Genomic DNA, 105940 nt, shown 5'->3' with positions numbered 1-105940 from the left:
TGGAAACACTGTACTATCTCCTTCCGAGGGTGTGGCTTTTCCACCTTTACTCTTGTGTGGAAAATGGTTGTCACTTCGTAAATTTTTTTGGCACAGGAATTGTATTCTATGTCCACGAAGAAGAGTGGTAAAGGCACCCTTTCTGTAATGTCATTTCCTCTTCTTTGACTCAGGACATTAGAAACAAAGGGTCACGTTGAATCCCATTTCGTTCAGTTCTTCCTTTATGGCCTCTGTTGGGGTGGTGTGATGGAGGTTTCTTACAACCACTCTCAGGATCTCTCTTCTTTGAGTTGGTATGTGTGAAATTGGGCTTTTGTCTGTGTTAGGTATTTTATGGCTCCTCTGTACGAGTCCGCAGTTGTCGGGATTATTTTCGTGTCGGTCCGTCGGTTTATGCAGGTGTATGTTCCTTTTCCAATTTGTTCGTCGAGCTGTGTACACATTAGTGAAAAATTTTCGAGATTTTTCACAAATATTGGTGGTGGTCTTGGCGCCTTCGGGGAAGCGATGGTTTCCGAATTTTCGTGTAGATTTTCAAGAATACTGAAAGGATTCTTTGTCGCAAAGGGTGACTCTCTTGTTTCGGCAGTGGTGAGCATATGTGGCGTGGTGGGTGAGGAACCTAGGCAATGTAGGCTGAGCGAAAGGGCTGTGGGGGCGTGATTTGAGGCTGATGTGGTTGGCATATTGTCTAATGTTGATTTATCCAGTTGTTCCCGATGTGCTTTTTTTTATTGTTTGGTGAGGGGGGCTGAGGACTTCCTGCCGAGTGAGGTCTCTTGGTCCTCGCCATCTTTTGATGGTGAAACTTGTCTCCCATGCAGGGAGATCAAAGGATAAGTATAATGGCCAATTTAATGATATTAAATTTGAGTAGAATATGAAAGGAGGAAGAAAGAAAGAAGAAGAGAAGAAAAAAAAATCCGACCTTCACTGGAATTGAAGTAGGACTGTCGTGTTAGAAGTCTAGTGCGGAACCGTTGAGCTACATTGTTGATTTGTTTGTTGTCATTTGTTGTGGCTGATAAAGTAGAAAAGTGGTGGGGGATCGTGGCGATAGGCCCGAAACAGGCAGGTTTCCTGTCCGATTACCTATTAACTAAAGTAAGTCCACTCACTCGCTTGATATCACCAAGTCCTTCGAAAATTCGGGAGAATCCTCTTAGGTGCTTTGGCCCACACAGTGTGCACTTTTGCACCGAAATGTCTCTAATAACGTTTCAAAACAAGACGATTTGTACGAGCTGTATTGAACACTACCTCTCAGTACAACGGCGGCTTGGCACTCTCCCAAATTAAAAAAAAATAAAATAAAAAATCCTTTCTGATAGAAACAAAATACATAAATGAAAGTGTATAATACATAACAATTTATTATCCGTTTAAAAAAATAAATTGTAATAATATTAAATCTAAATAAATAAATTGAACTTATTGGAGGGAATAATGCCCATACGGTTGTGAGTTGTATTCGTTAATCCTACTCTATTCGTAATAGTTTTTGTTTCTTCTTTCGTAGAGTGATCCGGGTTTCTACGGATGTTTTTATTTTTTTAAAATAATCTTTTCTTCTTCTTTTTCACCTATTTGTTGAGACGTAATTATAATTTTTATCGAATCAAAATTTATCAGTTCCGAATTCTGGAAATTCATTGTTATTCCTTTCACTTTGCAGTCTGTGGTTTCACTATTGGTCTTTTTTGTTTTTACTTTGAATGCGTAATTTTTTAGACCTCTAGCAACGAATTCAGAGATGTCCATATTCAATAAGTTCAACTGACAAATTTCCTAAGTAAGATCCTAACGTCGGATCTTTTTACCTATATAATGGATTCAGTGTCATAATACGACACCCGGTCACCAAGTCGTGTCAGGTAGTTGTATAAATTAATACGAGCTTGAGCTGTTGTATAAGCAGCAATTACAACATTGACATTCGGTGATGGTTCAAAGGCTTCTCCCACATGTTCCCACTCGACTAATACAACATCTTCGTTTATGTCTTGAATGAAATTCACAGAGATACTCGGATTGGTTAGCATAATATATTATATCATACAACATAAAAGGATCTCCTATCATTACTGATTGTCTTAAATTTTCTCTTTGACCGAATTTTCCCCAAAACGAGTTCAACATTAATTTTCACAATGAACGTAGCCCTTGATATGGTTTATTATCTGGTTATCTGGTCCAGAGTGATGCTTTCAACGCTGTCATAGGATTCGATGTATGCACGCCTCCTTTGTTCATCTGTAACCTCCTTCGGGTTCCAGATGCCTCCTGTTTAATCTTTAGGAATTTATTAATAAATTTTGAAAATAACCCGTCAACATTGTTTTCCTTCGAGTATTGTACAGTTTTGTAATTCCAAATCTCGTGTATCGCGGTGATCTTATATCCATATTTGACTTCTCTCAATTCATCGACCACCCATGTACCGTTCAAGCTCCGTTGTTCCACCGAGTGAAGACACGAGTCCTAGGAGCGTTCATCAGCACATGCATTGCATAATATGGACATAAGTTTGTTTTGCTTTTTTGTGAGTAACACAGGGTGATAAAGATCATTTGGTGGGAGTATGCTGCATTTTACAACTCCCTCTATTGTAGTTAGGTCGTATGTACCTCCAGTTACATGTCGACATTCTTCATCCCCTGTAATTACGATCGGGTGTCCAATGGGGAATTTTCCGTACTTACAAATATATGGATACAGGGAGCACACATAGACATAACGGATTTCCTCTTCGATGAGGTTTTGTAGTATAACCGGATATTCCCTGTCCTGCCACCGTAAAAGTCGTCTCTCGGATATAACGGTTCGTGTTTGAAAAAAGATGTATGTTTGCAATAAGTCGCGCACTCCAAATTGGTTTTCATTATTTCCCTAATTGGCATTCCCACATATGAATACCCTAGGGCCTAGGGTTTTTAAGAATTCTATTCTTTTCATAGTGTCGTTGTACCGTGAATTCATAGTCTCGTCAGAATGTTTATATATTTTTTCATTCCTTCGGTGAGGATAGACGTGGATGCCTGTGATAGAAACATCCATTAAATTCGTATATTGTGTTGCGTTTTTCGTCATATCTGTCAACATTTAATTTTGTAAAAGGAATTGTTTTCTCTCTCCCTTTTCGTGCGTGCTGAATTTCAACCTTTCGCCAATGTTCTTCCCAGTGCAACCGCATTACAGCCATTTTCGATTGCTTTAGGTAATCTGTGTCTGTTTTTGGAGATGATGCCTATTGTATAGCTAGTTAGATAATTCCGTCTGTAGACTAAGTTGCAGGCGGATGCCAGAGTTATGCACTCTGCAAAAGGGTCGACGTTACAATTTTTTAAAATAAAATATCGACGAAAAATAGTTGACGATCGTCTTTATATATCAACGTCATTAATACAATATTCCGTTAATTCCTTTTTAAAATTAAATACATATCCTACCGCCTTCTCTTCTCGGTACCAGTTTAAAAAATATTCCCTATCTTTAGTAGGCATAGTTTCCGGAGAAGATAATGTTTATCTCGGGCAACTCTCCTACGTATTCATAATTTTCAAGCTTATTAAAAAGATGAGGGAAATAATCTTTTTTTTAAATACCTGGTAAATCGAATGCTGCAGCTAATTTTGATAATGGTATCGGGAAATAAATCAAGGAATATGACAGTGACTTGTCTGAAATTAAGGATAACATTTTACTTCCCCTTATCATAATTTTAGGGATATTATTAATATTTACAAGCGATTTTAAAGATATTGCGAATCGAACCCTTGTGCATTATGAGAAAGACAAACTATTTTGCTAAAATTATTTCTAGGTAACAATAAATAATTGACGAAATTATCTACAGGATTTTCGTGAAAAATGTGTTGTTTCACTCCACAAGACGGGCACAATTTTTCATATCATTTTCATTCTCACAAACAGAGCACGATTGTTGTGCCACGCATAGATTTGGTTCGTGTAACCACGAATTGAGATTTTTTTTCTTGTTTCGTTTCAATATCGAAATAAACGAATAATACTTTATCTCTGGGTTTTTCGTCTGTACTTCCGCATATATCACCAATGCGGGGTACTCCTGAAACTTTTACAAATTGAACAATATGTTTCACCGCATTTGTGAGGTTCTTTGCGGAAATCCAGATTAATGTTTTATGACACATTTTGGAACACTTTATTGTATGACATATAGCCTCACTCTTACTGCCCGAAGTTAAATGAACATCAAAACAGGCTGAATTGGGGAAGTCCTGATAGTAGACAGTGCATACTTTGTGAGAAGTCATTTTTGCAAGGTGGTTTCCTTAGACAAAAGCAACAATTTTCCTTACAGATATGCCTAGTCTTATTTGAGACTTCATAGTGTGTATTTTCTGTTTTTTAACAAATACTCTTCGTATAATCTAGTTTCCTGTTCATCATGGTTCCTTTTTAAATGGCTAAGGACGTTGGATGAAGAATTGGCGTACCCTTTTATTCCAACATGACGACAGGAAGGCATTTGACACAAACAACCACTATTTGTGTGGGGGAGCATTTCTGTCTGACTACAGTAAAAAAGTTTCCGTTAACAATAGTAGGGTGCTTCAAAAAACTTGCCTCACCAGAATGTGAAACGGAGGAGTTTTGAGACTGATAACTGCAACGTTCGTTGGCGGCCATCGTATATCAATGGCCATCGTATACGACAATCAATTCTGTGCGCTCGATCACTTTCGCTAATAATTAGAGGAACAGTTGTCGAGAATACGAATTTGCGAGGTTCACCGAAGTGAGGTAGATCTTTCGTTGAAGTGACGGAGATCATTGGCAAAACAGGTACCGTTCGAGTGAGTGTATCATTAAAAAACTTGACTAATTGTATTATAATCCGCAAGGTACAACAAATCGTAATCGTTGTGTTGGATAATAGCCGAGCATGTTGGAATTGACCTGACCTCCGTGAGGGAATCTTCTATTTGGTAGGGGCTGCCAAGGTCGGATGTTTCCTTCAGTTTCAGAATGTAAGACCAGGAGATAAATCAGTTTTAATACACACCGACAGTGAAACATCGCTTAATGCACTCAGTCAGAACACCAAAAGAGTACGAGAAATATTGCCCGTACCTTCCTTCCAACGTTGCATAACGGATATTCGTAAGGTAGGCGGCAGTTGAACGGGGAGATCCTCGTTTGACGACCCGTCGGATATATTTTCTTCCTCGTCTACCGTATTGGTTACTGAGGTCGGATATAATGTGGCATCTATATGAGCGGTTTGAATATGTGCAGTCGTGGATGCAGTGGAGATGGGAACTGTATTGATCTTCGTGGTTGAATACGAAGAGCAATCCGTGTGGTCTGACGAATTTATATAATCGCTTATACACCTCCTCACACATTGTTCTAAATGTTCCATATCCTCTTGGGAACCAGACATCGTGTAGCAATTGCTCTCGAAGATGTTGTCCCAAGAGCAATCTGCTGTATCGTAATCCGAACGTTTCATTACAGACAATAGCGGACACATAACTGTCAAGCATATCTCCCATAGTTGGGGTAAGGGCTTCTTCAGGGGAAAGGTCGCTTTCGATATCACTTTCATCAATATCGGAAGATCTGATCTTTGAATTAATCCTGTTTTTATCGATGTTATTATGCAATCTATGATAGATTAGCAATTGACGGTTTCTTTATGCATTTTTTCTTGGGTTGACTCTTCGCAGGAGGACAAGTCCGTTTCGGAGGTTGATGCGATGTTGATGGGATTGGTTCGTCTTTTGAAACTTCCTCTTCTGCTGGAGAAAGACATACTGACGATTCTTCAAAATTGTCCTACAATAGATAACATAGATTGGAGACAAAGGTTGATGTCGTTCTGGGCCTGCCTCCATACTTTACCGTATAGAGCGGCCTGACATCACATGCACCCTTTCCCAGGAAATCGTTGTTTCTTATGAGTTCTTCCTTGAGCTCCTCTTTAGTTGTCTCCTTAGGGACCCGGAGAATTAACAATCTGGGGTTTCGCTTACCCATAGAGCGTGGTTTCAAGCCACGCAATGACTTTATTCTTTTCAGCTTCGTCGCCACTCCACCCTTTGCTGTGGCCCTAATGTCAAATATTTTGATTTTTGAGACTCTAGGATTAAGCATATGTTTAATCCTTTTGAGCAACTCGCCGGGCTCAACACCTTCAGCTGCGTCTATGATTACAAGCTTGCCGTTTTCTGCAATGGCTTTATCTACGTCTTTTTCGGTTACAGCGTGTCTTTTTTGTTGTTTCCCTTGCTTGCTAACATCATTGTTAGCTACGACTGTCTTGCTTTTTGTCATATCATCTTTTTGGCTATTTTTTCCATTTTTATTTTTGTTTTTCCTAGAGACAACACTACTCCAGGTCTCCTGTAAAGACGGTGTGGTGTCATTCTTGTGTATGTGAGCAGCGTTATTGCCGTTCACTTTTTTTGGCTGCGCTTGTAGTTGATTGTCTTGCGCTATTCTTAAAAAGTGGCTGTTTGATGACTTCCCTGCTTTCAATCATTTCGGCAACTCTGCAGAGCTTATCCGCTATCTTGTTAAAGGACGGGGCGAGGGCTGCGGCAATCTTTGCCGGTCCTTCTTCGGCTGCTGAAAGCTGTGCGTTGTGGATGCTAATTCGTTGTACTATGCCTATAATCTTATCAACCCTTTCACCGACATACTAGGCCGCTGACTTAGGGTCGATTAAGAATTGCGTTATTTGGGCACACAATTCTTGGGCATCTGCGCATGTTTTCGCATACGTAGCGCCTGGGGTGTCCATCATAGTCCCAGCTTCACTAGGAGTGTTCTTCGGTTGCGAGTCTTCCATAATATCCATGCTAAATTTAACACTCAGTCCGGACTGATATCTAGGTGTCCTTGACGGACTGAGCGGTCCCTGGGACACCAACCCCCAAATTTAACTTTAAAGGAATTCGTAGGAGGGTATCAATGTTTTTTTTAACCACGTCATCTAGTCAAAATTCATTATATTGGGTTGTCCGGAAAATAATGCAGGATTTTGGTATTAAACAAAAAAAAAGAAACTAGTTACTTTAAAGCAATGTTCTTTAATCANCTTATCCGCTATCTTGTTAAAGGACGGGGCGAGGGCTGCGGCAATCTTTGCCGGTCCTTCTTCGGCTGCTGAAAGCTGTGCGTTGTGGATGCTAATTCGTTGTACTATGCCTATAATCTTATCAACCCTTTCACCGACATACTAGGCCGCTGACTTAGGGTCGATTAAGAATTGCGTTATTTGGGCACACAATTCTTGGGCATCTGCGCATGTTTTCGCATACGTAGCGCCTGGGGTGTCCATCATAGTCCCAGCTTCACTAGGAGTGTTCTTCGGTTGCGAGTCTTCCATAATATCCATGCTAAATTTAACACTCAGTCCGGACTGATATCTAGGTGTCCTTGACGGACTGAGCGGTCCCTGGGACACCAACCCCCAAATTTAACTTTAAAGGAATTCGTAGGAGGGTGTCAATGTTTTTTTTTAACCATAACACGTCATCTAGTCAAAATTCATTATAATTTTTATAAATATAAAGTGAACTTTTTTTATAGTAGCTACATGTTGGTAACAGGCACATAAAACACAAGAACTAAAAAATAGTGTAGCTATTCAAAAATTACGATCCTCAGCCAATTTTTTGCGAATTGGTAAAATTGGTGAGTTAAAAACAACCAGTCTTATATTATTATATAAAATCTCACATTAGGTAAGTATTTATCACATCGGGGAAGCAACTTCAATATGAACAATGACAAAGTAATCGTTTTTCGTAAGTTGACTTCGTTGACTATGGACTTCAATTTAAATTTGAAACATAAAGAAACCCAACTTCTTAACATAGTGACTAAATTTAAATCACAAAATCATTTAGGTAGGTGCACTACAAAAGTTCAATGTAAAATACATGTTTGCAACACACACAGGTACAATAGCAACGTGAAAATATCCAAAAATCAAAAACATCATTGAAACACGAATTCTCTGCATTTAGGGCATATTTGTTTTGCACACTTTAGACAAATGGGGTTTTGACATTTACTGCACACATACGCGGTTTTTCTTTTCAATTTAGGGTCACAAGAGCGGCATGTCTTCCTCTCATTCCGTGGAACTCTTGACGGTTCTTCCGTATTTGAAGTTGCTGCAATCGGATTGTCGATGTTTTCATTGTTGGTAGTTTTCAATACATCTTCTATATCTTTCTTCAACTCTGTTGTCAAATGACCAATGGTAAGGCGGTTCTTTAGATGGGGTTTCGTAAGTTCTAATGCAAGTTGAAGAACATAGTTGTATCTCTTCAAAAGTGGGTTTTCTTTCTAGCTGAGAAACAGAACATGTGAGTTAGCAGAACATATGTCCACAATCCGTAGAAAAACAGCCATCGGCCATCTGCATGTTTTGCGCCCACTGCACAGTTTTGAACATTTAGCGTCCAAATTGTCGACCCCTGCTTTTGTCTTGTTGTAAAACAGAATTATCTCAGGTTTTCGAGATGTAGGGTCCACTTCAATTGTATTATGCATTGATGAAATCAGAACTACAGCATTGTTCTGCTTGGGTACATATGACACTAAAGTCATATTCTCATTGAATCCAAATAGAGAACTGTAGACACTCCTTGTTTTTTGTGTAAGAAATTCTGGGGGATCTCCTTCTTGTTTTTTCTCATTGTTCCCACTAACGTGAGCTTTCGTCGTGTAAGCTCTCGGCAGGCTTCAACTGAACAAAAATAATTGTCAGCAGTGATATTTTTGCCAGAATTCTTTATGCAGTTTGTTAGCTTTATCAAAGCTTGAGTTGGAACTTTTAGTTCCTTTTCTTCAGATGTCAGACCGAAGCCATCCGAACCCTTTCCGCTGTAAATGTAGGCATCATACATATACGAATTACGTGCATCTGTCAATACCATAAGTTTTATGCCATATTTGCCTGGTTTGCTGGGCATGTATACAGTGAAAGGAGTACCTCCACGAAATGGAATCAGCATTTCATCAATACACGTTAGTTCACTGATTGCAAACAATTTTTTACAGTTTTCTACGAACTTTTCAAAAACCCATAATATTGGTGCTGCTCTATTTACTTTTCTTCTTTCTGCTCGTGTATTTGGGTTATCAAAACGAAGACAGGCTATGAGTACCTCGAATCTTTTCTCTGACATCGCTGCACGAAAAATAGGTCGTCCTGTTATACCACTGCTGAAAAGACTGCCAACATCCTCCGTATTTCCTTTCATGATCGCCGATAGCAGGAAAACTGCTAGTAGTGCATCAATTTCAGCTTCATTTGTTGGTCGTAGTCTACGAAGTTTGTATTTGTCATGTGGGTCAATTTTAGCCCGTTCACATTCCAATTTGTTGTTGGTCCGCAAGAGAATCTCCTGCATGATTTGATCGTCCATATACAACTTCCAAACTTCTATGGGGGATGGTTTGACTCCAAGTGTTCGAGCCGGCCCCCGTAGTCCTGGTAAGCCTCTTATGGTATTTTCTGCTCGCGTTCGTATACAGCGACTTGGCTCTTCTGAATACCATTCCGTGTCGTCTTTTCCCAAATATGTAACAGGAATGTCGTCAGTAACGTCGAAGTTAATACGGGGGAAATCGAACATATGTAATGGAGTGTCTTCGTCGTCACTCCAGTCAGATACTGCTTGATTTAGTTCATCATCAGATATTATGTAATCCATATCATCATCAGATTCTCCAAGTTCCATTTGCAAGAATCCAGTGGAACTAGACAATTGCGGGTGGGTGTTTACAAATTCTGATTCTGCCACATAATGTTCCGGTATTTGGATGTGAGAAGGGGGACGACTGTTGGGAGGGCGCATATCATCATCGCTGGAGATATCACCTGCAGAAAGAGTGTCACTTTCACTGCTGAACTCATGAACAGGATCAACAGTAAAATCGGGATCATTGTCAGAGTCATGAAACTCTATGTCCGAGTTCCCTCCAGTTTTCTGATCACCAGAACCAGGAATTGATATCAAATTACTTGGCCCAGGCGTTAGGGTCTGAAGATCTTTCACTAGCTCTTCATCTTCCTCGTTCAAAATAATTGATCTTACGAAGTCCTCAAAGTTGGGATCAATAATTGAAATCTTATCATTGGACATTTTGATGTAACAATGTAGAAAACAATTGAACAAAATATCACATACGGACTGAACGGTCCAGGGGACACCAGCAAGTGCACGAACTGATCGGTCCGTCGGACACCTCCTTGCAGCAAAACAGACACTGGACGAAAGAAAAGCGCGGGAAAAGCAGAACGGCACTGTCACCACGTTGACGTCTCGAAACTAGGAGGGTACTGAGAAGGTGAACGACCTCACACTAAAGGGTGCCCCCTCTCCATGATACCAAAGTTGCGCTTGCGGTCCCAGGGACGTCGGTCCGGACTGAGTGTTAAACCAAACAGTCGTCAACCGTCACTCGTTGGTTTACATTAATAATTACGGAGCAAAAACACATAAGAAAAGGTAATTAATGAGAAGATGGAAAAATGAAAATTAGGGATGATAGAGAGAAGAAACACACAAGCAGGGGCGTAAAAGGAAGTAAAGGATGTCTGAAGAACGGCAAGAAGCTTGAAGAATGAGTGAGAGGGGAAGGGGAGGGAAAAAAGATGCCAGAAAAATGTCAACTAAGCAGTATAATGGTGAAGAAGTGGAAGGCGAGAGAATATATCAACTAAAGATGACAATTGCTCTAAAGTGAAGAATTAAAATTAGTGGAAGGGGAGGGACAAAAGATGTAAGAAGACACACAAAAATCGAAAAATTAATGAAATGAAGAAAGAAAATAGCTGGAAAGCGGGGAAGAGGAGGGACAAGAGATGCCAATAGAGAAGAACAAGAAAGTTGCCAAAAGAGGCCAGATTTGGCGGGAAGTGGCCGGAAGTGGACCGACACCGAAACGGCCACGTGGTCCGATTTCAACACGCGTTTTGATTAAATCGTTAATATTTTAAAAACTGGTCGATAGAATTCGTCCAAATTTTATACACGACTGTAAAACAAAGTCCCCAATATGATGACAAATTTTCACGTTCGCACGTGAAGGTGTTCACCGATCGATGGACTTTTATTAATACGCGCACTAATTCTGTAACAAATTTTGTGAAAACACCATAAAATGCTACAAAACACTTACCTGAGTATGTGTGCCAGTTTTGAAGAAGAAAAGCCTTCGTTAAACCACTCAAAAAAGGATTTTTCTGAGGAGCATCTGAGAAGCGATGTTCACACGACCGCAGCTCACGGAAGACAACAACCATCCCTAAACAGTCACAAAACATGATTGATATACCAATTCGGTGATTTCCTGGTCCATGATCATTTCCATTATTATCCTCCCTCTATCATCGGATTTCGAGTCACCCCACGGGGGTCATGCGCGTTGAAGTCACCTCCAACGATGACGTTGTGACCACGGTACTTATGTAATAGGCCGGTAAGCAGATCCACATCGTGTCTAATGTCCTGTCTTCTGTCGCAGTATATCGACACGACGATGAATTCTTCCCCTTTATTCTCAATGAGACACATGCCATATCTTGCGTAATGGCTTTGATTTGTTTATTCGAGATGTAAACAGGTGCTCGGGGTCGTCCCAGGGTTTGTTTGTAGACTGAACTCGTGGTTAGCCCCATTGCCCTGTTAATTCCCTAACCACGGCTCCTGCGCAAGTACGATATCAACTTCTTGTTGATCGCTAACTGCCCGTGAGCCGTGAAAGTTCAGCTGGGCAATTAAGTTAGCCTTCCTCATTTTTCTGGTGGGCGCATGAATTCTCTTCCTGGGTCATTTCCGCGTCTTCTCTGCCCATAACCGCGGGAAACTCACTAGGCACCAGCGGACTACAGTACTTAGGTAGTGTAGCTCTCCCGTAGTCTGTTATACTTCGCAGCTTAATTTTCACTCGCGTATTCATTTCACACTTCGGCGTTCGGATCTAAATCCAATTGAGCGGACGCTATTTCTTCTACCACATCATTGAAATTCGCAACTGTGGTTCCCAATGATCTAATCCGCATTTTAAAACTACCTTCTTGTTCTTTAATATTAATATTTTTAGCGACTTCATACATTACTTGAACCTTTTGAAAGAGACATTCTTTTTTCGCCTCTAAAAGACTCAATTTCTTTTGAGGTTTCATCGTGGCGGTTTTCGACATCTTGTATAAAGAAAAATTAACTTAAAATTTATAAATCAAGTTAGTGAGCGACCTTGAGCGGGCAGGTAGGCGCAAGTATGCACAGGTTCGAGTCAGCACGATGTGTACGCGACGTAATTACAATACAATTTAAAATAAATTCTATCCGTCCCAGGAGGACCGACCAAATGTACGGTTTTAACCGATGGAGGACCACCCGAACGTAATCGGGAGGCGTAGAAAAAAAATAAAAAAAATAAAACAGTTTTAAAATAAAAAAGTGATTGAAGTACAAAATAAAGAAATGAGATAATAAAGGACTCACCAAGCTGTTGTTGTGGCGAATGATAAAAGATAGGCAGGAAATAGAAGGATCCAGGAGCGATGAAAAATAGGGTATTTGGGTAGGACGGCCCACTTACAGGTACAAGCAACTCCGGCGTTTTGGCGAGGTGTAAAACCAATCCAAAAAATTCCGAGGGGTGCTAGAAGAGATATTACAGAAAGCGGTCTGTAGAAAAGCGTTTGCGGGTTCAACACCAAAAATAGAAAAATGGAAAGCGGTGCGTGCTGAGACGAACAAGGCTCGGTCATAAAAGCGACTGATGTGTGGTACCCGGAGTGGGGTGGCCAATCCTTTAGACCGGGCTTCCCGGTGTAGGATAATAAGTAAATGATAAACAAAATAGGCGGGCGGTTCTTTAAAATGAAAATGAAAATCCGAACAATATATATTACATTTATTTTTTACAATGTCTTCCATAGAAATTAAGTGTCAGTATTGTGACGTGACAGAGGGGCTCACAAAATTCTGCACGAAAAAATTTGTAGAGCTAATCGACAACGGCGTACATGTACTGTCTGCGGTGGGAATGTACGCCGTTGTCAGCGGGAAACACCGCTCTTCATGTCCAAGCGGAGGCGGTTGGAAGAGGCAATCCTTGCACGAGATCGAGACGTCGTTCGGAGACCTCAAGACTTTTTTCTAGCTCTGTACGGAACCTATCGATCCAGTGAATTTCTGTGCAATCAAACGGAGACCCTGAATCGATTGATTTCGGAATTTTTGGCGGAAACAGACGCTCCCCTTAAGTGGTGTTGGAATGTCAGAGGAGAGACGTGCGATCGAGCCCTCAAAACTAAAAATAAGGCCATCTTCGACATCTCCATCTTGAATAGCCTCAGGGGCGGATATGCCAAAGTGGCTACCGAGATGGAAGAGATGTCGATGAAGGGGAGCGGCTGGTTCTTAAAAAATATTGACGGTCTCTTCCTGCGCGTTAATCGATTCCGACCCTTAGGCGCTTCCAGCTTTATTCCGCTTCCGCTGAAAATAGCCGCTAGAAAAGCAGTTACAAATAATGTGCAAAACTATAACGAGCGGTGTTTCCAATATGTCATACTTTCCCATCTCGTGGAGGGCGCCACCCGGAACGTGTAAGTAAATACGCAAACTTGCAACATAGATATAATTTCGACTGCATGTCCTTCCCCACGCCTCTTCAACAGGTGAAAACGTTTGAACAACACAACAACATCAGTATAAACGTTTTCGCTGTTGGAGAGTCGGGCGACCTGTATTCGCTTAAAGTGGTCAAGCAGGAGAAGGCCGATCACCGCGATCTGCTTCTCCTCACATCGGATGATGGGCGAAGCCACTACACATACATAAATGATTTTAACGAATTAGTGGCTTCGCAAATTTCCGGTCACCACAGCGGAAGACACGTCTGCAAGCGCTGTCTCACCCATTTCAATATGGACGGGAGGGACATCGCTTGCAGGATGAGGGAGCACATGGAGTACGTGGAACAAACAAACCAACCCGAATCGTCGTCCCGGCTTGCGACGGCAAAGGGAATCTTCCGACAACGTCGTTTATCAACATCCAACGTCAGATGAGGATTACCTTTGTCGTCTTGGCCTTCTTTCTTTCTTCTGTTCCTGAAGCCGTTGCAGGCTCTTTACAGTATATTTGGCTTTCATGTTTGTGTTGCTTTTTTATTATAGACGGAAGCTAATAGAAACTTGGGGGTCAGAATGAAAGTGCACGTAGGAAAAAAAAACAAATAAATAATAAAAATAAATAATAAAATAAGTAATAAATAATAATTTTAAAATAAATAAATAAATGAAAATAAATTATTAAATAAAAGGTTATGCTCTCTCTTCTCCCCCTTTTGTTCTTTTAGATCTAGATATATTTTCCAGCTTTTGTTCTCAAGCGGTCGCATCTCAACCCCACCTGTCGAGCTCTTCGTCACAGTTGATCATAAATCAACTGCGTCCGGGATGGGCCTCGCGGAGGCGGCTCGTAGGGATATTACTATTCAGGTGGGGGAGGTATGGTCTTGTTTTCTCTCAATTTTCTTATTGTTGTTAATCCATGTCCATGTGGCTAGCTTTAAAAAAAATAAAATAAAATAAAAAAATAAATTTAAACGATGCTGCCTGTTTGGTACTGCTTCATTAGGCAGGCCAGACTTTTTGTCTCATTACAGCCTGCCAAAGCTTTTGCGTTGCCTTATATCCATCTGGGCTAGTTATGATAGCTTGCAGTGACCTTACTGTTACTACTTCTTTGTTTATTTCGAATAACCATCTCGTCCGATAGGTACAATATTTTTCGGACGCAAGTGCTACATGCTCCACTGTTTCTTGGTCCCCGCAGGGGCACAGTGGTGTAGAGCTCAGGCCAAATTTGTGCAGCTTGGCCAAGAAATCGCCGTGTCCCGTCAGGAGCTGGGCCATATAGTGGTCCACGCGTACATGTTTAGCTTCAATCCTGCTATCCACGCTGGGAAATATTTGGTGTGTGTGTCTGCCTTTGGTTGATCCATCCCACCGGCGCTGCCATTCTTCCCGCATCCATCTATCTGCGTAGCGAGAATTCGTTACGGGTATGCTGGGTTGTCGTCCATTTGCCAGCTCCCAGGCGGCTGCTATTGCTCTTGCCTTAAATCCAGGGGTGGTCTTCCTGCTATGACCTGTAGGGCATCAGTTGAGGTCGTACGGTATGCCTGCGTTATAGTCAGCAACGCTGTCCTTTGTGCGCTCAAAAGTGTTGCCCAGTCTGCTGCTCTCAGTCCTCTCATCCAAGCAGGGGCTGCATACAAGAGGACTGATTGGCATAACGCCGAATAATAGATCTGCCTACTTCGATAAGAAAGGCCCCACGTTGCTCCGCACATGGCCCTTATTGCTGCAACGCGGGCTGGTATTTTATCTCTGACATATCTCGCATTAGCGCCAAACCTTAGTCCGGTTGACATCCTGACGCCCAGGTATGTCACGACAGCTGGTGCCTTGATAGTTTTTCCCTCGATTCGTATGACGGGTGGCGACCGCATGTTGAGTGACCCCTTAAGTAGCATCATTTCCGTTTTTTCAGGTGCCAGGCTAAGCTTTACTCGTCTGCACCATGTTGTCAGGGCATTAACAGCTCTGCGGCCCTGTTCCTCAATTTCTGCCTTTGTATTTGCTCGCACTACCACAGCTAGGTCATCGACGTAGGCGACCGCCCTGAGGCCCACGTTCTCCAGCTCTCTGAGCGCCCCATTAAAAAGCAAGGGCCAGAGACACGGACCAAGCACCGATCCCTGCGGTATTCTCATCTCGAAGGTTCTCTCGCAGTCCTGTCCATATTCCGGTAATATCACATGTCGGTTGCTCAAATAGCTGCCTACTAGGGCACATATGTCGGTGTCAGCGCTACGGCTGCTGAGGCTATCCATAACTGCTGGCCACCACATCCTATCAAAGGCCTTCCTTATATCGAAAAATATTCCGACCACATACCGGGATGTTGAGTTCAGTGCCATGTCAGCTATCTCCCGTATAGCGTGGGTCATGCTCCTCCCTGGCATGCCACCAAATTGGCCCTGGTGTAGATCTGGACTAAGGGAGTTTCGGAGTCTTGCTAGCACGAGTTGCTCAAGAGTCGCCTCTCATTTGGATTTTGTCGTTAGAAAAGGAATGTACCCCTACGATTACATAGATTCGTTCGAGAGACTTCGGGAGACGGTTCTGCCCCCGAAGGAAGCTTTCTATAGCGAATTGAACGACGTTTCACAGTTTTCACAGAATTTCCGTACATATTTGGACATGCCCTTGAACCAGTACATCTCGTACAGTTTTTCCAGGGTCTTTTCCCAACCGATATAGAATACCCGACCTAATTTCATACGTTTGCCTGAAATTTTCGTTTGCCGAATTATTGGGAAATTGATTCAAAATCTCTTTTATCTCTTCATCTCGCTGTTTTTGTTCGTTCCGAAGCGCAATGTCGAAAACAGTCAACAAATTTTTTGACTCTTCGGATTGCGGTGATCTCCATTTTGATGAGTTCACACATTTTGATTTCGTCAGGTTACCATCAGCGATGAAGTTACATTTGCCTTTTACATGTAATAAATTCTGGGATGATTCAATGTTTGAGTTCCCTGCACGAGGTTGGTGCGAAAGGTAATCAACATGAGCCATACGTTTTGCCCCCCTATACTCGAATTTAAAGTTAAAAGCCTGCAAAAATGCCCACCATCGCTGAACTCTGGGGATCAAATCCTTTTTGTTTTCGGTCGCCTTTAATGATGAGCAATCAGTTACTACAGTGAAAGTATGGCTTTGCAAGAAGCAAATAAAATGCTTAATTACGTTCACAACTGCTAACGTTTCCAATTCGTATGAGTGGTATCGAGATTCTGTATCAGTAGTTCTTCTGCTATAGTAGGCAACAGCTCGGGGTTTCCCTTTGTGCAGTAATATAGCACCGTACCCTAAAGAACTAGCATCTGTGTGTACCTCGATAGGATATTTTGGGTTGAAAATCATTAATATAGGTTCACTCGTCAGCTTAGAGATGATTTCTTGTCTAATTTTTTCATAATCAGAGAACATTCTGCACCTGAATCAAACATAAATGAAAAAGACTTACCCTCATGTGTCAATCGCCCTGGAGATTCTACTTGGCATTTGCTGACGAACCTTAGCTTTGGAGATTCAGTAGTAGCTACAGGTTGCGAAGTTATTACCGGCGGTTTCATCTTCTTCAAGAATTTGGCAGCTATGTGTCCAGGTGTGAGCCCTCCGCTTAACTTTCGGAGAGACCCCGACTAATTAGAGTGAGCTCTCCCGATTAACCTTGCGAAAGAGTCCCACTATTATGGATAAATATAATTGAAAATTAGAATCACAGGGTTAATAAAAATAATGAAATAATAAAATGATAAAAAAACTAAAACGATTTACTTTCAAAATTACCAACACCAAAATAATAATGAAAAAGAATATATCCCCACAAAATTTAATTAAGTTAACCAGTGATTACTCATGGAAGATTGTACAATTTGTAATGAATTTAATAGTTACGAATGACAGTGCCGTCTTCTTCCGCTCGGAGTCCCCCGATACACCTGAAGGGCATTCGTTGGGCGCACATTCATGTTGTTTTCCCCTACTCCCCCCGGCTTTGTTGGGAACCTTATGCTTTCGGCAACCGGGCCGTGACACCGGAGTCCCGCATCGATGGCAAGTGATACTCTTTGTTGGTTCCATTGTCCATCTCGTCGTCGAAGTCGAAGGTTTCGATCGAGGTTGGCCCTGGTCCGTTCTTCCGTGATGCTGTCGTCTACATTCCGATGACTGGTGATTCGTCAATCCGCAATGCACACATTTCGGGAACATTCGTCTTGCAATCTTCGTTCCTTCATGTGCGCTTGTGCTCGGTGTTGAGAAAGGATAAAGTCTCTTATTGGTTGGTGTCGCTGCCTTTATTTCTTTTAAGAAACTTTCTTTGCTTTTCAATTCAAGCGTGTAAGCTAATCTGCGAAACCGTTCGTTGTTTCGAGCCATTTGCGCGAAAATTAAACTCATGGCGATCTGATCCTTTGTCATATCTTGCCACTTCGTAGAAAGTGACGTCAAGCATTTTGGTGGCGTATGCAACGAAATCTCCATTTGAGGGTTGCGTTTCCAACAAATTCATTCGTCGGAGTTTCTGCTACGTCGTATTGGATTAAGAACAATTCCTTAAATTTTTGCCACGTCATTTTTTTTGTCATATGAAATTGATAAGCGCAATATATTGCCAAAATAACGTTTGCTACGCTCAGTCTCATCCATTAATATTAAATTAATCTTCTTATCATCTAAAGTCTCATTTATGAAAATACATGACACTTGGTTGCTATACAGTCTTACAATATTATCAGTAATTTGCAATGGCACATTAAAATCACGTATCAAACATTTACATATTTTTGGTATCAATATTATAGCATGATATAATAGTATATCATCCTGAGATAAAATAATACTCGTAGGTAACATGGTAATAGTAGTTTCTAATTGACAATATGAATCTCTCTACCTATCTTGTTGATCATTACTCCATTCATAAACAGAAAATAAACTACGAAGAGACGTATACAATGAATCATGTATCTCCGAATTGTTACAACCACAAATTGTATTATTAAGTATAATGTACGCAACCATTACAATCGATCGCATCATAATTTCCAGTCTAATATAGCAGCTGAAGTCTGAGACGTAGTTTTTTCACGAATAAAGAGAAGAAAACAAATAAACATAGTCAACATAGATATATTCTTCAAAGCAGTAGCATGTACATTAAAATATAAAACAAAAATATGATAGGTTTTAAAAGCGTAAGAGATCAAAAACCAAACAAAATAACACAATGTTAAACATAATCTCAAGAAGAAGCTAGACACTATGGAGGTAGACATCTTTTCAACTGCACTAGTCTTAGCCACGGCTATAACCTGATAGAAATAAGTACAAACTAACACGATTCGATAATACAAAATTTCAAGCCATAAACCAAACATTAACAAAATACAACCACGCATTTCTCACTATGGAACGCCACAACAGCTCCCTCGTCGCCTTTCCAGATCCTCATGGAAGGCTTTCTACCCGGGCTAAGATTTTTCTTTTTTTCTTTTTTTTTCTTTTTGGAATCTTAGGAGTATTTATGCCAGTGCAATTCATAAGGGCCGCCCAAAGCCCTTCCACAAGCGACTAGAAGGAGGAGGAAGGGGTCTTCAATGGGAAGAGGCCTGTTGGTTTTGAGCTGAACGAGAGACGAGACGTGGCAATTCGTTCTTTTTGGGTATAAAAGCAGCAAGGATCAACCATCTTCACACAAGCGAGAATCGGGACTGCAATTATTAAGGCCGCCTTAAGTCCTTACACAAGCGAGAATCGTGACGCAAGTTTTTTTTTTTAATTTTAATTTGTTTTTCGTAAAAAAAAAATATATTTTTTTAATCATTTAGTTTACAACGAAGAGTAATTTTTGTTTGTTTGTTTAAACTTCACAAAGTCGGTATTGCAACTTGTTTATTTCATTTTATTGATAATCATAATAATAATTAGTCTCGTAAGAATTGCTTCTGTTTTTTTAATTTAAAATAAGATTATAATAATCAGTCAGTTTCCTTTAATAAAAAATAAAAAAAAAATTGTTAATTCCAACTTAGACCTTAATTTCAAATTTTTGTAAATTGCTCAATATAAGAATTGTTTCCCTTTTAATATTCTTTTGTTTATTATTCATTCATTTGTCTAAACTAGGAAAGATCCACTCCCTCGGGGAAGGTCCAAATAGTAACGCTATAGTCAGTAACTTGATTCAGCCATTGCGCAGCGATCCCTTTTAAAGCTTTTGTATAGGGCTACCACAGAGGCCTACCTGACAACGGATTTTCGTCCATTAGCATGTTCACTGCCGAGCACCACACCTTAGGGTCGGAGTCCGCTAACTCCGGATTGAATTCAGGCAGGTCAAAATGGTGTCTCTCCTTTTGTAAATGTTGGAGGAAAAGAGAAACCATTCTGTTCTGCTCCTCGAGTATCTACTTCCAAGGTAATTGAGATGATGTCGAAACTGCCACTGGCCGTTGATCCCGATCAGATCCAGATCCCACTTCTAATGGTGGAGAAATCTCTCCCTTCACAGGGAAAGAAATGATCCATTTCGGTTATTTGTTTCACTGTTTATTTATTTCACTACAAATGTGACGATGCTTTCGCTGTGAGGACAAAGGCACGACTGACTGACTGACTCGCTTTGTCTTTTGTTCTTCGTCTTTCTAATCCACTATGTCACAACGTCACAGTTAGTCAGAGTACGTCTCTGCATTCCTTTTGATCTCCGACACATATTTCAATAAGTAATGAAACTGAAATGAAGATGTCAATGAAGAAGTGATGAATGAGGTCAATACGAAGGGGAGGGAATGAAGATGATAAATGAAACATGATGGGACGGGGAGAGAATGAAGATGTCAATAAGTAATGAAACCAGACTGAAGCTGACAATGAAGGAAGTAATAACTGTTACAGAGGGGAAGGGGGGGGGCAAAAGATGTCACAAATGATGGAAGGCGGCTTATACACTCAGGGGTGGGGCCAGGGCCCCTGAGAGGCTCCGGTCAAGACTCGACTTCCCTCGAGACACGCTTCTATCAGCACGGGTCGCATGACAGTTTGGATTGGGGTTTTCAGTCAGGGTTGTCTCCCTAAGTCTGGTGTCTCGGATTATTCGCCGAGTACACATTTTGCTCTGCAACGTTAGCCCCCACCACCGTCTTGGCCTTCTTTCTTTGTACTGTACCTAAAGCCGTTTCCGGCTCTTTACAGTTTATTGGCTTTCAGCTTTGTGTTGCTTTTTTATTATAGACGGAAGCTGATAGAACTTTGGAGTCAGAATGAGCGCATGAGAAAAAAACAACTAATAATAAGTAATAAAATAGTATTAATAATAATAATAATACGTGCTTCTCACTCTCCCCAATCTTGTTCTTGTTTGTTCTCTTTATTGATTTTTCTTCGTTTTTTTTATATTTTTCTCTGTTTGTCTGACGGTCGCATCTCAACCTCACCTGTCGAGCTCTTCGTCACCGTCGAAAATCGACTGTGTCCAGGATGGGCCTTGCGGTGGCGGCTCGAAGGGATGTTAACATTCAGGTGGGGGAGGTATGACCATTCCCTTGACTTTCTCGAATCTTGTTATTACCACTGTGGTCCAATCCATATGGCCAGGCCAAAAAAAAAAGCAAAGTATATATATATATATATNTATATACGAACATAACAACATATATATAATATAATAATATACAATGATATAGATACAAGTAACAATATACAATGATATATACAATAATATACAATGGGGGGGAAAAAAATTAAGCTGGCCAGCATTTTAATGTCAAGACTTTCTTCCACATTTCTTGAGTAGCTTTGTAGCCGCTTTTTGTGGTGATTGCTGCCTTTAGGATTTCTATGGTTGCATGCCTTTCGTTAAGGTCATTTAACCATTGCATACGAGCTTCTGTGTAGTTGTTGCAGGATGTTAGTACGTGTTCAACTGTTTCCTGGTGGCCACACTCACAGAAGGAGTGTGGTGTTAGGTTGAAAGAGTGAAGCTTTGCAGCAAAGTCTCCGTGTCCCGTGAGAAGTTGGGACATGAAGTGATCTATTTGTAGATGATCTAATTGCATACGCTGCCTGATTGATGGAAGAATGTTAAACGTGTGCCTACCTTTTGTGGATAGATTCCACCGCGTTTGCCACTCTTCAATTGCCCATTCTTCAGCTTCACTCTCATTCCTTGCCATTATGGTTGGCTCTCTTCCATTTTTTAGATCCCACATTGCACACCTTTTCTTTATTAGGATGTCAATCGATGGTTCACCTGCTATAACCTGCAATGCGTCATTTGAGACCGTGTTATATGCCTTTGTTATTATCAAGGCTACTATTACTATCAGGCTTTTCTTTGAGCAGTAATCAAGTGCTGCAAGGTGCTCGTGTTCAATTTTCTACCCCATGCAGGGCAGGCATAGGTCAGTATAGAGACACTTATTGCCTTATACATAACCAGCCTATGTCTGTAGCTTATGCCCCATGTTGCTCCGCACAGAGATTTAGCCGCAGCGAACCTGGAACACGCTTTACTCTTGGTCAGCTTAACATGCTCCTGAAAGGTCAGGTAACTGCCTATAGTAACGCCAAGGTATTTAACTTGGTTCATACACTTTATTGTTTTCCCTTCCATTCTAACCACTGGAGGACTTAGAGGGTTTAATTTCCCAGCAGGTATTCTGATGTGACAGGGAAGGTGTCTTTAATAACTTTAGCTTCGACCCCATCCCATCCTGGGGCTCCAACACCTCGCAACCTTCTAATAGCACTAGTGAGTTCACTATTAGACCAAGGTTTGCAATGTGGAGGAGAAACAGATATTTCAGCGGAATCCTCACCTCAGAGTGATGCAAGGAATCCTCCGAAACATCGTCCCTGGGAAAGGCGTATTCAAGGAGCAAATCACCATTCTTTCTAAAATCTGGAGGAGTATTTCTCAAAGTGGTTGTGACCGGTCTATGGCACAGCTTGTCAAAAACAATCCTGGTATGAAGGCCCCATGGGCTGGTACGCTCTTCTTCCACGAAGTTTTTTTTTGGCTTTTCTTTTTCCTGAGTTGCTTCTTAAATTTGTTTTTTGCCCCATAGTACGAAAGCTTTAGCTGTTCTCTAACACTTGGTTCTCTGCAGCTCTGGTACGCTTTCCTAGCTCGAAGAGACCTGTGTTTGAGTTCAGACAGATGGTCATCCCACCATGCAATTTCACGTTTGTCGCTCGCTCTAGTCTCAAGGTATCTGACTTGATGTCCCAAAATTATGGAAATTATTGCCACTTTCGCGTCAATTTCATCCTGCGATTTTGCAGCCATATGAGTTCAGGACTTCTCACGATTAATTCTCCCTGAACTACGCTTTTTAAGGCTTTTCCACATATCCCATCTAATTTTATGCGCCTTCTTTTATTTTTCCTTACGAAGGACTTAGCTTGGGTTATTTCTAGTGTGATCCATGCATGATCACTATGGGTAGCATCAGTGTCTATACTAAAGTTTGAGACTAGCGGCAGAAGATCAGGGCTTACCATCATTAAGTCGATGGCTGATTTTCCGTGTACGTTGCAAAAGGTCAGGGGGGATTCTTCCGTGTTCAACAATTCTACATTATTGCACGCGATAAAGTCAATGACTTCTTCGCCACGGGTATCGATTTTTGCATCCCCCCATGCATGATTATGGGCGTTAAAATCTCCTCCAATTATGAAGCTATGCGTCGTTATGCTTCGAAATCAGGTTTCTGATCCTTTGAATATCATCGTATATATCTTTATTACTATGACAATAAACAGATACAGCTAAATACTCATAAGGACCGTTCCTGATCAATGCACATGCCATTGATTCAGTTGTTTCTTCTAGAGCCATGACTTGGAGGTCATTGTTTAATATATAGATTACAGCCGAAGGGGAAGAACTTTTTTTATACACGGTTCTAGTTTTTAGTCCCATGGCTTTTTCAATCCCCATCTGCCATGGTTCTTGGACCAAAATAATGTCAAAATTCTCATTTGTTACTAATTTTCTAAGTTCACAGTTAACAAGTCTACTTTTATGAGTGTTTAAAAGTCCAATCTTCATCATCTAATTCCCGTAGTTTATACGGCTTATCATGATAGTTTTAGCAATCATTCGACTGAAACACTCCTTGGAACTTAACCTATGGTCCGAAGGGAGGCCAGCTTTATCACAGTTTGCACACTTTGGAACCCCATCTTTTGGGCACTGCCGTGTGTCATGATTACTTCCGCATGTAGCTCACACTTCCTCTTTTGAAGAACAAGAGCTTGAAACATGCCCATATTTTTGGCATCGATAGCACCTTGTTAACTCAAGTGACTCTTTTACCTTGCACGATTGGTAGAGCAGGTATAATTTCTCCCTTTTTATAGCCTCTTTCCATATAGCTGGGTCCATTTCCAATACCCAGCAAACAAAAGGGTTTTGCTGATTATTCTTCTGGAGTCGGCCATAAGGAGCCACACAACGCTCGAATTGATTCCTTTGTTGTGTTGCTACCCAAATTGTTCCTCTCAATTATCTGCTCGACAAGATCATTTGGTTGCAATTCCCTTGGAACCCTTATTAGCAGCAATCGTGGACGACGCTGTGGTAGGCTTCGGTATTTTAGAGTGCCATCTTTTATTTTGTCTAGATCCAATAACTTGTCCCTTTCACCGGCGCTTCCCACCTTAATCGCTACTGCACCACTAGCAGTAAGTCGCATATCTTCCAGTTGTATATTGGTAACCTTCGGATTTAGAGCCTCCTGAACAATTTTTGGATGACCTTTGGGATCTATATCTGGATTTGGTTCAATAATAACGATGTTATTGTTGTCCACGGCTTTGTTTTTTATCTTACTTAACATTTTTTCCTTCCGTTTTTGCAAGATTAGTGGCATGTCTTTGGCAATTGATTGTTCGTCTTTTTCATGTACATTCTTCTCTTTATATCTCTTTCTCTTAGCTTTCCTTGTGGTAACCTCTTCCCGTTCAGATTCATCACCTATATCTGTAACCTGATGTGGTGAGGGAGCTTGGTCAATATCCATTTCGTTATTGGTACTGTATTTGCTACTAATCTTTTCAGCTTTTCTTTGCCTGCGTTTTTTGGATCTAATGCTTTTCTTTTCGACATCCAAGCATAGCACCCGATCAATGCATGTTTTGAGTTCCCCTACAATTTTCTTGACAAGACTAATTGCAGGACTTATTGTCTTTTCAGTAACCGCAGCTTTTAGCTCTTCCGTTATTTTGGCAAAGGATGGAGTTATGATGTCTACTATAACTGGGATCAGCAGGTTTGTTGCCTAGCATTGTGAACTTGTTTTTGATTGATCCGCTCGGATATGAGAAGCCAGGTAAGCATTTTCCATGGCCATCATTTTGACCATTTCAGTCAACCTGCCGACTTGATCCATTATATAGGACGATGCCTCTTTGTTTACTTTCTTAGAAGGATCCACGAAGAATTGACTTATGTTAGACCTAATTCTGCCAGATACCCGCTGAGCCTCAAAGTGGTTGAGTTTCTCTGACTCAGGGACTAGACCATAATCTGTCCCAGTAGCTCTTTTCTGCTGGAGATCAGGAATTGGCTGTTTCGGCCACGAAAAAGGTTCCTTATTCCACGGTTGAGGTCCTGGACAGCTACTAGTGTCGGTGTCAAAACCACATTCGCTGCCAGCCTCAGTTGTCAAATCTGGATAAGCACTTCCTCGAGGTGGTGTTCTTTTTTGTGTCCTTCCTCGGAATATTTTCGAGTTTCTCATTTCTTTTGTCCAGGACGTGCTAGATTTAGATCTACGTGACTGTTGTCTTACAGGTGTTAGAGGAGTCACGCTTCTTTCACCTGCCGGATTAGGCCTTCCGGTAAGCGGCCATCATTTTTTGAAATTACTTGAGCCATTTAGTTTCCACGAGAATTGGGGTGTTAAAGTCAACGCCAGGAGGACCCCAACCCTGACGCAAGGCGACTTAATATTCAGGGGTGGCGCCAGGTGCCCCTGAAGCTCCGTTCAAGACATGATAGCCCACTTGCCATTCATCCATTGGCACGGGTCGCATAACACCGTGGATTGGGGTTTTCTGTTAGGGTTTTCTCCCTTAGTCTGGGTTCTCCGTTTACGCGCCGAGGAGTCGCGTTTTGCCCCGCACCGTTTGCCGCCAAAGCTATAGCTCTTAGCGTTGCCCAGGGACCACGACACGGACGTGGGGCTAGGACTTTGGGGTTTCATCAGACTGTTCCGAGGGCATTTCTCAGCATTTTTGCAGGCATTGTACAGACATCCAACGCCCGCACTGAGACCCAGGACCCCCATTTGGCCCCCAACTAGATCTTAATCGTTGTAATGCATTTTTTCCAACACCTTTCCTAGTACTGACAGCAAGGAAATTAGTGAAATGAGCCAGGTAGGTTAAGGGGGTGTCCCGATTTAATGAAAGGGCATATAATAGCCGATTTCCATAATGAAGGGAAATAAATTGCAAGGCAGTAGGTATAGTTTTGATGGAGGTATTCCTCAATTACTTCAGGAGAATTCATAGCAACGCTGGCCTCTATTCCGTCACCTTCTGCAGCGTTTTTGCGCCTTAGTCTGAGGACTGCCATAGTCATCTCATTAAGTGTCGTGTCCATGGGTTGTGAGAGATCAAGTATGGTGGTATGGCTGTTTCTTCTCTGGTTGTTATATGATGCGGTGTATCATCAATGTTAAGGTCCTTCGGGAAGGCCTCTGCTAAGAGGACATTACGTTTTCCCCTATAGAGGGAATGCTTGCTGACCAGGCAGGTAATAAAGGTTTGTTAACTACCTTCTGGACGACGATCTTTGTGTGAACACCCTAGATATTACTTGAGTCATTTTCTTCACCAAATTGTTTCCAAGAAGCTCTTTTCACTGCTGGAATTCTTTTATCTGATTTTTATCTGTTGTTATTTGATAGGTTCCTCTGGCTCGCTGTGTTGAAGGTTTCAATATTGTAAGTTCCGAGGTCCACCAAGGTGACATTCTGGGCTTTTTACATGTGGTGTCCATTTTGCGAATTTTATTGTTTAAAATAGTTGCCACTTATGGTTATGATGTTGTGATCTTAGGTTCATTAGTTATGTTCAGACGTCCTGGTCTCCTAGAGTCTGGATGTTATTTGTATGTATCATTGATATCAATCAAAAATTCTTGGATATAATTAGCTAGTCTTGAATTTATGATTGTTAAGTCAATTGTTGACGTTCCTCTAGGTCCCTCATACGTGGCAGGTGATTCTTCACTATTTAATAATATTGGAGAGTGTTTTGTGTTGTGATGAACTCAATGAGTTCATTGCCTTTTGAATCAGGCTGGGTGATGGGCATTAAAATCTCCTCCTATTGGATAGTTCTTATGTTCATATTTTTGTAGTATGTTTTTAATGTTGTTTTTGTAATGGCTAATTGCGCGATGTCGATTACAGTAAATTGATACAAGGCCAAGGTTCTTGGGTGAGGGTGAGATCAATTTTGTGTTCATATGCTTAGATCCTCACTTCATCAACAACAAGTTGTGATGTGTGACAATTGATGTGGGCAATGTTCAGTGTACACCGTATCTGCCGATTCATTTAGGTACTTATGAATTGTATGTTGCAGTACCATTCGTATCCGTGTTGAAATCTAGTAGGAGAATATCTTGTTCTCACATATCGGCAGATTTTGACCCATAACCAATACAGCTCAGCTGTTTAATTTTTGTCCTATAGTGGACTGGCACAAAGTCGTGTGCCCAGAAAGTGGTCATCTTTGTTTCCTATTCTGGCATAGTAGATACATTTAACGTTCTTAGCCTGGCATTCTTTGGTGCTGTGTGTTTCAGAGCACTTGTCACATGTTGGTTGGTTTTTCGGGCATGTAGTTGCTATGTGCCCATATGATTGGCAGTTAAAGCATCGAGTCACACCAGGTCAAAACATGATTGAAAATCAATGTTCCGCTGTTTGTCGCCATAATCCAAATTGAGGGTTAGACCTCTATCACCCAAGACATAAAAGGTGATTCTGCTCGAGTGCCGTAGCCATATTTGACCGTAAATAGAGGTCTTATATTCTCTTTTTACCAAAGGTAGCCAAAGTCATTGTTTTTGACTAACTGTTCCGTTAACTCTTGTCTCGTTGTTTCTTTAGGAACTCAGAGTAAGAGTAAACGCGGGCATCTTTTTCCCAACTCTCTGGTTGTTAAGTTAGCCGATTGCACTATTTAGTATTATCTGCTGGGCTGTCAGCTCTAATGGCTACTCCTCTTTTAGCAGTTGTTCTGATATCTTCAAGTCTGGTTTTGTGATGCGTGGATTGATTAGTTCTTTAACTTGCTTGATTAGGTCAGATGATTCTAAATGATCTGGTCTGTCAGTTAGGATGATTTTGCTTTGCGCATTTTTAATTTTGTTGCTTCTGCGGCCAGGTTCATCTTATTACCAGCAGAGATGGTTTTGTTGCTTAGTACGGGATTTGGTTGCACAATTTTTCCGCTTGTTCGTTCTTTTAACTACATTACTCCAGGTTTCCGTTGTGGGCGTTTCTGCCCCCCTCCCAACAGTGTATATCGCAATATATTGAACGATATTAATTTTATATACACGGGAGAGTATCATCGATATAGATAATCGTTATCGATATTCCCTCTCCCGGGCGTCGGGAGGAGGCTCGCTGTATAATGGGCATGAGGGGGAGCCTATTTGGAATTGCCGGAGCGAAGACCTCCTTTTACGGATCTCCCTTAAATTTAATTGTATAGTGAGTACTCGGCGTTGCGGATACGAAGGGCGAATTCAACAAAAGGAGGTTTTGAGAAAAACGCATTTGAAAATAATTTTTCCATTGCCGATGCGAAGGCCGAACTCAACAAAAAAAGTTAAACTTGTTTAGAAGGAGGTACAGGCACAGGACAATCATAAAGCTCCGTCGGCGTAATATTCGCCAGATTGAACTTGGATGGATCGTAAGAGCTGCTCTTTCCTTTCTGGAGTTGAACTGCAGATTTGACGCCGAAATTATAAGTTTTGTGGATGTAGAACCCCTGTTTGTACTCTTTGGTGAGCTCGAAAACGGCACCTTCCTTGAATTTGGCTCCTTGGGGCTGAGTTTTCGTTGTAGATTTTTGAAAAAGAGCTTAGTTCACAACAAAATCTTGCGTAACTTATTCTACCGTAAAGGTTTTGGTTTTTGCATTTCGTAATGAAGTACTCATAATGGTTTTTGGAGTACAAGTTGGCCTGTCGAACCTCTTTTTCGGTGTGCCCAAAATCCCGGTCACAAGGAAGATAGGATTGACCAGGAGTCATAAAAACACATTTGGTTTCATCAAATTAATCCTAGTGGATTAAAGACAAGTTCGCCAAGACCAAATTCAAATTGTTATTTTGCCCGAAGCAGTTATCGCAAAACATAACATTTTTAATACACTCATGCACGTTTGACAGGTAGTGAACAACACAACTTGTTATTTCACAGGATCCACGTCTAGCTGTAGTTTCGTCCCACAAATCCATTTTTGAGGCCCCCGTTTTAATGTTATGGATGCGAAAGTTGCATGTCCAGAATTGCCGTTTATAAAACTGAATACGACTAGTCAAGTTTGGGGTGGGGAGGGCTTGCTGTAGGTCAAATGCAGTAGCGAGGGTCCCTTCATTGGTTTCATTTTTCAATGCTTTTAGGAAATGTTGAGGAGATTTGCTTTCACGAGATGCAACGATTTCTCATCTTCAAGTTTTTTATGGTATCATCAGCAGTGACACAGTTATTTTTTTAAAAGATTAGTTAAAGAAATACCAATTTTATCACAGAAGTTATAAGTGTCACTACCACGAGGTTCAAATCCGATGTTAATTCGGAATTAAAAATGTCTCTATAATAATGCATGTGACGGGTTCAGTTCTTGGATAGTTTTCATGCAGCCAACCCAAGTACATTGAAAACAGCGATCGAATGTTTAATCCAACTGGAAGATACTTACGGTGTGGGCTTTTTGCGCGGCTATAATGAATAACTTGACACGGTTGGCAATGACATTATGTGTTCTTTCACTTTAGTCTTTTTCACCTCTGACACTTTACGACCTGATTTCTTTTTCCCCCTTTGGTCAGAAACAACAGTTCCAGTTGAAATAGTTTTATTAATAGCCATGCGCACACGTTTTTCAGACGTGCATATTTTAAAATGCTTTACGGCACACACTGTATTTCTCATTGTTTATTGTTACATTATATTCAAGACGCCGTACAACTCGGCCTTCCTTTTACTAAATACCTTTTAATACCATTGCTTATCACAAACTTTGATAAGTAGGAATTTTGTAGTTCGTAACTACACAGTTCCCAAAAAGCACTAAAAATCTGATGAACATTATCTTGGCCTACCTTTGAAAAACATTGGCAACTACACCAACTACTGCATTCGTGTGTCACCATACGTATTCTTCGCCAGAGTTCCTTTTCTTTTTTGCCACCACAGTCTTAAGTGTAGCAGTCTTGATAAAAATTGGTCAAATTAATTTGTTTCACTACTTCTTGTTTATCAGCCTCCGGATATTTTTCGCGGTATTTTTCTAACAACACTTCATACTGCTCCCCCTTCTTCGCACGATTAGTATAATCTTTACACTTCACATCCCACAGAGCTGGAAGGCCACGATAAACGTCAATCAATTCGAAAATGTATTGCCTATCAGCTTCCTTGGCAGCCATGACGACGCGTACTCTACCACGTGTTGATACTGACTGATGGGATATTGCGCAATATTGCTTACAGACGGCACAACCTTTTCCCGTTTGCACAATATATTTTCAAGGATTTGAATTTAGCACAATATATTGCATGATTGATGCAAAGTTGAAAATATATTGTACAACCTGGAAAATATTGCACCGTCTGTTGGCAGTATTGCGCAATATCAGTCAGTTTGTGAAATATCAACTAGTGGTACAGTTCGCATGCTCGTCGTGGTTGCACAAAATATTGCACAAACTTCAATATCGCCTTCAAACAAAATTTTGTACACTATTATTGAACGTTAAGGGGCATCAGTCAAATTATTGTGCAATATATTGACCGTCTATGGGCCGCTTTACGTCTGGGATCGCCACGAAACCCGGGGCCCAAATCCATCCTCCGGACAGATAGAGATAGAGAAAGATAAAGAGCAATAATATTAATCGCTGGTGCCTCACCTTTGCCTCCCACAACGGGTGCAGTGAGCAAAAAAAAAAAAAAAGAAAGACAATTCGGCCTCCGCCAAATAAATGGTCTACAACAAATATCAATAAGACCGCTCGACTTTACACTGTATTAAACTAAAATCTCTTACATAGAAAATTATACATAATTGTCTATTCGGCTACTTATAATTAAATCTAAACTCTTTAACCTAAAATAAAGCGTGGTCCTCTTCCGGGAGCAGCCTCAGTCGGGGGAAAATGATTCGTCCTCGTAGAACCACAAATCCTCTTCTGAGTTCTCTTCCCCATCGTTCTGACCAGGGGAAGATGCCAGGTTACTGAGGACAAACAATCCGCCGCAGCGTGAATTTCCCCTTTCCTACGGCCGCTCGTCCCTCGCATGGCGGACACGTCTCTCCGGGCCGAGGTCCCTTAACCTTCTCCCCCCGGTCGCGTTCCAAACTTCGGCGCCCACATTTAAATTTACACGACTTAAAACTAAGATTTTTCTTTCCCGCACGCAGGCACAGGCAAGCCACCAGAAAATCCATTACTTTTTTTTTCCTTAAAAAAACGTAATATCCTTAAGATGATGAGTGGCCGTGGACCCGCCAGACATTGTTGACGTGTTGGTATGAGGGGCGTTTGGTTATTCCATAACTCCTCCGTCCCTAAGGCAGTCCTGTACAAATAGACGCAGGTGTCGACTGAGACTCCACTTCTTGATGAGGGTCTTCTTTACGGTGACAGCGAAAATAAACTAACATTAAGAATATTGACAAAATCCCCATACAAATTATAACATAAACATAAATTATTGAAAATGTCGAAGGAACATCTAATATTCTAATGGTTGCATTTTTACATTGAGCTTATGCAAATCTCTGAACACGTCGGTTTGTGAATACATATCTTTGGATTCCTTAAATATTGGTACAATTTTTTTATTTAACAATATTTCATTTTTATCTAATTTAATTAAACTAGTATTAGATATAAATATTGTATTATTCACATTATTTCTTTTAACTACAATTGTTTTAGTTTTATGTATAGACATATTTACAATCGAAAAGATTTTCATTTGCAATAATTTGTTTAATACAATTATTATTAATTTTTGATATGTTGTTACAATAATTTTGATTACTTAAATCTAAACAAGTATATACTATATATACTGTTGTTACATGATCTTTTTTATTTACTGGATAGGACAATAGGAAGTATGTCTCAAGGGTGCAACTTTTTAAAGGCACGTCGACAAAATAATAAAATTCATTATTTATAAAAGAACATTGGACTTGGATCAATTGCCAGAGTGTACTGAGACTGGGCGATACGAATGTAATATTTCTTGTATTTCTCAGTGATTCAAGATCATCATACGTTAGGATTGAAGGATGTAATGTTTTATGTTTACAGAATTCTATAGAATTTTCGACATCATTAATTTCGTTTTCTAACAATATTAGATTTACAAATATAGAATTATACATTTTGCTTATTTCTAATTGGGTTAGTATAGGATTTGTCAATGATTTTATTTTTCTATTATTGTCTTGTATTGTCTGAATGTCATGATTAAATTGGTCAATTAATTTTTTGTTAATAGCCATCTGATTTTCAACATTGTGCTGCAAATGGAAAGAATTACTTTGGATGGCGTTTATTGCTTTGTCGTAGCGTTCTTTGTCGTCGGAGTCCATATTTCCGGTAATCCAAGATATTGCTTTTACTAAAACATTAATGAGCCCTCGTTTTGACCTTTTAGTTTTAGTTTCATCGTTAATTAGATGATCAAATTTCTTTTTTGTGTATTGATATAGTGCCAAAAGTGAGTCTGATTCATTCAGTTTGTGATTTATTAAGTCTCGTGTATATTTTAATTCATTTTTTATTAAATCTAGGTCAATTACGTGTATAAATGTATAGTAGTTATCTATTATGTGTGCCTGTGGTAGTCGAATAGCGACCAATACCAGGTCCATTCGTCAGGTCAGTTATTTCGACTGGTCTGGCTCGTTTCGCTAAAGTCAGGAGAATCAGTGCGAGTAACGTCTTCATCTGTAACAGATACAGGGTTTCCTGAAAATTTTCATGGTCTCTTGATAAGATTGGGATGTATTTTTGTTTCCTTGTTATTGTTTCCTTTGAATGGTGGCTAGTTTTGTATCGGGAAATAAATTCCTTTTTTATGTTTACCTTTTCCGAACTGTTTGTCTCTTATATAAATTTCTCCTTCGGGAATTGCTATGTTTTCCCGGGTTTGGTTTAACTTATTCTACCTATTTACCTACCTACTTATTATATATATACCTATTTTCTTTTTCATTTTCGATTTGTTGTTTAATAACTTTAGCTACAAGTTCTCTGTTATCGTGATATTCTTTTTTGTTCTAGGATTACATCTTCTGCATATGAATTTTGGCTTGGACCAAAAGTAATTTCATTAGGAGTCATTTTTATGTTTGAACTTATAGAATTGTTATAAGCAATAAAGACAGTCTTAGAGTTTTGATTAAAGGGTAATTTTTTTCGTGTTTTATAATGTTCGTTATTTCCGTTAATGTTGGATGTGCTTTATTTATAAGGCCGTTTGAATCTGAATGGTTTGGTGTGGTGAAGTGTGTTGTGTTTTATTTCCTTACATAGGGGACAGTTATTAACTATTTTCGTTATTTCTTCTAACATTTTTGGCCAGTAATATCTTTTTGATATATTTTGGTAAACTTCATGAATTCCTCTATGTGCGGTTTTCCCAATGTGATACTTTAAGATGATCTCTTCCTGTTCAGAGGATTCGATAATATTTAAATGTTTAATTAAAGTTAGCAAATGATTTATATCTTGCGAAATAAGTACATTTCTGGCAGAGCCAATTAGTTGGCTTTTTTTTATGAATAAAATATTATGGTTGTAATCTCTTTCAATAATATTTTCTGCACACAATACGCTGTATGCAGTTTCCAAAATTTCACAAAAGAAGGCTACTTCTGAAGGGTTTCCATCGAAAAAAGGAATATGATCGTAGTCGTCTTCTTCTCCAGGTTGCTGGTTCTTCTTTCTTCTGTCTTTGGCGATTTTCAAGACGTTTCCTCCTGGATGGGAATTTCTGCAGGAATTTCTTCTGTCTTGATTTAACGAGAAGTTTCTTTGAACCGCGATCAAAGCACCGATGTGCACGCTAAAAGTTCCGTTGGGTCAAATGGACTCAACTGCGGGACAAATGGTCACGACTTTAAAACTTTAGCTATTCGCGGTCCCTGTTCCGGGCGCCAGTTAAGTAATCGCTCGAAGAAGACTTTTTAAAAAAAGAAGAAACTTTATTGTCAAAACTGTACAATGTTTAATTTTAAACCGACAGAGTGACGGGCAGAAGGCTATCGTAAGAGTCGTAAGAGTAAGGCAAGGATATTTGGGGATTAGGGTTTTTATACTAGTTTTAAGAGGTGCTCTTTAAGATGATGAATGGCCGTCTGGACCCGGCAGACATTGTTGACGTGTTGGTCTGAGGGGCGTTTGGTTATTCCATAACTTCCATTTCACTTAATTCTATGTCTAATTCAGAATTGCTAACATTTCTTATCTGATCTCTTTTTGTCTATTACTACTTTTGTCTTGGAAACAACATAAGGATGATATAGAATACCTTTGTTTCTTTTTTCAAATTCTGCATGGTTTTTTGTTGTTTGCTTGTTGCTTTTTTTTGGTTAATTCAAAACCAACCATTCCCTTTCCGAATTCTTCTTATTTACTAAATGTTCTAATCCTCTTATGTTATTAAATAAATCAGTAGATTCCTTCAATTTATTTCTATCAATTTTATGAAATATATAAAATTTGGTAGCCCTGTAGCGATTAGGTCAATCAAAGTTGGCTTATCCATTGATTTATTTATTACCACTGAACCTTTCTTTTTTCAAGACGTATTCTAACAATGAGCCTTTTATATATTTGAATATTTCATACTTGATTGGCGACTCTTTTTCCGCGTAAGTTTTATGACAATTGTCTCTCCATATTGACCATCCTGAGTTTATAAGTATGTTTTATAAGCATGGAACTGTATCAGTCAAGACACGACTCTGAGTGGACTGTATGGATATTAAAATTGAAATAAAATAAAATAGTGTGGTTGGTTCGATAATTCTCAATACACACTATTGAAAATTTATTTATTGGATTTTAAATAAGTGTCAATTAACATAAGAATGAAAATACTATTTTGACTTAGAACAAGAACACATCACATTACCAAGACAAAAAAACCTTCCGTTACTCCAAAAAAAGTATTAACCGAGTAACTCAACGGCCATATACGCCCTCCCCAGTGACCACGTCTAGATATCGCTTTTGAAAGTGTACTGAACGTCCAGAGCGAGTAGTTGGTTGGTCCCTGAGCTGACTGTCGCCGGGTTGCGGTCTCTTTCCAGTTGGGTCAGTTGGTGTGGTTGGGCTCTCGAGGGTGGTAGAGGTGTCAGTCTCCGTCCATATCAAGAACGACGGCTTGAGGCGGTCGATAGAAACTTTTTGGCGACCTCTTGGCAGTTCCAGCTCAAAATGTTTGGGGGATCTTTCCAAGATTTTGTAGGGTCCGTCATACGTAGGTCGTAATGGAGGTTTAATTGCATCTCTCCGCACAAAAGCGTGTGAAGCTTTACTTAAATCCGAGTGAATGTAAGGAACCTTCCTGCAATGTCGTTCAGTCGGCACAGGCTTTATTTGGTTCATATGATTTTTTTAGTTTATACACGAACGAAGGTACGTCTGGATCAGCCTTGTCCTCGTCAAAAAATTCGAAGGGCAATCTAATTGAAGCTCCGTATGTTAGTTCTGCCGGAGAAGCTCCTGCGCTGACTATAATAGAGGAACGTAGACCTAACAGAACCATTGGAAGCTTAGACACCCAGTCGTCTGTCATTTGGGCTTTTAGGGCCGTTTTTAGATGTCGGTGCCATCGCTCAATTTTTCCATTTGCGGCCGGATGGTACGCCGTTGTCATAATGTGCTGTATTCCTAGAACCCGGGTGAGATGTCGAAACAGGTTGGAGTCGAACTGTCCACCTCTATCCGTCGTAATTCTTTGGGGTACTCCGAAGAATCCATGTGCTTAACAGGGCTTCTGCTACAGTTTCTGCGGAGGTGTCGACCACTGTAACGGCTTCCGGCCAGCGAGAAAAGCGATCTATGGCGGTTACTATGTAAGAAAAACCTCGAGAAGATGGAAGTGGCCCTACAATGTCCACATTAATGTGTGAAAACCTAGTGTCCACTTTGTCATAGCTGCCAATCGGACTGTTTGTGTGCCTCGAAACCTTGACTCGTTGGCATGGTATGCAGCATTTCGCCCATTTTCTTACATCACTTCTCACCGATGGCCACACAAATCGGTCACTGACTAATTTAGCTGAAGCATTGCGGCCAGGATGTGCGAGATCATGTAGAGAATGAAAAACGTCCATTCGGAGTTCTTGAGGAACATACGGTCGTATTCTTTCTGTAGATGTGTCGCAAGTTATATGTTTGGAAACCAAAGGCCTTTTTTAAAAAGATTTATTTTACTTTAAAACATATAAAGAAGATTACAAGACAGAAAAAGGCGAGAGAATCGTCAGAAGTCGTACGCCTGAAGAACGGGGAGAGAATACGCGCCGTTTGAGATAAGCGCTAGGTTTATATGAAGTCGTAATGCAGAGTCAGCTGGGGCAATTCCTTCAACTCTTAACTCCTCCATCCCCAAGATTGAAGCTGTCCTCAGCTTGCAGAAATTTTTGGCAATTCATCAGAGGCTGGTACTGTAGGACGAATGGCCATTTCCTCGAGTGAAGATTTTTTCCATAAGATCCTACTACATTTACAAAATAATTTCTTATTGATAAAATACTTATAACATAGCAAGAATAACAATATTATTATTATTGTTGACATCAATATTGTTGTATAATTGTTAGTATTTTCTTCCAATTCCTCTAAGGGTTCTATATTCATGTTAGCCTTATGAATTTGCTCAAAAGTAAAATTAGTATAGTGTTTGATTGAAGGAAGTTCTGATGGAATCATCACTTCACTTTCCCAATAAGTGTATGGTTGTACAAAATTTAACAATATTTCTGACTTATTAAGAGTTAACAGTTGCGTAAACTTTGGATATACAGTTATGTTTACATGATTAACATTAATAATAGTTTTGCTTATATTATACATAAGAAATTTATTAACTATTGGGATATATTTAATAAAAGATTTGACATAGTTTATAACTAAATGTTTACAAGTAGATAATTCTCTATCATCTAATAATTCACTAATACATTTATTTGCAATTTTAACAACATTTTTACAATAATATTTTTCATTTATTAAAGTGCAGTTACCTGTGAGTAGTTCATTATATCTCAGGACAAAGGAGGGATACTCATGTATAGTAATTGTTTCATTGTTTTTATAAACAGGATAGGACAAAAGAAAAAATGTTTCATAAACAGGAGATTGCAGGGGTAATTGAACAAAATAGGAGATGTATTCGTTGTGCATAGAACAATGTACATTACTTAGCTGCCATAATGTTGCTATTTTTGTTAGAAATTAAAGATATTTTGGAGGTGCTGATGACGTTAGCTAATTCTTTATAAGATAAGATGCTGGAATGAATAACACTGAGTTTACAATATTCTAGACTTGTCGTTAGGTCGACAACTTTGTTGAAAAGCAGCATAAGCGTTTGAGATAAAAACGAAACTTGCTGGTTACGTTCTAAAGCGCTTTACTCATTGGAAAGATAACTGAAGTAGTTGCTGACTTTTAAACTATTAAATCGAATGCGTTGGACATCTTTATTGAAACTGTCTACTAAGTGTTTATTTACTGATAATTGCTTTTCTACATTATGCTCTATATGATACTCATTAGCTTGAACCTTTTCCAATATTTCATCATATTTTGCTTTATCATTTGCATCCATATTACCTGTAAGCCAAGAAATTGCAGTACCAAGACCGTTAAAAATATGTTTGTAAAAGAAAAGATGGTCAAGTTTTCTTTCTATCTGTTCTATGTGTAATTTTAACATATTTATACGATTTTGACTTACATTTTTGTGTTTAATTAATTCTAAAGTGTTTTTAATATTATCTACTTCAATTTGTAAGACTTTTATGTTAACGTTGTGCATATAAGTATATGTATTGTTTATAACAAGTGAATCTTGTATTTTGATGGGGGTGATTCCAGGTGACTTACTTAGGTTGATTAATTGAAAAGAGGCGACTGGGACCAGGATTGGAAGTAGAAGAATAATCATTTTGGTGTGATTGAATTTCAATCTGGTTCAAACTATCAAGAGGGTATGCGATTAGTTTTTTTGAAAAACAATCTATTATTGTTAGGAATTTCTTTTGATTATAACAGAATGTATCTATTTGTAATTTTTCGAATGGTTTTTCTGGGGTCGGTGTAATTTTATATTCTATTTGAACTGGTTTTCTTTCGTATTTAATCTTTAAACAAATTGGACATTTGTTAATGTAATCGGTTATGTCTCTTAACATCGAGGGCCAATAATATTTTCTTCGAATGTGATTATAGCTCTCGCTTATTCCACGATGATTTGTTTTACCGATGGTAGTTTGATATTATTTCCTTTTGTTCTACTGTATTGGTTATGTCTAGGTTTAGTTTTTTATATCTTTTAATTTTTATGGAATTAAAGTTGGTAACAATTAGGTTTTTAAATATCTCGAAAATTCGATTGTATTCGTCACGAAGTGAACCTTCTCTGGAACACAAAACTCCATAACTTGTGTTGGGTTTCAGGTATTGGACACAGAAATTATTGATTTGTTCGATATTAGTCGAATTTTGGAAATGAAACTTTAGTCTGGTTTTACCAAATATTTTTGTTGATTTAGGATGCTTGTTTCCTCTTTCAAAAATTATTTGATTGTATTCAACGTTAAGAATTTTATCATCATCAACAATTGTTATTTGTTGGTTTGAACTTTCCTGTGAATGAATGGTTATAAGACTCGCGTTATCATTATTATTGTTATTATTATCATCATCGTTGCATTGTCTGAGGAATTCATCAATAACTTCTTGAGGGTCTATTTCATCTTCTAATGTATTTAAGGGTTGACAATTGATTCGAGAAAGTGCATCGGCTACTTGATTAATTTTGCCTTGAACGTGTTTAATTTCAAAATCAAATTCTTCTAATAATAATTTCCATCTAATTAATTTTGAATTGGGCTCTTTAATATTATGAAGCCATTGTAATGGTTTGTGATCTGTTTGTATCAAAAATTTTCTACCATAAAGATAGGGGCGGAAATGTTTACAAGACCAAACAATTGCTAAGAGTTCCTTTTCAATTGTCGATAAGTTCTCTTCTTGTTTGTTTAGTGTTCGAGAGGCGAACCCTATTGGTAAATCTTTACCATTAAACATTTGAGACAATACTGCTCCTATGGCATAGTTAGAAGCGTCCGTAGTGAGTATAAATTGTTTAGAAAAATCAGGTAATTGCAAAATGGGACTGTTTTGAAGAAACAGTTTTAGTTTTTCGAAAGATTCTATGTAACTTTTATTTGTAATATCTATTTTCGTATCTTTTCGCAAAGCAGCAGTAAGGGGTTTGGCAATTAACGACTAAACAGTTGTGGCCACAGACGCCCCCTTCAATATAATTAAGATTGAATGAACTATATTTATATTTATAAAATAATTAACAAATTCAAATTAATAGCTCTTACAAAGTTTCCCTAAAACGAAACTTATAAAATAAACTCTTCATTAAGTGTATAATTCAATTATAATTACCAGGCTATTAAAATTTAAAGCTTCCCCAAAACGAACTCTTCATAAAATATATGGAATGCAATTGTAATTACGTCTTTTAAAATTATCAGTTGTTCCCTCTCCGAACGCTGCACAAGACCTAGCTACCTTTACGTTTTTATTTACCCATTTTTCCCCTTGCCCAAACCCTGTTCCATCTTTCCGAACACCAAATTTTGTGTGGCAACGACCAGTGGCGGTGACAACCTGTTCTTTAAAATTATTCAGAAATCGTGAGATGCGGTCTGGTGTGATGTAGGTTTCAGAGAAACATTTTCTTTATCGTGCCTACGTTTCGATCTTTATTGAGATCATCTTCAGTGAATAATCAATAATCTTGAATAATCAACAACTACAATTCAACACTAACACCATCCACTATTACTAATAATACTACATTAAGTCTATCAAATACAAACAAACCAGTATACATTTCCATGCCATTTATTCAAGGCCTATCACATAAATTACACATTTCTCTCGTACGATAACTTAGCTTTCAAAAATTATAAAACAATCCAAACACTTTTTTCTAAAGTTAAAGCTCCGACACCGATAACAAATAAATCTGACGTAATCTACAAGATCAACTGTTTAAACTGTCCGGCAGCTTACATCAGTCTTACATCCCAATATCTGGACAAGAGAGTAAAGCAACNGCTTTGCAGCAATACTTCCCGCCAATCCTCTGGAATTTCAACATATGATTTAGTGTTGACGTATGCCATGTTCCGATCGCATTCCATGTATGAGTGACCTCGTATTGGAAAAACCACTCTTACTGTTTCAAATCGTTTAACTCTGTGGACAAGATAGTGCAAATAACGGAATACCGTGAAGTTTTTATTTTGCCCAGAGCAAGTCACAAAATATGACGAGGTTCCGTACATCTTTTGATAAAACCGTCGAAACAAAATGATTTAACATGGAGCAAACATCGTCGGCTCCTTTTTTACCCTCAGTTTCGTCATATGTATAAAACACTGAAGAAGAGTCTGAAAGCACATGAATATTGAATGACATAAAATTAAGTTGACGTCGATAGTACGCATCGTTGGTGGTGATGTTCGGCACGGGCAAGTTTCTCTGGAAGTCCATGGCTACTGCTTCGAAATTGACTTCTTTTTTTGCCAATTTTCGAAATTTCCTTTTTATTTTATAAAATTCTTCGGCTTTCTTGAGGTGAAGTGTTTTTTCCAGTTCCTTTGCTTTTATCTTTTGCATAATTGAAGCGTTGTCTTGAACAGAAGGGATCGTTGCAGATAAATCATTTTGAAGAGCTGAAATTTCTACAGCAATTTTATCGCAAAAACTGCAAGTATCTTTTCGCGGATATCCAAAACTAATGTTGAATTTATTCTCAAAAATTTGGCGGAATGATTCGTAGGACAGTGTATACTCAGCATGTTTTTCCAAGTATAATCTGCAATAATATAAACCAAATTAATAATAATATTAAGATAAAAAAATTGAAATAATACGAATTAAAAATCAACATACCTGTGCAGTTTCTTAATGTTCAAGTCCTCCGGCAAGTAAATTTTTTGGCTGTCCTTTAAAGAATAATGTGACTTTCGACCTTTCAAAGACCCAATGAATTGGCAAACGGTGTTCGTAGTCATATCCGAAATTTTCTTAGGCCGGTTTTGGTGTTTCCCTCTCTTGTCTATCGGTGCATCGCCTGTTAGAACGAGGTTTTGACGCAGATGTTGAAGTCTTCCTGATGTTATGCCATGTATTGCTAAAAAGGCTTTTTGGCACACAACTACGTCCTGCAATTCAGANTATTTGTTAAATGTAAACAATGTTTGTAAATCCCAGGCCCTGAAGATGATCTCAATAAAGATCGAAACGTTGGCACGATAAAGAAAATGTTTTTCTGAAACATACATCACACCAGACCGCATCTCACGATTTCTGAATAATTATCGATTAACGGTCACTATCACCAGACAGTTCTTTAAAATGTTGAGAAAAGTTAGACCGGACGTTAAATTCCTTCCTCCTATGCCCGAGATTAGGGTTAACTTACTTGTGATCCCCTATATTTTGCCGTGACGCTATAAACAAGTACAAAAATTCTCAATGAAAATAAAATCAAATTATAATTTCTTCCTGCACAGTGGTTGTAAGTACAAAAATATGTGTCCTTACAATCACGAGTACAGAACGAGAGAGAGAGAGAGCCTGCTCTTTTTCTCATGGCTTTCCTTCCTTCTCAATCCTGTCTCCTTGTTGTAACAGTCCCCTCACCTATTTTGCTTCAAATTTTACCATCACAAAATTTAAAAAAAAGTTTTAAAAAGTACTTTCCACTGGAGGTTTTGTCTTCATTCGTAAAATGTGCTATACAAAGTTAAATAATTTTAAAATGCGTATTTATTTATATTTTTATTATTTTTTTTACATTCAAAACAAAATTTTAAATTTTGAAATATGTATAATTATAATAATAATAAGAAGAAGTGTCACACGCTGGGCGGGTTACTCAAAGTGCTGAGGCAGATGGTACAAAATACACCCAAAAGAAGTGGTTCTTTTTTTCAAGGATAATGGAAAACTGGTTTACTGTATTGAATAATACAGGATTTACAAGTAGATTAATGTACACAGGAGCATATTTATCAAGGAGACTGTTTATACTGCTCTTGTTCTGTCTCCGCTTAGCTACATCATTAACTGTAATTATTTTTTAACCTTATTAAGCTCTACTCAAAAAATACAGATCATGTGCAGAGCATGAGACATTGTCGCAACCTTCTTTGCATTGATAGGTATAATGTAGTCTTCACAAATGTGCTGTTTTGCTCTTCACATGAGGGAGGACCGAAGGGCTTGCTAACACCCTTGTGGAATTGAAAAGAGAACCTTTTGGGGAAAAATACAAATACGTGGGAACACAGCAATTCCTCAAGATTGGCAGAAGGGAAGTGCAGGAAGAACTTTTGGACATATTTAAGAAGATATTTTTTGTGACTGAGAGTTTGACGCCACCATTCAGGGAAACTGAAAGTAAAAGCAATAAACACCAGAACAATTCTTGTGCTAACTTTCAGTGATGATCTAAATTTCAAGGAAATGTGTCGCAAATAGGAATTCAGAATATGACATTACTTCCAAAACAGTACTTTGACTATGGATTAGGGGCTGACAGCATTGAACTTTTACTTGCAAGAAGATCCTCCTATTGCAAATCTAAAAGAGAGAGAAACTGAAAGACAAGGAAAGGAGATACATGGATGGTTTTACGGCCTACAATTATGAGTACAATCTACAACAATCCAGCAATAGATATGAAGCTCTCTCTACTCACTGGCTTACATCAGGCTGACTTTTCGGGGAAGTAGAGGGTTTCTTATGTGCTATACAGGATCAAGTTACAGTGAATAAATCTTACAATCTTAAGGATGTAACAACTTTTGGATAAGTGTCACCACAGCAGCATAGCAGGATTATTGAAGAAAAGTGTTCCGTATTGCATGTACAAACCCAAAAACCAGAAGCAAAGGTCATATCAATCCAGTTATCTTGATACTTAATAAAGCCAAGAAAACAACAGATATCATCGATATTGCTATCCCAAATTACATCTCAATTCTGCAAACAGATGCTCAGCAAGCAGTACTATTGGACACAGCTTGGCATAAGTAGCAAGGAAATGTTTAAATATCACTTAGAATGGTTGAAGAAATTCCCTAAAACAAACTTTTTTCTGAATTTTAGGATCATTTACGTGAATGATACAAGACATGAATTAAATTTTAATTTAAACTGCTACACAGTTTCAACAAATAGTTATTCAAAATATTACACATTCAGTTATTATTTCCATATTTACTACTTATTAACAATATTTACTAAATAAGTTACTAAATACTTATATATTTAATACCAAACAAAAAACTGCGATGGAGCAAAAGGACAAAAAGGTGGAGAAAGAAATTCCTTTGACATGTTGCCCTCGATTGTACCTTCAAATGAGTATTTTTGAGGAAGAAAATCTATTTCCACCATCAAAAGAAATCTATTTCATAACAATATAAATCAACTTAACTCTTATGCAGAAAAAAATAATTAAAAAAAATCTTAAAAATGTCCAAAAGGTCAAATTGAAAAACTATCTTCAAAATAGTAACAAAGTGATGCGAAAGGCTTATAAAACTGTTTGATTCGCAAAAACTCAAGACCCTAGTGCTTTGAAAAGCAGGGGTACTCTAAAAGAAGTGCATCATCCTGGACCATTACGAACATGTTAATCCCTAATATAAAATGAGTTTTTGTTTTTATTATGTTGTTATATACTAGTTATTTAATGATAATGTGTAAAATTTCAAATGCCTAATTTTCATAAATTTTTGTTTTTTGTATTTCACTAATTGATTTATTCAGTTTGCATTGATGAGAAATTATGTTTTTCAATTTACCACAACAGTGAATCACTTTTTAAAGCATCCATAATCATTTGATACACTACAATCTTTGTACTGTTTTAGTAAAATATAATTTTGTACAACAATAAAAAAATAAATGGTGTATGTCTAATTTGTGAAAGGGGAAAAATCCTGCATCTTCTTGTCATCAAAATTGTCCATCTGATCTGTAAAAGTTTAAAAAATATGTCAAGATAAGGAGATAAAAAATTTGCCAATAGACCTGTTAGGCGTCTAGCGTACGAGCAGTGTTTGATTGATGCAACATCGGGCTATCGTTTGGAAGATTTTACACTATCACTATCATGGGGGCATTTTGCCATCCTGATGAATGCCAATGAAACTATGAATTCATCCTTCGCCACGTCGGAAGGATGGAACTTTCATGAACAAGACAGAACACCCTTGCGAAAAGAAGCATTCTGTTGTGAAGAACCTGCCACTTCCATCGCACATGTTGAGAAAGAAAAACATTCCGCTTCAATATGATTCATCATGTTTTCCATCAACTTCTGAGCAGCTATTTATTTGTAATTTGTACAAATTACAAAATAAAGAAAAAAGTTAGTTGAACGAACCCTTTTGTATAGAAACATGTTTCTTTACCACCCATATTTTATCACGTTATTTACTCTTTTCTCAGGAATTGACGTCAGTATGTTCCAAAATTATTGTCCACTTCCACACCAGTTGGGATATTTATGTAAGCATCAATTATAATGCTATAACAATGTATTTCCATTTTGTAATGTACTTGTTTGTTTGCAGCTGAGAAGAATAATGGTTGTGAACAATTTAAAGACCCTCTCGAAGGAGGAGACATTGGATTTTGTGAACTCCTTTGACACTATCTTTTCCAACTTCATGGATCGTCTTCATTCTTTTTGATTTGTTCTATTTGAAGTACGACATTCCGACTGATCAGGTGTTCTGTGGCTTGGGTCTGAAATGATCATCAAGGCACCAGAAGTGATGAACAGCTTCAAGGAAATGCAGAAGAGAGTCTTTTACTTGGCGAACAACAGCAAGAAGTCACCAAATTTGCTATCTGCCAAGTTGGGCCACATGGGGTTTGAAGCGATAAAGGTTTGTCTTTTTGCAAAATGTGTGAGGCTTTAAAAATTTATGACACATGAAACTTTCAGGTTGAAGTCCTGTGCACTGCAGTGCTTCGGCTCAAGTGTCTCAAGATGAAAGACTTCAATAAAACTGCTTACCTTTCAAGTTCAACTGCAGTGAAGGAAGCAATCCAAGCTGTCGGAATATCAACTATCGGGCACGGGGTGAGTTGTCTTTCTTTCACTTTTTTAGAGATGAGTTTCATTTAGTAAAAAATGTATCTACATTTTTCTGATTTTTTAAACTTCATAGAGCTAATGCACAATAGAGTTATGATCGTGCACTAAACATACATCTAATAAGGCCTCACCCCACATAAAAGCCAGACAAAAATGTAAATTATGCATTACGCTGGAGAGAGGAGGCTTTGGATCATGTACAGGCAACCCAATATCTGATGCCAATTGAGCGTGACTTTAGGGGGCGTTCCAAAGCCCCAAGCTTGCCCGGCGAACAACACTGATGGTGTGAGCCCTTCTATCGCTTCTGTACCCGAACCAATGGACATGACGAGTGAATACATGTAACAACAATACAACTGTCAAAGACATCTATGAGCTGATGTATATCAACATCTCTCAAATTGATGCAGTTCAAGACCATTGGCAACAGATATTCGAAACCATCCATTTATAGTTTATCTTGCAGTACTTCTCATAGACTTTTGATCACCTCTGCTTCCAATCCTCAAAGTTTGGTATCTCACATGGTAGATTTGAAAACAATCCAACTCCACGGCAGTTAGTGAAACCAGATGGTTTGCACGAACTATGTGTGGCTTAACAGCTTCGAACTAATTGTATATAAATGCAAACAATAACACTGTGTTTGATTATCATCCAGATCGTACATCTTGTCCAAACTGCTGCTGGGGCGAATTCCTGCGGCAGGTTGTTCTGCAATCTACAGAAATGTACAAAGCTTTACAAGGCGCAGAGAAATATTTGTCGATGAAATCAGCTCTGGAATCTAGGTTAAATGGCGGAGACAACGTTTCCCTTTTCCTTCCCCTCTCTGTTCCTGGGTTATTGAACTCGCACCCCTCAGACAATGATTGCAAATAGTAGTGTTCTTATGAACTCCCGGGTGGGCGATCTTTCTCACCTTAAAATTAAAACTGAACCAACGATACCAAATAACCTCGATTGAGGTTGGGCTCATGGTGGTTATGGTTTGAGAACAACATTTAACTTAGCTGGTCTTTCTAAAGCCCGAAATTTTATAATTTACACATATTAGTTGAACAATGTGAGAAAAGGGAAAATATAACAGGTGATAAAATGAAAATAAATCGTTAATTTTCAAATTTATTTGAAATAATATACATTTTTAAATTTTTGTAAATAAAAATGTATTTCTAGTGCTAAAAAAATAAAGTCTATAAAATAGAAAACACATTTTCCAATAGTTAAGGAATTACATAATTTATTAAAATAATTGATATTACATATTAAATATTATTACATAATTAAATTATATTAAATACTTTATGACTTGAAATAATTAGTTCAGAAGCAATTTATTAATGCTGTTATTTTTGTTGCAATTTATAATACTGATCTAAACAAAGAAATTTGAGGTACATAGTTAATTAATAAATAACATATAAGCAATGACTAGCATTCAAAACTATTGAAAAACAACCTTAGACATGTTTAATGTTTTATTGTATTGTTTGTTTTATTTCTTAACAGATGCAGCATGGAAATAGCTTTCTTGGATGTACAGATGATGGAAGACGCCGTGCAGTTTGATTAAAACAACAAGTTAGACCTGGTGCCTGACTATTTCACCTGTACAATTGCTGATTTACTCGAGGTGTTACATATGAGCAACTCTACTTAGCATCAACTCAACAGAATATTGTTTCATTGTATAGATGGAATTTTGAAATAAACTTTTAATAATTTGATTATTTTTTTCCTAATGCCTAAATTCCTAAAACACTCACTCACAAGGAGAATTGGTACAATGCATAGTTCCAAATTTCAAACAAAATTCATGAGAGTTTAAGAGAACATACAACATTAACTGCAAAAAATGTACATGTAAATTTCATTAATATCAGCATTCAACATCTGTTAACAGGAAAAACGGCTCCTTATATCCCAATAGATACTATCATAGATCAAGACGTAAATAAATAAGTAAGTAAATTGTCCAACTTATCAATCCTTAATTCATTTTATTTATCTGGATTGCCACCATGTTATTAATGTGAAGGTTGATATTCCTACCATTCTTCTTAGAAACATTGCCCCCCCCCCCATTATTTAATGTACTGTTACTTTCCTTTGGGGTATTAAATAGTGAGGATTGGCAAGCCATGAATGGAAATGACCAAACTATATAATACTTAATAGTTTCTATATTACGATGGAAGCTTATATAAGAGAGGGGGGTTCAATTAGTTTTCCATTGCAGAATATCACTTTCTGAAGTTTAAAAGTTTTATGGCATGTAAAACAACCTTATAAATTATTTATGGGCACATTAAACTGTACGAAGCTGACTTTATTTCTTATGAGTCTCAATAAATATTGTCTCGTAGAAACTGTGTGTCACTGGGTAGTACGAGTTTATCTCTTAAAATTTTCTGTACTGTTGTATTGAGCAGGGGTGAGCAGGTCGAGGAGGTCCGCGATAGAATTGGTGTAGTAGTGAGGGACCAAGTGGTACATTCCAGAAGCCTTGTACTCTTTGACATCGTCCAATTTATTATGGCCGGTCAGGACAAGCAAAGTCTGCATGCCGAGTTTTCTGCCAAACTCAATATCTGTATCACATCTGCAAAATATATTTATACATTTATTTTTTTAAAAATATAAATGCGTCTTAAAAATGAAATTTTGCCTGTACCTATCACCGATCATTAAGACCCTTTTGGGATCCTGTGGCCGGAGGCTGGACACATATTCGAAGGCGAACTTAGATGGCTTGCCTACTATCGTGGCTTTCCTGCCACTCGAGGACTCAATCGCCTTTATGAAGGAGCCAGAGCCTGATTTGAAGACGAGTTGAAAACCAGCATAAAATTGACCCTGCTTAACTAAATACTTACCAGGCTCGAAGCCACCACCTCGTTTAGGCAGCTTGTTATCAGGGTTTGTCGCCAAGAACGGAATGTGGTTTGCTCGGGTGAGGTAAGCAGTAGCTTTCGCCAACTTCGGATAGCTGAAGTGGATGTCAAACCCGACAACCACTGCATCAACATCAGGCTCGAGAAAAAACTGTTCTTTGAATCCCTCAATGGGCATCACATCCGGCTGAAAAAACACTTATTCATCGATATTGATTAACTTTTAGATATGTTCAGAATAAAATAGCTAATGAAAATTGGCAGAAAAATTGGTTATTACTTATTAGTTTAGTGGTATTAATAGCTATTGTTGAATTATTAAATAGTGCGATTGGGGTTGTAGTTGATAGAATTGGTACAGAGAATTACATGAATTTTCTAGCAATGTAAAAAACATAAGTGCGACAGCTGTTGTTCTTTCAATATTGAATAGCAACTAAGGGCCAATTTTGATTTTATTAATAATGATTAAAAATCTCTTGATTAGCTGTGTATACTTGTAAGTTCAAATCAGCATAAATTTTCAAAAAACTACAATAGTAAAGCTAAAAAAATTGAAATTTCCTAGGTTTTTTCTCCAACTAATTAAATTAATTACAGTACAATTAATTTAAATTACATTTTCAACATACTAGTAAGAAATAATCTGTTTGTGAGATGTTTTGTTGAGGACTATAAGGTCATGTACTTGTAGTATCATTCTGGTTCGTCAGTCCATCATTTTTGTAGGAGTGTTTATATACAAAGAAAGACCAAGATGATTGGAAATGATTTAATTTATATTTTACTAACAGGATTTAAATATGGTAGGAGTTGAAGTTATCTAAATATTTCAAAGTTAATAGTAAGTAGCTTTGTTGGGTGTTATTTACAATATACATATATTTTATTGTAGTGTGTTCAGGCAGCTGATTGATTTTAAAATTAAAAAAACAGAAAATCATTGAAAAATTCAAACATACCCCACAGCCCACACTATTAATGCCAATTGCTTCTAGTTCGGATTTGACTGCAACAGGGGCGACGAGATAAACCTTTTTTGAGATTCCCATCGACCTGAGATACTCTGCTGTCAGCATCGCGGTGCCCAGAACTTCATCCTGAAAATAGACGATGTCACAGGGAAGTAAGGCGGGCTCCTATTTGTCCTTACCACCTCAGCATTGAACCCCAAGGACCTGAATTTTTTGAGTAGCTGCTCGGTGGTTTTGGTGCTGCTGTTCGTCAAGAAGTAGACTGCCTTGAACGTCTTGTAGGTGTTGATGGTATCGACTGCCCGCTTTATGACCTTGGGACCCCACCAGAGGACTCCTGAAATCCTGTTATATGTTATGTGTTCATTGTAAAATAAAACGAAGAGCCGGTTTACCATCGCAATCAGTGATAATAGTGTCAAAGGAGTTGATGAAGGCCTTTTTCTCTATGGATGTCATACTTTTCAATTCTTTCAAACATGTCTGATCCATCTTGGAAAATGTCCCACAATGTAATCTCAACAATTTTAACACATGAGTTCCAAAAAATAAAAACTACCTTTTTGAAATGAATTGAGTTTAGTTTATACTATGTGTTAATGTTAGATTTTGCATTTTACATGTCGATAAAATAAGTTTACAGGTATATTACAGAATGCACTGATTGCAACTAAATCTTTTTTTTTTTAAACTTTAACTATACATCTGTACTTTCACAACAGAAGCTATTCTGTTTATTTTAATAATCAATCTCTAAATAAATAAGCAAGGTTAATATTCTTTTTGTCTAAAATGGAAGAAACTAATGAAGGTGTCAAAAAAATCCCATCTACAGATTTATTTTTTAAATTAAATATATGGTAAGTGAAAGCGTAAGGAAGGTAGAGATATATAGATATTTTATATATGTTAATATTCCTCCTTAAATTTTAAGTCCGGATAAAGTTTGAAATCCTGACAAACATTTTAGACTATTTTCTAGGCCATTTGTTAAAATATTGATACATCTCAATAATTTTATACACAAGGATGTAATGTTTGTCATAGATTAATAATGGCAGATAGATGCATATCTTGGAGAGCTGAGCATTCGTCTGGATTGGCATCTTCCGAATCCATAATTTGGGTGATAATGTTTATTAACTGCTTAAAATCCACAGAGGAGCCAAATCAAGACATTCTCCTTCCCCTCCAAAGCTTCACTCCATAAAAATCTAACAAATGTCTGACCCAATTGAGATATTAGGAAAAAATTAATCAAATTATTAAAAGTTTATTTCAAAATTTTATCTATACAGTGAAACAATATTCTGTTGAGTTGATGCTAAGTGGAGTTGCTCATATGTAACACCTCAAGTAAATCAGCAATTGTAGAAGTGTAATAGTCGGGCACCAGGTCTAACTCTTTGTTTTTCTCAAACTGCAAGACGTGCTCCATCGTCTGGACACCTGTCAGGACAAGCAATGTTTGCATTCCTGTTTTCTTTCCAAAAGCTATGTCCGTGCTGCATCTGTTAAGAGATAAATAAATAATAAAATAAAACATTAAACATATCCACTGTTGTTTTTCAATGATTTTGAATGGTAAGTGTTAGTCAATGCTGTAATATGCTGTATTCATTAAGTATGTGCATCAAATTTCTTTGTTTAATTCAGTATTATAAATTGCAACAAAAATAGAAGTCTGGAAAGATGAATACACCTGTATATAGTTAATATTGATACTACTATTTTTTAAACATAACTATCTCACCTATCACCAATCATTAAACACCTTTTTGGATTCATATTGAACGCCTTCTGAACATATTCAAATGCAAAAGTGGATGGCTTGCCCACGACTGTCGCACTGCGGCCTGATGCCATCTCGACAGCAGTGACGAAAGATCCAGCTCCTGGAGAAAAAATTAACATGAAAAGGTCCATTTGAGTGTTTCTAGATTTACTTACCTGGAATAAGCCGACCACCAGCAATGGGAAACTGAGGATCCATGTTGGTCGCGATGAATTCGACGTCAGGCGAAGACAAATAGGCCGCAGCTTTGACTAGCTTGAGGTAGCTGAAGTGAAGGTCATACCCGACTACTACTGCCCCGACATTTGGATCAATATCAACTGATTCTTTCATTTCAATGATATCCGCTGGCATGATATCTGGCTAAAATGTTATCATAATACTGATTGGTAAATTATTGGGCATGGAAATAAACGTAATAAAACAACTGTAGAATTGAAATCTACCATGAACAATTAGTATTTCTATGTGTACATGCCATTATGCCAATCATCAAGCAATTTTAGAAGACATTCAGTCAATCAAAACTCTGTTCCAACTCTTGGGCGAATAAAAGCCATTTCAAAACAAGTACATATTTGTACTTGCATTTTTAAGTAGGTATTTCAATTATGATGTTATAGGAACTCCAGGGTGCCCTTTTTTTGAAATTTATTTATTTATTTTTTAAAAGTCATATATTTAATTTATTGACAGCGTCATAATTATCAAACCCACTTTTGAACCAAAGTGATACAGATGAGGAGGTTGGTTTTGTTTCAATTTTTTTATGAAAGCCTCTCCCCTCATCAAACTGCTTTTCATAGCCTTGTATAAATAATAAGGATTTATATTAAATGATTTAAGCTATTTATACACTTACTCAAGCATAATTATTCAAAATCGCAGTCTTAATTGTGTCTATGGTAGAGACAATTCAATCCAAATTTATTGTACAGCTAAGATTTTGAAAGATCTGGGACTTTTCAAACCCATCCAAAGCAGAAAACATTGTAATACACTGTCAGATTTGAATAATAATAAATGGACCTACGATATTGAAATACCACCAGGACTGGTTTGAACAAAGTAAACAGACAATTTGTACGATATTCAAACACGGTGTTACTGTTTGCTTTTGTTCACTTTACTTTGAAGCCCTTAAAGCTGCACATGGTTTGTTTTGCTAACTGCCATGGAGTTGGAATGTTTTCAAAACTCCCATGTGAGATAACAAACTTTGAGGATTCAAAACAGAGGCGGTCAAAAGCCTATCAGAAATGTTGAAAGATACCAAATGGATTGGTTTCAAATATCGTGCCGCCAATGCATTGCTTCAATGAGATGTCAGTCCAGGGACAGCAGCGGTAGAAGGGTTCCCATCATCTCCTGTCGTTCAATAATCGCGTCGGGCTGGCTTTGGGCTTTGGGACGCTTGCTAAAGTCTCGCTCGATCGGCATCAGATATTGTGTTACATGTGCACCAAAGCCTCCTCTCTCCAGCGTAATGCATAATTTCTATTTATGACTGGCTTGTGTGAAGGCTGAGGCCTTATTAAATGTCTACAGTTTTTTACATGCTTGCTTTAAGTTGTCACATAAAAATATTATCCAAAATACACTTATTGTTACTTAAATCGATCAATGGCTACAAAATCTACACAAAAATCACTCCACTATGGTACAACTTTCTGTTCTCTACTCATTGTTTTTAAAAATATTTCACATAAAAAAACCTTGCCTTATATGGTAAATAATATTATGTTTTGACTGCCCAATAACCATGTTTTATTTCTTGAATTAATTTACTGCAATTGTTTAACCAATACCACATATGAGGAAAAGAAAGTCTGTCTAAGGCTGTTCATAGTCACTGGAAGACATTCGACAAAATGTGGCACCCAGGCCTAGAACTGAGTCCTCACCTTGATGACTCCTTGTAGCACAGTGCAATCTTTTTGCCTTACAAATCGAAGATATTCAGTGCGCTTTGGAGAAGTCGGAATTATATTGTGAGTACATCAAGGCAGTTTACTGGGGCTTTTTCTCTACCTTCACTTTTCAAGCGATTTCCCAACAAATACATTTTTAAAAACAACCCATTTGCTGATTATGTCACAATACTGTCAAAACAATATACGAGTGAAGAAGCCTATTCCGTGCTACAGAAATTTGCGAACAGCGCCAGCAATTGAAGTAAAAGATGTAGAGTAAAAGTGAACCCAAAAGTCAGAGGCAATCCAATTTACTTACTGTTGCCTGATATCAAATGAAGCAATTTTGTTGCAGGAAGAACCCCTAACATCTATCTACACTATCGGTGTGATATCTGTGGATACATCTGGACCAACTAATATGGGCGACATGTAAACATTGTCACCCGGACTCAGCATCAAATGTACGTGCTGAAACAGCTCGCCAATAAAATCCTCTCCACATAAAATGATCAAAAGGCCTACTTGGTTTCACTAAAATAAAACTAATCTCTAAAAAAGTGAAACAAAGACAACGCACCCCGTGCCCGATAGTTGATATTCCGACGGCTTCAATTGCTTCCTTCACTGCAGTTGAACTTAAAAGGTAAACAGTTTTATTGAAGCCCTTCATCTTGAGATACTGAGCTGTAAGCATTGCAGTGCACAGGACTTCATCCTGAAATTTTCAAATGTCTTAAATTTTTAAAGCTTGAAATATTTTGCATAAAGATAAACCTTTTTCGCTTCGAACCCCATGCCTTGGAACTTGATGGACAGCGAATCTGGCGTCTTCATGCTGTTGTTTGTCAAGTAGAAGACTCTCTTCCCCATTTCCTTGAAACCTTTTATCACCTCTGGCGCCTTGTTAATCACTTCGGACCCAAGCCATAGGACACCTGAATCAGTCGCATGTAATTCAAATGGAACAAATAAAAAAAGAATGAATACATACCATCACAATCGGAAAAGACAGTGTCGAAGGAATTCAAAAATTCCAACTTCTCCTTCTTCGAGAAGGTCTTGAAATTTTTCACAACCATCGTTCTTCTCGGGACAACAGCTGAAAAAAGAAGAATGTTACAAATCGAAATACATTGTGATAATGCTACAAATTAATTGATGCTTACATAAATATCCCAAAAGGTGTGGAGGTTGACGATAATTTAAAAATGTATCTCTGTCAATTCCTGAGAAAAGAGTAAATAATGTGATAAAATGTGTGGTAAAGAAAACACGTTTCTATACAAAAAGGTCCGTTCAACTTTCTTCTTTAGTTTTTAATTTGAATAAATTATGATTAAAAAGCCGCCCAGAAGTTACTGGAAAACACGATGAATCGTATCAAAGCAGAATGTTTTTCTTTCTCAATGGAGCGAAGGAAGTGGCTGGTTCTTCTTAAGAGAATGCTTCTTTTCGCAAGGTTGTTCCGTCTTGTTCATAAAAGTTCCATCCTTCTGATGTGGCAAAGGATTCATCCAAGGATGGCAAAATGCCCCCACGTTAACGATCTCCTACAATCTTCCAAACGATAGCCCGATAGTTGCATCAATCAAACACTGCTCGTACGCTAGACGCCTAACAGGTCTATCGGCGAAATTTTACAAAATCTCTTTCATCTTGACATATTTTTCAAACTTTTATATATCAGATGAACAGGTTTGTTGGAAGTGAAAAGCAGGAGTTTTCCCCCATAAATTGGAGATAAACCCTTTATTTGTTTATTTATTTCAAGACTTACATTTTAATAAAACAATAAAGAAGACATAGTATATCAAGTGATTATGGATGCTTTTAAAAAGTGATTCACTTTTGCGGTAAATGGAAAAACATTTCTCATCAAATTGATTAAATCAATTAGTGAAAGACAAAACAAATATTTGAAAATTAGCCATTTGAAATTTTACACATTATCACTAAATTAACTATAATATAACAACATAACTTAGGTGTTGTAATAATAGAAATAATTTAGGTGCATTGAGTATATCAATTCACTGGTTTGAAAGGGTAGTTCTACTCACAAACTGAATTCTTTTTTCCCTAAGCCACTTAATTGTGAGTGCAAAAATGCATATTAAAACACAATTAAATATTATCCCAACAGTGTAACAAAAAATCATTTTACATTAAGGATTAATAATATAATAATAATAATAATAATAATAATAATACTTTATTGCAAAAAAGAATTAAACATAAACATTACATAATATATAATTTAACAATTAATTAAGGTTTTTAGTTGAGATGAAAAAAAGTTAATGGCACGAGAGGGATTCGAACTCACGACCTTCGGCTTGATACGCCGCTGCTCTATCACCTGAGCTATTTCCCATGAAACTAATATGAAATTTCGTTTTAGCATCTCTAGAGATCCCTAGATATAAATTTTTGTTTGAATTTAAATTAATAGATTTTTATTCCTAAAGTTTTTCCGATTTTTAAGAAGTCGTTCTCTATCTATATCTGATTGAAATGGTTATAATGCAAAAACGGCTAAAAGGATTTTAACATCAAACATACCATTTGATAGAAGAGAAACGTAGCTTTTAAAGACATATGTATTATAAAAATATATCAAAGATTTCTAAAAGAAAATAAATACAATAAGAAAATATTTTTGTCGGAAATTGACAGTTTTTTAAATGGAAATAATAGTCCGGTTTTAAGGTTTGATATAGTTATAAAACGCACTTGACAATTTCTTTAAAACGATTATTAACCATGAAATTCGGTCCCTTAGGTATTGAGAAAAATTATGTTAGAGCTTGCACTAGGAATGCCAGTCACGCAGAAGTTATGTCAAAAAATTAATTTACACCGATTTCCGCGAAAGTCGGTACACCTAAGGGTTTTATAACGCTAGAATCACGATAATGAGGTAAAATCCTCGGCACCTCCGGCACCAGCACAATATTCCAAGTCCCAGTGGTGTTAGTATTACAATCACGAGAGTGGTCCCGCTGATGCCCCAATGTGCGCGCTTCCACCGTCGGCGTCGCAGCCTAGCCTGGGCTGCCGCAAGGGCCTCTTGGTGCACTTCCCATGTCCGTGCGTCGCCTTCCCTTTTTGCTTCTCGCAGCGCTGACGGGGCTGTCTCCCTAGAAAGGTCACGTATCTCCGTAGGGCTGATGAGAGACTGATTCGGTGATCATGGTGGCCCCGCTTGCGTCGTCTAGTGGCCCATCGTCCCCAAGACAGCATAGGGGTCTGTGACATGAGTAACAATTCCCCGTAAATAGGACGCGTCCACGTCCTCGGCGGTACGTAGGAGCTCTGGCATTTAGTCTAGGGACCGTTCGTCCTCTTACTGACCTGGACTGAAGCGGGTGTGATTGCGCGAAGGGACATCCCCCTTTGAAATGGTTCCTTCTGCATCACGGCAACACCTCAGGTCTCCTGCTCTGCAAATGCGTAGATCGTGGGCGTGGCATCTCTGTCTCTTGTCTACCCGTTCTGCCTCGACGATGGCAACCGACAAATCTGATGGTGGTCGGTATTGCAACTGAAGGGAAGGTTTCCCCTTCAGCCCCCTAATAAATGCCCGAAGAATGATGTCTACCTCTCCTTGGCCCACCAGGCGTCCTTGTCCACCTCTCCAGTGTTCCTCAACAGCCTGCGTCCTAAAGCCTGACACCTGTCCGCAAAGTCACGAATTGTCTCAACACTTTTCTGCTTGATTCCTTCAAGTTCGGCGCGGCATCTCTCTTGAGATATAGAGTTTTCAGCGAACGAGCCTTTAATTTCGCGTAGAGACCGTCGTATCCTAATGCAGCTGCGTTGGACGACTTCAGCTTACTCCCCAAGATGAGGATTTTGTCTTCCTCAGTCCAGTTCCCGCAGCCGCGCTCTGGAATCTCCTGATATATTCGTACCAGGGAACTTCCCCGTCGCTGCCTCCCCATTCCTTAACTAGCAACTGCATCCCTAAATCTCTTCTGGCCCTACTGTCGGGACGTAATTTACTCATTAGCTCCTCCTTCTGCGCCTGATATTCCGCATTTGCCGCCGTTAGGTCTTCCAACTGCCTTTTCAATCTTTCCAGCTCACTGTCTTTCTCGGGTTTTGATGAAGCTTTCTCGTCCGGCATGATTCCTATATTCTAGATCAATTCGGATCAACTCAAATAAATTTCACTTATTTATTTATTTTTGTCGCTCGAAAGACGAGTGTTAGCGTTAGAGGCATACTGTTATTAAATTGAGATTTAATCGGCACAAATCGCAATCTTAATTCTAGTAATTCCCATCCAATAATACGATTGTCAAATTGCCATATTATTACAATGCAGTATAATGACGGTATGTTATTATTAAATACGCGCCGGCCGCGATAAGAACGGCTAATCTCTCCCGGCTCTTCACGACTACTTCCGTTGAACGTACGGACGGCTTCAATTCCCACGATCGTAACAGGAAACCCCGGGTAATTATTAACGAAAGGATCTAATCCCGCATCCCATTTCTGACACCAATTGTAATCGGGAGGATTGGGAGGGCTGCGTAGGAAATGATTTAGAATGATTTGCAAGGGGACTTACCTAAGCAGAGGCAGAGCAGGTAGAACATCTCTTTCTCGCTCTCGTACCAGACTGACCCGTCGTTACCTTTTTCGCTAACGAGTCAGTCTTCCCCTGTACCCTTGCACGGCTCGTCCCTTTATTTATTTATGCAATTAATAATTAATAACTACAACGATTACAGTCTATTCCTTACTACTATCAACTTTACAACTACTCGTTAATAACTGCAACGGTTACAGTTTACTCCTTACTACTATCAACTTTACATTTTGTTCGTTTATCTTTTTCAATCATACCAAACTACACTAAAACTGTATTTCGAAAAAGCTTCAGTACGGTGAATAAAACGCTTTACTACAAGTTTTTTTCACCCTCTCTCCGCCGGTTTTCTACCAGCAGTGGAATTAGAAAGTAGAGAAATCGTGTGAAAAAAAGGGTTGTGATCACATTTGTAAATGTACGAGTAACTAAGGATACAAATAAAATAATTTAAAAAAATAATAAAAAAGAATAAATAAAACTGACCAACAGTTCGGCATGACACAGACGTTGTGCGGGTTTAGCATATTCTAAGCCGTTATTTAAAAAAGGAAATCAAACGGACCAACAGTTCGGCATGACAGAGATGTTGTGTGGGTTTGGCCTATTTTAAGCCGTTATGAGCTTTTCTGGGTCAATCTGGGCATTGGCAAATCCTAGGGGCTGACCAATAAGGCCACTTGTCAGCATAACAGTAAATATTTCCGTGTCGCTTGCCCAGGATGTACCAGTTGTTATCATTTCGCCAGCTTCGTTTAGCTGTGACAGGGGTTTTCGTGAAAGACTCCTGAACTAAAGTTGGCGGTACATCAATCTCAAATTAATATGGCCTAGGATAGGCCCTAAAGCTTAGCATTAGGGTAGGTGAATGAGTCGGTACAAAGGACGAGAGAGACGAGTGTGACCGTGCGTTGAGTCAGATATCTCTACATCCTGGCCGGATCTTTAGGAAATAATCAATTCCTTCATCGACTAGCGACAATGGACCCATCCAACTTTGGAGAAGGTGCTCCACATTTTCCTGGATATGGAGATTTTCAACATCGTCGGAATCAGGAAGCGTAGATGGACACTAGTTCTCAAGAAAGTTTAGTTTGTAATAAACGTTTATTTAGATTTTAAGACAAGGTTCAGGTAGTCTGTAAGTTTGTTCTCATTTTGGTATAGTGTTACTCATAGAAAACTAAGTTATCATTGTTTTGCACATTAGTTTCCTTAGTAATAAATGCGTCTTTTTAGGCATGTAAATATTGTGTTCTATTTATTTTAATTTGTTAATTATCCGGTTAATTGGCCTGAAGAAATTAATTAAGTGTGAGAGGTTGACACATCTAGCCTAGTTAGTTGTTAGGAAGACAAACCTTACTTCCTAGTTAAGTTCACAAAAACGCTTTATGTAGTTAATTATTTTTTTGCGGTTCGCTGTTTCCGTTTCACATATTAAAGAGCATGAAATTCATTTCCAATTCAATATTAAACTATCTAACACCATCCGTCTCCGCGGAGCAAAGCCCGCAGTGTTTGAGGATTTGAGTGGAGTGACTATTTCACGGTCTCTATCTGTCAACCACGGTCTGCCACCATCTGTGAGGTATCAGTGAAAGATCTCAGTTGGAAGAAAGGTCTCGGAAGTTTCGGTGGTTTTAAAGGACTTTTTACCATGAAAATGAGGCACAATCACATTTTAAATTGGCCAAAGTGTAACAAAGTTATGACACTGAATGTGAAAAGGAATATCTTATTTTCTGGAAGTGGTGAGAATGTTGAACTTCTACAACCCGTTTTTATTTTCCTTTGTTTTATGTTAATTTCTTTTACATTTCGGGACTAGTTTACAGTAAACTTTTTTTTATTTTACCCAATAAAACATACTTAAAATAAACGAGCAGCAATGTGTACTGACCTTTAGAGAGTTTATATACGGCTCAACCTTTTTATCTTGATCACCTAACTACCAGCCTCGACCTCTACATGTTTTTCGTTTATCGTTATGCAATCCCTTTAAATTGGTTATTGACAGTTTATTTATCAAAGTTGTTTGTTTGTCAAAGCTACGACAATTGAAAAAGAGAAGTATGTTCCGGGAGGAATTGATCCTACTTCTCTCCAAAAGAGGTTATTATTGGATTTTAATACAAACATTGACAAAATAAAATCCACAAGTTTAAAAGCTCTAGGTTTAATCTTACGATATTCAAATGATTTAGAGGTAAATTCCATAACATTATATTTCTCTATGGCGAAATCTTCACTTGAATATTGTTCTCCAGTCTGGAATTCACACTGCTCTCAACAGAAACTTCAGTGTACAAAATAAATTTTTAAGAATGGTTGCCTTTAAGCTGGGAATAAACCTTTCCGATTATAACCAGTTTCAATCACAGTTAAACTTAATTCCATTAAAATACGAAGATTAAACTTCGACTTACTAACTCTTTTTAAAATTATTGATTAATACATTGACTGCTCTCAACTTCTAAGCAACATTAACTTTTCCACAACTCCTTATCAGCTTAGGCAGCATAGGACCTTTTATGTTCCACGTCACAATACTGTGTGATGCTGAACCTTGTACAATAAAAAGAATAGATACAACACAAGCAGAATAATGTATTTAAAAAAAAGGTTCTTCTTGATATAGAACAAACTGAATATTTACAATGTACAAGAAGCTTCTTTTTGTTGTACAACAGAATCATTTAACCAGGCAATGTTCAGATTTAAACAAAAATAAAAATTAACCAAAATAAATTAGAAATATATACATATATACCTTAAATTTCTCAATCTGGCACAAATATTAAAATTTAATATATCTTCCTGTCAGTGCACTCCTTTACGGATTGAGCCTTATCTCCTCTTCTCAATGTGTTTGCGATGATGGTCCCCTCTCTTCCACAGTGCAGATTCCTATCTTCAGAACGATCATCACAAAACCTCCCCCCGCCGTTAAAAGGGGTAGTCTCAACGAATAAGTGTATCCCGGATCTGTACAGTAGTCACTTCCGGCGAATGGTTGCATTCTAATTTGTAATTCCTTGCCGCTTTGCCTAGACGATCCGACGATCGGTGGACCTGTGGTTGTCCTTGTAGATGCTGTCTTCTCGTCTTCACTCTTGATCGACGAACTTCTACCCGAATTGCATCGGATGGTTCATCTTCATACTTTCCGCCAAATCCGCAAATTCCCAGAACGTCGTCACCGTTAAAACATCAAAGGAATTCTCCAGATAATCCTAATTAGGCTCTTAAAAGAAATTCTTCAGAAACTAGCATGGAGTCCCATTCGGCTCAGGCGACTATACAAAAGGAAGGATTAAATCTGGCAGAGCTATGAACTCGATAACCGTAATGATGGATGAACTTCTGGATACAAAACTAAACTCACTAGCCACAAAGGAGGACTTCAGGAAACTGCTGGAGGACAATAAGCAGCAAGGGTGGAGAATGAAAAACTGCTTAACGAAATCCTCATGCTGAAAGATAACTCCTTGAAGCAGGAAAAGGTACTGGAACAATTAGACCTTTTATCGGCTAAAGGTAAGTTTTATTGAATATTATGGTAATCCATTTGAATTTCGCCGCGAGGCCCCCACCGGTCATGTGAGTAATCAGCTGGGAATTTTTCACTCTCTCAAGCTTGGCCATTACAGCAAATGGACACGTGTCGCGTTAAAACTTTTCCTAATTTATTATAAAGTGATGGGTTGTAAATAGACAAACACAGATATCTTTTTCTTTTTTTTTCTTATTTTTACGAGATAATAATAGCCTGTAGATATTAATATTCCCCTTGTATTTAAAAGGAAACAACATTTTAGTGTATTTCATTTTTTTGTAAATAAATTGTAAATAGTTAAGAGTTAATTTCTTTTTAAATTGTTTTTTTCTTGTTTCACGCAATGGAGTTATACATTCCTACCAAAGGCCGGCCAGCAGCTCACTCATTACATATTAATAAAAATCCATTTATATTTAGTGGTCTAATTGACCAAATTACTTATTTCAATTAGGTATTCTTTTTGTGTAAGGTCTTGGTTGAGATGAAAAAGTTGACCAGCGGGATTCGAACTTTTTCATCTCAACCAAGACCTTAAAGATAAACTGGAATTAATTAATCAAAATTCTAAATACCATCAACGATGCGCATGCTCACGGTTGTAGCTGAGGAGCTGTTTGAGCATCGCTTAGACGCTCATGCCAATAACCAACCTTAAGCCGATTTTCTGTCGGGACAGATTTTACTCAAGCAAAGGTTTTGGCTTGCGCAAACTTCATGCCTGCGTTCACACACAACGATTTACTCGTGCAAACTGACTTGGACTAGCCAGTTTGTGCAAATGGCTTGAGCGTTTAAACGTGCTTTAATACTTCATAATGCAATCTAGTTTTTGAAATAGGCGTTTGATAAAACAGTTGTTGGGGAATAGAACAGATTCAGGAGTGAACGAAAAAACGAAAAAATTACGAAACGGTTTGCAAATCCACAGCCAATCTAGAGGGGGGGGGTTCATTCGAATAACGAATAATTTTTCATTCGCGTCAATCATCCGAAAGTTTTGTAGATAATTTTTGATCTAGATAATGCTTAATTGTATTATTCATTTGTAGCATCAGGTAGTAAATTAAAAACCAGGCTTCTTGTTAGACAATTTGAGAGCAAGTGGTATTTTCTGCTTAAAAAAAAAAATTTCCTGTAGTTGTTCCTTCGACTATATACGGATAGTATGTATACCTAATATATACGTGTATCTGTACCTACGTATATTCTAGGTAGGTTCATGAGTAATAATAAAAAAGTAAATTAAATTTTAAGTAAATAAAATAAAATAATAATATAAGTGTATTATTGTTCAATCGACCTAAAAATTTTTGAGTTGGCTTTAAGTATAACCCTTTTTTGGAAATTAGCATCAGTGCACTTATTACATTTAGGCCTGTTGGTTATGGTTGCCCATGAAAACAATGTTTCAACCGGGCCTGAGGAAAGTAAACGGGTGTTATATTTCCTGAAAACTCGGCCGATCGCAGGGATACGACGGAGACTTTCCGTCGACGTATCGAGGTCTTCAAAATATCTCAGCACTTCCATATCATCAGATACTGTGGAGTTCAAGAATGTGGGGTTTTTTTCTGCTGCCCGAAATTGAAAAACACCGAAGTAGACGATGATGGTTTCGAGATATTCAAACTTGAAGACATCAGGTCCGTCATTTCTAGGGACACAGCAGCTGTAAACAATCGAAGGGCAGTTGAACTTTGGTTCTCTTGTAGAGACGGCAACCAATTGTTCTTGAATAGGGGGTGGGCCAAAGCTGCAACAGCTGCATACCTTGATGGCACATCTGATAGCAGAAAGTAATATTTGAATCGGTCGTCGAGTGAACGTAAATATGTATCGACCAACTTCGAGCAGATCAATTTTTGTTGTGACATTGCCACGAGGTTATTTTTTATAGAAACTAAAGCTGGTATTGCATAGCCAAAATGTTTTTTTCTCCTTGTAGCAAATCCAAAGGCTCTGCTAGCGGGGCTGAACACTGTACATACTCTTCGAGGTATTCAAATTCGGCGTTGGTCATCACTGAAGAAGAAGGTAATTGTAGTTCTTCCACTAGTAACCAATATTTGTCTTTAATACCAACTACTTGCTTGAGAGAATCGTAAAGCGAATTCCAGCGAGTTACTCGAGGTCTAGATAATGTATGACCCAGTACCCGTTCCATGATTTCTGCAGACTTTGATTTGAAGGCAGCTTTCCACTGTTAGGATCACATGTGAGCCTGGTGGGGGTACTCCCCACCAAGGACCGGCCCAAAAGGGAGATAGAAAAAACTGGGGGTAGAGTGTTAAGGAGAGTGGTTGTTCCTTCCTATTGTTTTTTTCCTGTCAAGAGCCCAATTCATTTTGTAAGATTCCTTTTTATTTTTATTATTATTTCATATTCAAAGTAGTAAGAGAGAAGATCATATTTTAAGTTTAGTTTGTTTATTTTTAAAGAAATAAAATTTATTTTAATTTTATTATATTCGATTGGATTTTTATAAAATTCCATTCATTTTTATCCTCACACCACAAGGAATTACACTTTAAGATAGCTTGTTTATGGATAGCACGAACTCTTGATGTTGATTTGGTGATTTCCTTAAATCCATCGGTGGTTGCACACAAGTGGAGCGTATGTGCGAAACACCGAATTGCATGGGGAGAAATTTGTCCTTAGTAGAAATTTGTTCCTCAACTAAAGGGCCTACATCCACGGAACCACCTACGCTGGCCTCCTGAGCTTCATAAAACAGGTCACCGTTATCAGTTGTTTCGAGACTTTCAAGCTCAGCATCAACATCCTCGTCAATATCGTCAACATCAGATTTCAAACCTGGTTCTTCATTATCATTTTCATTATCAAAGTGACGTAACTCAGAAGATAGCCCAAATACCTTAAAGGCTTTTATAAAGTTGGAACCATTATCTGTAACTGTTGCTACTTATTTTATCCAATGGAATACTGTATTCCGCATGAATTCTTTCTAACAGGACAGCAATCCTATCGAAAGAATGTTTCCCTTTAAATCTTCGGCAGGCCAACGCTGCTGATTCTCTTTGGTAATCGGAGGTGATCCAGTGTACCGTGACCCCCAAAAAACTACGTTTCCTGCCAAACCAAACATCAGCGGTTGTATCGTATATATAGTTATACCATCTAATTTTTGTTTCAGAAATGGTCTCATTGCGCAAGACATTTTTTCAATACGATCCGACTATGTCCGGCGTGAAATAACATTGAAATTTTGAGGGTCTGGTAAAAATGGGATAAATTGTTCAAAACTTTTCGAAGAACGGGTCATCGACCACTCTCAATGGGACCAATGAATTGATAACGAACTTGGTAATATCATAGTCAAATTTGGTTTTACTAATTTTTTTTTCGTTTCTGTTATGCCACGACCCTGACCTTAACATGGCTTTAGCTGCGGCTTTTTCACCTTTTTTTTCTTTGACGTAGTCTTTGTACTGCTCGACAGAATTCTTGCCATGGATTCTTTTCAATTGCGACACAAAATTTGATGTGGAAGTCATTGAACCTTTTATTTTGCACACTTTAGGTTGCAGATAGCAGAAACAGAATTAGTTTTTTCAGCACTCTCTTGTACTTCCAAAAACTTACCGTCCAACACTACTATCCGTGGAGATGTACCTGACTGCGCAGGTGACATCGAAACGTCGACAAGCTTAATTCGATTGCTACTAATCAGTTATCGTCACTATCACTTAGTAGTCTCTTAACCAATTTCTGTATTAATCTGCGCACTAGACTGAGAAGTTTCCACTAAGCGTATGCTATCCTTCCCCCCTTCTCTCTGTTTCTTACAAAAGCTGATATACAATGAGAAAGGAATTATTTTAATAAAAGTAGGTACGAGCATGAACTTTGGTTTGTTCACAAGGTTAATATCGCAGCTAACGGTGTTGACATTTGTACGTACCGGCTATTTTTAAGGAAGTAGCTTCCTGCTAGCTTAAGTTGCAACATGAAAGGAGTAAGGTTGTTGCTTGGTTTTAGACCCGGAAAAGTTGACCATTAACGATAAAACTTATTTAGCCAAACGCCTGTTTATCTGATTGAATAGTACGTAAGTAACAATCTGTACGAAAGTTGAAGTACATGATTTACTCTCATTTCGCAGTGGATAGGTATGCACTTACTACAGTGTTTGTACTATCTTCAATGTCTCAACACATCTCAGCCGATTTCAACCAGTAACAACCTATGTAATAGATTCCCATTATCGAATAAACGGTAATCCGCACGTTTCACGAATAATGCATTATCTAGATAATGCGTCATCTAGGTGATGCGTTATCTAAATGACGGTCATCTTTACAAAAGATAATGGAATAAAAAAACCAACTATTCAACTTATCTAGATCTAGATATCTAGATAACGATTTATTCGAATAACCCCCTTCTCTGTCCACAGCCAAGGAGAAGCTGGTTTTTCATGCCGCTCAATTTAAAAGTGCGAATAACGCGGATTAAGCACGTTCAAAATTGAGCTACATTACAACCAGCCTCTCATTTGAACGTCGCGTTGGCGGTGGATTTGCATGTCCTTCTTATAATTCGCGCCGAGAGGCCGGCTTGTAACTCTTTTATACCTGATGATGAGCTTTAAGCTTGAAATCCTAGTTGCTAAAAACATCTTGTGGATAGAACCATCCTTTGCAAAAAGTGAATCGACATACTCACCCCCGCCAAAATTATTTCTATATGTTAAAATGCTTAAGATTTTGTTTTGTGTTATATGCTGTTGAGTGCTGCCAAAGTTTTTACATATAATGGACCTACAATTAAACAAAAAACAGTACAGCTGTTTTTAACATTTTTTTTAAAACAATTAGTAGTATTAGGGCCTGTTTGCAAGCTCATGCAATTTGCACAAGTCGATTTGTGCAAGCAAACTTGCTCAAATGAACTGAACTAAACGGGCCGTTCAAACTAGTTTGTGCATGTTCTTCATCGGCATCAGAAGTGTTAACTTATCAATTGTCTAAATTTATAGTATAAATATTGATTTACAAAATGGAAAATGTTGACGAATTAATTCTTGCGACGGTTGCGATATGCGTTATCAAAATAAAATAATAATTGAAGAAGAAAAGAGAAGATGGTCTGGTTATTAAAAAGAAATTTGTTTTCACATACGAATTTAATTAACGAACTACGCAGGGAACCTGATGATTTTGGAAATTATCTACGTATGGATGATACCAGTTACCAGCAATTACTCAATTTAGTTTCACCATTAATATCACGAGGAGACACGGTACTCACCCCTGATGAACGACTCTCAGCTACAATGAGATTTTTGGTAACAGGGAGAAGTTACGAGGATATGAAATTTTCCACATGCATTTCCAAATCAGCTCTTAGTGCTATATTGCTTAGTGTTAAGACTCAGCCACTTTTTTAAATTTTCTGTACGTGGTGCTTAGCGAATTAATTTTTTTTACAACGTATCTCTAGTGGCTTCGGGGTCAACAGTCAGGAGTTTTTCAACCAAAATGTCGTTGGCTTGAGATTTCATATTCCGATCAGTATATTCCCTACTCTTTACTTTACACAAACACGGAAACGATTTATATAACTCTATAAATTCTCAGGGAAACTCATTCTCTTTTTTCGCCATTTCAATAAAAAACAAGCAGTACGTTAGAAATAACTAATAACCACAAACTATAATAATTATTATGGACAAGCAGCTGGATAAGTAAATTTATTACAAATAAATCAAATCAATCAATCAACAGCTGGATAACAAATGTTTGCTGTCCCTTGAATGATTACAACTGTCATCAATGCGCAGGCGCTAGACTGGAAGGTTGGAGCAATCCCGTTCACACGCTCATGTACCACATGCACCAACCTCATGCAATTTTTCTAGCAGGACAGATTTTATTCAAGCAAAACTTTTCGGCTTGCGCAAACGTCATGCTTCCGTTTACACTCAACGACTTACTTGTGCAAACGTCCTTGCATCCTATTACTTCAAATACAAAAAAAAACAACTCACAGTATTGTTCTGATGGCAATAGGTAATGCTGATTACGAATTTATGATGTGTGATATAGGAACGAACGGCAGAGTTTCTGACAGAGGAGTAATTGACAATACCATATTTGTGAAAAAATTACTAGAAGAAAAATTACATTTACCTATTGCAGAATCACTCATGCAGGATGAAACACCATTAAATTACGTTTTTATCGGAGATGAAGCATTTGCTTTGAGGCCAGATTTTTTAAAGCCATACAATCAAAGAGAACTTGATTATGAAAAAAAAAATTAACTATCGCCTGTGTAGAACCAGAAGAATTATAGAGAATTCATTCGGAATATTAGTTAACCGTTTTAGAATTTTTCATACCACAATCAATTTACAAGTGTTGGAATGTACATTTGAATTGTTATAAAAAAGGTAAAAGTGTAAAAAGTCTTATACTTGTAGACCTGTAGTCACATGGATGTTTCGTTAAAATAAGACTGTAAAATTAATATCCGTTTAAAACATTTTTTTCTTTTATTCCTTTGTCCTACAGGTTATGGGCCCAGAACTTTGCTAAAACTTGTCAACAAGTATAAAAATAAAACTATTAAGACTAATATCTGTGTCGGTATTGTGATAAGTGTCGTGCCACGTGTTGTGTTCCTGACTAAACAGTAAGTAGATACGTTTTGTTCATCAGCATGTATTCTATTAATAACACAAATCAGGTCGACGATGTTTTGCCCATCGAAAAATTGAGTGGTGCAAACAACTTTCAAGAATGAAAACTGTTAATAGAAGTTGCTTTCCAATCTGCCGGTCTAGACGAAATTGTCGCGGGCGCAGTAAAGTTAGAAGACCTGTCGGAATATAAAAACAAGGAAGACTTTATTCGCAAAGATGCGCAAGCTAAAAAGACTATTTTAGCTACAATAAATAAGACTGTTTTAAATCATATTTTACACTGTAAGACTTCAAAGAACAAAAGAAATATTTTCAAAATTAGTTAATATCTATGATCGCAAAAATGAAGATCAGGTTAACGAGCTTTTGCAAACGTTTTTTAGATACAAATACGATTGTGGTGACTTACCACCTTCTCGACGGAAAGCGACACCTAGCGGGAAGCTCACCGAATGAATCAACAGTTCAATTAAATATTGATGTTTTCTGTTATCATAACTTATAAATAGACTTAAATAGATTGTATAAACTTGGAAATAAAGAGAAAACGATAATCCAAGGCAGCCACTTCCCGCTCTTTCCAATTCACACCTCCGAAATACTTTTGGCTGCCAAGAATTAATAAAACATGGCTTTTGTAAAAACTAAAAAATGCAGTCACTAATACCAGCTAACCTGAGAAGAGACTAGTCCATCGGATCGTAGAAGGATTCGGCTTAACTTCCTCATCACTTCGTCTTGCCAGGATTTCACCGGCTCTTCTCAGTCACACATCCCTAAAGAACTGGAGTTTCACCTAGAAAACTAGAAAGGACCCACGGATCGTACGAGCTCACCATCTGCGGGGTGCCCGGTACCAGTCGGACAGGTGGAACTCTACCCATCTCTCAACGGTCCTTTTCAGGACCAAAAAAGCCTCCTCACCGGCTCTACAGAGCCCACGACTTAGGAGTGCCCTTCTCGTCTGCCTGAAAGGGTTTTCGTGCCGTAGAGCTCACGGCTGCGGGCTTCCCGGTAAGGCAGAATAGTTGGGACCTTCCTGGTCAATACCGGCCCTTGTGAGGGCCCGCCAGGTTAACATCGCACGGAAGGACCCCAACAACGATCAATCTCATGACATGGCTTCAAACATTAGTAATCTGCAGAACATCACGTTTCGTTTGAATACTCTCGAACAAAAAATTTCTGACGAAATGCTGATTTCTAAAATCCTGGCAATATTTGCCGGCTGAGTACAACAATTTTAGTACTGCCTGGAGTTCAACCGCCAAGGCTGATCGCACAGTCGACAATCTAATGACTAGACTTTTCTCAGAAGAAAGCAAACTTAGTGTGCGCAATAAAACCTGTGACGTTGTTGCATTCAAGACGTTCTCAAATAAATCAGATGAAGAACATAAAAATCGTAATCCTCCTCGAAAAATGAACTGTTATTCCTGTGGGCAAACCGAACATTTTGCGAATTCTTGTTCTTACAAGAAAACCAGTTTTAGTGATACTAAAGATCGCTGCAAATATTGCAAGAAAAACAACCACAAATCAGAAAATTGTTTTTTACGCGAAGAGCATGAAAAACGTGAGAAAAATAAGACCAAAGTAGCTTATATGACTAAAAAATTGAAAATACTATGACCAATGATTTAAAATTTTATATAGACAGTGGATCATTTTTTCATATGACAAATGACTGCTCAGTGCTATCTAATTTTAAAAATGAGCGTGATGCAGTAAAAGTCGCCAAGAAAAATCAGTCCTTACTAACTACTGGTGTTGGAAATTTTGAGGCCAAAGAATGTGTTCCAAATGTGATTCTTGCTCCTTGTCTTGACAGCAATTTGATATCGGTGGTGCAATAACAGAAAATGGTGGCAAAGTCCTTTTCACCAACGAAAAAGTGGTGATTTCCAAAAATGACCACATCCTAGAAGGTGAAAAACAATCAAATGGTTTGTACGCGTTAAAACTTACCCCAGATGATACTTATAAGCAATGTTTTCAAGCTGTTGATTTTTTCTTTTATTCCTTTATCCTAAAACAAGTACCTAATATTGACAAGGTTGTTTTGCCTTGTTGTGCACTTCATAATTTCCTGCGAAGAAATTGCTCCCACACATATACATTGTGGTGACCCAGAGGAACCACCACTATCCAGGGCCTCATCACCACCCATCTCTCGCCCACCCCCCCGGGTCGGTTCGGCCCATGGAGAGAGTCCACATCCACTGGGAGTGGGGGAAGGAGGATATATTGAAAAAAAGGAGGAGAGAGGGGATCTGTTCCTAACCTGGAGATTGCTGGACGGCGGAGGACAAAAAGGCTGATTGCGGAAAAGGAGTAAAAAGGAAGAGGAGAGAAAGAAAGAAAGGAGGACGTTTCCCGGACGAGACCAACCGAGGGCCACCTCAGGAAAGGTAGGCAGGCCTCCTTTTCTTCACTCGCCCCCTATCTCCGAAGGCATCCCCATTTATTTAATATCTCATATTATAAACGGATGTAAAAGAAAAGAGAAACTATTAGTGTAAATAAAATTCTCGTGTTCTGACTAAAAGAAAATATTGGATCCCGAACTCAACCTTGCTCCCCAGCTCCTGACGGTAAAATTCACTACAACATCCAATGACGTGTTTGATATTGAAGATTCAACAAATGGTTGAACTTTTGAAACAGTAAGGAGTTTTTCCACCATAATGTCGTAGGCTTTTGTTTTCAAATTTCTATCACTATATTCCCGACTCTTCACTTTCCACAGACACGGGAGCGATTTATCCAGCTCGATAAATTCACGGAGAAACTGGATCCCTTTTTTCGCCATTTCAGCAAAACTGCTGAACAACAAAAACAAAGGTATTGATAACAATGTATGTTCAATGTTGTCCCTTGAGAGATTACAACTGTCATCAATGCGCAGGCGCTAGACTGGAAGGTTGGAGCAATCCCGTTCACACGCTCATGTACCACATGCACCAACCTCATGCAATTTTTCTAGCAGGACAGATTTTATTCAAGCAAAACTTTTCGGCTTGCGCAAACGTCATGCTTCCGTTTACACGCAACGATCAATTGGGACAAATTGATGAGCGAGTAAACGGGCCCTTACAGAGTATTCTCTTTTCCTTTTTATTTCGTTGTTACAAATAACCACTAATCATATTTTACTAATTCTATTGTTTATTTTTAATACGAGTTCTTTTTTTAATGGCTATTATCACTTTTTATTATTTAAAATCTTCCAACGTTATAAATACAAGTTACGCCTGCACGAAACCACTAATTCAGCAACAAATGATTCTACCCCTACACAAATTCAGATAATGTGAAATTCAAAATGAGTATTTATTTGCAAGTATCAATTCGAAAATTCAGGGACCGGCGGCGGAAATAGTCTTTAACTCAGGCGCAAGTAGTTGGCCTGAAATAAAAAATGCATTGTTAACCAGTTACTCAGACGAGAGGGACATTTACACCCTAGTCCTTGAACTTTCGGAATTAAAATAAACTAACGAGAGTCCGTTTCAGTTTCTTGAAAAGATTCAAAAACTTTTAAGTTTACAAATTAGTTATCTCAATAATGTAATGTCGGACGATGCTGACACTCTGGGTGAGTTCTGTAGGAAATTAGGTTTAAGGTTTTTATTAAAGGGATTAAGAGGACCCATGAGTTCTCTTTTGCAAGCTAGGAACCCCTCAAATCTTAATGAAACGCTCAATATGCTTAATGATTTTGAGCACCAATCCACTCAAGGATCCAAAAGGTAAGGAACCCAAAAGCGTATACACCTAGACCGTTCAGATATCCACAACATCCACCATTTTCGCCACCACAAAAACATTACCCTCGACAAAATTTTGTATACCCTAACGAAAGGAACTACCAAAAAGGAAACCCAACACCGATGAGTATTTCCACAACACATTCGCGGTCCACACCACACATTTCAAAAAACTCACATCTGCACCAAATAACAACGAATGAGGAGCAAAATAGATCCCCTAAATCAAACTCAATTCTCCAAAATTCTTACTCGCAAAATGAAAATTCGACCCTGGAAAATCAGTCAAACACACGGCATTTTTAGGAGTAAATCCCGAAGGGAAAGGATTAACATAATGAACCTGTCCGATTCGAACAATCGGCTGCCGTATTTCATTGATCCATTGACGAAATCAAAAATTTTAATAGATACGGGTAGTACCAGATCGTTCATCTATCATAAATTTGCTAGAGATAATTTTAATACTCCCTTAATAAAAAACCCATTCGAAGTAAAAACAGTTCATGGAATTAGTAAAGGCAGCCACAGCATTAAACTTAATACGGATACTTTTAAAGGAAAATTCTTGACATTAGAATTATTCTTATTCAACATCCACAATAAATTCGACATGCTGTTCGGGCTAGATAGTATGAAAATATTAAATTAGATTCTAATAATAACGAAATAACAGTAGCGAATAAAAATTATCGCGTACAGTACTACGAAACTGATAAGGAAAGACGAGCGGAGGAAGATTTAACATCTGTTGACTCGTCGAAGATAAATCCAACGCACATCTTCACATTAGAGGCGCGCTCAGAAAGTATTATTGAAATAAAAGTCGATAATATTAGCGACGGCGAGGCCGTCCTACCTAGTCAATCTTTACTGGGAACAAATATTCCCGATTGCTTAATTAAGGTGAAAAATCATGAAGCGTTGTGCCCTATCGTCAACGAAAATCATGAACGAGTTATCGTAGAAATAAAAAGACCATTGATTGTAGAAAACGTAAACGATTACGAGGTGGTGCCCTTCGAAAAATTTGGAAGGAATACAGCCCGATAAAGACATCAATTTCTACTTAACTGGCCTCGATATAAATGATAATGCGGTTATTAGAACCGATCATATGAATGATGAAGAAAAGAAAACAATACAACATTTAATAAAACATTACCCCGAAAAAATAAAGCACATAATACGCACCAAAGACGAAATACCTACGTACACGAGATCCAATAAGTATCCGCAAATTTACAGACAAGAAGTTCAAAATCAAATTCAGGACATGCTTGAACAAAAAATCATTCAGCCCTCGTTTTCACCATGGAACTCTCCCATATGGATAGTTCCTAAAAAACTCGACACAACCGGAAAAAGGAAATTTAAGCTCGTCATTGATTATAGGAAACTTAACTAGAAAACTATTGACGATAAGTTTCCAATACCCAACATTAGTGACTTACTGGACAAGTTGGGGAAGTACCAATCGACTTGGTCTCCGGTTTTCATCAAATTGAACTCGACGAATGCAGTGCCCCAAAAACCGCCTTTAGTACGGAGGATGGTCATTTTGAATTTCGAAGACTTCCGTTTGGTTTAAAAAATTTCAAAGGGTCATGAACGAAGTGCTAAGGGGGACCAAAAATGCTATGGTTTACCTAGACGACATCATAGTATTTAGCACTAGTTTGCACAAGAACACCTGCATGACCTAGAATTAGTGTTTCAACGGCTAAGAGAGGCGAATTTAAAAAAACAGCTGGATAAGACAGAGTTCCTTGTAACCGGGTAATTAAGTCGTGACCCGGAGTTGGTGTGGATGTTGTTGGCTCGCACACTTTGAAATTTGGCCGGAACTGGAGCGGGCGGAGAGGAAGCCACATCAGCACGGTCAGGATTCCACGAGTCGTTCTACGAGCGTGTTCGAAGATTTTTTGTCTACCGGACTATCGTTTCCTTTCTCAACATCTCGGAGAAGATATCGAGTGAGTGCTCACTTCAGACATTTTATTGTATGTTAAAGGCCTAAATGTTATGTATATAGTTTTAGTTTAGTTAGGATAAGTACCTTAACTTCATTTCGTTACGTGTAAATATGTTTAGTTAACCATCACGCTTTTATTTCTTTGTGTTTTCTTTTATTTTCTTTACTTAACAAATAATCAGGTCCATTGCGAACCCTCCCGTCTCACGCGGAGCTATCTCCTGGCCGCCAACATTTGTTCCCCCCCCCCCCCCGACAGTTAAAAGACTATCTGGCGCCCGTACAAAATTTTCTTTTGGTCTGGACAAACCAGACCGGGGGTTACATCCTGAAGAGAGAAGTCGCTTATCTTGGACATGTCGTAACAGCTGAGGGAGTGAAACCAAACATCGAAAAAATCAAAGCCATCCAAAATTATCCCTTACCTAAAACTATTAAAGAACTTAAGGGTTTCCGGTTAAGTAAGCCTAGGTTTACTCGGCTATTATAGAAAATTTATAAACAATTTTGCCGGGTTAACCAAACCCTTGACCAAACGGCTAAAGAAAAACTCGAAAATCGACCCGGAAAACGAAGAATAGAAAGAATGTTTTAATTTCATACACAGAACTTGTCGTAACCGACAATCACCTGCCTTGGATATCTGAGCTCAACCAGTATTTGGCTGTATTTCCTATTGAAGATTCAATTAGTATAAGCCGCCAGGATGGGACTGCAGTAAAACGACTGAAAGGAGTATTTCTACTGAACATCAACGGCAGTAAAGTGGACTACAAGAACAGACGATTGTACCACTCTTCCAAAACTTCTGGGCATCCGACAATTATTAGTAACGTTAAGCTCGGATTAAGCAGGAATCAACAGACAAAATTCTCAATTAACATTAAAAAATTGGGATTAGAGGAGCTGAAACTCAACCATGTTTCGCCAATCATCAAGACTTCCTACATTTCAACGTCTACGAGCATATGGACCGTGCCAGTCTACTGTTTATTGGTCATAACCTCCGCATATGGAGTCTTCGCAAAGTATCGCACGCGGGGACAACTCTTGGCCATTGCAACCACTACCAATCAGCCGCCCCCGGGAGCTTCATTTGGGGATGGAGGAGTTACGCCTACACGAAACCACTAATTCAGCAACAAATGATTCTACCCCTACTCAAATTCAGAGAATGTATTGTAAGCATAAAATGTAGATTGTGTTGTAAGACCCTTCTTCGTAAGATCCACTCGGGACTCCGAACAGTATAGACACTTTAAAATAGAATCCTTGTGTAAAGTTATAGTTTATTTTGAATAAACGTTATTTAAAAAAAAAAAGTTTCTTACTTCGAAACCATAACTTACATATAGCCCAAGTGGTTAGAGCAGCGGCTGTATTGAGCCGAAGGTCGTGGGTTCGAATCCCACTCGTGACACTAACTTTTCATCACAACCGAGACTTTAGACAAAAAGTATAATTAATTGAAATTATTATTATTTTGTTTGGTATTTTATTATACTGTTTCTCGTTAAACAGAAAATTATTATTATTATTATCAGTAGTGGTTTGTCGAAGAAATGTTTGACCATTTTTTTAGATTTCTGAAAAAGTAAAATGGCTGATAGTTTTGAAAAACGTACTTTCCCAAGTACAAAATGTGCTGCCAAAGTTTTTATATATACGGTTATTTATCTATGAGTAGTATTTTAAAAGAAATATTTGTCATTTTGATTTGGGTCAGATTACATAAAATGGCTGGAACAGTTAAAAATGGCAAATAATTGTCGAAAAAGTGCTGAAAAACATCTAAATAAGTTATTCATCACAAATTACTTATCCAAATATATGACCATTTATTTTTAAAATCAATTCGCTTGAATTTTAATTGGTGTTGATCCGCTGTCTCGAAAATTGTGTTTGACGATTGTAAGGAATAAAAGGGCTGACCCATAACTGGTCGAGTTAAGAAATTTACAGGATTTTTTGTTCTAGTATGAATTGACCAAATGCTAATAAAAGACTTTAGTGCATCCATAATCAAATGATAACTGAGCTGCTTTTTTTGGCAACCTTAATGTACATTAAAAAAACTCTACGCCAATGATTAAATAAGTAACTGTGGCTATCATTTTGACTTACACATTGTCTATATTTACGTTAAGCAAACTCCTCTCTTTATCTCCTTAATGAAAAAAATAAACTGTTGTAATTTTCGTTGAAATTACATAAGAAATGTTTGGCCATTTTGAAATGTCGTTACAAGAGTGACATTGCCAAGCAAACAAAATGGGTTTTGTTCTGCCAAAATAAACATTTTTTATTATTTATTTTAAACTAGTAAAATCACTAGAGTTTTAATAAAATACCAAACAGAGAGGGGAAAAGTTCGACCTTGGCAGCTGACAACTGAGATAGTGATGAATGTGCGTTTTACCACAAACTATTCCAGTGTTCCAATTCTTAATAGCTAATATATAAAAAAATATATTAAAAACCTGGCGTCAGCAGAGCGAGCGAAAATCGTGTATTGAATGGAACACTCACGTCGAGCTATATGGAAGAGTGACCTGCGCCAGAAAGTAGACGGACGGAGAGAATGACAGAACTTTTACTTATCTACAATGATGAGGGTCACCGAACGAGGCCGATCGGTAAGTGATAATCGTTAATTATACTCGAAGAAACACCGCCGGTCACACGACCGCACTTCGGGGAAGTTGAAACTCGCGAGAAATGTCACTCGTCTTCCGCTTTACACGATTTATTCGTGTTGGGTTTTAAACACCGCGACTTTTCACTATCGTCGTACGAACTGACAACAGTCCAACAAATGCACGGGCACTATTCCAATTCTTCCGAGTTCGAAGGATGAATATCCGTTGAAACCTTCACGTTGGTTATATCTGCCGTGTTTACTTTTGATAAAAATTTTGAATTTTTTTTTTAAATTTAGATCAATTTTCTTCTAATCATTTGCTAAAAATTTAAGTCGTACAACTTTGTGTTTTTATAGTTGAATACAGATTTTATGCCAGCCTTCGGCTAATTCATCTAGCTGCGCGAGCTTGATACTTTCGTTCCTGGCATTATAAAACTGTTATAAATAACACACACAGACATTCTAGTTTATTTTCATAAATTTCATTAATTTGGATTTCATAAATATTTTCCTTTTTAACTATCTTAAAATAAATAATAATTAAATAAACGAGTTGTAAAACCGCTTATCATTCGTGATAAGATAGCCGGATGGCGCTCCCGCGTTTTCGATCACCCCCGGAGGTACCAAAATCCAAGCTTCTCGTTCTTGTGCCGAATCGGACGCTACTTGAATTTTCCAGCTTTTTCCGAGTTTTATAACAACCGGCGAAATGAGCCAAAAGCGAGAAAACAGCTTTGGGGCTTCGGCCAGCAAAAAAGCCAGGTAAGAAGATTAAAAAAAAAGTGCTTACGCCAGGTTTGCCGTGCGGCTCTTCTAGACAACTGGGACAGCATCACTCTCACAGTTTGTCAATGATGATTATCACACTTTCCTTGTCACTGGCGGCCAACTGCAATATAAACATATTATTCACTTATTTGTTAATTTGAGACTACAGCTTTACTCGTAACTTATTAAAAAACTCTTTGTCACTACTCAGTGGAAAATTCACATATCGTTCAAGTTGTCTTCACAATTCCTACAGGGTGATATTTTGCACGACCACACCACAGGCTTACCATTTCATTGGTGGACCTGGCTGTCGTTTCATGATCATGCATCTGCCTCAATGATTGAGTCAAGACAAGATTTATTGCAGCTGTTGTTAATTTCATTATGATGATACACAAAACAAAAGTACAGTGTCACTTGCTCTCACTCTTGCTAAGTGTCATTACCTTTCTCCTCTTTTGTGAGATGACTTCTAGAGAGATTTTTATCATCTGACAGTCTGTGTATGTGCAGATACTATACTTGTGGTAATTTTACAGTGACTTTACACTATTTTAACATAATCTCGTAGCATTTTGCTAAGCTTTAATTTATTGGCTAAAGAGAAACAATGCTTGTGCTCAATATGATGGATTAAAGGGTGGGTGGAGGTCAAGGCGACTTCTTCATGATGGGAAAGTTCAGATAAGGCTTGTAATTATAGTTAGCACGGATTGAAAACTTGGCATGGAACTTTTGGAAGCGGATTTTTTCTGCTCACAGACAAAAGGAATGTTGAGTACATTGGGGATAGTATGATGTTCAGTAGACTCTCATTATCCGTGCTTTCACTCCTCTGCAGTTGCCCTCCTATTTGAGTTCTAGAGGAGAGGGGATGAGGAGAGAATGGGAATGTGGTGAATCACAGAAAATAACAGCGTAATTGAATTCTTATAGAGGAAAAAAAATTGAAATGTGTTCACAAATTTCTTACATAATTAATCTTTTTATGTAATGTTTTGGTTGAAATGAAAAAGTTAGTGTCACCAGCGGGATTCAAACCCACGACCTTCGGCTCAATATAATATGCCACTGCTCTAACCACTTGAGCTATCGTGGCTTTGATCCACTCGGGCACCAACTCCCCCCCCCCTACGGAGCCGAAGGTCGTGGGTTCGAATCCCACTAATTGAAAGAAGTAATTTGGTCAATAGACCCCTAAATATAATGGTTTCGTACATAATGTTGACGATAGGCAGACACGATACAAAATGTGTCTGATTGGTATGTAGATGGGAAAATAACTTTTAGCCTGAAATTAAAGATATTTCCTACTATCTGTGGTTCTTATTATAAGTAGTGATGTTTAGTACGTATCCCCTGTGGATAACAAGATTCTATTGTAGTACGACGCTTTGACAATTTCTCTGATGACTTTTAAAAGTTAGAATTGGATGCACTGGATATTAGCTTGGCAGAACCCCACAGTTCCACTCCACATGTTTAAAAATGATCGCAGTCATGGCTTGTAGTGTGTTGTTTAGGACCAGTAGTTCAATAAGTGGTTGAGGTAGCGAGGAGTGGTTGGATTGTGATGTATTTGTTTCGAATTATGTCTTTTTGATCATCTATTTTGGCAATTTTTGAATAGCGCAGTGTATATCAGCGATCAATTTAGCAGAAGGAAAATCTGATTATGTAGGGTATCGCAAATTTGGATCCTAGTGATAAGAGGTTTTGTATATCACAGGGAATATATTCTTTATGAGAACCAGAAAGATTTTTTTATAAATCATTTATTGTTGGATTATGTTATCATTCCTCACTACCTCATCTTGTATAGTGTTAGTTAAGTTTTCACAAGTTAGGTTTTCGGCTATAAAAGTTGTGTCAGGTGCATTGGTGACCGCAATGGTTAAGGCGTTAGCATGGCACTCATTGTTGTTAATAAAGGTCCAGGATTCAAATTAAGAGCTAACATACAAAAGGACTTTTTTTCCCAAAAAACACTGGCACCCTGGGGGTTGATATAACCCTGTAAAAAAAAGTCTCTTCAGTTTGTGTGAAGATGCCATGTCAGTCTGCCAGTATAGCAATGTAAATGTACACGTGTACATTTTACTTTTTGGAAAAGATAGCTCTACTCACAGAAGTTAACTTGAGTTGCCATTTTCACCCTATCTCAAATCATTTCTACTGTGTACATTTTCCTTCATTCAATCTTGTCCTCCTTTTGGCACAATTCTTGATAAAATCAAGGTATTCTTGGTTGTTGGAGGTTGCTTGGAAAGGATTTGGCTTATGAAGCGTGTCATGGTTGCGTAGGTGGTAATGATGGTGTTAGGATATATAGGAAGTCAGAGTATAAATTACATACTTGCATTACTTACTTTTTGGTCATTTTTGATTATTTTGGTCTAGCTACCCTTGCTGATAGGGTCTATCAGGCATGTTTTTGCTTTTTACTCTCTACATTGCTCTGAATCTGTGAACTGACCAAACCAGTGAGGATAGGCAGATCAAAATGATCAGAAACGATCAGACTAACGGTTCACTGTGCAGACCCTATCAATCACATCTTGTCTAAGGGTTTTTTCCTGGCTTTACTTAACACATTTGCCAAATGTTTGTTTTTGTGTGTAATCAATTCTATAATTAAAAATTGAGTGTGTTTTCACTTCATTACAACTTGTCATTGAGAACTTTAAATTTAAAGGATAAGTAATGATAATGGTGTAATGTTTAGTTTGGTGGAAATGAGCATTATTGATTCCATTGTAGAAAATTTATACAAGTCCAAATTACCTGATTCAAAAATTACACATCCTTTTGCCTTTCAGGCTACAACATGAAGAGGAGGAGGATGTCAGCTCTTTCGAGTACACTCTGTCTTGCTTAAGTGAATTGATGGATCCTAATTTAGAGGTAAATGATTCAAACCGATAGAAAAATATACATTATGACAATTTTTTACTGACAAGATCAGTTTGTTTATCAGTCTGGCCTGGACCTATTGCTGGTTGTAAGTTATAATTTAAAAGAGTGACAGTGTGCTTTTAATGAGGATGCATTCAATTATTCAATTGTATAGATGCAACAAAGCTTATGTTTTCAGGCTTAGTTTGATTTTAGCATTTTATTAACTAATATGTGATGTTTTTAAGTTATTTTTTTACTTAAATTTTTTCTTTTGTTTTTCTTAGCATTTTTATTTGCCTTCATTCTGTGGCATGCTATTTTATCTTTTGCAGTTGATATATTTGTCTTAGTTTTACATTATTTCACTTTTGTAGGGACCAAATTCAGAAAGTGCAAATCAAAAATGGAAGCGACCGGATCCTCCTGTTCTCAATCCAAACATAGACACCATCAGCTTCCAACAGTTGGAGATTGATCATTACAATGGTATCAAAAATCGAGGTTTAAAATTAGCAAACAAAAATTAACACTAACGTTTTTAGGGAAGCCAGTTCATGGGATGCCAGGCAGCCAGGTTGAGCCTGTGCCTGTGATGTGCATATACGGAGTGACGATGGAAGGAAACTCTGTGTGCTGTCATGTCCATGGTTTCACTCCGTACTTTTATGTCTATGCTCCTGAAGGTTTCGGTTCAGAGAATCTAGATGATTTTAGAAAAGCACTCAATGCTGCTGTGCTAAGTGACCTGCGCAGCAATAAAGAAAACATTTCTGAAGCAGTCGTCCTTGTAGAAATTACCAAGAAGCACAACATTTACGGCTATGATGGAGAAGATCTTAAGACGTTCCTGAAGATTTTTGTAGCGTTACCTCGTCTCATTGCTCCTGCCAAACGGTTGCTTGAAAAGTCCACCATTCTGCCTCAGTTCGATGGGCATTACTATAAAGCATTTGAATCAAATATTGATTTCGATATCAGGTAAATTTCAATGTAACCAATATCTTAAACCCAAAAATAAACTTAATTTCATTAGATTTATGGTGGACTGTAATATCACTGGTTGCAATTGGATTGAACTCCCACCGAATACTTGGACACAAAGAAAACCGGGTTCTCAGTTCCAGCCTGTTTCGCGCTGCCAAATTGAAGTTGATATTGCTTTTAACAAATTGGTATCTCATGAGCCGGAAGGTGAATGGGCGAAAGTAGCGCCATTCAGAATTTTAAGCTTTGACATAGAATGCGCAGGGCGCAGAGGTAAGAGCATAAATAACAGTTTCCTTTTTCATCAGTAAAAATATACCGGTTTCAGGAATATTTCCCGAGGCAAATATGGACCCAGTGATTCAGATTGCAAACATGGTCTTGCTACAGGGACAGCAGGAGCCTTTTATTCGCAACATTTTCACATTGAAGCAGTGTGCGCCTATCGTCGGAATCCAGGTCATCAGCTTTGATAGGGAACAAGAAATGCTCGAGGCAAGTTAGACAAAATCGCGTCAAGCCATGACGAATTTCTAATGTGACCTCGTTTATAGAAATGGGCAGAGTTTGTGCGTGAGGTGGATCCAGACTTGTTCACTGGCTACAATATCAACAATTTCGATTTCCCTTACCTCATCAACCGTGCAAACCACTTGAAATGCAAATATTTTACATTCTTGGGTCGAATGAGGGCCGTGAGGTAACTAGTTTTTAAGGGTTCCTTTCTTTCTCTCTTTTATAATTTTTTTTTTTAAATTGTTTTGTTAAAGGTCTGTTATCAAAGATCATGTGATTCAGAGCAAACAAATGGGTCGAAGGGAGAATAAATATGTTAATTTTGAAGGACGGACATCTTTTGATTTATTACTTGTAAGACACTAAGCTTTTTTTTTTTTTTTCAATTATTATTTATATTTGTTTTACAAAAAAAAAAAAAATAAAACTTTTTAAAGGTTTTATTACGTGACTATAAACTAAGATCTTACACATTGAATGCAGTGAGCTATCATTTCCTCCAAGAACAGAAAGAAGACGTTCATCACAGCATCATTACCGATTTACAAAACGGTTCTGATGTAACAAGAAGGAGGTACATTTAACCTACCCTAAATTTTTCTAATTCCTTGACAAAACGTTTTTTTTTCCAGGTTGGCCGTGTATTGCCTTAAAGATGCATACCTCCCGTTGAAGCTGTTGGGAAAGCTGATGTCTTTAATTAACTACATGGAAATGGCCCGTGTGACCGGTGTTACATTTTCGTCGCTTTTAACAAGGGGGCAGCAGATCAAAGTGATGTCCCAGCTGTTAAGAAAGGTGAGAGTTGTTTTGCAAATCACCAGTGGGAGAGGCTAAATTTTGTTCCTCAGTCTAAAGAGGCTGGATACCTGTTACCAACAATGTCAGTCGGTGAAGCGTCAGATCAATTTGAGGGCGCTACTGTGATAGAACCCCTGAAAGGCTATTACAACGAACCGATAGCAACTCTCGATTTTAGCTCGCTGTACCCTAGCATCATGATGGCACACAATCTTTGTTACACGACTCTTTTAGCTCCTGGCAAAAAGGATAAACTTGGGTAAATACTGTATTTATTTTACTATGTTTAGTGTGTATGTATATTTTTTAAACATTTTTTTGAAGCTTATCACAAGAACAGTATTCAGAAACTCCGTGTAACAACTACTTTGTAAAGAGCACAGTACGCAAAGGCCTTCTTCCACAGATTTTAGAGAGCTTGTTGACAGCGAGGAAAAAAGCAAAGAATGACCTTAAGAATGAGACTGATCCTTTCAAAAAGAAAGTCCTTGACGGTCGTCAACTTGCTCTGAAAATCAGTGCAAATTCTGTTTATGGTTTTACTGGAGCACAAGTTGGTAAACTTCCTTGTTTAGAAATATCTAGTGTAAGTACATTCCATTTACTTTTTTGTATACATTTGTTTAAAAAAAAAATGTTAGTGATAAAATAAAATTTGTAGAGTGTCACTGCTTATGGTAGAATGATGATAGAGAGAACAAAGACCGAAGTCGAACAAAGATATTGCATCAGCAACGGATTTCATCATAATGCCATTGTTGTCTATGGTGATACAGATTCTGTGATGGTCAAATTTGGTGTTCCAAGTTTAGAAGAAACTATGAAGCTTGGCAGAGAAGCAGCTGAATATGTCACGTCTAAATTCATCGCTCCTATTAAACTGGAATTTGAAAAGGTGATTTCTCATAACCTTACTTGATTTGAATATGTTAAAGTTTCATTATTTTCCAGGTGTATTTTCCCTACTTATTAATAAACAAAAAACGTTATGCCGGTCTTTATTTTACGAACACAGAGACATATGATAAAATGGATTGCAAAGGGTTGGAGACAGTGCGACGAGACAATTGCCCACTTGTCGCCAACATGATGAACACGTGTCTTCAAAAACTCCTCATAGACAGGTAAGTCTACATTTAGTTCGAGACAGATCATAAATTTAAAATTAATTAGAGACCCAGACGGAGCGGTGAATTATGCAAAACAGCAGATCAGTGACCTCCTCTGCAACAAACTTGACATCTCACAGCTCGTCATTACAAAAGAGCTGGCGAAGACTGACTATGCCGCCAAACAAGCCCATGTTGAGTTGGCGAACAAAATGAAGAAAAGGGACGCCGGGTCAGCGCCCAAACTTGGAGACAGAGTCCCTTATGTGATCATAGCTGCTGCTAAAGCCACCCCAGCATACTTGAAAGCAGAGGTTTGTCATCTTCAAAATTGACTTTTCTTAAACTGCAAAAAATTCAAACTTTAATTCACAGGATCCTATCTATGTTCTTGAAAACAACATACCGATTGACTCAAACTACTACTTGGAGAATCAGCTTTCAAAACCGCTTTTGAGGATATTTACCCCAATACTTGGTGATAAAGCTGAATCTGTACTTTTAAGTAAGGATTTTTTTTAGTATTTATTATAACAATTTAAACAAAACTTAATGATTTTTGTTTCTGAAGGGGGTGACCATACAAGGGTGAAAACGGTTGTTACATCCAAAGTAAGCGCTTTGGCTAAGTTCACAAGCAAGAAGGTGACCTGCCTGGGCTGCAAATCAGTGCTGCCTCCTGGACAACAAGAAAATCCACTTTGCAATTACTGCGCGCCAAAACAGGCTCAGCTGCTTTGCAGCGAGTTAAACAAGTACGTTCTCTGATATAATATTTAGCATAGAAACATAATTATATAACATGCCATTGTTTAATTAATATCTCCATTTGCATTGGTTATTAAAGTTTAATTACTTTAAATATTAATTACTTTTTTTAAACATGAATTCAAGTTCAAAAATAGAAATGTAATTATGATGTTAATATTTTTGTCCTAGGTACAGAGATCTTGAAGAAAGATTTAACCGTTTATGGACACAATGTCAACGATGTCAGGAGAGTTTACACGAGGAAGTCATTTGCACCAAGTAAGTCTAACAGTGACACACTTTATATTCTGATTTCCCGCTTTTAATAAATAGCCAGCATGTAATGCATAAAATATTGCCAAAATTAATCGATTGCCATCTTGCAAATAAAACAAAAGTACTGAAGGCCAAGATCTAACAAGGGGACGACCAGGTTGGTGTGTCAAGGATTTGTACCAAACTTTTTTTAGTGATTATACACTACAAATAAAATATTGGCCATGTATCCGCCACTTCTCGTGAATAGGTCCTGGTTTCACAAAAAAAAGGAAAGTTGAATTTGTTTTAAATATATATTTTTATTTCGCCTTCTACGTACACAAATCAACTGTGAATGTACCATTTTACAGCGTCATTTATGTAGATTAAAAATATAGCAAAAGCTATCGAAATCTGAATTATAAAGATTTCATAAGCTTTTCCAACTTTTTATCTTTGAACAGGATATGAAGTCTTTCTAATCTAGATTCTCATCCATATTCAATAAAAAGAAAAGCATATCTAAAAAACTATCAACGTTTATCCATAACCAAAAAATTTCTAAAAACCAAATATTTTTCAAGTAAACTAGGTCATAATTTTTTTTTATGAAGCTAATATGAAATTTCGTTTAGACCCCTAAATATAAAATTTTGTTCGAATTTAAATTTATCTTCTCGTGTAGAAATGTGTGGGATTAGTGACCATTAGTTGAAGATTATTCAGAAATCGTGAGATGTGGTCTGGTGTGATGTAGGTTTCAGAAAAACATTTTCTTTATCGTGCCAACGTTTCGATCTTTATTGAGATCATCTTCAGGGCCTGGGATTTACAAACATTGTTTAAATTTAACAAATACATGTAGGATGTGGAAAAAAGCAAAATCCTACAGCACTCGCTACCCACCATTTTGGACACAAATACAACTTCGACTTCAGCAATCCAAAAATATTACACACAGAACAAAACAAACATAAATGTAACTTTGTAGAAATGGTTTACATCAACAGAGATAAACACAGTATCCATTACAGAACAGATACATGTAAACTCAGTTGCAGCTACGCCAATATCATTAATCAAATTCAATATAGATAACATACCTATATCATCCCATAACATTCCACACATGAGATATTTTTCACATAGTCTAATTTCCCAACAATTCAGCTTTCCTTTTCCTATTTATCCCTTTCTATATAATCCTGAAAGGATAATCTGGCTGAACCTTTACCAATGTTTTTCCCTTCGTCGGCTCCTTTCACCTTAAAGAAGCCGACGCCTTATACAAAAATGTCTTTTCTATACCGACTTTCTTCCCCACCCCTTCAAAATCCAATGTATATAAACATGAACCAGCAATATCTCACTGGCACCGTCAACACGACACGCAAGAATGGCACAATTACACAGAAAACAAACACTTTGTGTGATTACAAATACTTTGATTGAATATAAAAAATATATTTTGCATTGTATCAATTCACTTTTCTCCACATCCTACATGTATTTGTTAAATTTAAACAATACTAGTAAATCCCAGGCCTTGAAGATGATCTCAATAAAGATCGAAACGTTGGCACGATAAAGAAAATGTTTTTCTGAAACCTACATCACACCAGACCGCATTTCACAATTTCTGAATAATCTTTAAATTTATCGATTTTTTGACCCCAAAATTTTTTCCGTTTTTCAGAAGTTATTCGTGGAATAACTGATTGAAACGACTATAATTCAGAAACAGCTAAAAGGATTTTAATGCCAAACATACCATTTGAAAGAAGAGAAACGTTGCTGTCTAATCCACATATATAAAAGATTTTTATTAGTAACAGAAAATATTTTTCAGATAGCAAGAAAATATTTTTGCCAGAAATTAAACTCGTTTTTTTAAATGGAAATTATAGTCTGATTTTAAGGTTTGATACAGTTGTAAAATGCACTAGACAATTTCTTTAAAACGAATTATTAACCATGAAAATCGGTCTCTTAGACATTGAGAAAATTATGGAAGAGCTGGAGAAGTCGTCATAATTATTAGTGAAAAATTAATTTTCACTGATTTCCATGAAAGTCGGTACCTAACAGTTTTATAATACTACAATCACTATAATGAGGTCAAATCCCAGTTTTGACCATATTCTGACCTATTGGGTTGTCCGGAAAATAATGCAGGATTTTGGTATTAAACAAAAAAAAAGAAACTAGTTACTTTAAAGCAATGTTCTTTAATCAAAATAATTTCCCATACTCTCAATACATTTCTCCCAACGTGTTGGTAACTTATTAATTCCGTCTGAGTAGAATTCAGAATTTTTAGAATTGATAAAGTCAATAAATGCATTTTCCAGTTCCGTTCGATTTTTGAATATTATGTGTTGTAAGTAGTGGTCCAGGTGTCTAAAAAAATGGTAGTCAGTAGGCGAGAGGTCCGGAGAGTAGGGTGGGTGAGGCAAAGTTTCATAGCCAAGCTCCAATAATTTTTGTGACGTTACACGTGACACATGTGGTCGAGCGTTGTCATGCAACAAAATGGGCCCTTTCCGATTGACCAAAGAGGGCTTCATTACTGCCAATTTCTGATGCATGGTATTAATTTGGTTACAGTATGATTCAGCATTGATGGTTTCGCCAGGATTTAAGAAGCTGTAGTGTATTAAACCAAATGAAGCCCACCATACCGTAACCATTACCTTTTTTTGATGAGTTGGGGGCTTTGGAGCTTCTCCTTTGTCGAGCCACTGTCCAGAACGTCTAGTGTTATCGTAGAGAATCCACTTTTCGTCACATGTAACAATTCTGGCCAGAAATGGGTCATTTTTGTTTCGACAAAGAAGTGATGCACAAACATCAAAGCGCTGATTTTTTGGCGATCGTTTAATGAGTGTGGAACCCAATTTTCGAGTTTTTTCACTTTTCCAATCGCCTTGAGGTGGTCAGCGACGGTCGTTTTACTGACTTTGAGTTGCTCTGCAAGTTCTCGAACAGTTGTTTTGGGGTTTTCTTCCACCACTGATCGCAGAACATCATCATTAAGAGAGGAAGGCCTTCCACGACCTTCTTCATCTTCAAGGCTGAAATCTCCCTCCCGAAATTTTTTAAACCACCTTTGCACAGTGCACTCATTAACACAACCCTCGCCCCAGACTTGGTTAATGTTTCTAGCCGTTTGGGCTCCGCTTCGGCCGAGTTTAAACTCGTAAAAGAAAATCGTACGAAATTCTCGCTTTGACATTATAAGGATGACTGAATTATTTCCAAGTAGCGGAATGCTACAGAGGTAAACAAACAATATCATTTGGAAGAGGATTAATAAGTGTTGACATTCATACAAATGAGTAATCCTGTAAACGTAAACAGAATATTTTATATAGATTTTTTTTAATGAAAACTTAAAATCCTGCATTATTTTCCGGACAACCCGATACTTTGCTTATAGAATGTTTATTAAAATATGGAAATGTAGGTATACTGATTTGGTATAGTTTGGTGAACTGATACCAAATGAGAATATTTTGCATCATAGACATTTTTGTTTTTATCTTAACCAACAATGAAATTAATAGACAAAAATATTTTTGAATCCTTAAATACAATTTATGATCAGACTGAGTTTTCTTCTTTGGCAAGAAAGTGGGTATGTAAGGGTTTTATAATGCTAAAATCACTACATTGAGGTCAAATCCAAGTTTTTCCCATTTTCTGAAGAATTGCGTTGTATATTTTTTCACTGTTGGATATATGTAATATTATTACTTATTACGATATTAATCAATGTGAAAGTAACTTCTGGCCTTTGCCTGCTAACAAATATAAGGAGTTTTCATTGCCAAGTGAGAATAAGTAATTTCATAAATACTCCCACTTTTGCAGCATCAATGTGTTCATTATAAGTAGTCTTAAGGAAATTTTTAGTAAATTGACTTAATCGGGTCAGTGGAACAAAACCCTAGTCTCTCAGGGAGGAGAATGTTCAAGAGCTGAAGAGTACACTTGATGTATCGAAGCATTAAAAAAAAAAGTATTAAAAAAACATATATGTATTAAAAAAAAGCTACGAATAATTTCAAGTAAATATAAAAAATATTCCTTACCATGTATGTTGTTAAACTTAAGGCAATTAATGTAAATACACATAAATTTTACGAGGGGTTTAAAAATAATTTTTTAAATGATTTAGAAACAGAAAATTAAGTAACATTAAATGGAAAGAAGTGTTTATTCAATAATTATTAGATGTTTTACGTACCTACTTAGCATAGGCTAAACCCGTATAACGTGTGTGTCATGCCGAACTGTTGATACGTTTTTTGTTTTTAAATTATTTTATTTGTACCCTTCCTTACTAGACCTTTATGTGATCACAAACTGTTTCACACGATCACAGAAACATGCATGCAATTTTTTTAACAATACCCTTGCTTTCCCCGAAGAAATACCTAAGTTCATTGAAGACAAATACTTAGTACTATACCTGGACTGCTGACTGACCTGGAATTCCTCCTCACGACGTCTTAATCAGCAACGGTCTCGAAACCTCCTTGCCCCTTCCCCTCACATTAGGTGTCAACATTAGCTGGTTTCTCTTGGCATGTGTCTTCTGGCTGCAGCACTGGCATTAGTATTAGTGCTGTTATCATGTGAAACAAACAGTTTGTGATCACATTGTAAAATGTACCAGTAAGGAAGGGTACAATATAATAATTAAAAAACAAAAAAGTACCAACAGTTCGGCATGACACAGACGTTATACGGGTTTAGCCTATGCTAAGTAGGTACGTAAAACATCTAAAAATTATTGAATAAACACTTCTTTTCATTTAATGTTACTTAATTTTTTGTTCCTAAATCATTTACAAAATTATTTTTAAATCCCTCTTAAAATGTACGTGTATTTATATTAATTGCCTTAGGTTTAAAAACTTACATGGTTGGGAGATTTTTTTATTTATTTATTTTGAAATGCTCGTAGCTGTATTATTTTTATTTTTATTTTCGATACCTCACCAAGTGTACTCTTCTGCTCAAAAGCGTAAATAATAATTCAATTTTGCAATAGTGGAAATAATACCCTGATATTAATGTTTTATACAGTTTCTTTAAAATTATCAATTATCATCCATGAAAATTGGTCTCCTAGATATTGAAAAAATTATGTTAGAGCTTGTATTAGGAATGTCAGGCAGAAGTCTTCCTAATTATAAGTCAAATAGTTAATTAATAATAGTATATATATATATATATATATATATATATATTTAATTAATAACTGATTTCCTCGAAAATCACTATCTACTAGGTTTTATAATGCTAGAATCACGACAATGAGGTCAATTCAAATTTTAGCAATTTTCTGACCTACTTTGTTTACCGAATATTTATTAAAATATTTAAAATATGCAACTAATGAGTATTTTGTATATCTTTTTAAATCATATCAAATTGCGACTAAAATTAGATTTTCAATAAAGCTTCATTGCTGTGAATTAAACGCTCCGATACCAGTTTTTGTCACCCTCTCTCTGCCGGTTTTCTACCAGCGGTGGAATTAGAGACTAGAGAGAAAAAAAGGAATGTAATCACTTTTGTAAATGTACAAGGAAGTAAGGGTACAAATAAAATAATTTATAAAAGTAAATAAAATGGACCAACAGTTCGGCATGACGCAGACGTTGTGCGGGTTTAGCTTATTCTAAGCCGTTGTGTAAAATTCATAAATATCAAATATTTATTGAATAAACACTTTTTTCATTTAACGTTACTTAATTTTCTGTTTCGAAATAATTTAAAAAATAATCTTTAAAACTACAGCTAAAATGTATTTATATTGTCTTAAGTTTAAAAACCTGCATGTAGGGGATATTTTTTTATTTATTTGAAATTGCTCGTAGCTGTTTTCTTTTTTTCTTTTTATGCTTTGATATTTCACCAAGTGTACTATCAGCTCAAAAGCCTCATGAATGAATGCTACTGAATCATGACTGATTTATATAAGCTCGAATCTGTGCATGCACATAAACGCTGAGCTAAATATCAATTATAATTTATTTGTAACGGAGGATTATTTTTTAAATTTTCTTTCTTTTCCCTTAATCTTTTATCTACTCTTTACTCTTTAATTCCACCACATTGACAAAAACTGGTAGCAGATCGTTTAATTCACATCATCAAAGTTTATTTCCAAATCTAATTTTTGTCGCAATTAAATGATCAGAAATCGTTATTTACAGATTTAAAAAAAAATATTATTTCTGGAGTATTGATTTCATTGTTGGTTAAGATAAAAACAAAAATATATTATAACGCAGAATATTCTTAATTTGGTATGATTTAAATTTGTTTTCGAAATGGGTGCCTATTCACAAGAAGTAGCAGATACGTGTCCGATATTTTGTAGTGTAGAATCACCAAAACAGTTTAGACTAAATCCGTGAAGCCAACCTGGTCGTCCCCTTGTAAATGTGTATTTTAGGGATAGTTAGGGGAATGTCTAATTTAAAAAAAAAAAAAATTCCTGCAATAGTACATGTAATTTTCACTTAATGTACTATTGTTTATAATTTATTAGCCTGGATATAGGGTGGAACTCTAATAAATAGAGTGAAAATTACGTTTTTGTATCTTCTTTTCTTTTTTCATTATTTAGTGTAATTATTCCAATTACTCATTGAAAAATGCACTACAACATTGAAATATTTTATTTGAGTCCAAACATTTTTGAAGTACTGCATGAGCTGGGAAGCCATCATGCTAAAGTTAGAAAAAAGTTTTATAAATATATTTTATTGTATTGTGTTATTGTTAAATTCAACAGATACTACTTCATGGTTTTTGTTATGTGTTTTTAATTAATATGTCTTACCAATTTAATTTGTTATAAAAAAAATCACTTTTTCAGCCGTGACTGTCCTATTTTCTACATGAGAAAAAAAGTCCAGATGGATTTGATAGCCCAAGATAAAATTATTGATAGGTTTGGGTGTCCTACCTGGTAAATTTGTGTTACTAATGTTGTTTTGTTTTATTTTATTGTTTTTTAAATGTATATATTTTTTAATATAACAATTATTATAAGGCACTTTTGATATATAAAATTGTAATAAATTAATAAAAATATAAATTAAAAAATTGATAATTGAAATTTTTTATTCATTTAAAAAACAAATCATCACATTGTTCACGCATAATCCCATCTAGCTGGCCTTTTTCCAAGCGCTGTTCTGTCAGCTCTTTGATTGGTGCTTGTTCCTAACTGAACAACTACCTCAAAAAGCCACCTTCTCGTTTAAGAATTTTACTTACTTTTTCTGATTGTTCGCTAACTTATAGCAAGGCACCGAAAACCTAATGATTCATTTTTGGAGAGGTGGCTGAGTTCAATAGTTACTTCTTTTAAAGTTAATTTTTTAAATTATTTTTACTTGAAACCTTTCGATAAATATTTCTATGTCCATTGGTTTATTTCTATGTTTTAATTGTTTGCGATTCTTTTAGCGTTAAGGGAGTTTCAACATACGGTCTATGAACCAAATGAATCCACCGGTTTTGTGGGTCCATAGGTGAGAAGACCTGCTGGTATCATAGTGTCTAGATTTGTGGGTTTTCTATACACTACTTCAATTAGGTTTATGGACAGTTTTAAGTCAAAAATGTTAAACAACCTTCTTAATTTATTTCCAATGTTAAATTTATATTAGGGTGTAAAGAATTATTTAATTGGAGGAATAGGGGGCTGAAATGACCTAGATGTCGGAAGCCCCAGCAAAAAAAAAAAAAAAAAAAAAAAAATTGGAGGAATTCTTTTAGATCCTCTAGTTTCCAGACCATATATATAAAATATCGTCTACATAGCGTTTCCAAAAAAGGGCAGATTTCATTAATTTGTTATTTGATTTGAACGTTTTTAAAGTTATACATGAATATTTCGGCACAAAATGGGGATAATGGAAACCTCATTGGTAACCCTTTCATTTCATAAAATTTATTATTAAATTTACAATAATAGGTATACATTTAAGTATATAATAGGTATACATTTAAGTAGTAGGCATACATTTAAGATAATTTTGTACAAATTCATTAATAGAGTTCTCCATAAGTTTTTGTGTTATTAATGAAGTACATTCTTTAAGATGGATATTTGTAAATAAATTACAAGAAAAAACTATCCTTAAGAAATAAATACCTATATTGGTTTGAGAAATGTGATATAAGAAAATGTAAATTTAAACATGGAGATAAATAGATTTTGATTTACCTCTTATTTAAAAAAATGCCTAAATAATATTTGACATACAAATTAATGAATAATTAAAAATGATTTTCTTACAGCATTTATTAGGATAATATTTAGTTGTGTTATAATGTCCGCTTTTGTACGTTTAAAATTGAGCGGCATTCACACCATCTTCTCTTGGAACGTCTTGTAGGCGGGGTGTCGGCGTGTTCATACTTACAATTTATGTCGAGACTTCGAGAGACGTGCTTGTAACGTGCTTCAATCTGATGATGAGCTTTAACCTTGAAATACGGATAGAGAAAACAACAACCTGTGTATGGAGGTCGACAAGATTAGAACCATCTTATCGACCTCCACTTTAGTTGTAATATTAGGAAACTAGGTTTATTAGTATAAATGTGTATTATGAATGTCTTTTAAAGAGATTAAACAATATCCCCATCCACCTTTATCATTTCTATTAATCTGGAATGTAATGTCGAAGTCGGAGCGATGGGAGTGAAGCAGCTGCCGGTATCAAGTGCGTGCCTGTTTGGTTTGTAGCAAGTTAGATGACCGGAGAACACTTTGCCATGCCTAAATCACACCCTTTTCATAGACAGTCAGTTGGTATGGGTGGAATCAACGTCCATGCCAATACCGAACTGATCATATATAATGGATCTTTGTCTGCACTGAGGTAAATTGAGAAAGTTCTGTAAGCTGTGGTCCCATTCGCTCCATTTATTGGGGAAAATTTCGTTTTAATGCATGATAATGTTCCACCGCATATAGCTCGTTGTTACCCATTACTTGGAGGATGTAGGGATTACTACAATGAAATTTGCCAGCGAGTTCTCCTGACATAAATCCCATAGAACACTTACGGGACATGATAGAGACTGGTTAGACATCGCCGCCTCCAACAAGCGTTGAACTCTTCAGATCGCTCTTGTTGAAGAATGGGATTTTATTTCATTGGACGAAATCTGGTCCTTAATTTACTCAATCTCTAGGAGACGCTCTCCGCGAGGTTAGAGGAGTTAATACAGGTTATTAGAGCGAACCCTGGTAATAAATTGTCAAATTTTAATCTCTCACTAAATGATTTTCCGATGTTTTGGTGAATTTTCTTTCAAACCATCATAATTAAATAATATTTATTAAAACTCATTAATTTCTGATCTCATTTAATCTGGTTTACATTAAAATGAATATGTCCCCCCATGAAGGTTTGCAACAGCAGAGGTCATATCAAATTATCAACCCCTCAACCCCTGGGATGCCGATGTTTTTGAAAAACAAAAACAAGAAAACATTTGTAGGTATGTTGGGATCGAGTGCAGGGCCACAGGATTCGAACCCAGGACCTTTACCTTACAGTGATGAGTGCCGGGTCAAAGCCTGAACTCCTGTGGCCACTGACGCCATATCAATAATGCTTGCAGTCAAGATATTTCTAGTATATTTTATTTGTGTTGATTATTAATTATTAAGAAATTAATATGGCCATTTTCAATTAAACCATACACATCTTGATTTATCAAATCTCTTGAATCGTAGGGTAGAACAATTACTTTAAAACTTCCTATGAAAGACAATAATGAAGAAAAGTCACTATTTTTCTAGAATAAAAAACAATACACAACAAACAAAAACATTTTATTAATACAAAAAGTTTCGTATTATACAGAAATTTGAATAAAAAAACTAAAACAAAACCAAATTCATTTTCACTCTCATTTGCATATAAGATCTGATTATATTTAACAGTTAATCTTAATTTTACATACTATAGAAACTAAATCTTACACAGTAATATTTACACAATTAAAAATTGTGTAATGCACCTTAGAAGCAATTCCTTTTGGTTCTTAATCTACTACACAATTCGTAAAAAAAAGACATTTCACTGTAGTTTGTTTTTCAATAACTTTTACGTTGAGCTAAAAAGAATTTAACAATTAGATTTTCATAAGTACACCAAACACTGATTGTAATATTGTAAACTTGCCAATAAATATTATTATATATAGTGGATTTTAGTCTAAAAAGATATAAATTGTTGCTATCGCACAACAACATACAATAGAAAATATACGATAAGTAAATATACAAGTTACAGATTAGAAGCTAATACTTTCAAAATGAGAAAATATTTTCAAAATCAAACTATTGATTTTCAACACTAAAAAAACAACTTATTTATGAACTATTGATTCGTTTTTTAATTTACATTTTCTTTGTAAACACTCGTTATTTTAATAATACAGTTCGAATTGTCCCATTAGCCATCAGGAAGAATAGTAATTTGTTAATATCACATGCACTTTATAGATTTTTTTGTAGTCTTAAGCGATTATCTCGATACAAAAGTGATATTTCTAACCTATTTTAAGCTTACAATATTGCATAATCAAGCACGACTGCGCTTTTGAAATATTTAACAAGAGGGTGTAATTTTGGAATAATTAATGTGTATTTATTTTTTTTCTGGCAGCATGTTAACACAAAAAACATAACATAATGTACATCTTTAAAGAGTTGTAGTTATTCTAAGAGGTACAATAATTAGATGTTAATTGTTGTAGCACTAATGTTCAGAAATCCTTAATAACCGACTAAGAAGCAATGCAGATGTTGAAAATGTTAATTAATTTATTATATACAATCCAAAGCTTTTGTTCATAAATAAATTAACATGTATATTTATCCATGTACTTAATGTTCAATGTATGTTAATATTTAATTTAATTGGATAATTTTATTATGGAGAAAAAGTTAAGTATTACTGGATTATTCAATATTGCAAGCTTAAAAATCTTAAGTGCCAGCTAGAGAGAACCTCACAGTCCATAAGTGCAATCCCACCTCTACGAGGAGGGAGGCGAATCTGAGAGAACGAGCCTCACGGGCTTTCTTCTTTTCTAAATTTCAAAAATAAGCAGGAGAACCTACCTGCACTAACCTCTGCGCGATTGACTGCCAACCCGTTTTCAACAACGTGCCGTCGGAGGGATGACAGATCTGCACAGAGGTCATACGTTGGATCAAGAGGCCGAGGCCTTGGGGGCCTGACCTCATTTGGCCTGCCTCGGCGGCGGTGGCGGCGGAGGGTATATCTTCTGCATCTGCAAGCTGTTCGAGGACACTGTGCGTTCGAGTATCTCACCCCAGTATTTTTCACTCAGCCCTTCCATGTCACGGGAAAGCGGCGCAGGAACCGATCCAGGCAGGGAACAACACTGGAGATTACTGTTTGGCAGCGTTTTCTTACCTCTGCATAATATCTGAAAATTAAATACACACTCGTATCATCATAAATCAACATTGTCAAGGGCCAATAATAATCGTTATTTGTTCAAACAACGACTAAATCTGGGTGGAAATTCCGTTTTTCTTGTTGAACCAATGATAACTTTAAAGTGCATAATCATTGTTGATAAAAAAAATAGCACAAAATCTGTTTTAAACCGATTTACCTTAGTCATGAATAATTCCCTGCTTATCCTCCTGAAATTATTGTTTAGAAGCCAATATAGGAAAGGGTTCCAGAAACTGTTGCTTAAGGCCAGCCAGGTGACTATGAAATCGAGGAACTCAGGCATCTGAAAATTATCAAGTTAACGACCTGGCCTTTGTACACTGTTGACTGGATATCATACCTTAGTACCAGTGCAAGCAACGACCACTTCTTGAATTGTCCATGGCGTGACCATAACAATAAAACCCAATGACATTGCCGCCATTGTCCTCGAAGCATTTGTGCTCAACCTCCTCTCATGGGCTACTACCTGAAATCACAACTGATTGATTATTTAATAGAATCATAAAAATTGGTTCAATTATTCATAACAAATGTAAATTTATTTATACATTATTTACTTCATGTAATTTGATCCATCGACAATTTTAAACCAATTTAGTTATCTTATAGCCTCCATTTCCACAATAATATCTCTATTATACAAACAATAAAGAAAAACCATAATTGTTCATTTGGTAAAAGCTGATAAATAAATACGTCTACCATAGATTTTTTTCAAATTGTCTTCAAACTTTTTATTTTCAGAAATTCTATTATCACCCATGGCATTTGAAAGTACACAGATTGTATATATATATTAAATAAATTGCCATCAAATATGTGATCAAATTATGATATGTGATTTGATGGAATAATTTAAAATTTATATAAATTAAATCTATAAAATAAAAGTGGCATTTTATCATAAAACACTTTGATTAAATTGCCATAAATATTTTTCCAAATATTAATAATGAGATAATTATTTATCCATTAACAATTTAGTAAATACACAGTCTCTCTCTCTCTCTCTCTCTCTCTCTCTCTCTCTTTCTGCCTCCTTCCCTCTTGTTCTTTACCACTTTGCATTTAAAGCAGAAACAGCAAAATGCCGTATAAGTACCTTACAGGGCTAATAACGTAAATTCAAACGGAATACCCGTCATAGCTGTCTTTGATGCTATTCACAAGATATATTTCTTGCAGTGCTCAAAGCCAGGCTTTCCCATTTCCAACGTCTTGTGAAAATTCGTTTTTTTTTCTCTTCTCGGAAATCATTTTCTTTTCGACTGCAGTTTTTGTTTATTGGGACTTTGACAATGCTGAAATATGAATGTTTTGGAAAAATACGCGTGCTTTGGAGTTAACGCTTAAACTGTACAAAAACACACCAATTAATTATTTTATTTGTCCGCAGATAACACGTAAAATAAGCAAGCATCAATGAAAATTATTAAGGGCAGAAAGTCATAAAAGTAAGACATGGCTCAAAAGGCAGACCACTAATGGTAAGTCTTTTACTTCTCAGTGGGAAGTAACATTTGCTGGGAAAACGTTTTAAGACAGTATTTTAATTTCTAATAGCATTTTTCTGAAAGGGATCCCGCATTTTAATACGTCTCCCTCTCTTCGTTTTATCTGTTTAACATCTTTTGCTAAATATTTTTGATTTTTTTTTTCAGGAGTAAGTTACTTTCCACTAATTAAAAGGTTTATGCGTTAATGGTGCATAATGTATTGCCCTTTTTACATCGTCCCTCATTTACGCAAAAGGACGCTTAACATGCTTTTCATAAAAGAAAGAAGGTGACTCGATCGGAACCCTATTAATTACGAGAAAATTTTATATGTCGCACTAAAAATAAGACCTTATCCCTTATCAACGCATCTATAAATAAATAAGTTTTACTTTTTGATTTAAATTTAATTATCCTTAAGTGTTTACAGATTTTTTCAGGTATAAACCTTTTGTTTACCAAGCGATTTAATTTAATTCATGTAGTTCGGCCGTCTCCGATCATTTCAGCCTGCCAGTTGTTTTTGGTCTGTCAGGTGAATTTCTCGCCATCTTCTGTGTCGGGACTGCGTGAATTATTTTTAGTTGGGCTCAAATCATAAATTCGTTAAAGGTGAAAATTTGGGTATCAGTAACTTTGACGAATTAACACATTTTTTGTAAATTATTTTAGTCGGTTTTTGTGATCCTCGGAGCATTTCTTTTTCAAGTTGTCTTGGGTGTGTTTGTGTGTGAGCGGTTATAGTTTTGAGTGTTCGTGAGTTTTTCAGATACATAGTATGTGCTTTTTTATTTTATTTTCTATTAATTCCAAGTTTTCGCCATTTTTGTACTTCAAGCACTAATTTCAAGTTTGTCTGTTGAGGGTTCCTGGTGGAAGTGAATTGCTCAGTTTAAATTGTGTGGTTCTATTAAGTCAAGCCTTTTTGTAAATTTATGTTTAGTTGGTCGTTCTTTACAAAATCAATTCGACTTGAAAAACAAATTTACTACTGAAGATGGCGAAAGGCCGAAACGCGTCTGACAGACCAATAAAGCGAAGATAAGCAAGATACAGGTAAAGACTACAGGCTTACAGGTCCATCACCCCGCAGATCAAGGAGGATGTTTCAAGACTTATATGCATTTTTTATTATCTTATTTATTTAAATAAATAGATATTTTTTAAAACATTTTTCGTCCTGTTTGTCTGATATTTTTTGTTCTCCATTCGCTTTTATTGTGAACATGCCATTTTTTACCTTGTATATGTCTGTGATTTGTATGAGGATTTTCGAATTGCTTTTGTTGCCGTCAGTACAATTTCTATGTACTGATATATTATAATTTATTTTTTTAAATTATTTTTTTTGCAATGTAGAAATGTCTTGTTTTAGTTACGTTTTGATTGGTGTGTGCGTGGGTCTGTCTCTTATTTAGTAGTTTGTTTGTAGTGCTCATATTGGTTTTTTATTGTTTTTGTTCGTTTTCTTTTTCTCCTTGACAATGTTTTAATTATGTCCGTCTCACGTATATCACAAGTACATCACAATCAAGTAGACAGCTATAGTTAATGTGTGGTGATTAGTGACCGTTAGTCGATGATTATTCGGAAATCGTGAAATGCGGTCTGGTGTGATGTAGGTTTCAGAAAAACATTTCTTTATTGTGCCAACGTTTCGATCTTTATTGAGATCATCTTCAGGGCCTGGGATTTACAAATTCTGTTTAAATTTAAGAAATACATGTAGGATGTGGGAAAAACGATTTTGTACAATGCAAAAAAATATTTTTTATATTCAATCAAAGTATTTCTACTCACACAAAGTGTTTGTTTTCTGAGCAATTGTGCCATTGTGTTGAGAATGCCAGGGAGATATTGCTGTTTTATGTTGAAGGGGTGGGGAAGAAGACCTCTACCCTGACCCTGAAGATGATCTCAATAAAGATCGAAACGTTGGCACGATAAAGAAAATGTTTTTTCTGAAACCTACATCACAACAGACCGCATCTCACGATTTCCGAATAACTATAGTTAATTTTCAAAAATAATTTGGACTTGGAATGATATTATCTAATACAACTATATTATTTATTTTTTGACTACTTTCATCTATAGACTCGCTTATCGACTGTTTTGAACAATATTTGACGATAAGTCGTAAGATTTTTTTGTTGTATCTCCATGGGTGTTTCAGTTTAATTATGTGGCAAATTAGCAGCCGTAAAAGTTCAAATAAAAGTGGGTCCAGGCAACTTAGTGTAACGCAACACCGACACGTAAGTTGGCCATGACCCTTGGGCAATAGTAAATTTTTGTTTTTAATTGGGGAATCTCAACAGCAAAGATCATATCAACACCGGAGAGCCGGCGGTTTGGAAAAAAAGGCAATTTATTGTTATTTGTTATAAGTGCGTTGGATTCGCAATTAAGGCCGCTGGATTCGAACCTGGATTGGAACTTTACAGTGCGTCAACTTGTTAAAGCCCTAATGGATCGACGCGGATGTCCGTCTTTGTTGACCTGATGAACTTAAGTGGTATAAGTATGTGCAGTGTGTAAAACGAAATAAGGGATTGTGCTTCGGCGGCTTTGTAATGGAAAAGAAGAAACGTCGAAGAAGATGGTGACAAAAAGTTGTATAACGGAACAATTTACAAGGGCAACTTTTAGATTTAACATTTAAAGCAGTTAGCTCACTACACTCAAATTTTACTATAATGTATCCCTCAGTGAATTTTGTAACTATTAGTTAAAAAATAGCTCTCAGCTATAGAAGACAAGCTTCGGTATTGTTAACACAGCTTTTGTCTTCGTAAGCTGGCAGTACCTTTTACAATTTCCAAACAACCGTACGCAGTGCCAGCAAGACATGATGTAAGGTAATAAGTAACATCTCTACGCAATTTTACTTCGGTGTGTCCCTGAAGAAATTGACAAGCGATAAAACTCCGTTACGTTACACTCCGTCGTGACAATCCTACGATTTTATAGTTACAGATCAGCTATATAATTTCTAAGCGTTATTTTAAAATTGGAAACTTTCTTTTAGTTTTACAACCGGGAGGCAAGACATATCGGCGAAATGAACTTGGACTACTCACCAAACGTGAGGTGATAATTAATCGGCCATCCAGTTAAGGGCCGTAATTAACCATTTGCCTCGTGAGTGAAGGTGAAACGGGCTGAAAGGGCTTCGAGCAGGGTTTTGCGGTTGGCAGCGGACCACCTCGGGCAAACCTTCCCCGCCCTGGATACCGTCTTTGACGTCTTTTGATCCAAACGCACGTTCTTGAGAGGAAAAAGGTTATAATTTCCGTGAGTCAACCTGGTTTTTTTAACGATAAAATGAACCATTTTTCTAAGTGAAATAATCGGATATTTTTTATTTATAGTAGAATTCTATTCTTAAAGATCAAGGATTAAGCAGAACCAATCGGTCATGTTAGGTCAATCAATTTTCTATCATGGAATGTATCATTGATTTTATTTTCTTTATCAATAACTGTCACATTCATCACATAGATAATAAATCATATTCTCTGACAGTGTTGTCAGTTTATATACTTTAACTGAAAATAATTTTTTTCTCCCTAAACATGTTTACGATTGTAATAATTAATTGAAATACATTTTATTGTATTGCCTAACTTTGATGGCCAGCGCTTGCTGCCTGAAATCATGGACACGGTTCTACACATGACACCCAAGTGCATAAATGAGCATGATGTATGAGCCTACATAAATCAATCAATCAATTAACATACATTTAGCTATCCAAAATATTATTATGTTATTAAAAAAGAATATTGCACGGGTACAAACACTAAATGACGAGATTAGAGATGGCAAAGTAAAAGTGGGAAAGTACCTTATGAAGTTATGATTATGTACCTGTTTTAAACAACGCAGTAAATTGGTGAAAGTACAATTCGCTAATTTGCGCTGGTTGTTCTATAAAAAGCATATTCTGCAATACAAAACATGAAGAGTGATTTTTTTTGCAAAACCTAATTTCCTCTCGTCAAAACATTCACAAAACAACTCATACGAGCTGATTTTCTATTGATCATTTTAGCTGGTTTTTCCTGATTTCCTGTCATCAATTTTTCGATTTCTCATGTCCGTGACCGTTCGAATATATCGTTTTTTTTGTTTGTCTACTTGCACTCCTAGGTATGGCAACTGGTTCAGCTAAGCTGCAAGAAGATGGGAGGGCAGGAAGTTAATGTGATATCTGTATTCCGGTGCTAAGTTTAATTTTACTTTCAATTAATTAAGGTTTTTAGTTGAGATAAAAAAAGTCAGTGTCACGAGCGGGATTCGAACCCACGACCTTCGGCTCAATACGCCGCTGCTCTAACCACTTGGGCTATATGTATTTATAACGTTGGAAGATTTAAAAAAATAAAAAGTGATAATAGCCTTAAAAAAAATAAAAATAAAAATAAACTTCTTAAATTAAAAACTTCTTATATTAAAAATAAACACTAGAATTAGTAAAATATGATTAGTGGTTATTGGCATGCGGCGTATCTAGCCGAAGGTAAAACCTAAACCTAAACCTTAATTGAAAGACATTAATTGGTCAAGCGGACCACGAAAACTAGTGAATTTAATTTTACTTTTTCTTTACTACCGCAGACGTCCCAACTCCACCTACCATTCTTTTCGCATCTTTTGCCTTACTGCAATCCCATGGAGCACGTATGGGGCCAGCTAGGGAGGTCGTCCAAATCAGCCAATAATTTTGGAGAAGCTTGAAGGAGCGCTAATGGAGGAGTGGGAACGGCTGTCACAAGAAAACATTCGCAGGCTTGTTCGGAGCATTCTGTCGGACATAGCTGTCATCAAGAGCCACGGAGGTATCTCTGGGTACTAAAGACCGTGAAGATGTAAAAAATCTGTAAGGCCAGCAAAGAATTGTCAGGGTCACAGTGAGTTCTAGTCACCTAGAAATACAGGTGTATTGCAAGAAGGTGACAATACTCAAGACGGTGAAACTAGACCAAAAATGAAGTTAAATGCCGTCGACCACACATTTCTATCTAAACCCGTTCCAGAGATATACCGTTTTAAAGATTTTTTTTTCGGGCAAACCATGTTTTTTGAAATGAAAGCCCAATTTTCTGTACTTTTACATTTTTTTTTCAACGTATGACTACATTCTTGGAATCATTGTTAAATATCTATGGCTAATGCATTTTCAATGTTGACAAGTATCTTATTTGGACCGCAATAACAGTTCAAAAACAATAAAAATTATAACAAAGTTGAACATTAGATTTTTTTCTATTATTAAAGTTGCTGGAACTGGCTTCCTCTTGACAATACACACTGCTGACATGGTCAGCTCATGCAGAAAACAACGTGCATTTGCTTTAAAAAATTTAACTCTGATTCCAAAAATATGGTCAAGAATTGAAAAAAATGTGCAAAAATAGAGAAAATTGGGCTTTTATTACAAAAAACCTTTAAAACGGCATATGCCTGGAATGGGTTGAGGAAGAAATTTGTGCTTGGCGGCATTTAACTATATTTTTGGTCTCGTTTCACCGACTTGAGTATTGTCGTCTGCTTGCAATACACCATGTATATATCTGATAAAGGATGATGGGTAAGTTGCAACCTTGCAAGTCTCTTGCTTTGACAAGATGGTACAAGGAAGAAACAGCCCCCCCCCTTTGGTACCCCGGCAATACAGCTCAGCGAAATAGCTATATGATCAAGAAAAGGTTGATGGATGAAACCCCGTGACCAGCGTAGTTCAAGGAAGGAAGAGATACTGCTTATGATGATGTGCTTCTCTTAGAACCATTGTTAATTTTTGATGAGCCTTCCCTCATTTCTAAACATCTTACTTTTTGAGGTTTTTATGTTTACACGCAGACCACAAAAAGCATCTTTCGAAGGACTTTATCATGAATTGAAGTGCCTGCATCCTAATAAGACTAAATCAACAGGAAATCATAAAAATTTGATATTTAGTCCCATATGAATCTCACAACTTTCTTTCTACTAATTAAATCGTTTATAAATAGAGAAACAAGAAGGGGGCTCACGATTGCACCTTGTTTAACCCCACACTTCCCTCTTTACACAATAGTGCGGTTCTTGTCCCCCATCATAAGAGCACTGATTGGGTTGGTCAGTTTTGTAGGTAACCCCAGATTGTGGAACTTAAAAATGAGCGAATTGTGCCGGGTATCTAGGATAAGTGTAATAACTTAAGGAGAAATCTTTCAAGGAAAAGAGTGAAAGTGGTATTGGAAATGATATGAAATGATACATTCAACTTTTACGGTTAAGGTTTTACATAACCTTTCACAATATTATGCACAAGGTTTCAATGCAGATGAAACGTCATAGTTCTATATGTATCTTACTGACTAGTTTGCCTATTTTCGACCAAAACCATGAGGATAAGTAGAACAAAATGATTGAAAACGACCGTTATCTAAAACTCCAGGTTAACTCCACGCCAGACCCTATGGAGAAATCTCACAGTTTTAGTTTATGCTTCAGTTAAGAATGGTAACTATGAAATTAGCTAAAGTTTCAAAACGCATCCATAATTAGCCAAAATAAATATTGTGCAATTTTAAATTTTCTGGCGGTATATCAAGCCAGAAACAACGAAATCTTATGGACTATTTCAAGAACAAACAGAAATAATTAAAAAAAGTAATCATTTTGTGAAAGTAATAAACACATCAAAATCGCATAGTTAAACATTTTTGTTTATTTCTGGTTATTTCTCTTGCGTGCCCACGATTGTTTCATTAAATTATTTTGTATGTACTTTGTTTATAGTTTCTGAACACTTTGATAACAAACAAATAGCTCGTTTTAAACAAATTTATTTTAGGAAAAGTAACACTCATTTATTGATCTATTATTTGTCTAGAAAACAACGCAGTCCAAGCAGAAATAGTTCTGCCGGGGTCGATCCGATTGCCTAGGCCCAATTGGAATTCACCAGAGGAAATTCCCAGTTTCAACAGAAGGCATGTCTCAGCAATATCGAAGAAAGGCGGAATTGGCGAGTCGATTGATTCGAAATTTAACAAACGATTAATTTCAATTGAAAGTACTTGGTATTACCGCTGTTTGATGGAAACAGGTACTCGTCTCCACTGGGATAATTTCATAAAAACCCAAAGATTACATTACACGAGGTAAAATGATATGAAATGTAATTACTTCTAACAATGTGTTGTTACTAAATTGATTTAAAAAAATAAGAGAAAATTAAGATCTTTGACGGTTTAGAGGAAACTTCATCTTGTTAAAGAATGTGTCAATAATATTTTTACATTTTTGAGATATGTTAGCAGAATTTGTAGTCTAATAAAAATTTAAATAAAATCATTTTACACTCTAGAAATTTACATCAGATTATTTTATGTTTTTATATTATCGATTGTTCACCTTCCGATCATTCAGCAATGCTTTATAATAATTTAATTTCTGATACATTCATGGTGTGAAGCTTTGAAACGAAATATTGGACCAATTGTACATCTTTTCTCCAAACTGCCCCTGTAGGCTGTAGCTATTGCAGCTCGTTTCGTTCCAATTTGCCATCGGTCTTTCTATTATCTCCTCTTGTTCCATTCATAAAATTCCCATTGTCCGGGAACCGTGGTTAAATGTATTAATGAACCACGGCCATTTTCTTTTCCGCTGAATCGTATTGGTCAGAATTAATGTTTATCTGACTCTTTCTCGCCGAGGTGAATCGAGTAAAGGGCCAGTTGTGCTCCTGCTGGATCATTCTGATATTAATTTTTGTTTGATAAAATTTGTATTAAATCTTTATTAAAATTAAATAAAATGAAATTAATTAAGGTTTTTAGTTGAGATAAAAAAGTCAGTGTCACGAGCGGGATTCGAACCCAAGACCTTCGGCCACTACGCCGAAGTATACTACGTCACTAAAGCTCTCCGTGGCGATTTCATTTGTCGCCGAGAATCAAATAGATTGCACGGCATTTGAAAAATGGCAAAAAGGAGGGAAAATTAAAAAAAACAAAGAAGCGGGGTTGAGATGGGAAGTTAGTGCCCGAGTGGATCGAAGTCACGATAGCTCAAGTGGTAGAGTACCGGCGTATCTAGCCTGGTCGTGGGTTCGAATCCCGCTCGTAACACTGACTTTTTTATGCCCACTAAAAACCTTAATTAATTGAAAGATATTAATTGATCAAGCGGACCACGAAAACTAGTGAATTTAATAAAATGAAATGTTAACGATTTTCGAGACCGATCATTCGAACTGAAATTTAATGAGTTAGATATTTGGGAATTTGCTCCCTCTAAAAGAACAACAAAGCCATTTCGCTAATGTCATTTTCATAATTATTACTTTATTAAATATTTTTAACAAGACATTAATGCAAGGGAAGTTACGCAAACCCAAAAGTACGTTGATCATATACTACCATAGTAGTCATCAACTATCATTAGTCTTCATACTAAACCTCCCAACAGAAATAAACATCTTACTTAAAAAAATTACACTCACTGAAGTTACCGAACACACCCGTGTCACGCCTCTAATCGCCAGTACCGATGGGCAGGGGCGGGGGCGGATTATCTTTTCCGTCTCTTATGATCAGAGCGGGGGA

The 105940-nt window shown here is 37.1% G+C and overlaps 8 protein-coding genes and 1 pseudogene across 17 annotated transcripts; 2 read left to right on the top strand and 7 right to left on the bottom strand.

Moving 5' to 3' along the window:
- Window positions 1–8609: 8609 nt before the first annotated feature.
- Window positions 8610–10154, bottom strand: LOC112128015 (piggyBac transposable element-derived protein 4-like). Its single transcript, XM_024229746.1, has one exon. The coding sequence runs from the start codon at window positions 10152–10154 to the stop codon at window positions 8610–8612; it is 1545 nt and encodes a 514-aa protein (XP_024085514.1).
- A 6100-nt stretch (window positions 10155–16254) lies between these two features.
- LOC112126102 lies at window positions 16255–17409 on the bottom strand. Its single transcript, XM_014400981.2, has one exon. It carries the CDS (start codon window positions 17090–17092, stop codon window positions 16274–16276), a length of 819 nt encoding a protein of 272 aa, XP_014256467.1. The 5' UTR covers window positions 17093–17409; the 3' UTR covers window positions 16255–16273.
- A 22926-nt stretch (window positions 17410–40335) lies between these two features.
- LOC106673655 lies at window positions 40336–41446 on the bottom strand. The gene is made up of 2 exons (XM_014405838.2): window positions 41169–41446; window positions 40336–41091 (listed from the first exon to the last, which is right to left on the bottom strand). The coding sequence occupies exons 1-2, from the start codon at window positions 41288–41290 to the stop codon at window positions 40512–40514; spliced, it is 702 nt and encodes a 233-aa protein (XP_014261324.1). The 5' UTR covers window positions 41291–41446; the 3' UTR covers window positions 40336–40511.
- Window positions 41447–44258: 2812 nt separating this feature from the next.
- LOC106670535 lies at window positions 44259–47129 on the top strand. Of its 2 annotated transcripts, XR_001341086.2 has the most exons (5): window positions 44259–44661; window positions 44742–44801; window positions 44867–45184; window positions 45244–45381; window positions 46912–47129. XR_001341086.2 is itself a non-coding variant. In XM_014400982.2 (4 exons), exons 2-4 carry the CDS (start codon window positions 45047–45049, stop codon window positions 46969–46971), a joined length of 336 nt encoding a protein of 111 aa, XP_014256468.1. In that variant the 5' UTR covers window positions 44712–44801; window positions 44867–45046; the 3' UTR covers window positions 46972–47129. The 2 variants fall into 2 exon arrangements, 1 of the variants encoding a protein (XP_014256468.1); XM_014400982.2 differs by lacking the exon at window positions 44259–44661 and having other exon boundaries at window positions 44712–44801.
- A 581-nt stretch (window positions 47130–47710) lies between these two features.
- On the bottom strand, window positions 47711–49958 carry LOC106670532 (glycerol-3-phosphate phosphatase-like). Its single transcript, XM_014400977.1, has 6 exons — window positions 49666–49958; window positions 49450–49607; window positions 49259–49396; window positions 48279–48483; window positions 48077–48218; window positions 47711–48004 (listed from the first exon to the last, which is right to left on the bottom strand). Exons 1-6 carry the CDS (start codon window positions 49760–49762, stop codon window positions 47797–47799), a joined length of 948 nt encoding a protein of 315 aa, XP_014256463.1. The 5' UTR covers window positions 49763–49958; the 3' UTR covers window positions 47711–47796.
- Window positions 49959–50527: 569 nt separating this feature from the next.
- LOC106670530 (glycerol-3-phosphate phosphatase-like) lies at window positions 50528–79778 on the bottom strand. Of its 6 annotated transcripts, none has more exons than XM_014400971.2 (9): window positions 79761–79778; window positions 76996–77094; window positions 54148–54207; window positions 53973–54080; window positions 53756–53916; window positions 53559–53696; window positions 51221–51428; window positions 51024–51165; window positions 50528–50781 (listed from the first exon to the last, which is right to left on the bottom strand). In XM_014400971.2, the coding sequence occupies exons 2-9, from the start codon at window positions 77036–77038 to the stop codon at window positions 50595–50597; spliced, it is 1047 nt and encodes a 348-aa protein (XP_014256457.1). In that variant the 5' UTR covers window positions 77039–77094; window positions 79761–79778; the 3' UTR covers window positions 50528–50594. The 6 variants fall into 6 exon arrangements, with proteins under 6 accessions (XP_014256457.1, XP_014256456.1, XP_014256458.1 ...); XM_014400970.1 differs by lacking the exon at window positions 79761–79778 and adding an exon at window positions 77156–77319; XM_014400972.1 differs by lacking the exons at window positions 76996–77094; window positions 79761–79778 and adding an exon at window positions 67299–67588.
- On the bottom strand, window positions 62604–63667 carry LOC112128017 (annotated as a pseudogene).
- LOC106670528 (DNA polymerase delta catalytic subunit) lies at window positions 76107–91371 on the top strand. 4 transcript variants are annotated; one of them, XM_014400967.1, is made up of 20 exons: window positions 76107–76194; window positions 79796–79880; window positions 79954–79977; window positions 80249–80360; window positions 80417–80852; window positions 80908–81131; window positions 81187–81353; window positions 81413–81558; window positions 81629–81728; window positions 81812–81948; window positions 82007–82172; window positions 82226–82434; window positions 82500–82761; window positions 82837–83070; window positions 83127–83299; window positions 83349–83598; window positions 83660–83789; window positions 83856–84039; window positions 84224–84313; window positions 91191–91371. In XM_014400967.1, exons 2-20 carry the CDS (start codon window positions 79863–79865, stop codon window positions 91285–91287), a joined length of 3159 nt encoding a protein of 1052 aa, XP_014256453.1. In that variant the 5' UTR covers window positions 76107–76194; window positions 79796–79862; the 3' UTR covers window positions 91288–91371. The 4 variants fall into 4 exon arrangements, with proteins under 4 accessions (XP_014256453.1, XP_014256450.1, XP_014256451.1 ...); XM_014400964.2 differs by lacking the exon at window positions 76107–76194 and adding an exon at window positions 76689–76967; XM_014400968.2 differs by lacking the exon at window positions 76107–76194 and adding an exon at window positions 77407–77503.
- A 3340-nt stretch (window positions 91372–94711) lies between these two features.
- Window positions 94712–96349, bottom strand: LOC106670529. Its single transcript, XM_024229748.1, has 3 exons — window positions 96176–96349; window positions 95993–96118; window positions 94712–95800 (listed from the first exon to the last, which is right to left on the bottom strand). The coding sequence occupies exons 1-3, from the start codon at window positions 96257–96259 to the stop codon at window positions 95591–95593; spliced, it is 420 nt and encodes a 139-aa protein (XP_024085516.1). The 5' UTR covers window positions 96260–96349; the 3' UTR covers window positions 94712–95590.
- Between the last annotated feature and the right edge of the window lie 9591 nt (window positions 96350–105940).

This window comes from Cimex lectularius, unplaced genomic scaffold, assembly GCF_000648675.2.
Source record: "Cimex lectularius strain Harlan isolate CLEC.00 unplaced genomic scaffold, Clec_2.1 scaffold483, whole genome shotgun sequence".
NCBI classification, from domain to species: Eukaryota; Metazoa; Arthropoda; class Insecta; order Hemiptera; family Cimicidae; genus Cimex; species Cimex lectularius.
Note: the sequence above shows the minus strand (reverse complement) of the source record. Positions and strands in the feature narration are given on the sequence as shown.

Bases quoted from the DNA above. Each gene is read 5' to 3' on its own strand.
- LOC112128015 (XM_024229746.1), bottom strand. From the start codon at position 10,154: ATGTCCAATGATAAGATTTCAATTATTGATCCCAACTTTGAGGACTTC.
- LOC112126102 (XM_014400981.2), bottom strand. From the start codon at position 17,092: ATGTTCTCTGATTATGAAAAAATTAGACAAGAAATCATCTCTAAGCTG.
- LOC106673655 (XM_014405838.2), bottom strand. From the start codon at position 41,290: ATGACTACGAACACCGTTTGCCAATTCATTGGGTCTTTGAAAGGTCGA. The intron at 41,092-41,168 runs GTATGTTGATTT...ATATTATTGCAG, and splicing joins AACATTAAGAAACTGCACAG to ATTATACTTGGAAAAACATG.
- LOC106670535 (XM_014400982.2), top strand. From the start codon at position 45,047: ATGATCATCAAGGCACCAGAAGTGATGAACAGCTTCAAGGAAATGCAG. The intron at 45,185-45,243 runs GTTTGTCTTTTT...TGAAACTTTCAG, and splicing joins TGGGGTTTGAAGCGATAAAG to GTTGAAGTCCTGTGCACTGC. The intron at 45,382-46,911 runs GTGAGTTGTCTT...ATTTCTTAACAG, and splicing joins TATCAACTATCGGGCACGGG to ATGCAGCATGGAAATAGCTT.
- LOC106670532 (XM_014400977.1), bottom strand. From the start codon at position 49,762: ATGGATCAGACATGTTTGAAAGAATTGAAAAGTATGACATCCATAGAG. The intron at 49,397-49,449 runs GTAAGGACAAAT...GTCTATTTTCAG, and splicing joins TGGGGTTCAATGCTGAGGTG to GATGAAGTTCTGGGCACCGC. The intron at 48,005-48,076 runs GTACAGGCAAAA...TATATTTTGCAG, and splicing joins GTCTTAATGATCGGTGATAG to ATGTGATACAGATATTGAGT.
- LOC106670528 (XM_014400964.2), top strand. From the start codon at position 76,915: ATGAGCCAAAAGCGAGAAAACAGCTTTGGGGCTTCGGCCAGCAAAAAA. The intron at 80,853-80,907 runs GTAAATTTCAAT...TAATTTCATTAG, and splicing joins AATATTGATTTCGATATCAG to ATTTATGGTGGACTGTAATA. The intron at 84,040-84,223 runs GTACGTTCTCTG...TTTTTGTCCTAG, and splicing joins CTTTGCAGCGAGTTAAACAA to GTACAGAGATCTTGAAGAAA.
- LOC106670530 (XM_014400971.2), bottom strand. From the start codon at position 77,038: ATGCTGTCCCAGTTGTCTAGAAGAGCCGCACGGCAAACCTGGC. The intron at 54,208-76,995 runs GTAAGCACTTTT...CTCTTTTCTCAG, and splicing joins AGCCGCACGGCAAACCTGGC to GAATTGACAGAGATACATTT. The intron at 53,697-53,755 runs GTTTATCTTTAT...TGAAAATTTCAG, and splicing joins TGGGGTTCGAAGCGAAAAAG to GATGAAGTCCTGTGCACTGC.
- LOC106670529 (XM_024229748.1), bottom strand. From the start codon at position 96,259: ATGGCGGCAATGTCATTGGGTTTTATTGTTATGGTCACGCCATGGACA. The intron at 96,119-96,175 runs GTATGATATCCA...GATAATTTTCAG, and splicing joins TTGCTTGCACTGGTACTAAG to ATGCCTGAGTTCCTCGATTT. The intron at 95,801-95,992 runs GTAAATCGGTTT...TTTAATTTTCAG, and splicing joins GGGAATTATTCATGACTAAG to ATATTATGCAGAGGTAAGAA.